This window comes from Coregonus clupeaformis, chromosome 8 (genome assembly GCF_020615455.1).
Source record: "Coregonus clupeaformis isolate EN_2021a chromosome 8, ASM2061545v1, whole genome shotgun sequence".
Classification (NCBI taxonomy): Eukaryota; Metazoa; Chordata; class Actinopteri; order Salmoniformes; family Salmonidae; genus Coregonus; species Coregonus clupeaformis.
The window spans coordinates 23,285,844-23,430,022 of record NC_059199.1 but is presented as its reverse complement, the minus strand read 5'-3'; the positions used below and the strand labels follow the sequence as shown (position 1 = coordinate 23,430,022).

Sequence of the window (144,179 nt, the reverse complement as noted above, 5' to 3'; positions counted from 1 at the left end):
CTCTGCTGTGTTCAGGACCCAAAGGAGACGCAGGTATCCCTGGAGGATCAGGCTCACCAGGAGCCCCAGGAGCTAAAGGCAACATGGGAGAGATGGGCTTCCCAGGTGGGTGTTAGACCGCCGATAACCCCATATCCCCACCATCACCATCATGTTCTAGAACCCCATATCCCCACCATCACCATCATGTTCTAGAACCCCATATCCCCACCATCACCATCATGTTCTAGAACCCCATATCCCCACCATCACCATCATGTTCTAGAACCCCATATCCCCACCATCATGTTCTAGAACCCCATATCCCCACCATCACCATCATGTTTTGTTTATTGTCCTGTCACTCTTATGTTCTATACACTGAAATATAATCAATAATAATAAAAAATATATATTGATTGCAAAGACTCCCCATAACCCCCTAGACTTGGCCACTCTCAACTCTTTATGTTCATAGAAACATTGGCTATTATGAATTGATATACCTGAATACTTTTCTTTTGTTACAGTAGGTGTTCTGTAACAGTTTAATGATGGAAAAAACAAGTATACAAATACAGTTCGATCCATATATTGATTGCTAGATTAATCATAATTAGTTAGAGTGTTGTAACTGAACTATATTTAGCCGACTACACCAATCTTATTGTCCATTTATGATGATGTCACAGGACCCACGGGGGCAAAAGGAACTCCGGGTCAGCCAGGTCGGTCGGGTGCACCCGGTAGTTCAGGAGCATCAGGGTTCCCTGGAGCTAAGGGAGAGCCTGGTTCCCCTGGCACTGGTTCCCCAGGAGCTACAGGTCCCAAGGTATGGAACCCTCTACTCTAGAACCCTCTAGAACAGTCTAGAACCATATAGAACCAGAACCGCATAGAACCGTATGTGCCTTTATGCATAAGTCTAGATCTCTGTCCAGGTTTAGATGAGTTTGACCTGTTTCAAAGGGAACTGTATACTCATTCTGAATTATATTTGAGTAATATGGAAAATCTGCTTCATTGATAAAGTTGGTATTGTTATAATCAGTAGTTGTAGAGCTAGTACTATTAGTTTTACTATCAGTATTAGATATATTAGTGTTTTCTATCTGTAATGCAACTCTATTCCTTTCTCTCTCTCTCTCTCTCTCTCTCTCTCTCTCTCTCTCTCTCTCTCTCTCTCTCTCTCTCTCTCTCTCTCTCTCTCTCTCTCTCTCTCTCTCTCTCTCTCTCTCTCTCTCTCTCTCTCTCTCTCTCTCTCTCTCTCTCTCTCTCTCTCTCTCTCTCTCTCTCAGGGTGAGCCCGGTCAGTCAGGATTCCCCGGACAAAACGGAGTGAAAGGAACTCCCGGAACATCAGGTCTTCCTGGGTTCCCTGGCGGCCCTGGCGCCAAAGGCGACCCCGGCCTCCCAGGATTCCAAGGTAACTAACAGTTACGGTGCTACAGTCTAACCACGAGCGTTGGACAGTAAAAGAAGAATCAGGTTTATGGGATTCTTCCAAGCCTTCATCTCATATCCAGCTACCTATGTCATTAAATCTGTTCGGCTGTCTTTCTGGTAATTCCTCTAGGTTCTCCCGGTATTCCCGGGCCTAAGGGTCTTGATGGTATCCCCGGTAACCCCGGTCTCAGCGGACCACCCGGCCGACCGGGAGAGAACGGCCGTGCCGGATCACCTGGGTTCCCAGGGGACAAGGGTCAGGCGGGTCGTGATGGAATCCCTGGACCAGCAGGAGTCAAAGGAGACCCAGGTAGTTGGCGTAGTCATTTAAAGGGGCAATTTGCAATTGCTACTTACATTTTTTTACTTTTAAATTATTCATATATACCCATTGTTTCTAGAATGATATAACTTATAAATGCCTCATGAGCTTAGTTCAACTGTCGTACCCCAAAGTCATAGTCAAACGATAAAACGACATTATCCATAATGGAATTGTTCACTTCAATGATTTTGTGCTTGTAATGGTGATATCATGCAGTAAGACTATTTATTTTATTAGTTGGACGTCTAAAACGAAACTCCTCTTTTTCCCATGATCCTCTTCTCCTGCAGGTCTTCCTGGTTTCGGTGGCCCTGGCGCTCCTGGTCTCCCAGGGTTACCAGGTGAGACTCACCCCACCTGACTGACTGTCTTTTTTACTCTCACACAAACCATACATACACTAAACACTAGCTCCTGAATGACAGACAACCAAACCACTACAGAGAATATACTGTAGCTGATAACCGACTATAGACCATATAAAACTTAAATAGCATTCTCCATTTGCATCAGTCAATTTTTCTATCAATAAATGTCTACAACAACCACTACTACTCTACAACCACCAACATCCTTCAATCACCACTTCTCCCACACTACACCAAATGTTCAATGTTTTATGTTTACTGTATTTATATTGTATATACTGTACGTTGACTTTGTGTAAATTCCTCCGGTTGTGTCTATTGCTGGCAGCACCATTTCACCAGGTCACATTCTGGGTATGTGTAAATGTACTTGGTGAATAAAAGTGATTCTGATAATAAAAGGACCTTTTGTTGTTGCCGTCTGTTCCCCACAGGTGCTAAGGGAGATCTTGGCGCCCCTGGTTCTTCCGGTAGCCCTGGCTTCCCTGGTCAGAAGGGAGAGGTGGGTTTCCCTGGCCTGCCTGGGTCCCCTGGCAGTGTTGGGCCCCCTGGCAGCCCAGGTGTGGCCCTCCAGGGGCCCAAAGGTAACGCCGGCCCCCCCGGACCCCCTGGAAGAGGAGGTATGTTATGAATTGATCACTCCATCACCTTTTAGCCAATGTTGCTGCCTGGTTTTCTGGCCATTTTGAAGTCTGGAGCCTTTTGGTTGGAGTGTGTTGTATAGTTAAGAGTTTAAAATGTATGAAGTCATGGACTGGGAAGGAGATTTGATAGATAGATTATTTTTGTGTTCTTTAACATTTTTTTTATTTTTTTAGAATTTTTTAGAAAACAAATTTGGGGGTAGATCAGCTTTAATATTGATTCATAGATTTTCTCTCTGACACGTGGCATACACAAACGCACACACACACACATTGTATACACACACACACACAAACCCAAGTAAAATCCAGGCAGCAAACATGGCCTACCTGCAGCACTTTGTGTGAATGCTTTATGTTAATCCCATTGATTTGCATGAGATGTGAACCTCTTTGTCAATCAACACTGGTCCCAGATCAGCTATATGTCCTGAGCACAAACACACACTGTCACTCAAATCACCATCGTCGTACTGTACTATGTACACTGAGCACTGAACCAAACCAACCGATTGTATCACCACCACCACTATGCAACCAAACGTCCCCCACCCCCTTAACCCCTCACTACACAATGTTGGGGTGTGCCTCCAACATGCACCAATCAGTGTGTCTCCCTCACCGTCTGGGTTCCAGCCACACCCCAAACATCAGAGCATGGAGGGCGACCTCAAGTTGTTGTCTACGTCCTCCATCCATCCATCCATCCATCCATCCATCTGCTTGTCAATCATCTCTCCATCCTTGTGTCTCCTCACCCCCTCTCCCTCCCCTTTCGGTTGCAGGGGAACGGTTCCTGATCTGTCCATCTCTCCACAGGGTTGATGTGTGTGTGTGTGTATGTCCTGTTGATGTGTATGTGTCTTGTGTGTTGCTTGGTGTTTTATATCCTAATTGTCTAATTACGTGACATTGGTGTGAAGCAGACGAACCAGTAACATGTCTAACTATGCATTAGAGGTTTTAAAAGCCTAGAAAACTCATGCTTATATTTGTTGGATTCAACTCTGTATCAACAACAAAGAACCTACACTATCTAGAAACAAGAAGTATCACCACCATTATCTATAAAAGTGAGAAGAGTGTTGTAAGTCAAAAGGGTATCGATGGGTTTGACTGAACATTTCCTATACAACATTGGTGTAGTCGGTCAAATAGAGCTCATTGGCTGCCCATATAGCATTGAACCCCTGTATTATACAGTTAACATTTACATTTTAGTCATTTAGCAGACGCTCTTATCCAGAGCGACTTACAGGAGCAATTAGGGTTAAGTGCCTTGCTCAAGGGCACATTTACGTCATTTAGCAGACGCTCTTATCCAGAGCGACTTACAATTTTTTTTCAAGTTAAGGAATGAACTATAAAGTGGTCTCACTGTAGATCAGTGTCATTTATTACATTATGATTGATTGATTGATTTTATTAGTCAGCTAAAAAAAAATACATATGCACACAGTGCATACATTTTAAATACTTATTTCCATTGTGGTCCCTAGTCCCTAAACCACAACAGAGTTGGTCCAGTATTATCAATAGGCTACTTGAGTCTAGGTAAGACTGAGAAGGTTTGTCTGTGACTCGTCTCTGTTTCTGTCACAGTGATCTGTGTGTCTGTGTGTCAGTCACCTGTCTGTCCTGCATGGGCCATGTATGTCCAACTGCACCTCAGCACCTGAATCACAATGCCAGACTATAGCACAGAGTTGGGCTCAGTTAGACCACAATTAAACATAATTTAATTTCAGATTGAATTCCAACTCCCTTAGACTTAGTTACATTGATAATATGTCTAAAAGGGGATCACTATAGGTTTATAATCCTCTATACCAGGGGGTGTCAAACTATTTTTGCCCCGGGGGCTGCATTCGGTCTTCAACGAGGTCCTGAGGGCCGCACTGAAAATCAGTAATATTTTCTCGCAGTCAACATTTGCAAAAGATGTAGTCCTCTATCCATCGTTTTTGGAATTTTCAGTGGTCCCCGACTTTCTAGCTTTCATTTTGGTGATTGTTAGTGAGTTGGACACAGTCAACAAACTATATGAATGTAGGTCCATTATCATTTCTACACAGTCCCCCCCCTCGTATCATATTTTTTTACTTAAACCACCTGGGGCGAATTGTTCCCCCTCGCGGGCCGGATCCTGCCCGCTGGCCGTATGTTTGACACCCTGCTCTATACCATCCTCTAATTTGATTTCCTCACTTGCGCTGTACTTTAAGTAAGATCCTTTGTCATCTTGATAAAGTGTCTCTTACATTAGAGAGCTACATATACTCGGAGTATACCAAACATTAGGAACACCTTCCTAATATTGAGTTACCCCCCCCCTTTTGCCTTCAGAACAGCCTCAATTCGTCGGGGCATTGAATCTACAAGGTGTAGAAAGTGTTCCACAGGGATGCTGGCCCATGTTGACTCCAATGCTTCCCACAGTTGTGTCAAGTTGGCTGGATGTCCTTTGGGTGGCGAACCATTCTTGATACTGTTGAGCGTGAAAAACCTAGCAGCGTTGCAGTTCTTGACACATACCGGTGCGCCTGGCACCTACTAGCATACCCCTTTCAAAGGCACTTACATTTTTGTCTTGCCCATTTACCCTCTGAATGGCACACATACACAATCTATGTCTCAATTGTCTCAAGGCTTAAAAATCCTTCTTTAACCTGTCTCCTCCCCTTCATCTACAATGATTGAAGTGGTTTTAACAAGTGACATCAATAAGGGATCATAGCTTTCACCTGGTCAGTCTATGTCATGGAAAGAGCAGGTGTTCTTAATGTTTTGTATACTCAGTGTACATGTACAGTGCCTTCGGAAAGTATTCAGACCCTTGACTTTTTTCACATTTTGTTACGTTATAGCCTTATCCTAAAATGTATATATATATATATATATATATATATATATATATATATATATATATAAATAAATATCCTGAACAATCTACACACAGTACCCCATAATGACGAAGCAAAAACAGGTTTGTAGAAATTTGTGCAAATGTATTAAAAATAAAAAACAGAAATACCTTATTTACATAAGTATTAAGACCCTTTGCTATGAGACTCAGGTGCATCCTTGAGATATTTCTACAACTTGATTGGAGTCCACCTGTGGTCAATTCAGTTGATTGGGCATGATTTGGAAAGGCGCACACCTGTCTATATAAGGTCCCACCGTTGACAGTGCATGTTAGAGAAAAAACCAAGCCATGAGGTTGAAGGAATTGTCCATAGCGCTCCGAGACAGGATTGTGTCGAGGCACAGATCTGGGGAAGGGTACAAAAAAAATCTTAAGCATTGAAGGTCCCCAAGAACACAGTGGCCTCTATCATTCTTAAATGGAAGAAGTTTGGAACCACCAAGCCTCTTCCTAGAGCTGGCCGCCCGGCCAAACTGAGCAATTGGGGGAGAAGGGCCTTGGTCAGGGAGGTGACCAAGAACCCGATGGTCACTCTGACAGAGCTCTAGAGTTCCTCTGTGGAGATGGGAGAACCTTCCAGAAGGACAACCATCTCTGCAGCACTCCACCAATCAGGCCTTTATGGTAGAGTGGCCAGACCGAAGCCACTCCTCTGTAAAAGGTACATGACAGCCCGCTTGGAGTTTGCCAAAAGTCACCTAAAGACTCTCAGACCATGAGAAACAAGGTTCTCTGGTTTGATGAAACCAAGATTGAACTCTTTGGCCTGAATGACAAGCCTCACGTCTGGAAGAAACCTGGCACCATCCCTATGGTGAAGCATGGTGATGGCAGCATCATTCTGTGGGGATGTTTTTCAGCGGCAGGGACTGGGAGACTAGTCAGGATCAAGGCAAAGATGAAGAGAGCAAAGTACAGAGAGATCCTTGATGAAAACCTGCTCCAGAGCACTCAGGACCTCAGACTGGGGCGTAGGTTCACCTTCCAACAGGACAACGACCCTAAGCACACAGCCAAGACAACGCAGGAGTTGCCTCGGGACAAGTCTCTGAATGTCCTTGAGTGGCCCAGCCAGAGCCCGGACTTGAACCCAATCGAACATCTCTGGAGAGACCTGAAAATAGCTGTGTAGCAACACTCCCCATCCAACCTGACAAAGCTTGAGAGGATCTGCAGAGAAGAATGGGAGAAACTCCCCAAATACAGGTGTGCCAAGCTTGTAGCGTCATACCCAAGAAGACTCAATGCTGTAATCGCTGCCAAAGGTGCTTCAACAAAGTACTGAGTAAAGGGTCTGAATACTTATGTAAATGTGATATTTCCGTTTTGAATATGTAATTAATTAGCAGAAATTTCCAAAAACCTGTTTTTGCTTTGTCATTATGTGGTATTGTGTGTAGATTGATGAGGAAAATAAACAATTGTATCCATTTTAGAATAAGGCTGTAACGTAACAAAATGTGGAAAACGTCAAGGGGTCTGAATACTTTCCGAAGGCACTGTATATAGTATATTATATAAAGCTGTATTGAGCCCAGTACTACTAGCCCAGCTCTGTGCCAGGATAGGCGTCATCCCCAGTTGTGGGGGGATGAGAGCGATGGTATGACATGTACTTCCTGTTTCCTGTGTCTTGGCTCCACCTCCTGTGGTGTGGCCCCTCCCCATCTGATGACACGTTCGTCCGTGCCCAGGTCCCGAAGGTCAGAGTTCCAGTACCCAGGCATCTGTTCTACTGCATGTTCTCCTGGTCTAGAATACAATACAAACCCTTAACCTCACTGTGTTGCTGATTGATCTTGGATCTTGGATTTAGCATTTATTAATTATTTTCTTCCCTTAATTTTCTGATTCTTCCTTTTGTACTCTTGCTAATCTCACTTTTCTTCTGATTGAATAGTCACACTGGTCAAATAACCATAACTAAAATGATTTTAACTTTTGCTTGAAATCATTTTTGTATGTTTTAGAATGTACAGTATGTGGTAACATACACCTTTGAATAATCAATACCTTTTTTAACAAACACTATTTCTGATGAATGAATTATTGGTTAGCTAACACACAAACCTCTAACACTAAATACTGTAATTGTAATTGTGTTCAACTTGGAATTGACTAATTTCTTGAAAATGTAGTTGATAAACATGAATGTAGCATCATGTAGTTTAAAGATAATAAGTTGTTAGCATTTTTTCCATTAACTTTACATATGTAAGAACTAGCACTATTTAGCTTTTACAAATATGTTCAGTATTAATTTAAATGAAATAATGATATTGAAACACAAACACGACATATGGTTTGCCCTGAGGTTTGGTTGTGTCAGACGTTAGCCTGATGGTGTATCTATCTATGCTAACTCTTGCCTCTTGTTTTAACCCTTCACATTCCTTCCGCCCCGGCTCTGCTATACCCGGAATTCTGGGATACCTAGGTCCTCCAGGTTAGAATCCATGGTTTGATGATGTTGACCTTTGTTGTGCTGTTGTGATGAAACTGATCTGTGTACATTTTGTTTGGCCTGGTCCCAGATCCGTTTGTGCTCTTGCCAACTCATTGCTGTCATTGTTGGCATGGTAGCACAAACAGACTGGCACTCAGGCTAACATTTTGTTGGATTGGGTACTACTTAACCATGTTGATGATTTGTTAACCACATTTTACTTTTCAGGATGGGTTGTGAAGCCTAAAAAAAGACTATAGCCTGCACTGACACTGTACATACACAATAATACACCCCATAATTCACAAAACACACTTGAACACACTCATGTCTCCTCCTTTATACTGTATTCATACTGTTTTTAAATGGTTGTATGTACGCATGCAGTTTTATGCTATGTTGACTGTTGATGTTAGTGTTATACAGTAACCATGGAGATAGATCAGCTGGATCTAGTTTTATCTCTTGGTTATTATTATTGTTGTTTGTTATACAGTGGGGCAAAAAAGTATTTAGTCAGCCACCAATTGTGCAAGTTCTCCCACTTAAAAAGATGAGAGAGGCCTGTAATTTTCATCATAGGTACACGTCAACTATGACAGACAAAATGAGAAAAGAAATTCCAGAAAATCACATTGTAGGATTTTTTATGAATTTATTTGCAAATTATGGTGGAAAATAAGTATTTGGTCAATAACAAAAGTTTCTCAATACTTTGTTATATACCCTTTGTTGGCAATGACACAGGTCAAACGTTTTCTGTAAGTCTTCACAAGGTTTTCACACACTGTTGCTGGTATTTTGGCCCATTCCTCCATGCAGATCTCCTCTAGAGCAGTGATGTTTTGGGGCTGTCGCTGGGCAACACGGATTTTCAACTCCCTCCAAAGATTTTCTATGGGGTTGAGATCTGGAGACTGGCTAGGCCACTCCAGGACCTTGAAATGCTTCTTACGAAGCCACTCCTTCGTTGCCCGGGCGGTGTGTTTGGGATCATTGTCATGCTGAAAGACCCAGCCACGTTTCATCTTCAATGCCCTTGCTGATGGAAGGAGGTTTTCACTCAAAATCTCACGATACATGGCCCCATTCATTCTTTCCTTTAACGGATCAGTCGTCCTGGTCCCTTTGCAGAAAAACAGCCCCAAAGCATGATGTTTCCACACCCATGCTTCACAGTAGGTATGGTGTTCTTTGGATGCAACTCAGCATTCTTTGTACTCCAAACACGACGAGTTGAGTTTTTACCAAAAAGTTCTATTTTGGTTTCATCTGACCATATGACATTCTCCCAATCCTCTTCTGGATCATCCAAATGCACTCTAGCAAACTTCAGACGGGCCTGGACATGTACTGGCTTTAAGCAGGGGGACACAGCAGGATTTGAGTCCCTGGCGGCGTAGTGTGTTACTGATGGTAGGCTTTGTTACTTTGGTCCCAGCTCTCTGCAGGTCATTCACTAGGTCCCCCCGTGTGGTTCTGGGATTTTTGCTCACCGTTCTTGTGATCATTTTGACCCCACGGGGTGAGATCTTGCGTGGAGCCCCAGATCGAGGGAGATTATCAGTGGTCTTGTATGTCTTCCATTTCCTAATAATTGCTCCCACAGTTGATTTCTTCAAACCAAGCTGCTTACCTATTGCAGATTCAGTCTTCCCAGCCTGGTGCAGGTCTACAATTTTGTTTCTGGTGTCCTTTGACAGCTCTTTGGTCTTGGCCATAGTGGAGTTTGGAGTGTGACTGTTTGAGGTTGTGGACAGGTGTCTTTTATACTGATAACAAGTTCAAACAGGTGCCATTAATACAGGTAACGAGGGGAGGACAGAGGAGCCTCTTAAAGAAGAAGTTACAGGTCTGTGAGAGCCAGAAATCTTGCTCGTTTGTAGGTGACCAAATACTTATTTTCCACCATAATTTGCAAATAAATTCATTAAAAATCCTACAATGTGATTTTCTGGATTTTTTTTTCTCAATTTGTCTGTCATAGTTGACGTGTACCTATGATGAAAATTACAGGCATCTCTCATCTTTTTAAGTGGGAGAACTTGCACAATTGGTGGCTGACTAAAAACTTTTTTTCCCCACTGTAATGTCAGGTTGAGGTGAGTGTTATCTCTGACCTCTAACCTTTGACCTCTGTGTGTGAAGGTCCTCCTGGCTCTGAGGGTCCCCGTGGCCCTGTTGGCAGCGGAGGGACCAAAGGTGAGAAGGGAATTTCCGGAATTCCTGGATCGCCTGGTTCCCCCGGAGCAAAGGGAGAATTCGGATCGCCCGGATTCCCGGTATGGAACCAGTCAACTTAGATCCTCTGTAACTCAATTGGTAGAGCATGGCGCTTGTAACGCCAGGGTAGTGGGTTCGATCCCCGGGACCTCCCATATGTAAAAATGTATGCGCACATGACTGTAAGTCGCTTTGGATAAAAGCGTCTGCTAAATGGCATATTATTATTATTATTATTATTATTATTATTATTATTATCCTTAGATCTCCTTTCCCCATTGATAGCAGGATAAATGACATGCACAATCATGACCAACTTGCTTACATTGATCCTCTCCTTTCAAATATAGACACTTACATGGGGGATAGGGCTATGGGTTGGTTTGGGATTGTATGAAGTACATTTTAAATTCCATCTGGGATTGGGATGTCACATGACCCTTGACCTCTCCCCTATCATGTGACCAGGGTACTCCTGGCCTTCCTGGTGCCAACGGGCTGAAGGGAGACATTGGACTGCCCGGCGTTCCCGGATTCCCAGGTCAGTCAGGAATAACATTCCCATTCCTAGTTGATCACCAAACATTTCTGTTAAAAAAAAACTTGCGTTCCTATTTTTTTTGTTTGTTCGTTTCGCACTGTTGGCGTTAGGTGCACTTGATTCAGCAGCCCTAGTGCCGGGAAGGCAAAGTGTTCCCATTTTGAACCATTTTATGTGTCTGAAGGTAGAACTCCGCCTACCAGGCAGGCCCAGAGAGCAAATCAAGTGCACCTATAGCCCGACCGCTAGCCAATCAGATAGCTCAGATCACTGTGTCTGCAGTTTCCTCACGCCATAGACAGTAAAAAGAAGCCTTGAATGCACAGCAAAGTTGATAATATGAGATTTCAAAACTTTTAAAACCATGACTAGAGAGAGACTCAACGAATACAGCAAAGAGCTGCTGTTTTTATGAGTAAGTTCATGTTTAAGTTGTTATTCAGTACTGTCAACACTTTGTTCAACCCTTTTGTAAGCCATAAAATGTGCGTTCTTCCAACTTCCACTCACGCTACAACCAGCACTGCAGCTGCAATGAATGAGTGTAGCAAAGTGTTTCGATAAGCTTGCGTTGTTATTATTTGCGGCTTGCGTCTTTTTTAATACCGAGGAATATTTCACTTTCTCAGGTCATAGGAGTAACAACATGAATTGGTGCATGAGGCAGAAATAATGCAGTGCGACTTAAGTTTCGCCATTAGCTGGAAGACTGTGTCCCCTTTTCTCAGCAGAGGGAGGGAGAGAGGAGGGACGGTGAGTCAGGTGAGAGGTAGCTGCTCCCTCCCTCCCCTCAGACTGACCATCAGATGCAGGCCAACAGTCCATAGGAAATAAAGTTAATTATTATGCTCACTCAGCTGTGCCTCACAAGTAATACAACAAATGATCTATTACCAGTGTGATCATATAACTAAATTGTGTAAATATAATTTCAAAATGGTCTGAGAAGAACAACATTGGCAGGGTAATTCAAGCATAGTCACTATGCAGTGATAATGTATTGGGCCTATAGCCTACTGCACAAACCTCATTGCTACAGTACTGTTTTGAATTGGTTAATGTTGCCTAGGCTTAAGTTTTTTAAGTCATGTAAAAAACAAATCTGAGTGGTAGGTCTCGGCTTGCATTTTGAAAAGGTTGGTGACCACTGGTTTATGTGAACGTCCCATCATGGGTTTCTCTGTTAACAATATTCCCTCATCTCCCTTATTTCCCTTCTTCTCCACCTCTCTCGCTCTCCTCCCTTCCTCTCTCTTTCCTCCCCCTCTCTCTCTCCTTCCTCTCTCTCTCTCTACTCCCTCTCTCCATCTCTCCCTCTCTACCTCTCTCTCTTCCCCAGGACCAAAGGGAGATTCTGGAATCCCTGGATCATATGGTCTCCCTGGAGACCCCGGAGAGGTTGGCCCTGTTGGTGAGTCTTCACCCCTCATCCCCTCTGTACACACACACACACAACACACACACACACACACACACACACACACACACACACCCTCCCAAACACCTACACACACGCTCCCAAAAACTCTGACTGCCATCTCTGGTGTACCCCACTTCTCTTCTCTGACACCTTTCGTTGTCATCTTTGACCTCAGGAATCAAAGGTGACCCAGGTTTTGCTCCAAACCCCATCGTGGTGAAGGGAGAGCGTGGCCCCCCTGGCCCTTCAGGTCTGCCAGGCGGCCATGGCCCCGCAGGACCCCCCGGACTGGAGGGACTCTCAGGTCAGTGGACTGTCACATCCAGTGTCTGTTTGCCACAGGATAGTTATATTCAGTTTATATAGTTAATTACAATTAGCTTAATTTTTACCAGAGGAGGCTTGAAGCTGCAGTTAGCTGCAGTTCGTAATCATAAGCTAGTTACTAGAGCTAGCGAAGAGAGTTTTCCACTTGGAGGTATATGAGGTCACTGATGAGTCCTCTGGTCTGTTCCAGGTCAGCCCGGTCCGCCAGGAGACCCCGGTCCTGAGGGACCCCCAGGATTCAGTGGAGCCTCCGGCCGCAAGGGGGACTCAGGACCGGCCGGACAGCCAGGTAAGATTACCATCTTCCTCAGGTCCATAGCACACAAATAATGTTTCAAATCTCGTTTCAAATCTCTCTTACACAGACCTAACCTTCCATTGTGTATATCAGTTAGCAGTCATATGTCATTAGTCAATAGTCATTACAATACATAGCTCTAGAAGTGTAAAAGAAACTCAAAAAAAGTCAACTTAGTTATAGTATTGTTAATTGAGTTAATTGAGTTAATAATGTTCCTTGTTTTCTGTGTCAATGACAGGACAAACAAGATTGAGTCCTAAGACAAACCTTGGTCAAATACATTGAGGTGCCTTTGATTTAGCCATGACTGCACTTTTGGGACTATTCCATTGGGTTCATTGTACCTGCCAAACTAAATCAAGTATTAGAAAAGTACACTATATATACAAAAGCATGTGGACACCCCTTGAAATTAGTGGATTCAGTTATTTCAGCCACACCCGTTGCTGACAGGTGGATAAAATCGAGCACACAGCCATGCAATTTCCATAGACAAACATTGACAATAGAATGGCTTTACTGAAGAGCTCAGTGACTTTCAACCTGGCACCGACATAGGATGCCACCTTTCCAACAAGTCAGTTCATCAAATTTCTGCCCTGCTAGAGCTGCCCCGGTCAACTGTAAGGGCTGTTACTGTGAAGTGGAAACATGTAGGCGCAACAACAGCTCAGCCGTGAATTGGTAGGTCACACAAGCTCACAGTACGGGACCGGTGAGTGCTGAAGCGCGTAGTGCGTAAAGATCGGCTGACCTCGGTTGCAACACTCACTATCGAGTTCCAAACTGCCACTGGAAGCAGCGTCAGCACAATAACAGTTTGTCGGGAGCTTCATGAAATGGGTTTCCATGGCTGAGCAGCCGACCATGCGCAATGCCAAGTGTCGGCTGGAGTAGTGTAAACTCCAGCCGACGGACGAATCTGGGTTTGGCGGTTGCCAGGAGAACGCTACCTGCCCCAATGCATAGTGCCAACTGTAAAGTTTGGTGGAGGAGGAATAATGGTCTGGGGCTGTTTTTCATGGTTCGGTCTAGGCCCCTTTGTTCCAGTGAACATACAATGACATTCTAGACGATTCTGCGCTTCCAACTTTGTGGCAACAGTTTGGGGAAGGCCCTTTCATGTTTCAGCATGACAATGCCACCGTGCGCAAAGCGAGGTCCATACAGAAATGGTTTGTCGAGATCGGTGTGGAAGAACTTGACTGGCCTGCACAGAGCCCTGACCTCAACCCCATTGAACATCTTTGGGATGAATTGGAATGACGACTGCGAGCCAGGCCTAATTGCCCAACATCAGTGCCGACCTCACTAATGCTCTTATGGCTGAATGGAAGCATGTCCCCGCAGCAATGTTCCAACTTCTAGTGGAAGAGTAGAGGCTGTTATTACAGCAAAGCGGGGACCAACTCCATATTAACGTCCATGATTTTGGAATGAGATGTTCGACGAGCAGGTGTCCACATACTTTTGCTCATGTAGTGTATTTCACATTTTGACCCAGATCATAAATAGTTTGGCCAAATGTTCCTCCATGTTGGAACCGTTATTAATATCAACACAGACCGTTATACATATTTGAATAATGTAATTATTATTAATGTTCCCCCTGCTCTGTTCCCTGTTTTCTCAATCTCACTGTGACAATATCATTATAGCACATCTAACTGATCATTATAACTAGGGATGTGCATCTTTCCCTTTCAAGATGATTCAATACGTATCTAAATACATGTCTCTAGGATACATGAACGATACGTTTTAGTTTGAAGCGATTCGATGCAATTCGGTTTGATTAGAGACCGAATAAATGCGAATCTGAGCTGACTTGTGTGTGTGTGTGTGTGTGTGTGTGTAGATGATGTATGCCTATGGTGTATGTACTATGTAGGCACCTGAGCTGAGCCATTAGGGAGACCAGGCATCTACCACCACACTATCACTATCAGACTAGGGGGGGCAATGTAGCCTATGTTTTTTGTCCTGTTACTTTGGTTCTGAAATCACCATCACCCACTAATTAACTTGTTTTGAGCTAGTAATGCATCAATATTTTTACAAATTAGCTATGATATTGCCAATGAATATATACCGTGTCTTCAGAAAGTATTCACACCCTTGACTTTTTCCACATTTTGTTGTGTTACAGCCTGAATTTAAAATGGATTAAATTTAGATTTTGTGTCACTGGCCTACACACAATAACCCATAATGTCAAAGTGGAAGTATGTTTTTAGAACTATTTACAAATTAATTACAAATGAAAAGCTGAAATGTCTTGAGTCAATAAGTATTCATCCCCTTTGTAATGGCAAGCCTAAATAAGTTCAGGAGTAAAAATGTGCTTAACAAGTCATATAATAAGTTGCATGCTACATTTTAATCAGTTTGGGGTTGGGACCGATATGGTGAATCGTTACATCCCTAATTATAGCACATCTAAAGCCTTCTAATCTGATCATTTTTCTGCAGTCTGAACAGCCAAAATATCAAGACTCAGGATAAGGCCCAGATGCAGACAGTTCGAAATAGAAAAAGTTTATTTACAAAAACAGGGGGCAGGCAAACGACAGGTCAAGGGCAGGCAGAGGTCAGTAATCCAGAGCAGAGTCCGAAAGGTACAGAAACGGCAGGCAGGCTCAGGGTCAGGACAGGTAGAATGGTCAAAACTGGGAAGAACTGGAAAACAGGGGCTAGAGCAAAACAGGAGTACGGGAAAACCGCTGTTAGGCTTGACGAGACAAGACGAACTGGCAACAGACATGGAATCAGATATTTCAAGCCAGATTTCAAACCACCTTCGTAGATGGTTTGAAATCAGATTCCTGGCCATGCGACTTGTCTAAACAGTTCAATCTGATTTATTTTCCCTCAAGTGGTTTGTAGACTGTTATTTGGCAGATCTTGTTGCTTGCTAGCTACTCTGTTGACAGTTTGACAAGAACATGTGGTATAACTAGCTTGTTAATTGTTTACAAACAAATGAGGGAATGTGCTAGCAAGCTAAACAGCTACCTAGCTAGCTAGTTGACTGCTGTTGCTAGCCAAAAATGACTTGTTTTGAAAGGTGGATCATCTTAACCTTTGAGGCTTTACTGTTCTACACTATGACACTCTCTGAGTGAGAGGGAGCACGATAACCACCACCAATCAGCCAACACTACTGCACACACACCCGCCATTACCATGACAACTACCATCGCCATGCCAGCAAATGACTAAAGTCTGAGCATACAGTACCAGTCAAACGTTTGGACACACCAGTCAAACGTTTGGACACACCAAAACTATAAAATAACACATATGGAATCATGTAGTAACCAAAAACGTGTTAAACAAATCAAAATATATTTTATATTTGAGATTCTTCAAATAGCCACCCTTTGCCTTGATGACAGCTTTGCACACTCTTGGCATTCTCTCAACCAGCTTCACCTGGAATGCTTTTCCAACAGTCTTGAGGGAGTTCCCAAATATGCTGAGCACTTGTTGGCTGCTTTTCCTTCACTCTGCCGTCTGACTCATCCCAAACCATCTCAATTGGGTTGAGGTCGGGGGATTGTGGAGGCCAGGTCATCTGATGCAGCACTCCATCACTCTCCTTCTTGGTAAAATAGCCTTTACACAGCCTGGAGGTGTGTTGGGTCATTGTCCTGTTGAAAAACAAATGATAGTCCCACTAAGCCCAAACCAGAAGGGATGGCGTATCGCTGCAGAATGCTGTGGTAGCCATGCTGGTTAAGTGTGTCTTGAATTCTAAATAAATCACAGACAGTGTCCCCAGCAAAGCACCCTCACACAATAACACCTCCTCCTCCATGCTTTACGGTGGGAACTACACATGCAGAGATCATCCGTTCACCCACACTGCGTCTCACAACGACCTGGCAGTTTGAACCAAAAATCTCAAATTTGGACTCCAGACCAAAGGACACATTTCCACCGGTCTAATATCCATTGCTCATGTTTCTTGGTCCAAGCAGGTCTCTTCTTATTATTGGTGTCCTTTAGTAGTGGTTTCTTTGCAGCAATTTGACCATGAAGGCCTGATTCACACAGTCCCCTCTGAACAGTTGATGTTGAGATGTGTCTGTTACTTGAACAAAGCTCATCACTAAGCTAAGGACCCTGGGACTAAACACCTCCCTCTGCAACTGGATCCTAGACTTCCTGACGGGCCGTCCCCAGGTGGTAAGGGTAGGCAACAACACATCTGCCACGCTGATCCTCAACACGGGGGCCCCTCAGGGGTGCGTGCTTAGTCCCCTCCTGTACTCCCTGTTCACCCACGACTGCGTGGCCAAGCACAACTCCAACACCCTCATTAAGTTTGCTGACGACAACGGTGGTAGGCCTGATCACCGATAGTGTGGTGCCAGGACAACAACCTCTCCCTCAATGTGAGCAAGACAAAGGAGATGCTCGTGGACTACAGGAAAAGGAGGGCCGAACATGCCCCCCATTCACATCGATGGGGCTGTAGTGGAGAGGGTCGAGATTTTCAAGTTCCTTGGTGTCCACATCACCAACAAACTATCATGGTCCAAACACACCAAGAAAGTTGTGAAGAGGGCACGACAAACACCTTTTCCCCCTCAGGAGACTGAAAAGATTTGTCATGGGTCCCCAAATCCTCAAAAAGGTCTACAGCTGCACCATCGACAGCATCTTGACCAATTGCATCACTGCCTGGTATGGCAAGTGCTCGGCAACCGACCGTAAGGCGCTACAGAGGGTAGTGCGTACAGCCCCGTACATCACTAGGGCCAAGCATCCTGCCATCCAGGACCTATATACCAGGCGGTGTCAGAGGAAGGCCCAAAAAATGGTCAAAGACTCCAGTCACCCAAGTCATAGACTGTTCTCTCTGCTACCGCACGGCAAGCGTTACTGGAGCGCCAAGTCTAGGTCCAAAAGGCTCCTTAAAAGCTTCTACCCCCAAGCCATAAGACTGCTGAATAATTAATCAAATGGCCACCCGGACTGTTTGTTTTTACACTGCTGCTACTCGCTGTTTATTATCTATGCATAGTCACTTTACCCCTACCTACATGTACAAATTACCTCGACTAACCTGTACCCCTGCACATTGACTCGGTACCGGTACCCCCTGTAAATAGCCTTGTTATTGTAATTATATTGTGTTTCTTTTTCTTTTTACTTTAGTTCATTTAGTAAATATTTTCTTAACTCTATTTTCTTAAAACTGTATTGTTGGTTAAGGACTTGTAAGTAAGCATTTCACGGTAAGGTCTACACCTGTTGTATTCGGCGCATGTGACTTATCAAATTTGATTTCATTGTAGCACATCTTATTTATTATAGTCTTCATTATAGCACAACTTACTGATTATACTGATCATTATAGCACATCTTACTGATTATACTGATCATTATAGCACATCTTACTCTGCCAAGAACTTTACTCTGCCTGAGTTATGTGGTATTATACAATTCATTGAGTTGTTAATGTTCCCCATGCTTTGTCTCCTATCCCTTCTTTCCCCTGTTCCCAGGTGAACGTGGATATCCCGGTCCCCCTGGTTCAGATGGCCTGCAGGGCCCCCCAGGTCCATCTGGATCTGCCTCTGTGGCCCACGGCTTCCTGATCACCAGACACAGCCAGGGCGAGGACGTCCCCTTCTGCCCAGACGGCACCAGCCTCATCTACGACGGCTACTCTCTGCTTTACGTACAGGGCAATGAGAGGGCACACGGACAGGATCTGGGTAAGGATGGAGACTGGAGTTATATATACAAGCTGGTAAACAAAGACACATGCACACACATGCGCGGTCGCACGCACACACACACACACACACACACACATAGGAAAGAGAGTTCAAAGCTGGAAAAACAAATTATGAAACTCTCTCCTCTCTCCACCTCTCTTCTCATCCCTCTCCTCTCCCTCCTTCCTCCCTCGCCTCTCCCCATCTTCTCGCCCCTCTCTTCTCCCCTTCATCTCTCCTCTCACCTCTCCCCATCCTCTCCCTTCCTTCCTCTACTCCCTCTCTCTAGGAACTGCTGGTAGTTGCCTGCGTCGGTTCAGCACCATGCCATTCATGTTCTGTAACATCAACAACGTGTGTAACTTCGCCTCCCGTAACGACTACTCCTATTGGCTGTCCACACCCACGCCCATGCCCATGACTATGGCCCCCGTCACCGGAGAAGGCATCAAACCTTACATCAGCAGGTAGAGAGGGATGGAGTGAGGGAGGGGGAAGGGATAGAGGGACGGAGGTAAAGAGGGAAGGAGGGATGGAGAGGGGGAGGGATGGAGGGCATATAGAGGAGACGAGATACAATAGGAGACTGTGGTTTGATCATGTCTGAGTGTGTGTATTTAACCACTCCTCTATGTGTGTGTGTTTTAGGTGTGCTGTGTGTGTATTTAACTACTCCTCTGTGTGTGTGTGTGTGTTTTAGGTGTGCGGTGTGTGAGGCCCCTGCCATGGTGATCGCTGTACACAGTCAGACCATTCAGATCCCCACCTGCCCCAACTACTGGGAACCACTGTGGATTGGATACTCCTTCATGATGGTACAGACACACACACACACACACACACACAGCACACCTAAAACACACACACACACAGCACACCTAAAACACACACACACACACACACACACACACACACACACAGAGGAATCAAGTTTTACATTTTAAGTGCGTTTAAGCCGCCATATGAACACACACATTTACCTTTCTCCACCAATCCCTCCCACTCCCCTCCTCCCTCTCTCCTTTTATAACAGCACACTAGTGCTGGTGCTGAGGGTTCGGGTCAGGCTCTGGCCTCTCCCGGCTCCTGTCTAGAGGAATTCCGGAGCGCTCCCTTCATCGAGTGCCACGGACGGGGAACCTGCAACTACTACGGCAACTCCTACAGCTTCTGGCTGGCCACCGTCGACCAATCAGAAATGTTCAGGTACGAGAGAATGTTGCAGAGATTATGATGGGTTTTTCCCCCCAGTAATTGGTTTATTGAATGATTGATTGGTTGATTGATTGATCCTGAGTAATGAGAAATTACACTGTAAGCATTAGATAATGTAGTTATTTGCTTGAAATGGGTCATTTTCATATAAAATGTAAAGATCTGAGTGCCCATACAGTGATAACAACCCCTGACCTCTAACCCCTGACCCCTAACAGGAAGCCACAGTCGGAGACGCTGAAGGCAGGTAACCTGCGGACGCGCGTCAGCCGCTGTGTGGTCTGTATGAAGAGGACGTAACAGCACAGCGGCAACCGTTGCCGGGGACGACTGACAACGAACATGACGGCGGCGGAGGGGTGGTGATGATGATGTCTCCGTGACAACAAGGTGGAATTCCAATGGTGCATTGTCTTCCGGAAACAACTTAAATGGTGCTACTGTGCAACACAGCAACAAAAGAAAAAACGTTGAAAAAATGAATCTATATAGTCTTTTCTTCTTTTTTCATACCTCAAGTACTTCAAAAAGAAACACACAAAAAAACATGAAAGGTGCCTTGTGTGACAAAAGTGCATTTTATTTTTATCTATATTTTTATCTTTTCAAAGGTTTTATTTTATTTCTTAATTTTTTTTATCTATTTAGATTTTCAGTACAGTACAGAGGGTGGTACTAGCATTTCATTCTTAGACAGATGTGCTCTTTTTCTTTCATTTTTTCATTTTTTTCTTTTTGTGTTTTACAAAGGAGTGGAGTTGTCTCCGTGTTACCAAATCAGCACTTTGACGTTGGAACATCAAAGAGAAGAGATGCACTGATGAGCTTTCTTAGCGAGACTGCGTTTTTCTAGGTTAAAATGTTTATGAAATCTTTCCGTTATTCTTTCTTTTTTTTTCTACTTGGTGGTACTAACACTGCTGTGTCTCTCCCAGCCTGTTAACTCCAGGCCTCTTTTCTCTTTTTGTAAGTAATTAAATGTGTATATTATGTAAAACACCTTTATAGTTGTAAGACATAAAACAGGTACTTAGCTATATAATGAATTTCTGGGTTGTTCTTGTTTGTTCGCTCGTCTTCACTCATTTAATTGATTAATGCACTCATTCATTCACACATTCACTCATTCATTCACACATTCACGCATTCATTCACACATTCACGCATTCATTCACACATTCACGCATTCATTCACTCGCTCACATACACACACTTACTCACAGATATTGTACATCTATAAATGAAACAGTATTTTATATATATATAATATATATATATATACATATATATATATATTAAAAAGAAAAAAAAAAAAAGTATATACACTTTATTTGGCTGCGGGCGGGAGTTAATTTTTCATCATTCATTATTTTATCTCCAAAAGTAAAACATTTTCACATTTCACAAAACTATTGACATGACAACAAAACTGAGTAAACAGGGTTTCCCTGTCAACCATCAAAGCCCCTATCCTATGATGATCATGTACTGTGTATGATAATGGCAATCACTCAAGCTTTTGTATTAGATTTTTACAAGTAATCTATCGTTGAATGGTTAAATGGGGGGTTCGAAAATTATCCGATTTCATGCCATAACAGGTTGATAATAAAATTCACTCCTGAAAATGTACAGTGAGGGAAAAAAGTATTTGATCCCCTGCTGATTTTGTACATTTGCCCACTGACAAAGACATGATCAGTCTATAATTTTAATGGTAGGTTTTTTGAACAGTGAGAGACAGAATAACAACCAAAAAATCCAGAAAAACACATGTCAAAAATGATTTGCATTTTAATGAGGGAAATAAGTATTTGATCCCTCTGCAAAACATGACTTAGTACTTGGTGGCAAAACCCATGTTGGCAATCACAGAGGTCAGACGATTCTTGTAGTTGTACACCAGGTTTGCACACATCTGAGGAGGGATTTTGTCCCACTCCTCTTTGCAGATCTTCTCCAAGTCATTAAGGTTTCGAGGCTGGCGTTTGGCAACTCGAACCTTCAGCTCCCTCCACAGATTGTCTATGGGATTAAGGTCTGGAGACTGGCTAGGCCACTCCAGGACCTTAATGTGCTTCTTCTTGAGCCACTCCTTTGTTGCCTTGGCCGTGTGTTTTGGGTCATTGTCATGCTGGAATACCCATCCACGACCCATTTTCAATGCCCTGGCTGAGGGAAGGAGGTTCTCACCCAAGATTTGACGGTACATGGCCCCGTCCATCGTCCCTTTGATGCGGTGAAGTTGTCCTGTCCCCTTAGCAGAACCCCCCCCCAAAAGTATAATGTTTCCACCTCCATGTTTGACGGTGGGGATGGTGTTCTTGGGGTCATAGGCAGCATTCCTCCTCCAAACACGGCGAGTTGAGTTGATAGCAAAGAGCTCGATTTTGGTCTCATCTGACCACAACACTTTCACCCAGTTCTCCTCTGAATCATTCAGATGTTCATTGGCAAACTTCAGACGGGCCTGTATATGTGCTTTCTTGAGCAGGGGGACCTTGCGGGCGCTGCAGGATTTCAGTCCTTCACAGCATAGTGTGTTACCAATTGTTTTCTTGGTGACTATGGTCCCAGCTGCCTTGAGATCATTGACAAGATCCTCCCGTGTAGTTCTAGGCTAATTCCATGATCATTGCAACTCCACGAGGTGAGATCTTGCATGGAGCCCCAGGCCGAGGGAGATTGACAGGTATTTTGTGTTTCTTCCATTTGCGAATAATTGCACCAACTGTTGTCACCTTCTGCTTGGCGATGGTCTTGTAGCCCATTCCAGCTAATGGTAGGTCTACAATCTTGTCCCTGACATCCTTGGAGAGCTCTTTGGTCTTGGCCATGGTGGAGAGTTTGGAATCTGATTGATTGATTGCTTCTGTGGACAGGTGTCTTTTATACAGGTAACAAGCTGAGATTAGGAGCACTCCCTTTAAGAATGTGCTCCTAATCTCAGCTCGTTACCTGTGTAAAAGACACCTGGGAGCCAGAAATCTTTCTGATTGAGAGGGGGTCAAATACTTATTTCCCTCATTAAAATGCAAATCAATTTATAACATTTTTGACATGCGTTTTTCTGGATTTGTTTGTTGTTATTCTGTCTCTCACTGTTCAAATAAACCTATTATTAAAATTATAGACTGATCATTTCTTTGTCAGTGGACAAACGTACAAAATCAGCAGGGGATCAAATACTTTTTTCCCTCACTGTATATAATTGATATGAATTCACATCTTAACACTGGTCTAGGTTGTCCCACTATGTACTAGCGTGTGGTAGGTACGTACGTAATGTTACGTACTGCGAGAATAGAATTGGTTATTTTCTTTCTTTTTCTATTCTATGGTCAACGAGGAGAGCTGTGGGGGGACGATTCTTCCTGTAATGTTGTTGTTTTTCCAAGCTACTTTTTAAATTTGTAATGTCATCATGGGGTAAAATGTTTATTAATTTCATTTTTGTTTTTTTATGTTATGTTATCCAGAAGTTGTTATAAACTTTTAAGACTGAAAAATAAACCCAATGTCCATCGTTTTGTGTGGAAATAATTTCTCCCCTATCTTGGAAGTACACACTTCCAGTGCACACTCAAGTGCTCTGTTCCAGTCAAATACTTATTTGCCTCTTAAAATGCAAATCAATTTATAACATTTTTGACATGCGTTTTTCTGGATTTTGTTGTTGTTATTCTGTCGCTCACTGTTCAAATAAACCTACCATTAAAATTATAGACTGATCATGTCTTTGTCAGTGGGCAAACGTACAAAATCAACAGGGGATCAAATACTTTTTTCCCTCACTGTACCTGGGTGATGCCACAGCTGCAGAAAAGCACACGAAAAGTCACCACATCTTGGCAGTGGTTAAGAACAGTCCCTGAACGTCTTCTGCCATCTCTGGACACAGCATGCAGTACTTTTTGTAATTCTTCCTGACAGATGAAACAATAAAGCCGGGGCTGCATTATTTGAATCCAAACAGCCAACTAGCTACCTATATCCGTAATCCAAAAAGATAGACTTTCATCCCAATTCTGAAACTCTGAGAGTCAAGAGATGTAAGTGATCAACCGCCAGATCAAACTGCAAAAAAACTATTTAAAAATGCAACAAAAAACATAAAAATAACAAAATTATGTACAATATTAACAGAGCTCGCTGCCTAGGCCAGGGGCTCCGCGGTGTACTGCATTGTTTTCTATATCAATATCGAATCCTTTCTGGGTAACAATTAAGTACCTTACTGTAATAGTTACCATTAGAATGGACCAAAATAGCTTTTTAGTAAAAAAAAACTATTTCTCAAGCAAGAGTTTTGCTAGGAATGTCTGGGAGTGGTCTGAGTGGGGAGGGGAAAACTTAAAACTAGCTGTTATTGGCAGAGAGTTTTGGAGCTCTCTTCGTTATTGGTCTATTAGTCTCGAGTTGCCATACCTCCAAAACCACGTCATTGTCACGCCTCCCTTGGAGGTCTGGAGAATTTTGTATTGCAAAAATGTTTAGAATGAGAAGGGGGTAGCTGCATCCTAATATGGCGACCGGAGTATGGGCGTGTGGAAAGGAGTGGGTGTGTTGAAAGGAGTGGCCGTTTCGAAAGCAAGCAGGTAATTGTTCAGCTATTACTGCTCCGCCTAACCCTCTGCAAGCTCAGACTCAAGAGACGATACTCTGTCCGAGGTAGACACTAAGAAGAATCTGGTCAAGTCAGAGGGACATTTTGGGAGAAAGCGGATCCTTGCCTTTTGGCGGATCCATTTGTGGGTTCAGGGTGGGTGAGAAAGGAATTGGGTGCAGTTCACAGGAGGTCGTGGCACCTTAATTGGGGAGGACGGGCTCGTGGTAATGACTGGAGCGGAATCAGTGGAATGGTATCAAATACATGTGTTTGATGCCATTCCATTTGCTCCGTTCCAGCCATTATTATGAGCTGTCCTCCCCTCAGCAGCCTCCACTGGTGCAGTTGAATCAGTGAAGGGAACCTGTAGTGGACTTGTGATATTTGTTTGTGTTTCTTCTGACCAGAGGGAGCTGGCGCTCCGTGTCATGCAACTTGGGTTAAGATCTGTTTATTGCTTTGCTCTTAGGAACAGGGCACCATTGAAAGGAGTGATTTCTGAGGTAGCGTTACAATTGAAGTCGGAAGTTTACATACACTTAGGATGAAGTCATTAAAACTTGTTTTTCAACCACTCCACAAATTTCTTGTTAACAAACTATAGTTTTGGCAAGTCGGTTAGGACATCTACTTTGTGCATGACCCAAGTCATTTTTCCAACAATTGTTTACAGACAGATTATTTCACTTATAATTCACTGTATCACAATTCCAGTGGGTCAGAAGTTTACATACACTAAGTTGACTGTGCCTTTAAACAGCTTGGAAAATTCCAGAAAATGATGTCATGGCTTTAGAAGCTTCTGATAGGCTAATTGACCATTTGAGTCAGTTGGAGGTGTACCTGTAGATGTATTTCAAGGCCTACCTTCAAACTCAGTGCCTCTTTGCTTGACATCATGGGAAAATCAAAAGGAGGAGAGACGCGTTCTGTCTCCTAGAGATGAACGTACTTTGGTGCAAAAAATGCAAATCAATCCCAGAACAACAGCAAAGGACCTTGTGAAGATGCTGGAGGAAACAGGTATAAAAGTATCTATATCCACAGTAAAATGAGTCCTACATCGACATAACCTGAAAGGCTGCTCAGCAAGGAAGAAGCCACTGCTCCAAAACCGCCATAAAAAAGACAGACTACGGTTTGCAACTGCACATGGGGACAAAGATCATACTTTTTGGAGAAATGTCCTCTGGTCTGATGAAACAAAAATAGAACTGGCCATAATGACCATTGTTATGTTTGGAGGAAAAAGGGGGTGGCTTGCAAGCCGAAGAACACCATCCCAACCGTGAAGCACGGGGGTGGCAGCATCATGCTGTGGGGGTGCTTTGCTGTAGGAGGGACTGGTGCACTTCACAAAATAGATGGCATCATGAGGAAGAAAAATTATGTGGATATATTGAAGCAACATCTCAAGACATCAGTCAGGAAGTTAAAGCTTGGTCGCAAATGGGTCTTCCAAATGGACAATGACCCCAAGCATACTTCCAAAGTTGTGGCAAAATGGCTTAAGGACAACAAAGTCAAGGTTTTGGAGTGGTCATCACAAAGCCCTGACCTCAATCCTATAGAAAATGTGTGGGCAGAACTGAAAAAGCATGTGCGAGCAAGGAGGCCTAAAAACCTGACTAAGTTACACCAGCTCTGTCAGGAGGAATGGGCCAAAATTCACCCAACTTATTGTGGGAAGCTTGTGGAAGGCTACCCGAAACGTTTGACCCAAGTTAAACAATTTAAAGGCAATGCTACCAAATACTAAATGAGTGTATGTAAACTTCTGACCCACTGGGAATGCGATGAAAGAAATAAAAGCTGAAATAAATCATTCTCTGTACTATTGTTCTGACATTTCACATTATTAAAAAAGGTGGTGATCCTAACTGAACTAAGACAGGGAATTTTTACTAGGATTAAATGTCAGGAATTGTGAAAAACTGAGTTTAAATGTATTTGGCTAAGGTGTATGTAAACTTCCGACTTCAACTGTACGTTTTGAGGTGGAGATGTCTGCTCTACCCATTATTACAACCAACTAATTCCAGCATTACTGCAAAAATGGAAGAGGCAAGTGGAAGGGGGAAAAAGTAAGGAACTTGTCTGTCGGCCCTGCATTAAAGACCAAAATTGGTTAAAGAAAATTATAAAAAGTACAGCAGTTTCATTTAAGGACCAAACAATTGACAGCTGTGCCATATAGATTTCAAAATAGTTGGGAAGAGATTTTCAGTGTACCGATTCCATGGCACATGGTTTATGAACTGATACGCAAAACGTATCAGGTCAAAAACGTATCGTAAGATTCAAAACATATAATTGTTCTATTTAAATGATTATACAAAATTCTTGCAACCTGTCACGTTCGTCGAGGAGTGAAGGAGACCAAGGCGCAGCGAGTGAAAAGAACATGTTGACTTTATTTACTTAAAGCAACCAAAAACGACAAACCAAAGCGACGAATGTGAAGTCCAACAGTACAAATACTGAAAACGGAACAAAAACCCACAACCCACATGAGAACACAAACAGTTAAATATGGCTCCCAATCAGAGATAACGAGCCGACAGCTGACACTCGTTACCTCCGATTGGGAGTCACACGACACTACAAATAACTCACCCAAAACACAACCAAACGAATACACCCTATACAACAAAACCCCACAACAAAACCCAACAAAACAAATACACCCTGGCTCAAATACAAAAGTCCCGGAGCCAGAGTGTCACAGTACCCCCCCCTAAAGGTGCGACCTCCGGGCGCACCAGCATACAGTCTAGGGGAGGGTCTGGGTGGGCGTCTGTCCACGGTGGCGGTTCTGGCCCTGGTCGTGGTCCCCACCCCACCTTAGTCACCACCCGCTTCCCTAGCCTCCTCCACATGACCACCCTCCAACTTACCCCACCTGGATTTAGGGGGCAGCACCGGGCTAAGAGGCAGCACCAGGATAAGGGGGCAGCACCGGGCTAAGGGACAGCATCGGGCTAAGGGACAGCACCGGACTCAATGGCGGATCCTGGCTGGCTGGCTCTGGCGGATCCTGGCAGGACGGCTCTGGCGGATCCTGGCTGGACGGCTCATGGCTGGCTGAAAGATCTGGCTGCTCATGGCTGGCTGACGGATCTGGCTGCTCATGGCTGGCTGACGGATCTGGCTGCTCATGGCTGGCTGACGGATCTGGCTGCTCATGGCTGGCTGACGGATCTGGCTGCTCATGGCTGGCCGACGGATCTGGCTGCTCATGGCTGGCTGACGGATCTGGCTGCTCATGGCTGGCTGACGGATCTGGCTGCTCATGGCTGGCTGACGGATCTGGCTGCTCATGGCTGGCCGACGGATCTGGCTGCTCATGGCTGGCTGACGGATCTGGCTGCTCATGGCTGGCTGACTGATCTGGCTGCTCATGGCTGGCTGACGGATCTGGCTGCTCATGGCTGGCGGAAGGCTCTGGCTGATCCTGTCTGGCAGAAGGCTCTGGCTGATCCTGTCTGGCGGAAGGCTCTAGCGGCTCCCGGTCTGGCGGACGGCTTTGAAGGCTCATGGCAGACGGGCGGCTTTGCAGGCTCAGTACAGATGGCCAGTTCAAGCGCCTTAGGGCAGACGGGCAGTTCAGGCCCCGTTGGGCAGACGGCAGACTCTGGCCGTCTGAGGCGCACCGTAGGCCTGGTGCGTGGTGCCGGAACTGGAGGTACCGGGCTGAGGACACGCATCTCAGGGCTAGTGCGGGGAGAAGCAACAGGGCATGCTGGACCCTGGGGACGCACATAAGGCCTAGTGCGGAGAGCAGGAACAGGGCATGCTGGACCCTGGGGACGCACATAAGGCCTAGTGCGGAGAGCAGCAACAGGACGCACAGGACTCGGGGAACACACAGGAGGCTTGGTGCGTGGTGTAGGCACTGGTGGGAAAAGGCTGGAGACACGCACCATACAGCTAGTGCGTGGAGGAGACACAGGGCTCTGCAGACGTACAGGAAGCCTAGTGCGTGGTGTAGGCACTGGTGGTACTGGGCTGGAGCGGGAGGTGGCGCCGGAAATACCGGACCGTGCAGGCTTACTGGCCCCCTTGAGCACTGAGCCTGCCCAACCTTACCCGGGTTGATGCTCCCCGTCGCCCGACCAGTACGGGGAGGTGGAATAACCCGCACCCGGCCTATGTGGGCGAACCGGGGCCACCATGCGTAAGGCTGGTGCCATGTAAGCCGGCCCGAGGAGACGCACTGGTGGCCAGATGCGTTGGGCCGGCTTCATGACATCCGGCTCAACGCTCAATCTAGCCCGGCCGATACGTGGAGCTGGAATGTACCGAACCGGGCTATGCCTGCGTACAGGAGACACCATGCGCTCTACTGCGTAACACGGTGTCTGCCCGTACTCTCGCTCTCCACGGTAAGTCCAGGGAGTAGGCGCAGGTCTCCTACCTGACTTCGCCACACTCCCTTTAAGCCCCCCAAGAAATGTTTTGGGTAGTACCCACGGGCTTCCAGCCTTGACTCCGTGCTGCCTCCTCATACCGCCTCCTCTCGGCTTTAGCTGCCTCCAGCTCTTCACGAGGGCGGCGATATTCTCCCGGTTGTGCCCAAGGACCCTTTCCATCCAGTATCTCCTCCCATGTCCATGAATCCTTGATAGGCGTCCATAAATCCTGTGTAGGTAGGTCCTGTTGCCGCTTGACACGCTGCTTGGTCCTTTTACGGTGGGGTTTTCTGTCACGTTCGTCGAGGAGTGAAGGAGACCAAGGCGCAGCGAGTGAAAAGAACATGTTGACTTTATTTACTTAAAGCAACCAAAAACGACAAACCAAAGCGATGTGAAGTCCAACAGTACAAATACTGAAAACGGAACAAAAACCCACAACCCACATGAGAACACAAACAGTTAAATATGGCTCCCAATCAGAGATAACGAGCCGACAGCTGACACTCGTTACCTCCGATTGGGAGTCACACGACACTACAAATAACTCACCCAAAACACAACCAAACGAATACACCCTATACAACAAAACCCCACAACAAAACCCAACAAAACAAATACACCCTGGCTCAAATACAAAAGTCCCGGAGCCAGAGTGTCACACAACCAATAGAATGTTATATATATGGGGGATACAACCTTCCCAGCACTGCAGATTTTGCTGCGAAGAGACAGAGTCATTAGATCATTTATTTTGGTACTGTCCATTTGTAGCTTGTTTTTGGTCACAGGTCCAGGAATGGCTGAAGAATTGCAAAGATTTTCTGGAGCTAACTCTGCAGATAGTACTACTGGGTGATTTGGAAAAGTCATAGTCAATCGATCAATAATATAATAATACTTTTAGCAAAAAATCTTATCTTTAATTTACAATCTGTAGAAACCATGAGAATAGAAAGGTTCAGAACTTTTGTGAAACATCACCAATATGGATGGTGTTAAGAGATAGATGGGAGGGGTTGAATGGAGCTGAAGTGCAGAACTAATAACAACAAGAAAACTAATGTAAAATATACTGTGTCTGTAAAATGTAAATAGGTTCAGAAAATTTGTGAAACAGCACAGATAAAAATATATGGCAAATAGAAATCAAACTGGATGGACATCAAAAATAGATGGGAGAGGTTGAGGGTGGAGGAAAAACAAAACAAACAAACAAAATATAACTATTGTAAAATAGATTGTGTCCTTGAAATATATATAGTATGTATAAGCTGGAAGTAGAAGCCTAAGTGTTGTTGTTCATTAGTTTACTCCAATTAAGGAGGGGTGGTAGGGTTAGTGGAAATAATAAAGGAAAATATATTTTTTTAAACACCTACTCATTCAAGGGTTTTTCTTTATTTTTTTACTATTTTCTACAGTGTAGAATAAGAGTGAAGACATCAAAACTATGAAATAACACATATGGAATCTTGTAGTAACCCAAAAAGTGTTAAACAAATCAAAATATATTTGAGATTTGAGATTCTTCAAATAGCCACCCTTTGCCTTTATGACAGCTTTGCACACTCTTGGTATTCTCTCAACCAGATTCACCTGGAATGCTTTTCCAACAGTCTTGAAGGAGTTCCCACATATGCTGAGCACTTGTTGGCTGCTTTTCCTTCACTCTGCCGTCGGACTCATCCCAAACCATCTCAATTGGGTTGAGGTCAGGGGATTGTGGAGGCCAGGTCATCTAATGCAGCACTCCATCACTCTCCTTCTTGGTAAAATAGCCCTTACACAGCCTGGAGGTGTGTTGGGTCATTGTCCTGTTGAAAAACAAATGATAGTCCCACTAATGTCACGAATACCGCCGAGGCTGCTCCTCCTCCTTGTTCGGGCAGGCTTCGGCGTTCGTCGTCCCCGGAGTACTAGCTGCCACCGTTTGATGTTTCGATGTTCGTTTGGTAATGTCTAGTTTAGTGCACCTGTTTCGTATTCTGTCCTGATTATGTCACTTATAAGTTTCCCTGTGTTATGTTTTGGAGTTGTGTGTTGTTGTCTGCCTGTCGTTTGTCTGTTGGTTTATGTGTGCTTTAGTGTTTTACGCATTACGCGTAGGTTTTCGCCTCCTGTGTTTTGAGGCCATTTATTTTCTGTATTGTGTATTCAGTCAAGTAAAGCTGTTTGACTTATCCGCTGTGTCCTGCGCCTGACTTCACCACCACATCCACAAGTACATCGTAACAACTAAGCCCAAACCAAATGGGATGGCGTATTGCTGCAGAATGCTGTGGTAGCCATGCTGGTTAAGTGTGTCTTGAATTCTAAACAAATCACAGACAGTGTCACCAGCAAAGCACCCCCACACCATAACACCTCCTCCTCCATGCTTTACGGTGGGAACTACACATGCGTAGATCATCCGTTCACCCACACCGCATCTCACAAAGACATGGCTGTTGGAACCCAAAATCTCAAATTTGGACTCCAGACCAAAGGACACATATCCACCGGTCTAATGTCCATTGCTCGTGTTTCTTGGCCCAAGCAGGTCTCTTCTTATTATTGGTGTCCTTTAGTAGTGGTTTCTTTGTAGCAATTTGACCATGAAGGCCTGATTCACACAGTCCCCTCTGAACAGTTGATGTTGAGATGTGTCTGCAATTTCTGAGGCTGGTAACTAATGAACTTATCCTCTGCAGCAGAGGTAACTCTGGGTCTTCCATTCCTGTGGCGGTCCTCATGAGAGCAAGTTTCATCATAGCGCTTGATGGTTTTTGCGACTGCACTTCAAGAAACGTTCAAAGTTCTTGAAATGTTCCGTATTGACTAACCTTCATGTCTTAAAGTAATGATGGAATGTCGTTTCTCTTTGCTTATTTAAGCTGTTTTTGCCATAATATGGACTTGGTCTTTTACCAAATAGGGCTATCTTCTGTATACCCCTCCTACCTTGTCACAACACAACTGATTGGCTCAAACACATTAAGAAGGAAATAAATTCCACAAATTAACTTTTAAGAAGGCACACCTGTTAATTGAAATGCATTCCAGGTGACTACCTCATGAAGCTGGTTGAGAGAATGCCAAGAGTGTGCAAAGCTGTCATCAAGGCAAATTGTGGCTATTTGCAGCGGCTGCAGCAGGTGTTATCAAAGAGGATGTTGTTGCTAATTTGTTAGCTTCTCCCTTTTCAAGAATAACTTTCAACAAGAGGTTAAGTTTCAAATTATCATCATCTGGTGAGTGGGAACTGTGTTTTTATTGCAGCGCGCTGTTGTTAGCCATCACTTTGAAAATAACTTGTGTGTGAAACATTGTTGCATTTAAAGTGGAACTGACAGCATTTTAGCAACATGAAATCTTATTAAAATCTGTTCATATACACCTAGGAAGAATATGACACTTAAAAAAAAAAGATCTGACAAGCAATCACTTACAGTTGAAGTCGGAAGTTTACATACACCTTAACCAAATACATTTAAACTCAGTTGTTCACAATCCCTGACATTTAATCCTAGTAAAAATACCCTGTCTTAGGTCAGTTAAGATCACGACTATATATTAAGAATGTGAATGGTCAGTATAATAGTAGAGAGAATGATTTATTTCAGCTTTTATTTCTTTCATCACATTCCCAGTGGGTCAGAAGTTTACATACACTCAATTAGTATTTGGTAGCATTGCCTTTAAATTGTTTAACTTGGGTCAAACGTTTCGGGTAGCCTTCCACAAGCTTCCCACAATAAGTTGGGTGAATTTTGGCCCATTCCTCCTCACAGAGCTGGTGTAACTGAGTCAGGTTTGTAGGCCTCCTTGCTCGCACACGCTTTTTCAGTTCTGCCCACACATTTTCTATAGGCTTGAGGTCAGGGCTTTGTGATGGCCACTCCAATACCTTGACTTTGTTGTCCTTAAGCCATTTTGCCACAACTTTGGAAGTATGCTTGGGGTCATTGTCCATTTGGAAGACCCATTTTCGACCAAGCTTTAACTTCCTGACTGATGTCTTGAGATGTTGCTTCAATATATCCACATAATTTTCCTTTCTCATGATGCCATCTATTTTGTGAAGTGCACCAGTCCCTCCTGCAGCAAAGCACCCCCACAGCATGATGCTGCCACCCCCGTGCTTCACGGTTGGGATGGTGTTCTTCGGCTTGCAAGCACCCCCTTTTTCCTCCAAACATAACGATGGTCATTATGGCCTAACAGTTCTATTTTTGTTTCATCAGATCAGAGGGCATTTCTCCAAAAAGTACGATCTTTGTCCCCATGTGCAGTTGTAAACCGTAGTCTGTCTTTTTTATGGCGGTTTTGGAGCAGTGGCTTCTTCCTTGCTGAGCGGCCTTTCAGGTTATGTCAATATAGGACTTGTTTTACTGTGGATATAGATACTTTTGTACCTGTTTCCTCCAGCATCTTCACAAGGTCCTTTGCTGTTGTTCTGGGATTGATTTGCACTTTTTGCACCAAAGTACGTTCATCTCTAGGAGACAGAACGCGTCTCCTTCCTGAGCGGTATGACGGCTGCGTGGTCCCATGGTGTTTATATTTGTGTACTATTGTTTGTACAGATGAACGTGGTACCTTCAGGCATTTGGAAATTGCTCCCAAGGATGATCCAGACTTGTGGAGGTCTACAATATTTTTTCTGAGGTCTTGGCTGATTTATTTAGATTTTCCTATGATGTCAAGCAAAGAGGCACTGAGTTTGAAGGTAGGCCTTGAAATACATCTACGGGTACACCTCCAACTGACTCAAATTATGTCAATTAGCCTATCAGAAGCTTCTAAACCCATGACATTATTTTCTGGAATATTCCAAGCTGTTTAAAGGCACAGTCAACTTAGTGTATGTAAACTTCTGACCCACTGGAATTGTGATACAGTGAATTATAAGTGAAATAATCTGTCTGTAAACAATTGTTGGAAAAATGACTTGTGTCATGCACAAAGCAGATGTCCTAACCGACTTTCCAAAACTATAGTTTGTTAACAAGAAATGTGTGGAGTGGTTTGAAAAACGAGTTTTAATGACTCCAACCTAAGTGTATGTAATCTTCCGACTTCAACTGTACATATGGTCATATTCTCGTTTTCATAAATTCTTAGAATGTTTGGGAATTATGTATTCTAAGGCATTTGTGAAAATTCTATAGCAATATAGAGTGGGAAAGTGGCCGTGCATTTGGACAATTAATAGACACTGCAGCAAATAAAACCTAATAAAAACATTTGTCTTGTCCAGGACCGGAGTCTACGCAGACCGGTGCGCTATAGCCAATCAGAGCTACAGTAGACCTTTATGCAAACAAGCCATTTGCCACTCGGGCCTGCCATCATTAACTTTGTTCTGGACTGTGTGTTTACAGGCAGTTGCAACAGCTCGACTTTAGATCATTAGAATGCATTCGCCAAAATCCACAAAATAAACCTGAATGGATTTCTGCATATATGTCAACACCACGGGAGTCCTCTTACACTTGGGAACTTTACAGTCCTATTGATCAAACAACCATAAAAAGGTAGGCTCTCTCTTCCTCAGTTATGCACATCAACAACAACAAGGTCAACAACTAATGATAGCCAGAGCAAGATGAGCTAAAATCTAACGAAGGAACATTAGATAAACCCTCTCAAACTTTTTCAGCTAGTTGGCAATCAAAATTGTACTGATAAACAATGGGGAATTGTAGCCTCCTCGTCCTTCTGCAACTTGCCTGCCAATGCATGCTTGTCCCAACCAAGCACCCAAGCTAACTGGCTAAAGTTGGCTAGTTTTCTAGCTAGCTACTTCTTCACTCTGACCATTTTACTCGCCATAGCAGAGCTGGTTAGTCTGTTTACATGTTATCTAGAGCGTTCTTGACTAACTATTACTTTTTCCCCTACGTTTACTGACTCCGGTCATATTCAGCAGGTGTTGCGTGTTCGTAAATTCATCAGTTGTTCTGCGCTCTGGCACACTCAGACGAGAGTGCCCTGAAATCGGAGTAGATAGCCAGAGTGAATTTGCGAACGCAAGAGATATGCTAACTAGATAACAGTGGTTAAAGTTCTTGCTAGCTAACCAAATTACACCTGCATCTCTAGCTGTGTATAGCCACCGAAAAACGATATGAAGGGGAAAAAGTCAGTCACTCAATGGCATGACATGACATCCTTCTAGCAGCCAGCTAACGTTAGGCTGTGTGTTTTTAGCTTGCTACAAAAACAGATACACTAGCCTATTAGCCATGTTATGACTGACTTGTGATCATTGCCCTTGCTAGTTTGATTGTATTGACATTCCCAGCCTTAGTTACATTCGTCAATTTTAGTCCATAATATTGATTAATTGAAACTGAAACAGTGCATCCCGAATGGAGGCAGCAAACAATGTACCAGGCCAGCTGTGATTTACAACCTGATAGCAGTATTTTTTGGACTACCAAGAAATGAATTGGTGAATTATATTAGTCATGCATTGAACTGCATCCATCTATTCTGCCAACAATGCCTTAGTGTACATCATGGAAAGTTGAGTCAAATATAACCTACTCTATTTTTAAAACCTCTTATAAGGTTGGTTTTGTAGCATAAACTGGGAATTTGATATTTCTGACTGATATTATGATTGTCTGTGTTTCATATCTTGAAAGTAGTTTAAACGCGGTCAGTTCTACTTTAAACTTTAGGTCACCGGTTACTTTGTGTGCTAAACGTGAAATGTTTTTTTGCAATGGGAAGTAATAGTTGTACATTTCGATTGGGAAATTCTTAATGGTTGTGTTTTTGTATTCTTATGATTGGGACCTACTGGCTTATTATGTCTGAGTTTATGGAATGCTTATCCTTTAACAGCATGCTGTGTGTGACTGCTTGTCACGCCCTGACTCAGGGGACGCTTAAATGTTGAGTCAGGGTGTGTATATTCTTTGTTGTGCGTTTTCTATGTTTATTATCTAGTATGTGTATTTCTATGTTGGCCGGTGTGGTTCCCAATCAGAGGCAGCTGTCGCTCGATGTCTCTGATTGGGGACCATACTTAGGCAGCCTATGGGCACTATTGTAGTTGTGGGATCTTGTTCCGTGTAAGGTATGTTGTGTGTGCTACCTTGGACTTCACGTTTCATTTATTGTTTTGTCGTGGTGTTTATCAGTTTATCACGCTGCGCCTTGGTCTGTCCCGTCATTCAACGAACGTGACACTGCTGTCTTTCCATCGACCCTATGAAGTGGTGTAGTGGTACCTGGAAAAGTGGGAATACGCCCAGCAAAGAAAAGGCAACCTGTGTGAAATATCCTGTTTTCCTATGTTTAAAAAAAAGAGTTTTTCTATAGATTTTTCAGATTTTCACTCTCAAAATCACATTTTTTTTGTATATAGAAAATACAAAAATGTGTTGGTCTAAGTCCACAACAATGCTTAAACTACATTCATCTGATTGGGGGGGCCTGTCAGGACCTGGCTCCCCAATATATAGTAGTGATGAAACTGGACTATTGTATATAGAAATTGTTTCTTACAGTCAGTCCTATTTTTAGTCTCTTTTTTGCCTCAGCCACAATGTCAGTGGTCTCTTGGGCTGGCATTGCCGATTTAGCCAGGAACTATCCAAATGCCTGCGTGGGAGATGTAAACAAGGCAGGGGTAAGTAAATTAAGTGTCTTATTATGGTGTGGAATTTCAGGAAAGTTAAACAGTAGTCATGTAGTTGTCTGATAGCTCAGTTGCATAATTACCTGTTTCCATTTCGATGTGGCACTCCTAACCATGCAAATAATTGCCTGATAGGCAACATCGCCATAGATGGGGTCCCTTTTGCGATTGTAATCTAGATGTTTTTATATTGTATTCGGTGCATGTGACAAATAAAATTTGATTTGAAATTTCTATTTGATTTGACTACAAATCTCAGTTGGTCTCCAACCGGTATCTCATTTGTTTTAGAGGGATTTCACCATGTTGGTTTATGTGTTCAGTTGTTGGTGAAGACTACTGGGAGTTCTGATAACCTTTATTGTTGTGTGGTAAAAGACTTTGAGATTTTGATTGTATGATTGAGACTGGGTTTAAGATGCACTTTATGAACGGACAAACATTGCGTGACTGAGGTCACTTGAGTTCACTTGAACTCCTTTATTGGGCTGGACTCTTTTTAGGCCAAGGTACTGGACTTGTCTTGAGGAACCAGAGATCATTGCGTTGTGACCTTATTATGTGTGTGATCACTTATTTTGGTAATACAACCAACGCAAAGGAACACAGTTGTTTTGAAGTTATTTCCAATGTTTTAAGGGTTTATCAAAAGTGTATTTCTATACTGACTTTTACATGAGTCATTTGTATTGGTGTAGACTTGATGGACCAGATGGGACTCATTCCCTCACAAACAAAAAGGAGAAATCAATATTTTCTATGGTACGCATGACCTACCTGGCACCCCTAATAAACAATAACCTCAAGTCAAAACCGTTACATAAAAAATGGCACCCCAGATGGGAGAAATAACCTAAGCAAATCTTATTATGTGGAATTAAAACAATGGATTCAACCCAAGAAAATGTGCTCATCCATATTATACCTATCAATGGGGAATACACCAGGTCATTCTGACAATGCAAATAATAATGTGAATACTGATGATGTGAATGGAGATAATGGAGTTGATTTGGGCCAGAGCCCTGGGAATCTGAATGTTCTGTCTGGACCACAGGCCACAGGAGGTCTAACCAGTTACTCTTATTGACGTGGACCTGTGTGGAAGTTCTGAGCTAGCCCTCCCTCTGACCCCCAACCTTCCTCCATCTTCTGGTTTATCTCCAGAGGTTGTAGTCGTACAACTTCAAGGTGACGTACTTGATATTCGTCGGACTCAACATTTCCAAACTCTAATCCACCATAAATTCAAACGTCTGAGTGAAGAGCAACAACAGAGCACCATGGAACTCAGAGACTCACTGAGCACTCTAACCCACAAGCTAACCTAGCTCAGTGAGAGTGGAAGATTGGAAGTTACTGCTGCCATGGACAGGAAGTTTGACTACCAAAGAACCCAACTCACTACCACCCTCCAGTCGTGCCTGCAACATCACCACACTGAGGTCCTCAATGACGTTAATTCAGTATTTTCTCCTCTGGAGAACACTGTAGACCACTTGCAGACAGAGCTCTCTAAATGTGGTAAAATGTCGGATGATGTGTCTGTTGACATGGCCTCCATTAGGCACTGCTCCTTGCACAGAGCTTCTCTGGTGTCCACTTCTGTTCAGACCACTGAGGGCTAAGCTGGCACCTCGGAACAGCCAAGACAAAGCCATGTTGCAGCCACCCCCTGCAGGATGCAATCCACCATGCATCCTGGTGTTAATTTTCATGGTCTGATAACTCCCTCACCCTCTACTTCCTCAATACTCCCTAGCTCTCTTGTTCATGGTGATTTGAGTAGATGTCATGTGGGTGGCGATGCCCATTGTGCTGCCATCCTGTTAGAAGGTAACAGATTATTTTATTATAGTGGTTAAGAGTGACTTTCATTGTGTTCCATGGTGTCCTGGTACTTAGAATAATGTACAAAAACTGGAAGTAAAGTAGTCATTCTGCACGCAGACAAGCAGCTAGAAACAACGCTACGGTACAGTTATTTCAACAACTATTTATTGTTACGCTTCAGCCTCTGAAAATATTTGTTTGTAAGTTCAATTCAAGCATATTGCTAGTGATGATAATATTGTTAATGATAGAATTGTTTACTTACCAATGATAGTTGGTTACATTTACTCACGCAAATTGCATTGACTTTCATGGATGCCGTCAGCTGTATTAGTTTGCTTGTGTGTCATGTAAAAGAAGTGTAAAACATACTATAGTTTGTTACTGTCATGGAATCTGCCGAGGCTGCTCCTCCTCCTTGTTCGGGCAGGCTTCGGCGTTCGTCGTCCCCGGAGTACTAGCTGCCACCGTTGAACGTTTCGATGTTCGTTTGGTTTGGTCTGTCTGTTACACCTGTGTCCGTTTGGTCTTGATTATGTGCCTTATAAGTTTCCTGTGGTTGTTTTCGTTAGTTGTGTGTTATTTTATTTCCTGTCTGTTGGTGGTATCCTGTGCAGTACTCTGGAATTGTTATTGTAACGCACTGTGTTGCGTTGTCGTTTTGCCTCCTTGTTAGAGGTACTTTATTTTGTACTGGTTGCACATTTAGTAAAGTCTTGTTTGACTTAGCTTATGCGTCCTGCGTCTGACTCCTCTCAACGCACCCACATCAACAGTGACAGAATAACACACCTTCATGGAGTCAGCAGGAGCAGCGGCGGCACCCAAGTCCCTTGAGGAACGGATCAGCAATCAAGACACCATGATCCAGCAACTTGGGGCCGCCATGAACGATTTGTCCAACACGCTGCGCCGTTTGGTTACTGGAGAGGTGCCCACATCTTCGCACACCTTACCATCACCATCGGCCAGTCCTCCTCTCCCAGTACCGGAACCCAGCGGCATTCGGCTCTCGCTCCCGAGGGCATATGATGGTACCGCAGCCGGGTGTCAGGGATTCCTCCTGCAGGTGGAACTCTACCTGGCCACCATACACCCGGCGCCCTCGGGATACGAGAGCGTCTCCGCCCTCATCTCCTGTCTCTCCGGCAAGGCGTTGGAGTGGGCTAACGCCGAATGGAGGGGAATAGACGCTGCTACCATCACCTACGCGGAGTTCTCCCGCCGCTTCAGGGCAGTGTTCGATCATCCACCTGAGGGGAAGGCGGCGGGGGAGCGTCTGTTCCACCTCCGACAGGGGAAGAGGAGTGCCCAGGAGTTCGCCCTGGAGTTCCGGACGCTAGCGGCAGATGCGGGATGGAATGAGAGGGCCCTCATCGACCATTATCGATGCAGCCTACGAGAGGACATGTCCACCTTCGACCAGTTGGTGGACATGTCCATCCGTCTCGACACCCTGCTGGCTACCCGCGGACGTCCCGAATGGGGGTCGTCCATTCCATCCTCCAGCACCGCCGAGCCGATTCCCATGGAGCTTGGGGGTGCAGGCGCTAGGGAGAGGAGGAGAGAGAACCCGAGGGGGGCCGTCCCCTGCACCAACTGTGGCCGTGGAGGGCACACTGCGGCTAGGTGTTGGGGAGGGTCTCCTGGGAGAGGGGACAACAGGTCACGCACTGGGGAGTCATTTCAGGTGAGTAGATGCCCCACTTACCCAGAGCTCTCTGTTGGACACCTGTGTATACCTGTGCGATTTCCACAGGTGGCACCTCATTCCCAGCATAAGGCGCTAGTAGATTCAGGCGCAGCTGGGAATTTTATTGATCGTGTATTTTGTTCTAGGGTAGGAATTCCCCTTCGGCCGGTGGAACCCCCTTTCCCAGTTCATGCTCTAGACAGCCGGCCGCTGGGGTCGGGGTTGATTAGAGAAGTCACAGCACCACTGAAGATGATTACACAGGGGGGTCATGAGGAGATCATTCAGTTTTATCTGATCGACTCTCCTGCATATCCCGTGGTGCTGGGGCTTCCCTGGTTAAGCACCCATGATCCTACCATTGCGTGGCAACAGAGGGCTCTTATGGAGTGGTCTGCCCAGTGTGTAGGGAGATGTCTAGGTGTTTCCATAGGGGCAACATCGGTGGAGAGTCCGAACCAAGTGTCCGCAATGCACATTCCCCCTGAATATGAGGATTTAGCACTGGTTTTCAGCAAAACTAGGGCAACACGGTTGCCACCTCATAGACAGGGGGATTGTGCGATAGATCTCCAAACAGGAGCGGCACTTCCGCGGAGCCGTGTGGAGCCCCTGTCTCAAGAGGAGACCGCGGCTATGGAGACTTACATAGCCGAGTCCTTGGAACAGGGATACATACGGTCCTCCACTTCCCCGGTTTCCTCGAGTTTCTTCTTTGTGAAGAAGAAGGACGGGGGTTTGCGCCCGTGTATTGATTATCGTAGTATCAATCAGATCACGGTTAAGTACAGTTATCCTCTTCCTCTGATTGCGACTATGACAGAATCATTACGCGGAGCGCGGTTCTTCACAAAGTTGGATCTCAGGAGCGCGTACAATCTGGTGCGCATTAGGGAGGGAGATGAATGGAAAACAGCATTCAGCACCACCTCGGGTCATTACGAATATCTCGTCATGCCGTACGGGTTAATGAATGCTCCTTCAGTCTTTCAATCCTTTGTGGACGAGATTTTCAGGGACATGCATGGGCAGGGTGTGGTAGTGTACATCGACGACATCCTAGTGTACTCTTCTATACGAGCCGAGCATGTAGCCCTGGTACGCAGAGTGTTGAAGAGGCTGTTGGAGCATGACTTGTATGTCAAGGCAGAGAAATGCTTGTTTTTCCAGGAGTCCATCTCCTTCTTGGGTTATCGATTGTCCGCGTCTGGTGTGAAGATAGAGGTTGACCGTGTGTCGGCCGTGCGTAATTGGCAAACTCCAACCACTGTAAAAGAGGTGCAGCAGTTTTGGGGTTTTGCTAATTACTACCGGAGATTTATCCGGGGTTTTGGACAGGTGGCAGCTCCCATTACGTCCCTGCTAAAGGGGGGTCCGGTGCGTTTGCAGTGGTCAGCTGAAGCGGACAGGGCATTTGTTAAACTGAAGGACCTGTTCACTTCGGCTCCGGTGCTGGCGCATCCGGATCCCGCTTTACCATTCCAAGTGGAGGTGGACGCGTCAGAAGCCGGTATTGGGGCGGTTCTGTCGCAACGGTCCGGCACGCCACCTAAACTCCGCCCCTGTGTGTTCTATTCCAAGAAGCTCAGCCCGGCGGAGCGTAATTATGATGTAGGGGACAGGGAGTTGTTAGCCGTGGTTCAGGCCCTAAAGGTGTGGAGGCATTGGCTTGAGGGGGCTCAACACCCTTTCCTCATTCTGACTGACCACCGTAACCTGGAGTACATCAGGGCAGCTAGGAGACTAAACCCTCGTCAGGCTAGGTGGAACATGTTCCTAACCCGGTTTGTTTTTAAGATCACGTACATCCCAGGGTCCCAGAATGGTAAGGCAGACGCCCTGTCCCGGCGGTATGACACAGAGGAGAGGTCCATTGAGCCTACTCCCATACTGCCGGAGTCTTGTCTGGTGGCTCCGGTAGTGTGGGAGGTCGATACGGAGATCGAGAGGGCGTTACGTGCCGACCCTACTCCCCCCGAGTGTCCTGTGGGGCGGACGTACGTTCCGCTCGAGGTTCGTGACCGACTTATTTATTGGGCTCATACATCACCCTCCTCTGGACATCCAGGTATTGGCCGGACAGTGCACTGCCTTAGCGTGAAATACTGGTGGCCAACGTTAGCTAGGGATGTGAGAGTTTATGTCTCCTCCTGCTCGGTGTGCGCCCAGTGTAAGGCGCCTAGACACCTGCCCAGGGGAAAGTTACATCCCCTGCCCGTTCCACAGCGACCATGGTCCCACCTCTCGGTGGATTTTGTGACCGACCTTCCCCCCTCCCAGGGGAATACCACCATTTTGGTCGTTGTGGATCGGTTTTCCAAGGCCTGTCGTCTCCTCCCAATGCCGGGTCTCCCTACTGCCCTACAGACCGCTGAGGCCCTATTTACCCACGTTTTCCGGCACTATGGGGTTCCCGAGGATATAGTGTCTGACCGAGGTCCCCAGTTCACCTCCAGAGTCTGGGGGGCTTTCATGGAACGCTTGGGGGTCTCGGTGAGCCTTACCTCGGGTTACCACCCAGAGAGCAATGGGCAGGTAGAACGAGTCAACCAGGATGTGGGTAGGTTTCTGAGGTCCTATTGCCAGGGCCGGCCGGAGGAGTGGTCAAGGTATATCCCCTGGGCAGAGATGGCACAGAACTCTCTCCACCACTCCTCCACCAATCTAACACCTTTCCAGTGTGTTTTAGGGTATCAGCTGGTTCTGGCACCATGGCTCGAGAGCCAGATCGAGGCTCCTGCGGTGGATGATTGGATTCGGCGCTCGGATGAGACGTGGGACGCTGCACATGTCCATTTGCAGCGGGCCATCCGTCGACAGAAGGCGAGCGCCGATCGCCACCGCAGTGAGGGACCGGTATACGCACCGGGAGATCGAGTCTGGCTCTCGACTCGAAACCTGCCCCTCCGCCTGCCCTGCCGGAAGCTGGGTCGGCGGTTTGTGGGGCCTTTTAAAGTCCTGAGAAGATTGAACGAGGTGTGTTACAGATTACAACTGCCTATTGATTATAAGAATATTAACCCCTCGTTCCATGTGTCTCTTCTCAGGCCGGTGGTGGCTGGTCCACTCCAAGAAGATGAGATAGGAGAGACCCCTCCGCCCCCATTGGACATCGAGGGGGCTCCGGCGTACAGGGTCCGGACCATCTTGGTCTCGAGACGCCGGATGAGGGGTCTCCAGTATCTCGTGGAGTGGGAGGGGTACGGTCCGGAGGAACGGTGCTGGGTGCCTAGGAGGGACATCCTAGATCCATCCCTCCTGACTGAGTTCCACCGTGCCCGGGTCCGTGTCCTCATCCCACGCGCCCGGGTCCGTGTCCTCCTGGCCGTCCCCGAGGCCGGGGTCGGCGCACGGCTGGAGCCGCGCGTCAAGGGGGGGGTACTGTCACGGAATCTGCCGAGGCTGCTCCTCCTCCTTGTTCAGGCAGGCTTCGGCGTTCGTCGTCCCCGGAGTACTAGCTGCCACCGTTGAATGTTTCGATGTTCGTTTGGTTTGGTCTGTCTGTTACTCCTGTGTCCGTTTGGTCTTGATTATGTGCCTTATAAGTTTCCTGTGGTTGTTTTCGTTAGTTGTGTGTTATTTTATTTCCTGTCTGTTGGTGGTATCCTGTGCAGTACTCTGGAATTGTTATTGTAACGCACTGTGTTGCGTTGTCGTTTTGCCTCCTCGTTAGAGGTACTTTATTTTGTACTGGTTGCACATTTAGTAAAGTCTTGTTTGACTTAGCTTATGCGTCCTGCGTCTGACTCCTCTCAACGCACCCACATCAACAGTGACAGTTACTGTTTGTAGTGTAATATGCTTTGTTATTGTACAGAGGTGTTTGCACATTATTAGAGTAATGAAAGGAGTTGGCTAGTTGTTACTCATAGAGTAATTATCTATTTGGTTTGTCGTCATGTCAGATACATGGTAACTTGGCACTTGCTTTGTATTTATGCAACTTCAACTTGAAATGTATAATGTACAGCTACAGTATGTCAATGTGAATTGAATACTAAAGTATATTATTTTCTGTATTTGCAGTTTCACAACATAAACGTTTTCAATACATTCGTTCAAGAAAAAGTCACGCCTTGGAAGTTTTATTGAAGACTCAGTTGTCTGTCTAGTTTTGCATGGGAACGCAATTCCAGGGCAGAATACCCATTAAATTGCAACTTCCCACCTTTTGGGGTAAAGGATGACATTCCTGGTCCGCTAATGTATCTGGAAAGATGTTGTGACTTCCTTGCCCTCGTTCCCCTGGCTGACGAAGAACTCCTTGGCACATTGAGGAATGTGTTGCATGGGACAGCTCGAGACTGGTGGGATGTGGTAGGTCTCACCACTACCTCCTGGGCTGACTGAGTCAAAAAAAAATCTGCCTTTCTGTCTGAGGACTACACAGATGAGCTGGCAGACAGTCAGGAATCGAATGCAACGCTAGAGAGCGTATCCGTGACTTTGCATACAGTTGCCACTCACTGTACAGACGGTGGAATCCTGGCATTGAGGAGGAAGAGGTCATTGTTGATCTTGAATAACATCAACCCTCTACTGGCCAGTCAACTCAGAGAAAGAGTCACCACTGGTTAGACTGGGACAGCAGTTCGAGAAGGGCAAAGAATGCCAACAGCAATATGAACAAAGAAGCCAGACCATCAACCACAGCCAGAGTCACCAGCCAAGACCCCTCCGGTGTTCTGTTAGAGATGTAGCAAAGAGGGACATTCTCCAAATCAGTAATAAGTAAACACTCCAAAAACCATAAACCATACAAGTCACAACAGGCCAAAACACCTAACTCTCATCACAAGAACGATCATCCTACTCTTGGTACTCTGACCAGAGCTGAAACCCCAAGAGTCACTGCCTGCGCCAACCCATTGACATCCCCTTCCTTTCAGCCAATAACGTACCAGCCGGTGTTGCCCCTGTCCATATGCCCTTGGACAGGAAGAGCCATCCTGGATACCGGGTCATCCTACACTGTGCTCAATGAGAAGCTGCGGAAGGAGGTGAAAGGTCCACTTATACAACATGAAGCCGTGGACAAGAAGGTCCATTATATCTGGCTGATGGTGAGGCTAAACAACCACTCTGGATGGAGTGAGGTGGAGTTCTGCCTGTCTAACCACTCCTATATGATTCCTTCTGTTATTCTGCCTTCCAAGACCCTTGCTTTCCCTGTCATGTTGGGAATTGATTTCATGTACTTCAATGGTGTCCAGATTGACGTCGCACACAATTGCTACTGGTTTCCACATAATCAGAGCGAGAACTATTTCTTCCAAGCAGAAGCTACGAAGTTACATGATTGGGGTCCAAGTGTGGTAGTCTTCTCTGCCATTGCTCCGGTACAGTTAACCCCTGGTAATCTGGCAGATGATGTCCTTTTACAGGCTGTGAGAAGAGCTCAGCTGGAACAGCCAGATTAGTTAAGGCTGTTGGAACAGCTGCAGAATAACTCCGATGTATTTAGATCGACGCTGGGACACCGGGCTCCTGAAGCACAAAATATTCCTTACACAGGAAATGCCTATCAAGCAGAAGCAATATAGTTTGTCCCCAGCAAAGCAAATCATCCAAAATGGACTCATTAATGATATGTTGACACAAGATATAATTGAACGTTCCTCTTCTCCCTGGGCTGCTCCTGTTGTCCTCATCCCCAAAAAGACCGGTGGTCTTAGATTTCGTGTGGACTATAGGAAGACCAACAACATCTCCCAGACTGATGCCTATCCTCTTCCCATCATCCAAGAGATCCTGGAGTAATTGTCTGGCGCTGTTGTGTTCACCACCCTCGACCTCAATAGTGGCTATTGGCAGGTTGATATGGACCAGGAGAGCAAGGACGAGACTGCTTTAGTCTGTGCTGAGGGCCTGTTTTCAAAAAGGTGATGCCTTTTGGATTAAAGAATGCACCTGCCACCTTCCAAAGACTCATGAAGACTGCGTTAGGTGAGTTCAAAGGGAAGATCTGTTTGGTCTACCTGGACTATATAATTATGGCAAGCATCCAATGTTCCAACATCTAGTGGAAAGCCTTCCCAGAAAAGTGGAGGCTGTTATAGCAGAAAAGGGGAGACCAACTCTATATTATTGCCCATGATTTTGGAATGAGATGTTTGACGAGCAGGTGTCCATATACTTTTGGTCATGTAGTGTATTAAATACAAAACAACGCAGCATATCTGAAGTCTCTGCAACATCAGGTAGACCAATGGGAGCACTTTTAATGACATAGACAACACCGTTCAATCAAGAGCGTCTAACCTATAGCAGAGCGCTTTTGACACACCCACTCCTTTCGACACACCCACTACTCCGAGACCAGTTTGCAAAACCTGGCCCGATCATTTCAAGTCATCAGTCTCAAGTCAAAGACGAGTCCCGAGTCTTGAGGCTCCAAGTCAAGTCTCAAGTTATTATTTTTTCTATCAAGCCGAGGATCAGGCTCGTGTTCTGAACTCCCAAGGAATCGCTGCCGCATAATCCCAGTTGGTATTAGATACAACGTTGCAGCCCTGCCCGCCTGTGGGGAAAACAACCTGTGGGGAAAACAACCCCATTGGTTCACAGCAAAAACTTGACCTTTTTCCAACACACTTTTCTTGTTGTCTGCTTGTTTTAGTCAATTACAGAACTTCATTTAAGAAAAGTACAACATGTCTAAAGATGACTTTTCAACATTGCCTGCTCCCGATCATTCTCACTACTTCGAAAAACGTAATATTGTAGGGTTTCCCTCATGCCCCTTTTCATGACTGTGCTAGCAACCACGTGAATGAGTGCTAGCTAGCTACCAACGGGAACATTAAGCTAGTCAAGGCCCAAGACCAACACAAACAAACAGACTATACAGCTACAAGTAGTGAGTGGAGTTACAAATGGACTATACTAAACAAGTGAAATGTCTTACCTGTGATGAAATGTTTTTCACACACATAGCTACGTGTAGACTACTTGGACACTGGGTCCCCACATTTCACACTCTCCCACACCGAATAGCCTGAAGCCACAGGGCTCTTCTCGCAGGCTCTATTTCCCTACGTGGGAGCATTACTCCGATTCAATATTCACGTAATAATAAGGAATTCCCCTCCACAACAAATTGGGGGGAAAACATTATTTCCTATTGACCTCATGCAAGACTACAAATTCCTGCAGGTAGCTCCTGTACGTCATCTCTAGCCGATACTGTCAGCTACCGTTCACCAGTGCCCAATCTATGCGGAATCCATGTGCTGTATTGAAATTAATTGAATAAAGTGTTGAACTTCTTCCGTCCCCTTTCTCTCTGTTTTAGCAAGCCACTGACTACAATTTAGCTAGCTAGCTAGTTAGCAGAGCAGTAGATCAAAAAAAGAATTTGTACTAGATAATTGTTTGTACAGTATGTCGACTTTGGTGTCTATTTCAGACCTTATGGCATTTTCCAAGGATGAGCATAAGAGCATTAAAAGGGGAGAAGACCACTATAAGTCTGGCCATGTGGAGCAGTGCTGCTATAGTGTGGGGCAACTTACCGGTTTGGTCAGGGCCAACATGAGGGATAAGGTTTATCCTGTGTTGGTGAGTGTGTTTGAGCATCTTAGAAATACAATGTGTTCTATACAGCTGTCAACATTCTACAAGGAAAGAGCCACTTGATCAATTATATAATCATTAACCAGATTACCCTGGATACCAGATGAAGATAAGTGATAACTCAGTTCTAGAACTGTCAAGAATAGCTGAATGTGGATGTGGTGCAGGAATCAGGTGCAGGACACAGAAGCTTCGTCCAACACACTTTAGTAGACGACCAAGACAAATACAAACAGGCCTCAAAAGAGCCCGGAGGCGAGCGATTACGCACACCGTGCGTAAACACCGAAATACAAAATAAGTGCGCACACAAGTGCGAAACTCTCCAAAACAATGGAGCAAACAATACAGCACCTGCTGACAGGCGGACAGTTACACACAACACACGACTAACAAAACGAGAACTTATAGGACACATAATTAGCACTAAACGGAAACAGGTGTACAACTAAGACAAAACCAAACAAACATCGATAACATACAACGGTGGCAGCTAGTACTCCGGGGATGACGACCGCCGAAGCCTGCCCGAACAAGGAGGAGGAGCAGCCTCGGCCAAAACCGTGACAGTACCCCCCCCTTGACGCGCGGCTCCAGCCGTGCGCCGACCCCGGCCTCAGGGACGACCAGGAGGACGCAGAGCAGGGCGCATGGAATGACTACGGTGGAACTCAGTCAGGAGAGACGGGTCCAAGATGTCCCTCCTCGGCACCCAGCACCGTTCCTCCGGCCGTACCCCTCCCACTCCACGAGATATTGGAGACCCCCCATCCGACGTCTCGAATCCAAGATGGACCGAACTGTGTACGCCGGAGCCCCCTCGATGTCCAATGGGGGCGGAGGGGTCTCTCCTATCTCACAGTCCTGGAGTGGACCAGCTACCACCGGCCTGAGAAGAGACACATGGAACGAGGGGTTAACATGATAATCAATAGGCAGTTGTAACCTGTAACACACCTCGTTCAATCTCCTCAGGACTTTAAAAGGCCCCACAAACCGCCGACCCAGCTTCCGGCAGGGCAGGCGGAGAGGTAGGTTTCTGGTCGAGAGCCAGACTCGATCTCCAGGTGCGTACACCGGCCCCTCACTGCGGTGGAGATCGGCGCTCGCCTTTTGTCGACGGATGGCCCGCTGCAGATGGACGTGTGCAGCGTTCCACGTCTCCTCCGAGCGCCGCACCCACTGATCCACCGCAGGGGCCTCGATCTGGCTCTGATGCCATGGTGCCAGAACCGGCTGGTACCCTAACACACATTGGAAAGGGGTTAGGTTGGTGGAGGAGTGGCGGAGAGAGTTCTGTGCCATCTCTGCCCAGGGAATATACCTCGCCCACTCCTCCGGCCGGCCCTGGCAATACGACCTCAGAAACCTACCCACATCCTGGTTCACTCGTTCTACCTGCCCATTGCTCTCCGGGTGGTACCCCGAGGTAAGGCTCACCGAGACCCCCAAGCGCTCCATGAACGCTCTCCAGACTCGGGAGGTGAACTGGGGACCTCGATCAGACACTATATCCTCGGGTACCCCGTAATGCCGGAAGACGTGGGTGAATAGTGCCTCAGCGGTCTGTAGGGCAGTAGGAAGACCCGGCATTGGGAGGAGACGACAGGCCTTAGAGAACCGATCCACAACGACCAGTATGGTGGTATTCCCCTGAGAGGGGGGAAGGTCTGTAACAAAATCCACCGAGAGGTGAGACCAGGGTCGTTGTGAAACGGGCAGGGGTTGTAACTTCCCCCTGGGCAGGTGTCTGGGCGCCTTACACTGGGCGCACACCGAGCAGGAGGAGACATAAACCCTCACATCCCTGGCTAACGTTGGCCACCAGTACTTAGCGCTAAGGCAGTGCACTGTCCGGTCAATACCTGGATGTCCAGAGGAGGGTGACGTGTGAGCCCAATATATAAGTCGATCCCGAACCTCGAGCGGAACGTACGTCCGACCCACAGGACACTGTGGAGGGCTAGGTTCGGTACGCAACGCCCGCTCGATTTCAGCATCGACCTCCCACACTACCGGTGCCACCAGACAAGACTCCGGTAGTATGGGAGTGGGCTCAACGGACCTCTCCTCTGTGTCATACCGCCGGGACAGGGCGTCTACCTTACCATTCTGGGACCCAGGGATGTACGTGATTTTAAATACGAACCGGGCTAGAAACATGTTCCACCGAGCCTGGCGAGGGTTCAGTCTCCTAGCTGCCCGGATGTACTCTAGGTTACGGTGGTCAGTCAAAATGAGGAAAGGGTGTTGAGCCCCCTCAAGCCAATGCCTCCACACCTTTAGGGCCTGTACCACGGCTAACAGCTCCCTGTCCCCTACGTCATAATTTCGCTCCGCTGGGCTGAGCTTCTTGGAGTAAAAAGCACAGGGGCGGTGTTTAGGTGGCGTGCCGGACCGTTGCGATAGCACGGCCCCTATACTGGCCTCAGACGCGTCCACCTCTACCTGAAATGGTCAAGCGGGATCCGGATGCGCCAGCACCAGAGCCGAAGTAAACAGGCCCTTCAGTCTCCCAAATGCCCTGTCCGCCTCAGTTGACCACTGCAAGCGCACCGGACCCCCCTTCAGAAGAGACGTTATGGGAGCTGCCACCTGTCCAAAACCCCGGATAAACCTCCGGTAGTAATTCGCAAAACCCAAGAACTGCTGCACCTCTTTAACCGTGGTTGGGGTTTGCCAATTACGCACGGCTGACACACGGTCAACCTCCATCTTCACCCCTGACGCGGACAACTGATAACCCAAAAAGGAGATAGACTCCTGGAAAAACAGACATTTCTCTGCCTTGACATACAGGTCGTGCTCCAGCAGCCTCCTCAACACTCGGCGCACCAGCGCTACATGCTCGGCTCGGGTAGACGAGTACACTAGAATGTCGTCAATGTACACGACCACACCTTGCCCCTGCATGTCCCGGAAGATCTCATCCACAAAGGATTGGAAGACTGAAGGAGCATTCATCAACCCGTACGGCATGACGAGATACTCGTAATGACCCGAGGTGGTACTAAATGCTGTCTTCCATTCATCACCCTCCCTAATGCGCACCAAGTTGTAGGCGCTCCTGAGATCCAGTTTTGTGAAGAAACGCGCTCCGTGTAATGATTCCGTCATAGTCGCAATCAGAGGGAGTGGATAACTGTATTTCACAGTGATCTGATTGAGACTACGGTAATCAATACACGGGCACAATCCTCCATCCTTTTTCTTCACAAAAAAGAAGCTTGAGGACGCAGGGGAAGTGGAGGGCCGTATGTATCCTTGTCTCAGAGACTCGGCTATGTATGTCTCCATAGCCCCCTTCTCCTCTTGAGACAGAGGATACACATGGCTCCGCGGAAGCGCTGCTCCTGCCTGGAGGTCTATCGCACAATCCCCCTGTCTATGAGGTGGCAATCACGTCGCCCTCGCCTTGCTAAACACGAGTGCTACCTCCTCATACTCAGGGGGAATGTGCATTGTGGGCACTTGGTTCGGACTCTCCACCGTGGTCGCCCCCCACGGAAACACCCAGACATCGCCCCACACACTGGGCAGACCACTCCTTAAGAGCCCTCTGTTGCCACGAAATAGAGGGGTTATGGGTAATCAACCAGGGAAGCCCCAGCACCACTGGATACGCAGGAGAGTCGATCAGATATAACTGAATAGTTTCCTCATGACCCCCCTGCGTACTCATCCTAAGTGGCGCTGTGACCTCCCTAATCAACCCCGATCCCAACGGGCGGCTATCTAGTGCATGTACAGGGACGGGAGCATTGACAGGAAGGAGGGGAATCCCTAACTTAACACAAAAATTCCGATCAACAAAATTCCCAGCTGCGCCTGAATCTACTAGCGCCTTATGCTGGGAATGAGGTGCAACCTGTGGAAAACTGACAGGTATACATAGGTGCACAACAGAGAGCTCTGGGTAAGTGGGGCGCCTACTCACCTGGAAGGACTCCCCAGTGCGTGGCCTGTTGTCTCGTCCCCCTGGAGACCCTCCCCAGCACCTAGCCGCAGTGTGCCCTCCACGGCCACAGTTGGTGCAGGGGACGGCCCCCCTCGGGCTCCTTCTCCTCCTCTCTCTAGCGCCAGCACCTCCGAGCTCCATAGGGCTCGGCTCGGAGGTGCTGGAGGATGGAATGGACGGCCCCCACTCGGGACGTCCGCGGGTGACCAGCAGGGTGTCGAGACGGATGGACATGTCCACCAACTGGTCGAACGAGAGGTTGGTGTCCCTGCAGGCCAGCTCTCGGCGGACGTCCTCCCGCAGACTGCATCGATAGTGGTCGACGAGGGCCCGCTCATTCCACCCTGCATCAGCCGCTAGAGTCCGAAATTCCAAGGCGAACTCCTGGGCGCTCCTCTTCCCCTGTCGGAGGTAGAATAGACGCTCCCCCGCCGCTTTCCCCTCAGGTGGATGGTCGAACACGGCCCGGAAGCGGCGGGAGAACTCCGCGTAGGTGATAGTGGCGGCGTCTATCCCCCTCCATTCGGCGTTGGCCCACTCCAACGCTTTGCTGGTGAGACAGGAGATGAGGGCGGAAACGCTCTCGTGTCCCGAGGGCGCCGGTGGCCAGGTAGAGTTCCACCTGCAGGAGGAACCCCTGACACCCGGCAGCGGTGCCATCACACGCCCTCGGGAGCGAGAGCCGAATCCCACTGGGTTCCGGAGCTTGGATGGGCGGACTGGCCGATGGGGGTGGTGAGGTAGGTGGAGGTGTGGGTACCCCTCTGTTCTCCCATCGGTGCAGAGTATTTATTACGTCCTGCAGGGCGGTCCCGATTTGATTGATCCTGTCGTCCTGCCCGCGGACGCGCTCCTCCCACAGCTCGGGCGCTGCTGCTGCTCCTGCTGATTCCATCGTTGGTGTGTAATTCTGTCAAGAATAGCTGAATGTGGATGTGGTGCAGGAATCAGGCGCAGGACACAGAAGCTTCGTCCAACACACTTCAGTAGACGACCAAGAAAAATACAAACAGGCCTCAAAAGAGCCCGGAGGCGAGCGATTACGCACACCGTGCGTAAACACCGAAATACAAAATAAGTGCGCACACAAGTGCGAAACTCTCCAAAACAATGGAGCAAAACAATACAGCACCTGCTGACAGGCAGACAATTACACACAACACACGACTAACAAAACGAGAACTTATAGGACACATAATTAGCACTAAACGGAAACAGGTGTACAACTAAGACAAAACCAAACAAACATCGATAACATACAACGGTGGCAGCTAGTACTCCGGGGACGACGACCGCCGAAGCCTGCCCGAACAAGGAGGAGGAGCAGCCTCGGCCGAAACCGTGACAAGAATGTTGTCATTGATGAGAATGAATATAAAAATCTATTGACATAATGTATATTCACGTTCAGAATTATTGAATTTATTGTTTATACATCTAGAGACAAATCTTCACAGGCACAATATTAACTTTTTAGGAGTGGTCTCTCATAGAGCAGTAGTTTCCAACTGAATTTTGCTCTGCCCGGAGTACATTTTACCAGTAGGCCTATGATCTCATGAGTCTTCTCAAGTACCCCCTGTGGATAGGCCAAGTACCCTCAGGGGTCCTAGTAACTCTAGTTGGGAACCACTGTCAACGAGCTACAGTATATGCATTCACACAGTCTTGATTTGTATGATCCTTCCCATTATATTTGATAAGTCAAGTGATAAAAAATAAAAATAAATCCCAAGTTATCAATAAAAAGTTTATGCAAAAACAGCACTACTCCTCATATGAAAAGTACAGATCCCATTATTTAGCTTGTGTATATCTGTATGGTTGTTGTTTTTATATATCCAATGTTGTCCGACACAGATCCTGGATACAGATCACTGCAGTACATTATCACCGCATTAGGTGCAACTCCCAGGAGAAGCTTGAAGGAGTGCATTGAACGATACACAGAGTACGTTTGCTTCTGCAAATCTATCTGACTTAGAGTAGCAACTTTTACGTCAGTACAGTCAATGACCATCCTGTTAAGACATCAAATTTTAGATGGAAAATCAATGTAATGTGCAGCAGAGACCCGGTAAGACCCTCCCTTCTCCTGGATATAGAAATCCTTCAACTTCACTGCCTCTTCAATGGTAAGGTCCCTTGCACCCTAGGGAACAGAGGGAGACCTAGAAACACATGGAGGAGAGATGTACAGGCAGAAAGGACTGAGAATGGCCTTAACTGGCCTATGCTCCTTATAGGAGCCATGGGCTTATGTCAAGTAAGTCAGTAATTTGATTAGTCATGTTCAACAGATGCACTCAGTAGAGCAAAACCGTTTGTGTGGGGAAAATGTTGAGCTCATCCCCAACAGCCTGAAGAAACACCTGGGGGAAGAACAAGGACCTTCTAGTGGAAGTGAACCACAACTAGGCTACTAATTAAACACTATGGAGGCAAGCCTCACTCACTGGACAACGAGTTGACCATTTTCTTAGAACACAGAGAACACCACCTGTGGCAAATGTTTCCCTAAGAACGCTGAGCTGAAAAATTATGAGTATTTATCACTGTGGATGGGACATTCCTGCTGGGATGGATGAATTATCTGGAATACAAAACTAGATGATCAGGACAGTCTAGGGTACTATTTGCCCAAAAGAGGTGAAGTCTTGAGATGAGCTATAGGACAGAGGAAAGTTAAAACCCTCTGAGCCATGAGGAGGATCAACAGTGGTTCAGGGATCGTCTGAAAGGGACTGATGTCTAACTGACTTCACGGGTCATTTGATTAGACATGTACAACAGATGCATTTGTGGTACAAAACAGTTTCTGTGGTTTGTATGGGGAAAACATTGAGACCTCAAGATGAACCTCAGTGAGAACATTCTGTAACTGTGCCATGGTGGAGGTGCCTGAAACTTCAATGTTTCCATTGAACTCCAGATAAGAAGTAAGTAGAGTTGGGTAGGACACACTACGAAAATCGTCCGGACTGCAGAGAGAGAGAAAGAGAGAGACACATCTAAGGATGGGAGAGCCATCACTTCTCTGAAGATGTTCCGCATGTCACGCCTCATGTCTAAAACATGTGAAAAAGGGGAGACAAAAGTCAAAATCTACAAATTCAATGATTTCACAATATTGCATCATATTTGATTAATTCAAATTCAGATTGCTTTATTGGCATGAAATAAAATGTGTAGATATTGCCAAAGCAGTAGTGGTACAGCATTTCAGTAAATACAGTACAATGCAATGAGGATAATGAAATCCAGTTAATTTCAGTAGTAATAATAATAGTACATATAATCATGTATGCAGATACAACACTACTGCTGTTGTACTGTGTAATCTTTGGTCGATACATTTAATTAAATAAAAATAAGATTATAAAAAGAAAATGGCTAATAAATCAACAAAATGTACATGGATGATCGTTACACTATGTATTACTTGTAAGTTATATACAATGTAAATACTTCAGGGAATTAATGGTCATGGGATGTCCCTCAGGCTATGGCAATCATAGCCATATCTGGCAGTAATACTTGCGGTTTCTCCCTCACCCAGAATAATTCCCAGCTTTATGTCATTAGTAAATGCACAGAAGTTGGGAATTGATTGAGATATTTTCCTGAAAAAAGATGATCTTATACGGGAGTATTTCTCACAGTAGAGGAAAAAGTGGATCTGATGAGTTACTGACCTGTCCGTCCACAGGCTCAATCTGCTGTAGTCTCTACAACTGGACGCTCGCGCTCGGACCACATTGGCACAGGATGTCCATGCACCGAATGGCCTTAGGGATGCACTCCTGTTGGACTGGAAAACAAAGAGACATTTGGTCAGTGGTAGGTCTTTTTCAATGCTGTATCACCATCTTTATCTAGACATAAAATACATTGTTTATCATAACAAACACACCTTGGGTAATGTGACAAGTGGTCCCTCAACACCCAATCCTCATGCCTCTTTGTTTGTTCATGTTTCCCAATCAACAGCTACTTTTCTGATGAGTTGGTCTTGGAGGTTTACAATTGCACAGCAAGTCTGCACCAGCACATTACTATAACGACGAGATAAGGTGGGATGCATCTCAGAATTTTTTTATATTTTAGTCAAGCATTTGCCCTCTCAGCATGGATCCTGTTTCTCGCTATGTCTTTTGTGAGATGTATCTCACTCTCTGTGAACCTGCCATGGTTCAGGAATAGAGGAAGGCAACATGGATCAAGAAGTCTTTGTCTGCCAAAATCATGTATCCAGACGTGAAGATCTTCTCAAACCCTGACTTCTGGACAATGACTTTGTCTGACACAGATCCTGGATACAGATCACTGCAGTATGTTATTACAGCATTGGGTGCAACTCATAGGAGTAGCTTGAAAGAGTGCATTGTGTACCGTTCAGAGTAGGTTTGCTTCTACAGATCCGTCTGAATTGGAGTAGCAACTTCTATGTCAGTACAGTCAATGACCATCCTGCAGTTTCTGCTGGACCCCTGAAAAAGGCAAGCATGTTTGGTTCTTCTCCCGACTTGGAACGGTCTTCATGATGCTAATGAAAAAAAGCTTGTGGATCACGTGAATGAAAGTGATGGTAACATTGCTGACAGTGCTTGCACTACAACAAAATAGTTGAGCCAGGTGCAAGTTGGTGTAGCTGTGACGCAACTTCATAAGCGCCATAAACTTTCAAAGTATTCAACGATGTTGAACATGTCTTTGTCTGGAAGTCCTGTTTCCATCCTAAGTACTTCATCAGACAGCTGTGATGCTGACAACCGGTTGTGGGTATACAGCCGATTCTCCTGTAGAAACTTCAAGTGCGCCAATGTTTCCTCAAGATGCACCTCAGTGAGAACATTCTGCAACTGTGCAGACAGCAGCCTACATTCTTCAGCGGCAGAGGGGCCTGGAACTTCATCGTCTGCCATGGTGGATGTGTCTGGATCTTCCTATTCTGCCATGGTGGATGAGCTACCTTTTCTGGTAAATACAGGGCCATTTCTCTTTCCCAACGGAAAATGGCAGCTACAGACCCAAGTGTTGTCACTGGGTTTCCGGTCCGCCCGTCTGAAAGATCCCACCCCCCCAAAAAAAGTACATTTTACTAGCTAGCTAGGTTGATTACTAAAATGGTAACATCTATATTAAAATACCGTCACCCACAGACTTGACTATAGTAACGGGAAAATAGACCAAAGCCCAGTCTATCTGCACATCTGAAATCCCATTATGTGGATGAGACATTTCTGCTGGGATGGAGGAATTATCTGGAATGCTCAACTAGAGGCAGTGGTGTAAAGTACTTAAGTAAAAATACTTTAAAGTACTACTTAAGTAGTTTTTGTGGTATCTGTACTTTATTATTTATATTTCTGACAACTTTTACTATTACTCCACTACTTTCCTAAAGAAAATAATGTACTTTTTACTCCTTACATTTTCCCTGACACCCAAAAGTACTCATTACATTTTGAATGCTTAGCAGGACAGAAAAATGGTGTCATTTACGCACTTATCAAGAGAACATCCCTGGTCATCCCTACTGCCTCTGATCTGGCAGACTCACTAAACACAAATGCTTCATTTGTAAATGATGTCTGAGTGTTGAAGTGTGCCCCTAGCTATCCTTAAAAATGTATAAATAATAATGCCGTCTGGTTTGCTTAATATGAGGAATTTGAAATGATTTATACTTTTACTTTGATACTTAAGTATATTTAATACCAAATATTTTTAGACTTTTACTCAAGTAGTATTTTACTGGGTGACTTTCACTTTTATTTGAGTCATTTTCTTTTAAGGTATCTTTACTTTTACTCAAGTATGACAATTGGGTACTTTTTCCACCACTGTAAAACATGACTTAGTACTTGGTGGAAAAACCCTTGTTGGCAATCACAGAGGTCAGACGTTTATTGTAGTTGGCCACCAGGATTGCACACATCTCAGGAGGGATTTTGTCCCACTCCTCTTTGCAGATCTTCTCCAAGTCATTAAGGTTTCGAGGCTGACGTTTGGCAACTCGAACCTTCAGCTCCCTCCACAGATTTTCTATGGGATTAAGGTCTGGAGACTGGCTAGGCCACTCCAGGACCTTAATGTGCTTCTTCTTGAGCCACTCCTTTGTTGCCTTGGCCGTGTGTTTTGGGTCATTGTCATGCTGGAATACCCATCCACGACCCATTTTCAATGCCCTGGCTGAGGGAAGGAGGTTCTCACCCAAGATTTGACGGTACATGGCCCCGTCCATCGTCCCTTTGATGCGGTGAAGTTGTCCTGTTCCCTTAGCAGAAAAACACCCCCAAAGCATAATGTTTCCACCTCCATGTTTGACGGTGGGGATGGTGTTCTTGGGGTCATAGGCAGCATCCCTCCTCCTCCAAACACGGCGAGTTGAGTTGATGCCAAAGAGCTCCATTTTTGTCTCATCTGACCACAACACTTTCACCCAGTTCTCCTCTGAATCATTCAGATGTTCATTGGCAAACTTCAGACAGGCATGTATATGTGCTTTCTTGAGCAGGGGGACCTTGTGGGTGCTGCAGGATTTCAGTCCTTCATGGCGTAGTGTGTTACCAATTGTTTTCTTGGTGACTATGGTCCCAGCTGCCTTGAGATCATTGACAAGATCCTCCCGTGTAGTTCTGGGCTGAGTCCTCACAGTTCTCATGATCATTGCAACTCCACGAGGTGAGATCTTGCATGGAGCCCCAGGCCGAGGGAGATTGACAGTTCTTTTGTGTTTCTTCCATTTGCGAATAATCACACCAACTGTTGTCACCTTCTCACCAAGCTGCTTGGCGATGGTCTTATAGCCCATTCCAGCCTTGTGTAGGTCTACAATCTTGTCGCTGACATCCTTGGAGAGCTCTTTGTTCTTGGCCATGGTGGAGAGTTTGGAATCTGGTTGATTGCTTCTGTGGACAGGTGTCTTTTATACAGGGAACAAGCTGAGATTAGGAGCACTCCCTTTAATAGTGTGCTCCTAATCTCAGCTCGTTACCTGTATAAAAGACACCTGGGAGCCAGAAATCTTTCTGATTGAGAGGGGGTCAAATACTTATTTCCCTCATTAAAATGTAAATCAATTTATAACATTTTTGACATGCATTTTTCTGGATTTTTTTGTTGTTATTCTGTCTCTCACTGTTCAAATAAACCTACCATTAAAATGATAGACTGATCATTTCTTTGTCAGTGGGCAAACGTACGAAATCAGGGGATCAAATACTTTATTCCCTCACTGTACTTGTGCATGTGACATTAAAACCTCAAACTACTATATGGTTGATGTCCTCTGATCTACTTAAGATTAAGTGCTTTCCAGACTCTGTCTTCAGCTCACAGTCTTTATCAAATCCAGTCGGTGCCGTTTAAGATGAGGGAGGACAATCTTTTTTTTTATGAGCATGGCCTCATTTCTATTACAGCAAATTGGATGACTGTCATTCATATTCCAATCACCCAGCTCAATGTAACATCGATAGGTTTAGGCTACTACATGATACTCTAATTTTCCCTATACCCATCATGAGGTTGGTACAACCTAGCCTATGAATGAAAGTGTATAACATAGGTACACAGGTCGAGATACATTTTAGTAATCAAGGTCACAGACAGTGACATATTCAATAACACACTTGCCTGCATCTAGCTGATCTAGGGTGTAATCATTAGTCCAACAGTTGCAAACAAGAGTTTTTATTGGACAAATTCAGTCAATAAGTTGCATGGACTCACTCTATGTGCAATGATAGTGTTAAACATGATTTTCTGAATGATAACTCATTTCTGTATCCCACACATACAATTATCTGTAAGGTCCCTCAGTCGAGCAGTGAATTTCAAACACAGATCCAACCACAAAGACCAGGGAGGTTTTCCAATGCCTCGCAAAGGGCAACTATTGGTAGCTTGGTAAAAAAACAAAAAACACAGTCATGGAACATCCCTTTGAGCATGGTGAAGTTATTAATTACACTTTTTTAATGGCTGTGATAGGAGAAAACTAAGGGTGGATCAACAACACTGTAGTTACTCCACAATACTAACTTAAATGACAGAGTGAAAAGAAGGAAGCCTGTAATGAATACAAATATTCCAAAACATGCATCATGTTTGCAATAAGGCACTAAAATAACACTGCAAAAAATGTGGCGAAGAAATTAATACAAAGCGTTATGTTTGGGGCAAATCCAACACATCATTGATTACCACTCTTCATGTTTTCAAGCATGGTGGTGGTTGCATCATGTTATGGGTATTGTCATCGGCAAGGACTAGGGAGTTTTTTTTATATGTATAAAAATAAACAGAATAGAGCTAAGCACAGGCAAAATCGTAGAAGAAAACCTGTCTGAATACTTATTTTATACATTTGCCTTTGTCATTATGGGGTATTGTATTGATGAGGGACAAAATTATTTAAATCCATTTTAAAATAAGGCTGTAACATAACAAAATGTGGAAAACGTCAAGAGGTCTGAATAATTTCCGAATGCACTGTAAATGAGATATTTCTGTATTTCATATTCAATAAATGTACAAAAATGTATTTAAACATGTTTTCACTGTCATTATGGGGTATTGTGTGTAAATGGGTAAAAAAAAAAAAAAAAAACTATTACATCCATTTAAAATTCAGGCTGTCACAAAACAAATTATCCAAAGCGACTTTCAGTTGACGATTTCGTCTTAAGATAGCTCGGTGGGACAATCACATATCCCAATCATAGTAACCATCAATCACATGACACCATTCATTCCTATATGAAGACTCAACAGCGCATTGAAGCCAAATGAAGTTGGTTAAGATGGCGTCTCATGGAGACATAACATGCATAGTTTGGGCTACTCCAGGAAGTGAAGTTGCAGGATAGCTCAGTGCTGCTCCCTCTTATTGAGTAACTCAAATGTAAGGCCGACAGGGGTACTGCAGGCTAATGGAACTTCTTCTGTGTGCGTTTACAAAAATAATCAGTTCAAGAACATACATCTGGTGTATTAGAAGCAATTATTGGAAATATTATTGCCGTAAAAAAAGGGGGATCCTGTTTTCTGCTAACAATGCCTGCAGTACCATGGTCAGCCTTGAACTTCAAATAAATTCAAATGTTATTTGTCACATGCGCTGAATACAACAGTGAAATGCTTACTTACAAGCCCTTAACCAACAATGCAGTTATAAGAAAAATAAGTGTTAAGTAAAAAATGTATAACAATTTTTTTTTAAATAACAACAAATTAAAGAGCAGCAGTAAAATAACAGTAGCATGGCTATATACAGGGGGTACCGGTACAAGTCAATGTGCGGGGGCACAGGTTAGTCTAGGTAATTGAGGTAATATGTACATGTAGGTAGAGTTAAAGTGACTATGCATAGATAATATACAGCGAGTAGCAGCAGCGTAAAAGAGTGTGTGGGGGGAGAAGAATGCAAATAGTCCTGGTAGCTATTTGATTAGCTGTTCAGGAATCTTATGGCTTGGGGGTAGAAGCTATTAAGAACCCTTTGGCACCTTAAGTTGGCGCTCCGGTACCTATTGCCGTGCGGTAGCAGAAAGAACAGTCTATGACTAGGGTGGCTGGAGTCTTTGACAATTTTTAGGGCCTTCCTCTGACACCGCCTGGTATAGAGGTCCTGGATGGCAGGAAGCTTGGCCCCAGTGATGTACTGGGCCGTACGCACTACCCTCTGTAGTGCTTTGCGGTCGGAGGCCGAGCAGTTGCCATATCAGGCAGTGATGCAACCAGTCAGGATCCTCTCGATGGTGCAGCTGTATAACTTTTTGAGGATCTGAGGACCCATGCTAAATCTTCTGGGGGGTAATAGGCTTTGTTGTGCCGTCTTTACGACTGTCTTGGTGTGTTTGGACCATGATAGTTTGTTGGTGATGTAGACACCAAGGAACTTGAAGCTCTCAACCTGATCCACCACAGCCCCGTTGATGAGAATGGGGGCGTGCTCGGTCCTCTTTTTCTTGTAGTCCACAATCATCTCCTTTGTCTTGATCATGTTGAGGGAGAGGTTGTTATCCTGGCACCACACGGCCAGGTCTCTGACCTCCTCTCTATGGCTGTCTCATCGTTGTCGGTGATCAGGCCTACCACTGTTGTGTCATCAGCAAACTTAATGAGGGTGTTGGAGTCGTGACTGGCCATACAGTCATGGGTGAACAGGGAGTACAGGAGGGGACTGAGCACGCACCCCTGAGGGGCCCCGTGTTGAGGAACAGCGTGGCAGATGTGTTGTTACCTACCCTTACCACCTGGGGGGCGGCCCGTCAAGAAGTCCAGGATCCAGTTGCAGAGGGAGGTGTTTAGTCCCAGGGTCCTTAGCTTAGTGATGAGCTTTGAGGGCAATGTGGTGTTGAACGCTGCGCTGTAGTCAATGAATATTATTCTCACGTAGGTGTTCCTTTTGTCCAGGTGGGAAAGGGCAGTGTGGAGTGCAATAGAGATTGCATCATCTGTGGATCTGTTGGGGCGGTATGCAAATTGGAGTGGGTCTAGGGTTTCTGGGATAATGGTGTTGATGTGAGCTATGACCAGCCTTTCAAAGCACTTCATGGCTACAGACGTGAGTGCTACGAGTCGGTAGTCATTTAGGCAGGTTACCTTAGTGTTCTTGGGCACAGGGACTATGGTGGTCTGCTTTAAACATGTTGGTATTACAGACTCAGTCAGGGACATGTTGAAAATGTCAGTGAAGACACTTGCCAGTTGGTCAGCGCATGCTCGGAGTACACGTCCTGGTAATCTGTCTGGCCCTGCGGCCTTGTGAATGTTGACCTGCTTAAAAGTCTTACTCACATCGGCTACAGAGAGCGTGATCATATAGTCATCCAGAACAGCTGATGCTCTCATGCATGCTTCAGTGTTGCTTGCCTCGAAGCGAGCATAGAAGTAATTTAGCTTGTCTGGTAGGCTTGTGTCACTAGGCAGCTCGCGGCTGCTTCCCTTTGTAGTCTGTAAAAGTTTCAAGCCCTGCCACTTCCGATGAGCGTCGGAGCCGGTGTAGTACCATTCAATCTAAGTCCTGTATTGACGCTTTGCCTGTTTGATGGTTAGTTGGAGGGCATAGCGGGATTTCTTATAAACTTCCGGGTTAGAGTCCCCCTCCTTAAAAGCGGCAGCTCTACCCTTTAGCTCAGTGCGGATGTTGCCTGTAATCCATGGCTTCTGGTTGGGGTATGTACGTACGGTCACTGTGGGGACGACGTCATCAATGTACTTATTGATGAAGCCAGTGACTGATGTGGTGTACTCCTCAATGCCGGCTGAAGAATCCCGGAATATATTCCAGTCTGTGCTAGCAAAACAGTCTTCTTTGGCTTCATTGAGAGGGAGCCATAGAATTAGGAATTAGAATACTTTAATGGACATGACCCTTCTTATGATGGTCCAAAGGTCAGCCATGGTTTGCCAGTACTGTGATAAGTTATTGTGTAAAAAAATGAATATAAATAAATTATCTGCATTGTATGTGTGTTAGCTAGACAGACAGTTTTAGAGGAATTATTCAATATTTTTTGTATTAACTGCCAATATGCCAACATACCATTCAAACAGTTCAGTCAATCCACAGCCATACACTGGCTCAAATTAGTTGATGATAGGACTTAGACAAGTTGTTAATGCAACAAGTACTGATATCGTATCATATAATAGCACTCACAGCTTTCCAAGAAAACAAAATTGGAGACATTTATGGTCTGTTTACATGTATTTTAGAGGCTATTTACACAGAAAATGTGTATAAAACCCATATAAACTGTATTTATAATTATATGACAATATTTTAGGTTGACTATAATTTCATTACACAATTTCTGATACATGACATGCCTTACTTTTATTTTCCTGCATAAGTAAAAGCAGGAAGTGCATAATCTATGCCTCTACTGCCATTAATTCCAATAAGACTGGATTTGGATTTCTCCCAGACCCAGATGGCTTCCATTTTTTGCCCCATTATGGAACTTTGAGGGTATATGACATATCCCCTCTAGTAATATAATAGGATCTGTACGGAAGGAGCAGTTGTTCTCCCCTGGCTATGCCAGTGAGCGAAATACTTTTGTTTCTAGCTCCAGCAGTGCAGTAAATATCTAAAAGTACAATACTAATACACAAACAATCCCAAGAAAAACAAGAGGGGGAAAAAAAGAGAAAAACAAGAGATGAATAAATATCAGAATGAGCAATGTCAGAGTCAGGAATGTAAATACATGGTGTGTATAGACGGTATGGACAATATATAGGTAGGAATAAGGTATGTACAGCAGTAGTTAGAAAATGTAATAAACCCAAAGCATAGAATACATTTATAGAATAGAATCACCGTCAGTACCATAGTTGTAATTCACAGCATTCTGTATGTAGACATTGAGGGAGGGATACACCACTACAGTGGGGGAAAAAAGTATTTAGTCAGCCACCAATTGTGCAAGTTCTCCCACTTAAAAAGATGAGAGAGGCCTGTAATTTTCATCATAGGTACACGTCAACTATGACAGACAAAATGAGGAAAAAAAATCCAGAAAATCACATTGTAGGATTTTTAATGAATTTATTTGCAAGTTATGGTGGAAAATAAGTATTTGGTCAATAACAAAAGTTTCTCAATACTTTGTTATATACCCTTTGTTGGCAATGACACAGGTCAAACGTTTTCTGTAAGTCTTCACAAGGTTTTCACACACTGTTGCTGGTATTTTGGCCCATTCCTCCATGCAGATCTCCTCTAGAGCAGTGATGTTTTGGGGCTGTCGCTGGGCAACACAGACTTTCAACTCCCTCCAAAGATTTTCTATGGGGTTGAGATCTGGAGACTGGCTAGGCCACTCCAGGACCTTGAAATGCTTCTTACGAAGCCACTCCTTCGTTGCCCGGGCGGTGTGTTTGGGATCATTGTCATGCTGAAAGACCCAGCCACGTTTCATCTTCAATGCCCTTGCTGATGGGTTTTCACTCAAAATCTCACGATACATGGCCCCATTCATTCTTTCCTTTACACGGATCAGTCGTCCTGGTCCCTTTGCAGAAAAACAGCCCCAAAGCATGATGTTTCCACACCCATGCTTCACAGTAGGTATGGTGTTCTTTGGATGCAACTCAGCATTCTTTGTACTCCAAACACGACGAGTTGAGTTTTTACCAAAAAGTTCTATTTTGGTTTCATCTGACCATATGACATTCTCCCAATCCTCTTCTGGATCATCCAAATGCACTCTAGCAAACTTCAGACGGGCCTGGACATGTACTGGCTTAAGCAGGGGGACACGTCTGGCACTGCAGGATTTGAGTCCCTGGCGGCGTAGTGTGTTACTGATGGTAGGCTTTGTTACTTTGGTCCCAGCTCTCTGCAGGTCATTCACTAGGTCCCCCCGTGTGGTTCTGGGATTTTTGCTCACCGTTCTTGTGATCATTTTGACCCCACGGGGTGAGATCTTGCGTGGAGCCCCAGATCGAGGGAGATTATCAGTGATGTCTTCCATTTCCTAATAATTGCTCCCACAGTTGGTTTCTTCAAACCAAGCTGCTTACCTATTGCAGATTCAGTCTTCCCAGCCTGGTGCAGGTCTACAATTTTGTTTCTGGTGTCCTTTGACAGCTCTTTGGTCTTGGCCATAGTGGAGTTTGGAGTGTGACTGTTTGAGGTTGTGGACAGGTGTCTTTTATACTGATAACAAGTTCAAACAGGTGCCATTAATACAGGTAACGAGTGGAGGACAGAGGAGCCTCTTAAAGAAGAAGTTACAGGTCTGTGAGAGCCAGAAATCTTGCTTGTTTGTAGGTGACCAAATACTTATTTTCCACCATAATTTGCAAATAAATTCATTAAAAATCCTACAATGTGATTTTCTGGAGAAAAAAAATCTAAATTTGTCTGTCATAGTTGACGTGTACCTATGATGAAAATTACAGGCCTCTCTCATCTTTTTAAGTGGGAGAACTTGCACAATTGGTGGCTGACTAAATACTTTTTTTCTCCACTGTATGCTATGGGGGAATCTGTACTGTCTCAAAGCCACCACTAGAGGGAGAAGTGACTCAGTTGGAAGGTGGAACTTCGCCCTAGTCTGAGGTCCTGAGTGCTCTGGAGCAGGTTTTCATTAAGGATCTCTCTGTACTTTGCTCCGTTCATCTTTGCCTTGAACCTGACTAGTCTCCCAGTCCCTGCCGCTGAAAAACATCCACACAGCAAGATGCTGCCACCATACTTCACCGTAGGGATGGTGCCAGGTTTCCTCCAGACGTGACGCTTGGCATTGATGCCAAAAAGTTCAATCTTGGTTTCATCAGACCAGAGAATCGTGTTTCTCATGGTCTGAGAGTCTTTAGGTGCCTTTTGGCAAAATCCAAGCGGGCTATCATGTGCCTTTTACTAAGGAGTGGCTTCGTCTGGCCATTCTACCATAAAGGCCTGATTGATGGAGTGCTGCAGAGATGGTTGTCCTTCTGGAAGGTACTCCCATCTCCACAGAGGAACTCTAGAGCTCTGTCAGAGTGACCATCTGGTTTTTGGTCACCTCCCTGACCTTGGCCCTTCTCCCCCGATTGCTCAGTTTGGCCGGGCGGCCAGCTCTGGGAAGAGGCAAACTTCTTCCATTTAAGAATGATGGAGGCCACTGTGTTCTTGGGGACCTTCAATGCTGCAGAAATGATTTGGTACCCTTCCCCAGATCTGTGTCTCGACACAATCCTGTCTCGGAGCTCTACGGACAATTCCTTCGACTTTATGGCTTGGTATTTGATCTGACATGCACTGTCAACTGTGGGACCTTATATAGACAGGTGTGTGCCTTTCCAAATCATGTCCAATCAGTTGAATTTACCACAGGTGGAGTTGTAAAAACATCTCGAGGATGATCAATGGAAATTAGAATGCACCTGAGCTCAATTTCCAGTCTCATAGCAAAGGATCTGAATACTTATGTTTTTTATGTTTAATACATTTGCAAATATGTCTAAAAACCTGTTTTTGCTTTGTCATTATGGGGTATTGTGTGTAGATTGATGAGGGAAAACAATTATTTAATCAATTTTAGAATAATGCCGTAACGTAACAAAATGTGGAAAAAATCAAGGGGTCTGAATACTTTCCGAATGCACTGTAAATACTGTAGTATTACTATATTTATATACTATAGTATTCAATGTATTGTAGTATTTACCACAATGTTTTTTTAGGATAATACTGTAGTATTTACTATAGTATTCTACACTATACTACACAATTATATAGTAAGTACTACAAATGATTGAGGGATAGTACAGTGTGTAGTATAGTATTCTACAGTATACTACAACATTATATGGTAAGCACTACACAAGCAAGGGATAATACAGTGTGTAGTATAGTATTCTACATAATACTACAAAATTATATAGTAAGTACTACACATGATCGAGGGATACTACAGTTTGGAGTATAGTATTCTACAGTATACTACAGTTTACTACAGAATTCTATAGTAAGTACTATAGTATTCTATAGTAAACTGTAGTATTTTGTTCATGTGGGACTAGTTGACTGGTTTCCTATTAATTAAGTTTGAGAATGACCTAATGATCAGATAAGACCCACACAATTGGTGGTCTGATGTAATGGTCCAGGACCTGCAGTATAGGTAATAGGCTTGGGGAGTCCAATTCTTAGAAGAATAACTGTAATATGTAGGCTACCTATGAATGAATAAAGTTGTGGCTGATGTTTGGGAATGAGGTTTCACAAAGACACGGAATGCAAACACAGACACACACACACAGTAAAGTAAGAAGATTACTTGACTGCCCATTGTCAACAGGAAACTGAAATACTTTGGTCAGCATCCCAACTCTCCCAAGACACAAACAGAAGCCCTTTTTATACCTGGTACTAACATTTGTCCTGATTGTGCCCACATTTTTAGACAGGTGTGTCGACCATTAAAATAACTGATTGTGATTGATCCTTGATCCGATTACGAAAAGCACAAGCTACTACACATAGTGTAACCAAGTCTCTACATACACCCACAATCCTCCAGTGGCTGGCCCACCTCTAACCTGTCTCCCCAACAATGACATTAGTTAAATGCTCCTCATCTTCTTCTGTGTCCTGTGGATCTGAGGAGTCAATGGTCAGTCAATCTAGTGTGGTGTGAACCTATACACTCCTAGAAAAAAAAGGGTTCCAAAAGGGTTCTTCGGTTGTCCCTAAAGGAGAACACCTTTTGGTTCCAGGTAGAACTTTCTGTGGAAACCAAAAATGTTTTTTTGAAGGGTTTTCCTATGGGGACAGCCAAAGAACCCTTTAAGGTTCTAGATAGCACATTTTCTTCTAAGAGTGAAGGTGTCTAGGACCTATAGGTAAGAGGCTTGAGGAGTCCAAACACACACATGCACGTACGCACGCACACTCACACACACACTGCATGCAGTAAAAAGCACTCCCTGAAGTCAGTTCTAAGAGGGACAGTTGGTTTTGTATCCACAGTTGTACCCAGAAGTTCTAGGAGAGATCACTGGTTTAGTTTAGTGATTAAATGTACATGGTTCCATTGTGAATGAATCCCATATAGGTATTTCTCATTAGATTCAGCTCTTGTGGGGGTTACAGAGAGAATTAATCACATACAGGTGGAATCAAGGCTGTGATGGACACTTCAAGGAAATTGACACACCCTTAAGTCTTCACACGCACGCACGCACGGACACGCACGCACGCACACACACACACACACACACAGGAAGAAGAGACGGTCAGCTCCTCTGGGGTGAGAGAACCAGAGACTTCAGTATGCACATACAGAAGAAGCCAGTCACATAGGTGGGGAGTCAAGTACTTAGAAGGCTCTGGACGGTCCCAAGAAAGAGACAGGAAATGACCACAGAGAGAGTGATGGAAGAGGAGGGCAGAGAGGGACAAGGAGGTTTGGCAAATTTCAGGGCCATGAACTGACCTTACTAAACCATACACATGGGACAAACATTATGAACATACATTGATTAAAGGGACGACACCAAAGAAGGCTTACTACGTTGTCCGTAAAAAAAACCTAACCTTTCCTCTTGACGAACTGCCACATTCGAAAGACACTCTGAGACACGAGGTAGTGCTGTTTTGAAACTCACGTCAGCCACAAATACTATATCTCCTGAGAGACTGAGAAGCTACCCGCTACCTCTATGTGTGTGTGTCTGAACTTCTGTGCTACCCGCTGCTAACATCAGTAGTAATTAAACTTTACCAATCACATGATAGTGTTAAAATGCCCCCTGCCACCCCCCATACCAACCCCACAGGACTAACCTCTCTCTCTCTCGGTCTCTCTCTCTCTCATAAACACACACACACGTCATACCCCCTGCCACCCTCCATACCAACTTATGAGGGGTAATACATTCCATGAATGAACCGTTGAATGAATGATTTATTTATTAGTTTTTTACATTTTAGTCATTTAGCAGACGCTCTTATCCAGAGCGACTTACATGAGCAATTAGGGTTAATCATGCTCAAGGGCATATTAACAGATTTTTCACCTAGTCGGCTCGGGGATTAGAACCAGCGACCTTGGCACAACGCTCTTAACCACTAAGTTACCTGCCGCCCTACCCTTTTTATTGAAGGTTGAATGTGTGAATGCGTTTACATGTGAACGTGTGACCTATTACAATTGTTTTACCATTCAATCAAGTTTATTTATAACAAAACAACATATGAACGTGTGATTAATTCAGTTTCAAGAAGTTGCGTTAATAGAATTCACTCCACAATATAATAGCCACTGTACTAACAGGACCCCTGAACTGTTTACCATCTTTCAAGGTGGGGGTTATAATGCCTTTATATAAACACAACACATTGACCACATTATAACATTGTTCACTGGGTCTACATTAATTAGGTTCAATGTAAAAAAGTAATTGTGGTATATTACAGTGGTATATTGTGGAGTGAATTCTATTAACGCAACTGTTTGAAACTGAATTAATCAGACGTTCACATGTCGCATTGTTATGAATAAACTTGGTTGAATGGTGCAATATTTATTTTTACAAAAATAAAATAGAAATCACACGTTCACACATTCACACATACAAACGTTCACACGTTTAAGTCACACCTTAAAGAAAAAAAAAACACATTCATTCAATGGTTCATTTATGGCATTTATCACCCCTCAAAACAACCCCCCCCCCCCCCACACACACAGCAGAACTAACCTACTTTACACATGCACACTAACACGCAGGCATGTATGCACACACACAAACACACGCACACATACAAACACACACGTCAAACCTCCATACCTCCAGAGCCCCTGTGGAGGTCGGTCTGTCAGCAGGGCAGAGGGAGCCTCGTCTCCCCGTGATGGAGGACATTTCCCTGGAGGAGACCCCCCCCCCTCTCACCTCCTGCCCTTATTTTGTAGTCCTCCTCCTCCAGAGAGATATGGTATATCTACATGTCATCGAGATGATGAAGCTTTAATTATATCTCCCCCCTCCTTGGACACACACACAGATTCATACAGTACACACAGACATTCATCCAGCATACATGAAGGCGCACACACACATGCGCAAACAGTACACACATGCATACGCACACACACACATACAGTACACACATGCACACACACACACACACACACTCCTGAGACACACTGGGACTATCATATTCAGCTTGCTCTAGCAGTGTGGATGAAGTGAGAAAGAGGTCCCTAATGACATAGTAAGGAAGGGAGATCCCATCGTCTCAGATGTGACCCTCTTATTTTAGAATCTGATTACTCATTTTCTGGGGAATTAAGATCCTAGAATCTGAATTAGTGGAATGGATGTTATGATTACCAGTGTTCCAATGACATATGTACGTTGGTGGCCATATTGGTGTATGAATGTTTGAATCGCTTTGGATTATACTTGCACACATTTACATCATTAAGCAGACGCTCTTATCCAGAACGACTTACAAATTGGTGCATTCAACTTATGATAGCCAGTGGGACAACCACTTTTTTTTTTTTAATGGGGGGGTAGAAGGATTACTTTATACTATTCCAGGTATTCCTTAAAGAGGTAGGGTTTCAAGTGTCTCCGGAAGGTGGTCAGTTACTCCGCTGTCCTGGCGTCGTGGGGAGCTTGTTCCACCATTGGGGTGCCAGAGCAGCAAATAGCTTTGACTGGGCTGAGCGGGAACTGTGCTTCTGTAGAGGTAGGGGAGCTAGCAGGCCAGAGGTGGATGAACGTAGTGCCCTCGTTTGGGTGTAGGGTCTGATCAGAGCCTGAAGGTAAGGAGGTGCCGTTCCCCTCACAGCTCCGTAGGCAAGCACCATGGTCTTGTAGTAGATGCGAGCCTCAACTGGAAGCCAGTGGAGTGTGCGGAGGAGCGGGGTGACATGAGAGAACTTGGGAAGGTCGAACACCAGACGGGCTGCGGCGTTCTGGATAAGTTGTAGGGGTTTAATGGCACATGCAGGGAGCCCAGCCAACAGCGAGTTGCAGTAATCCAGACGGGAGATGACAAGTGCCTGGATTAGGACCTGTGCCGCATTCTGTGTAATGTAGGGTCGTACTCTGCGAATGTTGTAGAGCATGAACCTGCAGGATCGGGTCACCGCTTTGATGTTAGCAGAGAACGACAGGGTGTTGTCCAGGGTCACGCCAAGGCTCTTTGCACTCTGGGAGGAGGACACAATGGAGTTGTCAACCGTGATGGCGAGATCATGGAGCGGGCAGTCCTTCCCAGGGAGGAAGAGCAGCTCCGTCCTGCCGAGGTTCAGCTTGAGGTGGTGATCCGACATCCACACTGATATGTCTGCCAGACATGCAGAGATGCGATTCACCACCTGGTTATCAGAAGGGGGAAAGGAGAAAATCAATTGTGTGTCATCTGCGTAGCAATGATAGGAGAGACCATGTGAGGATATGACAGAACCAAGTGACATGGTGTATAGAGAGAATAGGAGAGGGCCTTGAACTGAGCCCTGGGGGACACCAGTGGTGAGAGCACGTGGTGCGGAGACAGATTCACACCACGCCACCTGGTAGTAGCCACCTGTCAGGTAGGACGCAATCCAAGAGTGAGCAGCGCCGGAGATGCCCAACACGGAGAGGGTGGAGAGGAGGATCTGATGGTTCACAGTATCAAAGGCAGCAGATAGGTCTAGAAGGATAAGAGCAGAGGAGAGAGAGTTAGCTTTAGCAGTGCGGAGAGCCTCCGTGACACAGAGAAGAGCAGTCTCAGTTGAATGACCAGTCTTGAAACCTGACTGGTTTGGATCAAGAAGGTCATTCTGAGAGAGATAGCAGGAGAGTTGGCTAGAGACGGCATGCTCAAGAGTTTTGGAGAGAAAAGAAAGAAGGGATACTGGTCTGTAGTTGTTGACATCGGAGGGATCGAGTGTAGGTTTTTTGAGGAGGGGTGCAACTCTCGCTCTCTTGAAGACGGAAGGGACATGGCCAGTGGTCAAGGATGAGTTGATGAGCGAGGTGAGGTAAGGTAGAAGGTCACCGGAGATGGTCTGCAGAAGAGAGGAGGGGATAGGGTCAAGCGGGCAGGTTGTTGGGCGGCCGGCCATCACAAGTCGCAAGATTTCATCTGGAGAGAGAGGGGAGAAAGAAGTCAAAGCATAGGGTAGGGCAGTGTGAGCAGGACCAGCAGTGTCATTTGACTTAACAAACGAGGATCGGATGTCGTCAACCTTCTTTTCAAAATGGTTGACAAAGTCATCCACAGAGAGGGAGGAGGGAGGGGGAGGAGGAGGAGGATTCAGCAAGGATGAGAAGGTGGCAAAGAGCTTCCTAGGGTTAGAGGCAGAGGCTTGAAATTTAGAGTGGTAGAAAGTGGCTTTAGCAGCAGAAACAGAGGAAGAGAATGTAGAGAGGAGGGAGTGAAAAGATGACAGGTCCGCAGGGAGTCTAGTTTTCCTCCATTTCCGCTCGGCTGCCCGAAGCCCTCTTCTGTGAGCTCGCAATGAGTCGTCAAGCCACGGAGCAGGAGGGGAGGACCGAGCCGGCCGGGAGGATAGGGGACATAGAGAGTCAAAAGATGCAGAAAGGGAGGAGAGGAGGGTTGAGGAGACAGAATCAGGAGATCGGAGGGAGAAGGATTTAGCAGAGGGAAGAGATGATAGGATGGAAGAGGAGAGAGTATCGGGAGAGAGAGAGCAAAGGTTGTGACGGCACATTACCATCTGAGTAAGGGCAGAGTGAGTAGTGTTGGAGGAGAGCGAGAGAGAAAAGGATACAAAGTAGTGGTCGGAGACTTGGAGCGGAGTTGCAATGAGATTAGTAGAAGAACAGCATCTAGTAAAGATGAGGTCAAGCGTATTGCCTGCCTTGTGAGTAGGGGGGACGGTGAAAGGGTGAGGTCAAAAGAGGAAAGGAGTGGAAAGAAGGAGGCAGAGAGAAATGAGTCAAAGGCAGACGTAGGGAGGTTAAAGTCACCCAGAACTGTGAGGGGTGAGCCATCCTCAGGAAAGGAACTTATCAAGGCGTCAAGCTCATTGATGAACACTCCAAGGGAACCTGGAGGGCGATAAATGACAAGGATGTTAAGCTTGAATGGGCTAGTGACTGTGACAGCATGGAATTCAAATGAGGAGATAGACAGATGGGTCAGGGGAAAAAGAGAGAATGTCCACTTTGGAGAGATGAGGATTCCTGTGCCACCGCCGCACTGACCTGATGCTCTCGGGGTATGCGAGAACACATGGTTAGACAAGGAAACAGCAGTAGGAGTAGCAGTGTTTTCTGTGGTAATCCATGTTTCCGTCAGCGCCAAGAAGTCGAGGGACTGGAGGGTAGCATAGGCTTGTGCATGCACTCTAACTCAAACACACGCTGCAGCAGTGTCTATAATGTCTATGCATTGAACGAGCAACAGCTGAATTACGTTTTTGTGGTTCAGCTAAGTGTCTATTCATTGAACACCAATGGTTCTCTTGGGTCATCTCAGGCACTAACAAGTTAGTTAGTGGCTTTATCTCAAACAAAGACCTCAACTGTAAATGCTGTATTATCTTGTCCTGACCTGATCCCTTCCTGTGTCCAGTGGCAGGTGTGTGTGTGTTGTGTGTTATGTGTGTGTGTGTGTGTGTATGTCCGGTGGCAGGTTATTAGGGATCAATAGTGTGGTATTATGGGTCCAGATAAGAAGCTATAGCAGAGGATATGACCTGGTAAAGAACTTAAGAGGGATGGCTGGTCATAAACCTATGGCTCACTTATGTTGTCCGCATCTGTGTCTTCAGAAGATCAGTTTCTTTTGTGACGTTGTGGTCAGGTTGTATCATGACTGAAGAAAGAGGGCTTTTACATTTTTTACACTCTTTTTAGTGACCAGAAGAATATCTGACTCTATAGCGAGAAGGGCTATATACACCTCTATGTGGCAGCTGATCAAAGCTAAAGCTCAGCTGATTACTGTCCTGTCCCCGTGACTGTTCCCTTTCTGTTGGTCACTCAGTATAACATACTATGGGTAGTCAACAACCAATCCTATTCACCTGAAGCAAACTGAAATCACACCCAATGGGCCAATGGATGCAGAGACCACCCTCGGAAGCCCTGCCTTCCTGGCTAAAATACCGGGGCTTGCATCCATTTCCTCAATTCTTCGCTCTTCAGCTCGCCAGAAGGAAGAATATTTCACAAAACTTTTAAGCACAAAGGCTACCAGATTCGGCTCTGACTTAGGTGTCTGTTAGTGGGGAGAGAGTAATAGTCCCCATAGATGTTGCGAGTTTTGGCTCTTGGTATCGGTTTTTGTGTTGGCTAAAAAACAACTACTTTCTGCTCTGCTTGTGTAGCCAGTGCTTCCTTGCTTGAGTAAGATGGCCAGTGGTAAGAGTTTGAACCTTCGACCGTGCCCTAGGGCATGTGGTTTCATAATGAAAATTAAAGATACTCACGAGTGCTGTCCTGTTGCCTGGAGTGGAAACACGCCCAGGAGGCCTTGGCTCGGACCAGTTTGTGTTACCATTGTCTCCAGCTGGGTTCAACGTACATTGGTAGTCGGGCTGACTTTGTGGTTGGAGTTGACAGGGGTGTCATCTCAATCGAGTTAGGCTCATTCCGGTTTCTCTGGCAGTGTTCAGAGTCTGGATTCCGGGGATGATTTACTATCCCTGATTGGCTCTGGAGGGTTTTTAGAGTGTGTAACCAGGTTTCCATCCAACCTTTTTATATAAGTAAAGTACATGTCGAATAAAAAAATGACAGGCCTGATGGAAACACAAACTGTTTCGGTAAACTTTCCAGATGTCGCCAAAACTAAATATGTGGTCCTCCCACTAAGACTCATCGGGAAAGCATGCAGTTTATTAAACTACAGATAAAATAAATTATGATGAACTTCACAGGGTGGTGAAAGTGCAAGGTGATGAGCTTGATGTTCCTTTCCAATAAATATCTAGGGTCTTATTCTGGTGACATGATAATCGATGCTTGGCTGCGGTTTGAAATAAATAATCTCACTCTTTTGTCCATACACTCAAAATATTAGGGGTTCAACAACGGTTCTTCTAAGATCCTCAAAGTTCTTCCAAGAACCCCATAGGAGGTGGGGTTCACTGATGAACCTCAGTTGGTGGGGGTTCTTGCAGGAACCTAACTGCCCAACTGAAACATTTGGATTTGAAAGGACAGCAGGTGCAGGGACTTAACTGAAAAATGTAAAGATCTCTTCAATTTAAGGTAAGGTTTGTCCATTGTATGACCTAAATTGATATTGTTTTATGATGATACCATCTATCTTTTCATATTTGTGCAAATCTTTCTAAAACAGAAAATGGACACAATTCAATGGATATCAATCAACAAAGAGGTAAGAATATGTACTGTAGGCTATAAGAATATGTTGAAGGCTAGCTGTATTGGCTGCAGATGACTGAACTGCTCACCTTTGTGTCTGTGTCTGCAGATATACAGACGAGGAGGCATACAAAGGTATGTCAATTGGTATTGGTATGTTATGCATATCACATGTACCATTCTCCTCCCTTACCTATTCAATGAAAATCCCATAGGCCTCTATATTATGGACAAGGCATGTGTATGAAAACCATTATTAAAACAATTTTTTTCATTCACATTTACCACAAAAACGAAGGTATGAATACTGTTGTGTGCATACTTTGTTAAACATCTGTATAATTACTATTTTTTGGATTCACAGACTTCACCCTCCCTACACCTCTGATGAATATAACAGGAAACATGTTTGATCACCATGCACTGCAAAATCAATCTGGCTATGGATACGGAGATCATCAACACATTAACATCAACACGCCAGAGGATATACCCATTGGACTTGGGGCTCTGCTGGGAGGTTACCTCATATTTAGATTTTTTGATAGCTAAAATATTGTGTTGTGGTTATTGTTATGCGTATTATTATTATTATTAATAATAATAATGGGGGGGTATCCTCAACCGTTCCATTCAGTAGCCCACATCTATGGTCAAAAGTAACCCTGACAGCGGTGAATTTCAAACCAACAACCCCACAGACACTAGAGCCTTAATCCAGCACCTTAGACCAGTTGACCACATTATCACAAAGTGTGAGCAGCTGCTAATTATAGCACACAGCAGTAACTGCAACCAGACGCCACAACTCGTGTCTCAGAGTAGGAGGGCTGATCCAGGATCAGTTTTGCCTTTTAGATCACAATGAATAAGATTACATAGACAGGGTAGGACTGGATCCTAGATCTAGATTAGCACTCCTAATCTGAGACCCTTACACATACAGCCCTAGGTCTTAAGCCAGGGCCTGTATCCACAAAGCATCTCAGAGTAGGACTGCTGACCTAGCATCAGTTTAGATTTTTAGATCATAATGACTACGATTGTATGGGCAGATCGTAGGTTCACACTCCTACGCAGATGCTTTGTGGATACAGGCCCTGGGGCCTCATTTATAAACGTTGCGTATGTACAAAATATACCCCAAAACATGTGTGCGAATGTCATGAGAATTTCTATCTCTAATTCAACCTAAGCTTGAATCATTACCAGGGGTTGTAAGGCTCTGGTTTTAATCATAAATGATTCAAGGTCCACAACCAGCAAGAATGATCTGTATTTTTATTCATGGAGAGCTCTGGTGCCAAAACCCATACACTCCTGTTTTATACCCCTTGACACACAAAGGCACTTTGCTCCGCCCACCTTTAGGAGGCTTTTTTTAAACCCGTTTTCTCAGTCCCCTTCACCCTGGAATGTTTAGTCCCGCCACCCTCTGTTAGTGGGTTGCCACTACATTATAACTCTAACACCATTCACACATTTATACTGTATTTGGGGTGAAATCCTTTAGTCATTATTCTTAAAATACAAATTAATCTAACAATCCACCCCTTTGACTAAATGTTTTCACATTCAGGATAAATGTATTTTACAAGCATGATTAATCTCAGAGATTACGTCAGAACTAATAAACATTTCATCCAATTGCGGTCTTTCAGGGTCCAAATCCTCGTCATCCACCAAGCCTGGAGGATCGTTTTTCACATTCCCCTGGTCAGAGTCCGGAGTCAGTCCATCTCTCATCATTGTTTAGATACCGCATTTCACCAACGCCTGACTCACCAATCCTCGGACACAGGGAACAAGACAACAACCACATAATACAAGAATACCCATACAAACACTGACCGCTCCTAAGATGGTGGCTGCTATGGTTTTCCATTTACCAAACATTTCATCAAACCACCCTATCCACGATGTAGTACTAACTTCTGAGTTCTCAGTTCATTCTTCACTTAGTGCAGTTAATTCTGTAAGAGCTCTGGTGACTGTCCCATCCAGAGTGGTGTTGTTAGGGATAAATGTGCAACAATGGCTTATCATTCCATAGACACCGGCCCTTTCTGCCTGATCTAGAACCAACCTCTACTAAGTTATGAGCGGGATGGCGGATAATTGCTCTGAGATCCCCTTTACTGCATCTCTAGTCTGGTTAATAAATCGTTGTTGGTTGTAATAGATATAATTTATCCAATCCACATTCTTGTTTATTTTCACCCACCTGAAAAATTTTGTGGTAAAACCCTCCCATATTTGATTCATAGGTTTGTATTCGTCTGGAACACCCCTGGGGATGCCTATACCATTTATCCAAATTGGGCTATTTCCTTCCTGACCTATATTTCTCCTCCTCCTGATTATTCTTCCTGTCACTGGTCTTTGATGACTAATTCTTTTTTCCCCCTCCCTTCCTTATCTAAATCAGTCACATTAATTATCTCCTTACAGCCATCAAAATCACCTAAGTTACGGGTGCCATTTCTATGTCTGTAACACTGGTATTCGCCAGGAGTTAAAGTGAATCTAGGTGGGCTGGCCGAGTAAGTCAACTTTGCCAGCCCAATCCCTGTGAAATTGGGCTCTTTTTGATTGGACCCCAGGTCTAATACACAGGGAAACATTGCCTTTGGCATTGGGGCGGTCAACATTGTCAGTCGCCCAATAGAGCATACATAACAATTGGTCTCCCCCAAGGCTCTAGCGGTGTACTTCATCCACTTTAACCAGAGATTCTCATCAGGGACCCCCTCCACTTCCCCTTGGTTCCATTCTTGGAGGAGAAAATCTTTCATAGTGGACGGGTTAGTCGAATTGACTCCGTCATCCCTTGACTGATCTACTCGGCTATTGCTATTAATGGATTAATGACAGTACCTGTCCTCCATATCTTTTGACTCCATCAAATGTAATCTTAGACAAGTATCCCGTCCGTATTCGTCCGCGCAAGCCCAGTAAGTTCTTTTCATGTCCTCTGTAGTGACCTTTACTATTGTTACTACCATCTCCGTGGGGATGTCGTTATACCTTCTTATCCTCCATCTGGACGTCCAGCCCCCCATCTCATCTCTCCGTCCCCCAGTATGTCTAAATACCTGAGCCCAGGAACAATCCGCCAAAGGAGCTGAACATAAATACAATGGGATCTTATAATCCCACGTTGCTTGCTTATCCGCCCTGATAAGATCCCTAATCCTAATTTTGAATCTTACTCCCCACCCCTTCTCTGACTCCTATTTTGTAGATCACTCGCCCTTGACGGTCAGTATGTCGGGTCGCTTCCCTTTTATTTCTTAATAATGGTAAGGCCATAGCGTAATTGGTGCGAGGTGGTGGTGGATCTTGACATACGAAGACTATTGCCGAGACTATGATGCAGCTCAGGGTCACCCATATTCCCAAAAACCGCCAACCCTCTCCTGCCTTTAGTCCTTCTGCTTGGTACCACCCCATACTCACACCCTAAGAACACACTACAGTGATGATAGGTCGGGGTAGGAGATCTTCGTTAACAGAGGTGACCCCCGGACCCTATTGGTCTAGTTCTTCTCTCCAACTCTGCGTGTGTTAAGTGGTGCTTGTATGTGGTCTTACCCTCTTGCAGTGGGTAACATGGACCCAGGTTGCTCTCTCTGCTATTCTAATGGCAAAGGCGGTGACCAACAAAACCTGATAGGGCCCTTCCCAACAGGCCTGCTTCCAGTTTTTCTTCTTTAGGGACTGGATGCTCACCAGTCACCTGGTTAGATAGAGTGGGTCACCTTCTCCTTTAGTTCACCTGTGGGGCACAAAACCTCTGACATACGGGTGTGGTTAATAAACTATCTTCACACATGTTCAGATTAATCTAACAATTTCTGACTGCATTCTCTTTCTAGACTGTATCTAAAAAAATGTTTTCTTTCTTTTTTTTTTTTTTTTTTAAGTATTTTGTCCTCTCCTTCGTATATTATTTAATCCTACCATTAGCCTCTTCCCCCCTCTTGACACATAGTTCTGCTCATGTGTCAATATTACCACCTACCTACACAATCACTTAGGTAATTTATCAACCAATTGCCATGCCTTTCATTTTTGAGACTGTCTTTTGCTTCTTTATTGCTCCTCCCACTTCCTTTGTCTTTTATGGCGGCTAAATTCGACTTTCATTCAGTTCAGAATCAATTAGTAATCCAATCAATCAATCTCTTATCTTGTAAAAACACTTATGTTTAGTTCAAACTCTGTTCTACCTGAAGACTGATTGTTGGACATGACAAGTCCATATTTAAATATTTCAAACCTAACACAACCCCCCCTCCTGCTGTAATCAATCAAGAAGATAGCAAAGGAGAGACAGGTTTTAGCCTGAACTCTGCTTCATCCTGGTGCCGCTCCCTTCACAATGTTTGAAGAGAGACAAAAGACAGCCATGGATTGAAGTAAGAGCAAGCACTTCGACCCTAGGTCACCTAAGTCTTCTGCCTAGCAACAAAGAATAAAAACCTCTATGTTCGTGATTAACCCAGTTATATCTAATAGCCCACCAAAAAAACAAAACATCACCATCTTTAAATCACGACCAATGTCATATCCCTCTTTACTCTCTACCATTTGGGTAACATCCCTGATATATGTATGAAAAGCTAAGACTGTTTGGGAAGAGAGCAACAAAATAAACTGTTCTTCCTCCTCAGAGTTCCAAATGATTTTACCATGGGCTGCCATTGCCTTCCCATAGATAAGATCACTTAATTTACCAGTATGCAGTACATAATGGAGTACCCAAGCTTTACAGCAGTCTATCATTACCAAAAAGCTCATCATTCTTCATCTATTTTTTTGGGACATCTAGTCCCTATCTTCCTGATCTTATTGCTAAATCAATGATCTAGGCAATAGCTGTTTCGCCTTAGATTGTACCTTCCTCTGATTACTGCAGCTCATTGCATTAATTTAGTTTCAAATATCACCCAACAAACCGTTCCATCCCACAGCATAGTAAACACCACCTATGAACTGTTGAAAATCCCCTAAATTCAACATAACAACCCTTTATAAACATCATGCTGGGTGTGTTTTTTATAAAAAATTTTAAACCCAATTGAAAAACGATTAGTTACCGGAGTGTAACTCCAGTTATATGAGTGGAGCGGAGCCCCATAGGGGAGCTCTGCTCCTAGTGGTTTACCCTCTGCCCTAAGGCAGCATCAGCCTGAGACAAAATTATGCACACACCTGCAGCCAATAGGAGTACAGGTGTCCCTATAAGAGGGGGACCACTAGGAGCAGAGCTCCCCTCAATCTGCCTCCCGAGATATTTATCTTCAGCGAGACTAGAGAGGGTCGGCAGGGCCTTAAGTCCTATGGGGCTCCGCTCCACTCATAGAACTGGAGTTACACTCCGGTAACTAATCGTTCTATATCGTGGAGCTCCGCCCCATAGGGGAGCTCTGCTCCTAGTGGTTTAAGGCGGAGCGTAGCGCTCCAAAATGTACTCCCTGCCGAGCCTAACACTTCCCATTAAAAAATGAAAAGGTCAAGCCTAGCAATGGCTGCAACCAATTCCCGCAGTACTGCAACTAAGAACCCATACGGGCGTCACAATATACCGCGTCATCGGTTAAAGACCCGCCCCACCTAGTTCAATGGCAATGCCAATGACTAATGGGCAGATCACCAGAATAGAAGCCATACTAATCTGTACTAGCAGATAGATGTGCCTCAATATCCTGTGAAAACACTACCGACCACTAATGGAATGACACCAAGTGTCACTCTACATTGTGTACACGGTAGACCGCCTCACTCACTCAATGGAATCCCAGAGATTAGTGGGCAGGAACAAAACATGGGTCATACTAAACTGAACAATCAGATAGATGACCTCACATTCTGTCAAATCAATACATGCCTCTACTGTACTGAACCTGTCAGTCAGGAGTCATGCCACAAGATATGCTTTCCTATCCAAAGCGGACCTGATGGAAATCTGTGTCCATCGTCCTGCTTTTTCCCTCTCCTTCTAGCTCAAGATTCCCCTTCAGCTAAGCTGAGTACAAATCGAGCCAAAGAGATAGAAAGCCTATCTATCAAAAAACATGTTTTCCTAACCAAAGCGGACCTGATGGAAACCTGTGTCCACAGTCCTGCTTTTTTCTCTTTTCCTGGCTCAAAATCTCCTTTCAGCTTTGCTGAGTACAGTCCGAGCCAAAGAGTTAGAAAACATATCTATCAAAAACACGTCTTCCTAACCAAAGCGGACCTGATGGAAACCTACGTCCACAGCCCTGCTTTTCTCTCTTTCTTGCTCAAGATCTCCCTTCAGCCACGCTGAGTACAGATCGAGCCAAAGAGTTAGAAGACATATCTAAGAGATAGAAACGGATAAATGGAGACGGTGTCGACCATGACGCTGCTCTACAAATATCCTCTACCCCTGTTCCTCTGAAAAGGGCAGTAGAAGCTGCTACTCCACGAGTGGAGTGAGCTCTGATACCCTGAGGCAATTGTCGCCCCGCTGCCTCGTAAGCTGTCTCAATGCCTTCACAAAGCCAATGAGACAATCGCTGTTTTGAAAGTGGTCTACCTAATGCAGCCGCACCGTGACACACAAACAACTGAGGCGATGACCTAATCGCTACTGTGCGCTCAACGTAACACGCCAAAGCGCGCACTGGGCACAGACAATGAAGCTTTTCCTCACTCCTCTCCCCATGAGGAGGGGGAGAAAAAGCCCACAACTCCACGGTCTGTGATCTATATGCACTGCTAATAACCTTCGGCACAAACGCCGGGTTAGGACTTAACACCGCTCTGCTCAGATCGCCATTAATGGCAAGGCAGTCGGGTCTCGTCGACAGAGCACACAAATCACTGACACGCTTAGCGGTAGTCAAAGCGAGCAACAGTGCCGTCTTGATAGACAGCATCTTGAGGGGTATTTGATTCAATGGCTCGAACGGCGACTTACATAGCGCTTCGAGTACCAAAGCCAAATCCCACTGGGGCAGCGTGGCTCTAGGCATTGGCCTAAGCCGCCGCGTTCCCAATAAGAAACGTTTCACTAGAGGGTGGCTGAACACATTCGTTCCGCCAAACCCCTCATGACCAGCTGAAATCGCCGCTGCAAACACTCTAATGGTGGAGGGCGATTTCTGCTTATCAAACATAAGCTGTAGGAAAGAGAGAATACTCTCAACCTGACAGCTCATGGGGTCTACACCTTGTGTGACACACTATTGTGAAAACACGTTCCATCTACTGGCATACATCTTCGAAGTGGAACTGGCACGTGAACCCTGTATGGTCCTGATCACTGCATCAGATAACCCACGGCGCTCTAGCCTGTCCCTCTCAGCAGCCAGGCCTTCAGTGGTTGGCCGATTATGGGCAATTTCCCTATCGTGCCTCCCGCCTGAGACAACGCGTCCCGTCATCTGACTCATCTCCGCAAACCAAGGAGCCCCCGGGCGATCGGGCGCTATCAGTATCACTGACAGCCCCCCTGACCTCACCCTGGCTAGCAGTGGGAGAATACAGGACAGCGGAGGGAATGCATACAGGAGAACTCTCAGCCACGGTTGGTGCGCAAAGGCGTCCCTTCCCAGTGGCGGTTCGTCCTGTTCCCTCAGAGAAAACCACAGAGGACATTGCGCGTTCATGCGTGACGCGAATAGGTCCACCTCGGCTCTCCCGAATTGTTCCCAAATCTGGAGAACAATGTCCGGATGCAGACACCACTCGTCGTCTCGAGGACCCCCTCTTGACATGAGGTCTGCTCCTACGTTCAAGTAGCCCGGAATGTGTGCTGCTCTCAATGAGCGAAGGTGCTCGTGAGCCCACAGCCACAATTCCTCTGCCACCCGATGGAGAGCAGGAGACCTGACTCCTCCCTGGCGATTTATGTGAGCTACTGTGGTCCGGTTGTCTGACCAGACCAGCACATCGCGACCCCGAAGGGTAGACGCGAAGTGGGTCAGAACAAGTCGAACCGTTTCCAACTCCAAGAGGTTGATATGACGACCTGATTGAGGCCACACACCTATCGCTTGGGTCTGACATGTCCCTCCCCATCCCGTCAGGGACGCATCCGTGAATACTGGGATGTGAGAGGACACCTTTCCTATCGGGAATCCGTGCGTGAGAACGCGCGGGTTTCTCCAATAGTTCAGATCTGCACTGAGCGAGAGGGGAACCACCACCAACCGATGACGTTGACGCAATGGGTCTAGTCTTGGTTGGGCGAACCATCGCTGCATCCTGCGCATATGCAGGAGTCCCAGCGGAACCACAGAGTGGGCTGACGACATGAGACCCAAAAGTGACATGATCGACAGCGCCGTCACCGTGTGATTCGGACGACACTTCCTCAGGGCTAGCAACAAGGCTACCCTTCGGGGGTCCGAAATTCGAGCCCTCATCCTCACAGTGTCTAGCTGTATCCCCAGGTAGACACTGATGAGTGGGCCAGGGCGCGCTCTTTTTCCAATTCACAGCAAACCCCAGACTTGTGAGATGCATCACTGTCTGTGTTGTGTGAGTGATCGCCAGCTCTGCTGACGGGGCGAGAACCAATAGATCATCCAGGTAGGCTAGTAGCCGTATTCCCTGACGACGCAACGGTTCCAATGCCGCCTCCACACACTTGGAAAATGTGCGAGGTGCCAGGGCGTACCCAAATGGCATCCTCGTGTATTTGTACGCCACCCCTTGAAAGGCGAACCGCAGAAACTTCCTGTGACCGAGGCCATAGCCTGCGACAGGGCACCATCCCCAGCAAGCGATTGCGTCATCGTAGGTGACTGCAAACCGTTATTAGAGCCACTCACTACAATACTCCTCGGAGTCTGTAATATGAGGTCTCTATGAGGTAACACAAGGCGGCGCCTTGATACCGTCTTACCCTTCACCTTCTGTGTGTGTTCAACTCTGCACCTCTGGTGGGTTGAGTCACGCTCAGTGTGGTGAGTATTAGCGCGTTCAAAGGAAAGTGGGGGCGCCGATACACTGGGCACCTTCGTGACCGTGGTAATCGGGCCCTCCGTGAAAGCAGCATGGGTCTGAATCGCACTAACCGAGACCTTAGTCTGCGATAGTGCGCCATCCCCAAATAGCGGCTGCGTCATCATGTCTCCTGACTGAGACTGCAGCCTGCTATGAGAGACACTCACTACAGTACTCCTTGGGTTCTGTAATGTGAGGTCTCTTTGAGATAAGCCAAGACGGTGTCTTGGTATCTTTCCTCCCTTCACCTCCTGTGTGCGTTCAGCTCTGCACCTCTGGTGGGCTGAACTACGCTCAGTGTGGTGAGTATTAGCGCGTTCAGAAAGAAGTGGGGGCGCCGATACACTGGGCACCTTCGTGACCGTGGTAATCGGGCCCTCCGTGAACGCAGCATGGGTCTGAATCGCACTAACCGAGACCTTAGTCTGCGATAGTGCGCCATCCCCAACTAGCGGCTGCGTCATCATGTCTCCTGACTGAGACTGCAGCCTGCTATGAAGGCACTCACTACAGTACTCCTTGGAGTCTGTAATGTGAGGTCTCTTTGAGATAAAACAAGACGGCGTCTAGGTATTATTCCTCCTTTCACCTCCTGTGTGCGTTCAGCTCTGCACCTCTGGTGGGCTGAACTACACTCAGTGTGGTGAGCCTGGGCGCGTTCAGAAAAGGTGGGGGCGCCGATACACTGGGCACCTTCGTGACCGTGGTAATCGGGCCCTTCTTGAATGCAGCATGGGTCTGGGGTCGTACTAACAGAGACCTTAGTCTGTGATAGTGCGCCATCCCCAATGTGGTTATTATCAGCACGTTCTGAGAGAAACGGGGCGCCCGATACGTTGGTTACGCCCGTAACCGTAGTAATCAGGCCCTCCGTGAACGCGGCACGGGTCTGAACTGCACTGACTGAGGCGTTAGCCTGAGACAGAGCGCCGTCCCGAATAGCGGTCGCGTCATCATGCCATTATCTGGCTGAGACTGCAGCCTGCTATGTGAGACACTCACTACAGCACTCCTAGGAGTCTGTAAAGTGAGGCCTTTATAAGGTACACTTAATACCTTTTATATACCTGCCTTATGTGTGCGTTCAGCAACGCACCATGGTGGGCTGAGCTGCACTCATAGTGGTAAGAGAGAGAGCGAGAGTGAGGAAGGTCGAACGCTCTCGGATGTATTATGGAAAAGGGGCTCTTTTTTGACAGTGTCAAGGAGAGCCAACTCTTTATTACACACATCAACAAAAAACATTCTCCTCCATACATTCAACGGTAGGGTGGGGGGGGACAGTGGGCTCGGTCACAGCAGGCGCTGCGCCGTCTTCCGTTCTCTCCCCCTCGCCTGTCATAAACGGCGTCTCTTCTGGCCGCCCTTCGGGTGATGCCAGGATGACGCTTTAATGACCTCTCTCGCCGGCACCTCTGGCGCTGCAGGGGGGGGGGCGAGGCCCGCTCCCTTGCTGCTGGAGGCCGCCGTCTGACGCCAAGCTGTAGCGAGAGTAACGGCCGCCCTTCCTCATATCCACTTCCGGGTTGGAGGGAATGGGGGGCAGCTTAATCTCCCGCTGTTTAGCAGCCCACTCAATGAGACCTGAGAATTCAGAGCACAGAGAGGCTGTGGCGTCATCATCCAGGGATGTAATGACCTCACAATTTCCTGAAGGAAAAGGGGTGTTAAACATCTGGGTCAGTGTAATGAATTGTTCCAATAGAATATTCATTTCTTCCCCAATAGCCCTGTCATCTCCTGAGTCAGCGCCTTCAGATGATGCCTCAGAAGCTGAGACTAACACTGATAGAACATCCTCAAGAGGAATATCCTCCCTAAAAATGCCCAACGCTGCTTCCACTCATTCAAAAAAGGAGGGCGCAGCTGGCGCATAGTGGGGGATTAATGAGGCCGTCCCTGGCGTGCTGTGTCCCTCGACCCACGAAACATATGTCAGGGGGGGTGACAGCCGCCAAGGGGAACAGCGACATTGAGCTCTGAAAAGAGCTTTTGTTAAATACTTACCCTATGGATAAGCTTGGTGTGCTCATTGTAGGACGACGTCGATGATCTGGAAAATCGACGGCGTTTTCTTCGTCCTGAGTCTTCTCTTCGTCTCTTCTTGGCTTCTTCAGTCTAGTCCAGTCGCTGAAGATAAAGGGAGGCAGATTGAGGGGAGGCATCCCCTCTTATAGGGACACCTGTACTCCTATTGGCTGCAGGTGTGTGCATAATTTTGTCTCAGGCTGATGCTGCCTTAGGGCAGAGGGTAAACCACTAGGAGCAGAGCTCCCCTATGGGGCGGAGCTCCACGATATAGAACAACAATCAAAGATAGCCAGGCTCAACTTAATTTGGTAGCTCACTTTTATGACCTATATACTCCCTAACTTCACTACTGCTCCCCCTCGCCCTGAGCAACATTCCAATGAGATAAACTAATCTCTTTCTCCTGGTTATACTTTTTGTTAACCTTCAATTACCATCAGTAATCTAAAGATGGTAGTACACACAAAACATGATACAGATATCCCCAGTCCTAACCCATCAATAATGTTTGTATCAATCTAATTCCTCATAACTAATCCATAAAACCACTCAAAATTCCTCGAGTATACAATGATTATTTAATTGATTACCCTTAATCTGCTACATGTGATCTCATCTCAAATGATCCATTATCAATTATTTGATCAACCCCCTAGGAAAATCTGTCTCCCCTTCTATTACACAATTCAGTTATTTTTACCTTTATCTCCCCAATTTACTATTCCATTCCTCATTGCAACTTGTTGCATTGATGTTCTTTAAAATGTAAACCTATTGTTTAATAACTTCATACTTATAACCAATGTTTTTTCAATCCATCATCCTAATAGTAAAAACGATATCCCATTGTTCACGTAACGAAACTAAATTATTTATTTTTTAGAATCCACCATTTATTTTCATACAATATTATAATAATAATATAATATAATATGCCATTTGAATTCATCAAAGCACTTCCTTTCAGTAAAGTCTTTAGACTTCTACTTGAAATTTTCCAGCTCAATCTAACTCGCTGGACTGTCTCTATTTTTTCCCGCCAACCAGAGCCATAAATTATTCTCCTTTGTCCTCAACTCAATTTTCACAGCTCTATCGCCACTCCAGCTCGCCATTCAATCTCTTTAACCGTTCTCTCTGATTCGGCCCCAATCAATAAAACAAATACTTGATATCGTTGATAAGCATACACTTAATTACATTCCTATTATCTGAACTATGTACTGTCTCTCACCTCTCCCCCCCCTCTCCTGCTACTTCCTACATTACGGGGGAGGCGCGGGGACCTTCCCTACAAATCTTCCTTCTTAGGAAATAATGTCATTCGTACTTGTAACATATTTTCATAGACCTATCTAGAATACTACTAAAGCTATCTAATGCAACTTTTAATACACGTAAAAACTCTCTCTCCCTACACCCATTCCCCATTGAATAAGTGAGTCTTCCTAGTTACCCCCCCCACGCCTCAAATCTTCCATTCAGCATTAACCAACCAAACACTAAGTAGTATCCAGTTACCATTCACACCAGCCGTTGAATTCCCTCATACACACAGACTTCACCCCATGCCATCCAAATGCCCAACAAAACATAATAGCTCAATAGAACCCTCTATTGGCTCTCCACTATTTATACATTACTTCCATAACCACTTTAGTTATGGTCCGATTACCCATTAAACCTTATCACATAACCTTATCACCTAATCAAACAACGGCACAACCTTAAACCCATATCGGCCGGCTGGTAGCCCAGTAACCAAGAGCACCGTGTCAGCAACCGAGAGGTCGCCGGCTCCAATCCCCGAGCCGACCAGGCGAAAAAATCTGCCGATGTGCCCCCGAGCAAGGCACCCAACCCCCCACTGCTCCTGCAAGTCGCTCCGGACCAGAGCGTCTGCCAAATGACCAAAAATGCAAATGTAAATATTCTCTACTTTCTCACTCATGACGTACGTCTACGTTTGGGTGAGAAAGTTCATACGTATATATCGTTGGAAATTTATAGGTACCTCTCAAATATTCGCTTCGTGGTGTTTTTAGCCAATTCTTAATCGACACCAATCATTTCTTCAAACATTTTACCCGTTGAACCAAAAAATAGACTGTCCTATCTCCGACACTGCCCTTTCCTTTACCCCTGCAGTCACGATGGTTATGACCTGTTCTGTTACAGTATTTACACGGGGCCTTACACTCCCAAATATCCCTCTTTGTTACAGTTAAACACTTCCTCTCTCCTTCGCGCTTCCAAAATAGCCTAGCTGTCTCTAGCCCCTCCCCTCGCTGTTTCTTCAAATCCGTTCCACAGTTTACATGCATCTGCTTAATCATAACTTCTAACTTTTCCACATCGAGATGCCCAATAAATCCATACCTCTTCTCCCAAATGGATCCATAAAACATATTTCTTCGATCTCTTCCTAACATATATCTTTCATCCCCCGTTAATTCTCGGACCTCTTTAGAATATTTATTTCCCATGGTGGAAAAATAAGAAATCCCCCCGTTTAGTAATAATTCAATCCAGAATTATTTTCCTACAAGTTATTATTAGATGCGTCTCTTGAGCCAATGTTATGATCTGCTTTTGTAATTAACCATTTAAATTATCTAACCCGTAACCCTGAGTTTTTTTTTTTTACTCCGGTTTCATGAAAGGGGTAAGATAACAATTTTTTCTCACGCGATCTATTTCGTCCCTCCTTGAAACAATTATCACGTATTTCGATGGATCATTAAGTCTCACACGTACACAACATTTTACGATTTATTTCTAACACTATCCGTAACCTAGAGGTCGTAACTGCTCCAGTTTCATGAAATAGACAGTTAGAGCAAATCCCCAGTTGTCTATGCAACTTTTGACTTATCTATCTTACACGATGATAATTATCTCCCTTCCTGTTTATATTGTAACACTGTACCCCGTACAATCTCAATATTAACTCGTTTATTTTGGTGATGGCCATTCACCTTGAGTCATTTCAGACCCCCTCCCTTTTAATTCTCTTATGAGATTTTGGTAACTATTCTCTGCCCTCCACAATAATAACTATTCTCATACAAGTTCAAATCATTTCACCAAAATCCATGAATAAAAATTACTGACCTTTTCCTTGCACTTTGGAATTAAATGCTTTTTCAAACTCGTTAACGTCTTTATCGTTCATAAGATTAATCACCGGCCTGTTTATAACCTTAACGTCGAAGGCCAGGACTATTCTCCACGGATGCAATCACCCGCCCGTGCACGGTTTCGGTGTCCTTAGAACGACAAAGACGTATTTTAAGATCCGGCTCGAGGGACACTTGTCATGAGAATTTCTATCTCTAATTCAACCTAAGCTTGAATCATTACCTGGGGTTGTAAGGCTCTGGTTTTAATCATAAATGATTCAAGGTCCACAACCAGCAAGAATGATCTGTATTTTTTTTAAATTCATGGTGAGCTCTGGCGCCAAAACCCATACACTCCTGTTTTATACCCCTTGACACACAAAGGCACTTTGCTCCGCCCACCTTTAGGAGGCTTTTTTTTAACCAGTTTTCTCAGTCCCCTTCACCCTGGAATGTTTAGTCCCGCGCCCCTCTGTTAGTGGGTTGCCACTACATTATAACTCTACACCGTTCACACATTTATACTGTATTTGGGGTGAAATCCTTTAGTCATTATTCTTAAAATACAAATTAATCTAACAGCAAAATTTATAAAAACTGAACTTGAAGTGAGAATGTGCTTAACTTCCCGCCAACTTTAGACGATGCGTACGCAGTTTCTAGTGGTTGAAGTATTGCATTGCATGCAGGCAAGTAGAACATTGCAAGCAGGCAAGTAGCCTAATATTTCAACCTTGTCTCAGAGCATTTCCTATTATTCTGTACACTCCATTTAGTATGCTATGTTACGTTTCGTATGGTATGCATTAATTTGTGGATGTCCACCATCCATTTCTTATATGTAACAAATTCGTACAATATGTTATGAATTTGCAGTAGATACAGTTGAAGTCGGAAGTTTACATACAGTGAGGGAAAAAAGTATTTGATCCCCTGCTGATTTTGTACGTTTGCCCACTGACAAAGACAGGATCAGTCTGTAATTTTAACCCTCCCGTTGTCCTAGGGTCAAAATGACCCGCCACTGTGTTGAACCAACTTTATTTAATTTTTATATTTTTGGGATCATTTGTGAGAAGGAGGCAGTGAGACTTTAAAGAAAGTATCACTGCCTCCTTCTCACAAATGATCCCCAAAATATAAAAATTAAATAAAGTTGGTTCAACACAGTGGCGGGTCATTTTGACCCTAGGACAACGGGAGGGTTAATGGTAGGTTTATTTGAACAGTGAGAGACAGAATAACAACCAAAAAATCCAGAAAAACACAACTCGAGGGAGATTGACAGTTATTTTGTGTTTCTTCCATTTGCGAATAATCGCACCAACTGTTGTCACCTTCTCACCAAGCTGCTTGCCGATGGTTTTGTAGCCCATTCCAGCCTTGTGTAGGTCTACAATCTTGTCCCTGACATCCTTGGAGAGCTCTTGGATGCGTATTCCAGCATGACAATGACCCAAAACACATGACCAAGGCAACAAAGGAGTGGCTCAAGAAGAAGCACATTAAGGTACTGGAGTGGCCTAGCCAGTCTCCAGACCTTAATCATATAGAAAATCTGTGGAGGGAGCTGAAGGTTCAAGTTGCCAAACGTCAGCTTCGAAACCTTAATGACTTGGAGATGATCTGCAAAGAGGAGTGGGACAAAATCCCTCCTGAGATGTGTGCAAACCTGGTGGCCAACTACAAGAAACGCATTTTTCTGGATTTTTGTTGTTGTTATTCTGTCTCTCACTGTTCAAATAAACCTACCATTAAAATTATAGACTGATCATGTCTTTGTCAGTGGGAAAACGTACAAAATCAGCAGGGGATCAAATACTTTTCCCCCCTCACTGTACACCTTAGCCAAAAACATTTAAACTCAGTTTTTCACAATTCCTGACATTTAATCCTAGTAAAAATTCCCTGTTTCAGGTCTGTTAGGATCACCACTTTATTTTAAGAATGTGAAATGTCAGAATAATAGTAGAGAGAATGATTTATTTTAGCTTTTATTTCTTTCATCACATTCCCAGTGGGACAGAAGTTTACACACACTCAATTAGTATTTGGTAGCATTGCCTTTAATTTGTTTAACTTGGGTCAAACGTTTCTGGTAGCCTTCCACAAGCTTCCCACAATAAATTTGGTGAATTTTGGCCCATTCCTCCTGACAGAGCTGGTGTAACTAAGTCAGATTTGTAGGCCTACTTGCTCCGAAAACTTGAGCGTGCATAACTATTCACCCCCCCCCCCCCAACAAAGTCAATACTTTGTAGAGCCACCTTTTGCAGCAATTACAGCTGCAAGTCTCTTGGGGTATGTCTCTATAAGCTTGGCACATCTAGCTACTGGGAGTTTTGCCCATTCTTCAAGGCAAAACTTCTCCAGCTCCTTCAAGTTGGATGGGTTCCGCTGGTGTACAGCAATCTTTAAGTCATACCACAGATTCTCAATTGGATTGAGGTCTGGGCTTGACTAGGCCATTCCAAGACACATTTACATTTTTGATGGCCAAAAAACTCAATTCTAGTCTCGTCTGACCAGCGTACCTTCTTCCATATGTTTGGGGAGTCCCCCACATGCCCTTTGGACGAACACCAAACGGGTTTGCTTATTTTTTTCTTTAAGCAATGGCTTTTTCTGGCCACTCTTCCGTAAAGCCCAGCTCTGTGTTGTGTACGGCTTAAAGTGGTCCTATGGACAGATACTCCAATCTCCGCTGTGAAGCTTTGCAGCTCCTTCAGGGTTATCTTTGGTCTCTTTGTTGCCTCTCATATTAATGCCCTCCTTGCCTGGTCCATACATTTTGGTGGGCGGCCCGCTCTTGGCAGGTTTGTTGTGGTGGCATATTCTTTCCATTTTTTATAATGGATTTAATGGTGCTCCGTGGGATGTTCAAAGTTTCTGATATTTTTTTATAACCCAACCCTGATCTGTACTTCTCCACAACTTTGTCCCTGACCTGTTTGGAGAGCTCCTTGGTCTTCATGGTGCCGCTTGGTTGGTGGTGCCCCTTGCTTAGTGGTGTTTCAGACTCTGGGGATTTTCAGAACAGGTGTATATATACTGAGATCATGTGACACAGATTGCACACAGGTGGACTTTATTTAACTAATTATGTGACTTCTGAAGGTAATTGGTTGCACCAGATCTTATTTAGGGGCTTCACAGCAAAGGGGTTGAATACATATGCAGGCACCACTTTTCCGTTATTTATTTGTAAGTAATTTTTTTCATTTCACTTCACCAATTTGGACTATTTTGTTTTTCCATTACATGAAATCCAAATAAAAATCAATTTAAATTACAGGTTGTAATGCAACAAAATAGGAAAAATGCCAAGGGGGATGAATACTTTTGCAAGGCACTGTAGGTGGCTAAAGTTAGCTAGGCTAGCCGTTAGGGTTAGGGATTAAGGTTAGGGTTAACTGGGCCACCTGTAGCTCAGTTGGTAGGATGGCGCTTGCAACGCCAGGGTTGTGGGTTCAATTCCCACAGGGGGGCCAGTATGGAAGTAAAAAAACGATGCACTAACTGTAAGTTGCTCTGGATAAGAGCGTCTGTTAAATGACTAAAATGTTAAGGTTATGAGTTAGGTTAAAGGGTATTAGCTAAAGTTGTCCATGATGAGATTCGAACACGGAACCTTTTGGTTGCTAGACGTTCACAATATACACCCACCCACCCTCCTTTCGGTTTTGCCTTAAGTAACCTTCTGTCTTATGTAACCATACAAAACTTAACATAGCATACTAATTTGAGCTTCCGAATCTATTGTATGAGACCAAGCTGAGTATTTTGTGCAAATGGGGGGATATGACACGCTTATTCATAAAAATAAAATAAACTGGTAAATATAACAAGATGCAATCATTTGCCATTAGTAAGAAGAGTGAAAATAAACATGTTTGCATTCTAAAATAGTTAGAAATATGCATCTATTTCCTATTTCATTACCATGATCATTGCAGAATAAATTCCTGACCTTTTATGACTGTGATGGTTTCCTACAATGTGAAGTAGCCTACAATGTCCCAGATCTCATTTAATTGGACCCACGTTACTGTTAAATCGCTCAATTATTTCAAGTATTTTGCTCTATGCGATCCGATGTGCATTTTTTTTTTTTTTTTCAATGTCTCAAGTAGTTCCCTTTTTGTTTTCTCATAATTTGATTGGGTGCAATTGTGTTGCCAGAACCAGCTGGCTGAAGGGACTCTAGGTTAATCTCCTTGCAGGTTAGGGCTTTGTGAGGGAAGGCCCGCTCCCTTGCTGCTGGAGGCCGCCGTCTGACGCCAAGCTGTAGCGAGAGTAACGGCCGTCCTTCCTCATATCCACTTCCGGGTTGGAGGGAATGGGGGGCAGCTTAATCTCCCGCTGTTTAGCAGCCCACTCAATGAGACCTGAGAATTCAGAGCACAGAGAGGCTGTGGCGTCATCATCCAGGGATGTAATGACCTCACAATTTCCTGAAGGAAAAGGGGTGTTAAACATCTGGGTCAGTGTAATGAATTGTTCCAATAGAATATTCATTTCTTCCCCAATAGCCCTGTCATCTCCTGAGTCAGCGCCTTCAGATGATGCCTCAGAAGCTGAGACTAACACTGATAGAACATCCTCAAGAGGAATATCCTCCCTAAAAATGCCCAACGCTGCTTCCACTCATTCAAAAAAGGAGGGCGCAGCTGGCGCATAGTGGGGGGATTAATGAGGCCGTCCCTGGCGTGCTGTGTCCCTCGACCCACGAAACATATGTCAGGGGGGGGTGACAGCCGCCAAGGGGAACAGCGACATTGAGCTCTGAAAAGAGCTTTTGTTAAATACTTACCCTATGGATAAGCTTGGTGTGCTCATTGTAGGACGACGTCGATGATCTGGAAAATCGACGGCGTTTTCTTCGTCCTGAGTCTTCTCTTCGTCTCTTCTTGGCTTCTTCAGTCTAGTCCAGTCGCTGAAGATAAAGGGAGGCAGATTGAGGGGAGGCATCCCCTCTTATAGGGACACCTGTACTCCTATTGGCTGCAGGTGTGTGCATAATTTTGTCTCAGGCTGATGCTGCCTTAGGGCAGAGGGTAAACCACTAGGAGCAGAGCTCCCCTATGGGGCGGAGCTCCACGATATAGAACAACAATCAAAGATAGCCAGGCTCAACTTAATTTGGTAGCTCACTTTTATGACCTATATACTCCCTAACTTCACTACTGCTCCCCCTCGCCCTGAGCAACATTCCAATGAGATAAACTAATCTCTTTCTCCTGGTTATACTTTTTGTTAACCTTCAATTACCATCAGTAATCTAAAGATGGTAGTACACACAAAACATGATACAGATATCCCCAGTCCTAACCCATCAATAATGTTTGTATCAATCTAATTCCTCATAACTAATCCATAAAACCACTCAAAATTCCTCGAGTATACAATGATTATTTAATTGATTACCCTTAATCTGCTACATGTGATCTCATCTCAAATGATCCATTATCAATTATTTGATCAACCCCCTAGGAAAATCTGTCTCCCCTTCTATTACACAATTCAGTTATTTTTACCTTTATCTCCCCAATTTACTATTCCTTTCCTCATTGCAACTTGTTGCATTGATGTTCTTTAAAATGTAAACCTATTGTTTAATAACTTCATACTTATAACCAATGTTTTTTCAATCCATCATCCTAATAATAAAAACGATATCCCATTGTTCACGTAACGAAACTAAATTATTTATTTTTTAGAATCCACCATTTATTTTCATACAATATTATAATAATAATATAATATAATATGCCATTTGAATTCATCAAAGCACTTCCTTTCAGTAAAGTCTTTAGACTTCTACTTGAAATTTTCCAGCTCAATCTAACTCGCTGGACTGTCTCTATTTTTTCCCGCCAACCAGAGCCATAAATTATTCTCCTTTGTCCTCAACTCAATTTTCACAGCTCTATCGCCACTCCAGCTCGCCATTCAATCTCTTTAACCGTTCTCTCTGATTCGGCCCCAATCAATAAAACAAATACTTGATATCGTTGATAAGCATACACTTAATTACATTCCTATTATCTGAACTATGTACTGTCTCTCACCTCTCCCCCCCCTCTCCTGCTACTTCCTACATTACGGGGGAGGCGCGGGGACCTTCCCTACAAATCTTCCTTCTTAGGAAATAATGTCATTCGTACTTGTAACATATTTTCATAGACCTATCTAGAATACTACTAAAGCTATCTAATGCAACTTTTAATACACGTAAAAACTCTCTCTCCCTACACCCATTCCCCATTGAATAAGTGAGTCTTCCTAGTTACCCCCCCACGCCTCAAATCTTCCATTCAGCATTAACCAACCAAACACTAAGTAGTATCCAGTTACCATTCACACCAGCCGTTGAATTCCCTCATACACACAGACTTCACCCCATGCCATCCAAATGCCCAACAAAACATAATAGCTCAATAGAACCCTCTATTGGCTCTCCACTATTTATACATTACTTCCATAACCACTTTAGTTATGGTCCGATTACCCATTAAACCTTATCACATAACCTTATCACCTAATCAAACAACGGCACAACCTTAAACCCATATCGGCCGGCTGGTAGCCCAGTAACCAAGAGCACCGTGTCAGCAACCGAGAGGTCGCCGGCTCCAATCCCCGAGCCGACCAGGCGAAAAATCTGCCGATGTGCCCCCGAGCAAGGCACCCAACCCCCACTGCTCCTGCAAGTCGCTCCGGACCAGAGCGTCTGCCAAATGACCAAAAATGCAAATGTAAATATTCTCTACTTTCTCACTCATGACGTACGTCTACGTTTGGGTGAGAAAGTTCATACGTATATATCGTTGGAAATTTATAGGTACCTCTCAAATATTCGCTTCGTGGTGTTTTTAGCCAATTCTTAATCGACACCAATCATTTCTTCAAACATTTTACCCGTTGAACCAAAAAATAGACTGTCCTATCTCCGACACTGCCCTTTCCTTTACCCCTGCAGTCACGATGGTTATGACCTGTTCTGTTACAGTATTTACACGGGGCCTTACACTCCCAAATATCCCTCTTTGTTACAGTTAAACACTTCCTCTCTCCTTCGCGCTTCCAAAATAGCCTAGCTGTCTCTAGCCCCTCCCCTCGCTGTTTCTTCAAATCCGTTCCACAGTTTACATGCATCTGCTTAATCATAACTTCTAACTTTTCCACATCGAGATGCCCAATAAATCCATACCTCTTCTCCCAAATGGATCCATAAAACATATTTCTTCGATCTCTTCCTAACATATATCTTTCATCCCCCGTTAATTCTCGGACCTCTTTAGAATATTTATTTCCCATGGTGGAAAAATAAGAAATCCCCCCGTTTAGTAATAATTCAATCCAGAATTATTTTCCTACAAGTTATTATTAGATGCGTCTCTTGAGCCAATGTTATGATCTGCTTTTGTAATTAACCATTTAAATTATCTAACCCGTAACCCTGAGTTTTTTTTTTTTACTCCGGTTTCATGAAAGGGGTAAGATAACAATTTTTTCTCACGCGATCTATTTCGTCCCTCCTTGAAACAATTATCACGTATTTCGATGGATCATTAAGTCTCACACGTACACAACATTTTACGATTTATTTCTAACACTATCCGTAACCTAGAGGTCGTAACTGCTCCAGTTTCATGAAATAGACAGTTAGAGCAAATCCCCAGTTGTCTATGCAACTTTTGACTTATCTATCTTACACGATGATAATTATCTCCCTTCCTGTTTATATTGTAACACTGTACCCCGTACAATCTCAATATTAACTCGTTTATTTTGGTGATGGCCATTCACCTTGAGTCATTTCAGACCCCCTCCCTTTTAATTCTCTTATGAGATTTTGGTAACTATTCTCTGCCCTCCACAATAATAACTATTCTCATACAAGTTCAAATCATTTCACCAAAATCCATGAATAAAAATTACTGACCTTTTCCTTGCACTTTGGAATTAAATGCTTTTTCAAACTCGTTAACGTCTTTATCGTTCATAAGATTAATCACCGGCCTGTTTATAACCTTAACGTCGAAGGCCAGGACTATTCTCCACGGATGCAATCACCCGCCCGTGCACGGTTTCGGTGTCCTTAGAACGACAAAGACGTATTTTAAGATCCGGCTCGAGGGACACTTGTCATGAGAATTTCTATCTCTAATTCAACCTAAGCTTGAATCATTACCTGGGGTTGTAAGGCTCTGGTTTTAATCATAAATGATTCAAGGTCCACAACCAGCAAGAATGATCTGTATTTTTTTTAAATTCATGGTGAGCTCTGGCGCCAAAACCCATACACTCCTGTTTTATACCCCTTGACACACAAAGGCACTTTGCTCCGCCCACCTTTAGGAGGCTTTTTTTTAACCAGTTTTCTCAGTCCCCTTCACCCTGGAATGTTTAGTCCCGCCCCCCTCTGTTAGTGGGTTGCCACTACATTATAACTCTACACCGTTCACACATTTATACTGTATTTGGGGTGAAATCCTTTAGTCATTATTCTTAAAATACAAATTAATCTAACAGCAAAATTTATAAAAACTGAACTTGACGTGAGAATGTGCTTAACTTCCCGCCAACTTTAGACGATGCGTACGCAGTTTCTAGTGGTTGAAGTATTGCATTGCATGCAGGCAAGTAGAACATTGCAAGCAGGCAAGTAGCCTAATATTTCAACCTTGTCTCAGAGCATTTCCTATTATTCTGTACACTCCATTTAGTATGCTATGTTACGTTTCGTATGGTATGCATTAATTTGTGGATGTCCACCATCCATTTCTTATATGTAACAAATTCGTACAATATGTTATGAATTTGCAGTAGATACAGTTGAAGTCGGAAGTTTACATACAGTGAGGGAAAAAAGTATTTGATCCCCTGCTGATTTTGTACGTTTGCCCACTGACAAAGACAGGATCAGTCTGTAATTTTAATGGTAGGTTTATTTGAACAGTGAGAGACAGAATAACAACCAAAAAATCCAGAAAAACACAACTCGAGGGAGATTGACAGTTATTTTGTGTTTCTTCCATTTGCGAATAATCGCACCAACTGTTGTCACCTTCTCACCAAGCTGCTTGCTGATGGTTTTGTAGCCCATTCCAGCCTTGTGTAGGTCTACAATCTTGTCCCTGACATCCTTGGAGAGCTCTTGGATGCGTATTCCAGCATGACAATGACCCAAAACACATGACCAAGGCAACAAAGGAGTGGCTCAAGAAGAAGCACATTAAGGTACTGGAGTGGCCTAGCCAGTCTCCAGACCTTAATCATATAGAAAATCTGTGGAGGGAGCTGAAGGTTCAAGTTGCCAAACGTCAGCTTCGAAACCTTAATGACTTGGAGATGATCTGCAAAGAGGAGTGGGACAAAATCCCTCCTGAGATGTGTGCAAACCTGGTGGCCAACTACAAGAAACGCATTTTTCTGGATTTTTGTTGTTGTTATTCTGTCTCTCACTGTTCAAATAAACCTACCATTAAAATTATAGACTGATCATGTCTTTGTCAGTGGGAAAACGTACAAAATCAGCAGGGGATCAAATACTTTTCCCCCCTCACTGTACACCTTAGCCAAAAACATTTAAACTCAGTTTTTCACAATTCCTGACATTTAATCCTAGTAAAAATTCCCTGTTTCAGGTCTGTTAGGATCACCACTTTATTTTAAGAATGTGAAATGTCAGAATAATAGTAGAGAGAATGATTTATTTTAGCTTTTATTTCTTTCATCACATTCCCAGTGGGACAGAAGTTTACACACACTCAATTAGTATTTGGTAGCATTGCCTTTAATTTGTTTAACTTGGGTCAAACGTTTCTGGTAGCCTTCCACAAGCTTCCCACAATACATTTGGTGAATTTTGGCCCATTCCTCCTGACAGAGCTGGTGTAACTAAGTCAGATTTGTAGGCCTACTTGCTCCGAAAACTTGAGCGTGCATAACTATTCACCCCCCCAACAAAGTCAATACTTTGTAGAGCCACCTTTGCAGCAATTACAGCTGCAAGTCTCTTGGGGTATGTCTCTATAAGCTTGGCACATCTAGCTACTGGGAGTTTTGCCCATTCTTCAAGGCAAAACTTCTCCAGCTCCTTCAAGTTGGATGGGTTCCGCTGGTGTACAGCAATCTTTAAGTCATACCACAGATTCTCAATTGGATTGAGGTCTGGGCTTGACTAGGCCATTCCAAGACACATTTACATTTTTGATGGCCAAAAAACTCAATTCTAGTCTCGTCTGACCAGCGTACCTTCTTCCATATGTTTGGGGAGTCCCCCACATGCCCTTTGGACGAACACCAAACGGGTTTGCTTATTTTTTTCTTTAAGCAATGGCTTTTTTCTGGCCACTCTTCCGTAAAGCCCAGCTCTGTGTTGTGTACGGCTTAAAGTGGTCCTATGGACAGATACTCCAATCTCCGCTGTGAAGCTTTGCAGCTCCTTCAGGGTTATCTTTGGTCTCTTTGTTGCCTCTCATATTAATGCCCTCCTTGCCTGGTCCATACATTTTGGTGGGCGGCCCGCTCTTGGCAGGTTTGTTGTGGTGGCATATTCTTTCCATTTTTTTATAATGGATTTAATGGTGCTCCGTGGGATGTTCAAAGTTTCTGATATTTTTTTATAACCCAACCCTGATCTGTACTTCTCCACAACTTTGTCCCTGACCTGTTTGGAGAGCTCCTTGGTCTTCATGGTGCCGCTTGGTTGGTGGTGCCCCTTGCTTAGTGGTGTTTCAGACTCTGGGGATTTTCAGAACAGGTGTATATATACTGAGATCATGTGACACAGATTGCACACAGGTGGACTTTATTTAACTAATTATGTGACTTCTGAAGGTAATTGGTTGCACCAGATCTTATTTAGGGGCTTCACAGCAAAGGGGTTGAATACATATGCAGGCACCACTTTTCCGTTATTTATTTGTAAGTAATTTTTTTCATTTCACTTCACCAATTTGGACTATTTTGTTTTTCCATTACATGAAATCCAAATAAAAATCAATTTAAATTACAGGTTGTAATGCAACAAAATAGGAAAAATGCCAAGGGGGATGAATACTTTTGCAAGGCACTGTAGGTGGCTAAAGTTAGCTAGGCTAGCCGTTAGGGTTAGGGATTAAGGTTAGGGTTAACTGGGCCACCTGTAGCTCAGTTGGTAGGATGGCGCTTGCAACGCCAGGGTTGTGGGTTCAATTCCCACAGGGGGCCAGTATGGAAGTAAAAAAACGATGCACTAACTGTAAGTTGCTCTGGATAAGAGCGTCTGTTAAATGACTAAAATGTTAAGGTTATGAGTTAGGTTAAAGGGTATTAGCTAAAGTTGTCCATGATGAGATTCGAACACGGAACCTTTTGGTTGCTAGACGTTCACAATATACACCCACCCACCCTCCTTTCGGTTTTGCCTTAAGTAACCTTCTGTCTTATGTAACCATACAAAACTTAACATAGCATACTAATTTGAGCTTCCGAATCTATTGTATGAGACCAAGCTGAGTATTTTGTGCAAATGGGGGGATATGACACGCTTATTCATAAAAATAAAATAAACTGGTAAATATAACAAGATGCAATCATTTGCCATTAGTAAGAAGAGTGAAAATAAACATGTTTGCATTCTAAAATAGTTAGAAATATGCATCTATTTCCTATTTCATTACCATGATCATTGCAGAATAAATTCCTGACCTTTTATGACTGTGATGGTTTCCTACAATGTGAAGTAGCCTACAATGTCCCAGATCTCATTTAATTGGACCCACGTTACTGTTAAATCGCTCAACTATTTCAAGTATTTTGCTCTATGCGATCCGATGTGCATTTTTTTTTTTTTTTTTCAATGTCTCAAGTAGTTCCCTTTTTGTTTTCTCATAATTTGATTGGGTGCAATTGTGTTGCCAGAACCAGCTGGCTGAAGGGACTCTAGGTTAATCTCCTTGCAGGTTAGGGCTTTGTGAGGGAAGGTTTGGGCATCTAAATATTTTTGTACATGCACAGTCTTTTCAGAAATGGCACGTAGCTATTTAGTGTGAAATGTACTAAACGTTTATAATTGAGGCCCCAGGACTCCGTCCCAGGACTGAAGTTCAGGAAAGAGATATAGACTTGATACTATATCATGGGATTGCCAAAACAAACAAAGTTGTGTGACAGGTTATGTGATAGCGTGGCCAAGTGGTCTAAGGCGCTCCAATCTCTTTAGGGACGTGGGTTCAAATTCCACTGCTGTCAGGGTTACTTTTGATCATAGTGGACTACTAAATGGAACAGTTGGAGGGACTCTAAGGATAGGTTTGGGAAACACTGGTATAAGTTGTTTGAGCCAAAAGGTAACTAGAGCCCTCAACTGTTAGAAGGTCAACATTTTATTCTAGAGAGGTGGTCCAACTGTCAGTCAGTGGCTGTTGTTGGCCAGTTGCTTTCTGGGTATAGACCTTTTGAAGCAGAGTCACTGTGCATTGGCCAATGAGTCAACTTATGACATGTAGTACACACATGTACATGCCATACACACACACACAAAGAGTCCCCTGTCCAGTGGGTATACTGTCCTTCAGTGGAGGCTGCTGAGGGGAGGATGGCACATAGTAATGGCTGGAATCAAGTCAATAGAATGGTATCAAACACATGGAAACCATGGTTGATACCATTCCATTGACTCCATTCCAGCCATTATTATGATACATCTTCCCCTCAGCAGCCTCCACTGCTGTACTTGTACATCAACTCTGCCTCTTGCTACAGAAACAGGAGATAAGCTCCAGCCCCATTCTGGCTCAGACATACTAATATGTACACACCATTGACTATGACACACAAAAATATAATGAGGGACAGTTGAGGCGGTAAGATGTACATGAACACTTTTATTGCAATAGCTCTATCGAAAGCAAAAAAGTCTGATAAATATAAACACTATGCAATGCTCCAAATTCCTCCACTAGGACTTCACCCCCATTCCCCTTTCCCTCCTGAAGTAAGAGAGAAAGAGGGGAAAACAAAAAGGCGCCTGGAGGCGCAATTAACATGAAAAAAATACTATTATATGTACGGGGGTGGGGGTGAACCAAGAACAGTTCTAATTTTTAAATCATGTATTTTTTTATTTTTTTTACACCTTTTCTTTTTCGTAAGGACATATGTTGCAGAGAAATATAATGCACATACGAGGATCAACACCTCCACCGTATGAAGAACTGTCTGTTCCATAAAGCTAAATAACAATGGCATTAAATTCTGAAAGAAAACACAGGTAGCAATGAAAATGACATCATCATCGTTGTGGTTGCCATCAATCAACAGCATTCAAATTGTTATTTTGTAGTACTACACAGCAGCAAATAAAATAGTAATAGTTACAAAACATCAGAGGTTATTTTTTTATTCTGTTTTTTACAAAACTGCTAAATGTCTACGTCCTCATACTCTTGAAAACAAGTTAAGCCCACTGTCTCCGTTTAGTTAAAAAATCATTTTAAACCCCCGTCTTTAAGAGGTCAACCAAAAGTATCAACACAACACCCAAAAAACTATGGAGATTTAACTTATGCTTTCTATAAACTAGATAAAAAAAGAAAAAAATACTGTTGCACATTTATTTATGCAGTACCGTTTAGTTCCTCTGTAATATATTATGTAGTTATTATTAGAATTTCAAATTTCCCCATTATTTTCTAAAATAGTTTCTTATTATCGTTAACTCGAAACGCTACGGCTCTGTTCCAACATCCACACTAGCATACTACTTAGTATGCACACTAGTAGCTAGTCACACACTACTGAGAATACATGTCCAATACATTGCTAGTATGGAGTTTGGGACGTAACCATAGTGGCCTATAATATATCATCAACAGAACATCAGGACAGTACAAAGTAGAATCATCATCCACCTAATAGTATAGAACTGAACAAGGCTATTATGAGTATCGATTATCAAGCCTATTTTTGATTGAATTGATTAGGAAATTGATTAAGTAAAACTTCTCAATCACAGAAAGTCTTGCCAAATAAAGCTTTTGTATTGGTCAAATCTAATAGCTCAAAGCCAAGAAGCGCTGCAGCGTAACCAAAAATAAATAAATCACAGTACAGCCTTTAAATGTGTTCCAACCATAGAATTAGAATGATGATAATTCCAGTTCTATGGTTCCAGCCTTGGGTAGGTATAGTAACAGTTCCTTTTCCATAACATACAGTAACAGTAGGTTCTGTGCCCCATAACTGTACCATATAAGACATTGGTTGTCCCAAATGGGGTAACTCACACTATTTGTCCCAAATGGGGTAACTCACACTATTTCCAGGAGGGGTAGCTAGTTGGATGGGATCTGACGGGTTGTTGAAGGGTTTCGGGGGTCAACTTTTTCACATTGTCCACTTTTCTGCACCAACAAATATATAATCTTCATACTGAAGTTAACGCACCGACAAAACGTACTATGGTACTTTTGAGCCCTTCTAATCCCCCCCTCTTCTCAACAAGCATCAAGCTCTTTTTTATTTTCACTGACATTTTGGTTCAGTCATCATCATTTCAAATGACTAAGGGAGATGGAGAAAGAGGGAAGAGAAAGGAGAGGGGGAAGGGAGTGAGCGAATGAAATAAAACAGTCACACAACAGTCACACAACAGTCACACACACACAAGTCACACAATCGATAGTGCCACCATCTTCTCCTCCCTCTATCCTCCTGTCTCTCCCCACCCCTCCCACACCCAGAGAGGGTTAACTATATAAAAGGCTGAAAGAGATTACACAGAAAAATACACAACAGTACTCCAGCAGAACTCACTGCTTTCAGCCTTTCAGAAGGGAGAGACAGGAGGGTAAAACATTGAGGGATACATCTTTTTTTTAAAGGCTTGGCACACGAGTCAAAATACTGAAATGAAAGAAAATGAAAAAGAGCTAAATCTACAGCTGGCTTTCAGTTAGGATGGTAACATGACTTTTCTAACGGAGTCATCTTGCTGTGTGGTTAATCGATGGTGGAAATGTGTGTTGTTGTGGCAAGATGTAAAGATGTGCGAGGGCTGCTGTTCTGTTGAGATTAATAAAGCAAATGATTCCAAGCAACATATTGGACGAAGTATTTTATCTTACTTGTACCTCCTCTTGTTTTTAACCCTTTGTTGTAGCTACACTTTCCAGCGCTAACCCTAAAGTAACGTTGTCATATCCGGCAAACATCTCAACTGGTTCTTGTGGATCCCAGTTTAGGCCGAGAATAGACCCTCACTCCCCCTCCGCTCTCTCTCCCCCTCACTACGGCCAGCCTACATGCTTGGCAATGGGAGGGGTCTAGCGTGCTTAACCAGGGAAGTTAAAGCTGGCAGAGGTGTGTGTGTGTCTATGTGTATTGATTGTGTGTTTGTCTGTGTGTATTGAGTGTGTGTGCACCTTGGGGGGGGGGTAGTTACTGGAACCCCTAACGTCACCCAGCACCCTTACTGAAGGACTAGTGGAGTCACAGCAACAGGGGGCGTTGCCAAGCCTAAACGGGACGTGTGTGTTTTTGTGGGTGGTCAGTTACTGTAGCCAGGGCCGTAACTACATGAGGCCACAGAGGTCCGGACCTCTAATCTTTTCTAATAAAAATAATTACAAAAAATATTTTTTACACAATAACAAAGAATCTATTATGGGTCAACATCTAAATATTGCTTTCAGCATTGATCAAATCTCAGAACGCTCACATTCTTGAGCTGACAGTTTTAAATCCAGCTGGCTTCTTTGCGAACGAGTGGAATCAGGAACAGTGGTTTGTTTATTATGTTTGCCTGTGTCCCCCGGATTTGCCTCCCGGATTTTCCTTTTTAGCAGCACATTCACCACTCTCTCAAATGGCTAACTCCGCCCTCTTGTGGCACAGACTGAGGGCCTGAGACATGAAAACGAACTACCCCAGCTCGGAATCGGCTCAAGTAGGCAACTAGAGACGTTGCTGACAGTGTGTTTGTGAGATGACAGACAAAAGGCAATTTTTAAACAGTCCCGCCACTCTTGCTGTGTCTACAGACATCCGCCAAACTAACAAAAACCGACTATCTGAGAATGAGCGCACAACTGGTAAATAGTCACTTATAGATATGTCAGTCAGGTGGCTAGCTGCCGGCAGAGACCTCGATTGCAGTAATGTTGAAGGGCTCTGGCTTGTATTACTTAGCCAGCTAGAAGGATGAAGTAAGAAGCTTATGTTAAATGAAGCCTACCTCAACAGGAGCAAAAAATTGGCTCAGTTCTCACAATAACTTTGCTTTACAGAGAGTAGGCTACTGAGACAGACAGTGATGTGGCACTCAGTGTTGAGGTTGAGGCAGGCTGCAATGGAAGCAGAGGAGAGGGAGATTAGTACACTGGTTCCCAAACTTGGGTCTGGGCCCCATGTGGGGTCCCCTGAGAAAATCGGAACTAATCTTTTAAAACAGGTTAGGAACTTCAAAGATATGTTTCAATATGAACTTCTCCGCATGGCCTATCTTCAAATCAAAATGCAAACAATACAGCACAATAAAAATGACATATGTTTTCGTTTATATTGGTAGCTGTTTACCACTGGAGTTTATAAACCCCTGGAGTTTATAGTTGACCCATTACCCACTTTTTCTTTTTACCACTACATCACTGATATTAATACAGAATTGTAATATTCTAATAATTCATGTGAATGTGATAATACGATCTGTGTGCTCGTTTGATGTCTGTTTGTGCAGAGCTTGATTAGTAATGCCTAGGAATACAAATGTGAACGCTATGTAATTATCATTACAACTGACTCAACAGTCGCTGATGCTACGTGTCAATTTGAATCATTACAATTGTATAGCTAATATATGTTTGTAGATCGACTGAGGTGAATGAATGAACCTACAGCAGCCAAGGTAATAATGGCTGTCGTAATTACGCTTGTTTTTGCTGTTCTACAAATAGCATTTTTTATTGTATAGAAATGCAGTAAATGAGCTTCAACGTCCCCCAAAAAATCCGGACCTCACTAAAACCTTGGTTACGGCCCTGACTGTAGCCTAAAGAGGACAGACAAGCAGACAGATATGTGAAAGTGTATGACATTGTCTGTCTGTGTGTGTGTGTGTCTGTGTGTGTGTGTGTGTGTATTATTATATGTCTGTGTGTGTGTGCCACACTGTACCAGACCTGTGCTAATAAGGCCCTTAAGTGGAAATAAAGTACCTGCTTCTTTTATGGAAAATATTTTTCACCAGGAAAACTGGGACTATCGTTGAGTCCAGTACCATTTTCTGCTTGCTAATAGAAAAATACTGAATAAATCATGTTAGAATAACACATGCACTATGTGGCTATAAATACATTTAGCAGTTTCTCAGTGAGAAGATAAGAGTAAACTCTAGGATAAGAGTAATACTTAACAGTAAACTCTACTGACCAGTCTCAACCCAGTCTAAGAGATGTATTATTATTTGGCTATTATTATTAATATACAGCAATTCTGTGTTTGAGCGAAGCTCCCTTTTTGCTCTGTAGATCAGAAATAATGTTTTTATATCTAAAGTCCTTTAACGACGAGAGCAGCCTCAAAACCTGCCACTGAGGAAACAAAGATCTGAAATTAAAAAAGTCAACAAAAAAAATTTGAAAATGCGAGCGCCTTCAGTCTTCATCTTCGTGATGTTGTTGTTCAAAGGGAGCGTGACCTTGTGGGCCAGCCTTGGGGTCGAGGTTGAAGGTCAAAGGGTGGTGGTGTGGTGCCGGAGGGACTTAGTCAGGGGGTCTGTAGTACACCCCTCTATCTCAGATCAGATTCCTCCATCCAGCTTTAGTCTGTGGAGAGAGAGAGAGAGAGATTATCAGTTAACTTCACCAAAACAGTTGGTAAAGAAGCATGTCCCCTCGTGGCCTCAGCAAACCTGATTTTACACACGCACAGGTTCTGGTAGTGGATTGGATTGGGCTGGGCTCTGGCTGCCTTGTGTGTGTTCTGAATGTGTGTGCGCGTATCCCCTGTATCTAAAGCGTGTGTGTATATCCCGTGTGGCATGCACGCATGCCTGTGTGTGTGCGTGCGTGTTTTAAGGCTGGCCCCAGTTGACCCTGAGCAGGGCTTTGATAGGGGGCTTTGTCCTGTTATAACAATGGCTGCTGGGTCACAATACAGATGCTTTGAGAGAGGGCTTCAGCTGTGGACGGGCTGGAGCGACAGGAATGCTGGCTAACGCTTTCTATCTGTCTGTTTGTTGGGGGGGTGGATGGAGAAAGGAGAGGGCGGAGATGGGGACACAGAAAGAGAGTGAGCGAGCGAGAGAGAGAGGAAGAGAAGGAGAGGGGAGAGATAGGGGGAAACAGAGCGAGAGATAGAGAGGGAGAGAGATGAGACAGAGCGAGAGAGAAGAGGTGGACAGAGGTCTTTGGGATCTTTTCAAAGCAGTTGACTTTGACCATAACAATATGCTCAGGCTCCGACCACTGCAGGACACTACTGTACAACAGCCTCAACTGACCCCCTTTGGCAATGAAGCCCCTTATAGACTTTGGTCCTCTGTAGCTCAGCTGGTAGAGCACGGCGCTTGTAACGCCAAGGTAGTGGGTTCGATCCCCGGGACCACCCATACACAAAAATGTATGCACGCATGACTGTAAGTCACTTTGGATAAAAGCGTCTGCTAAATGGCATATTTAGACTTCCAGTAATTGCACTAACACTAGTTAGCAATTAAGCAAACACTAGAGAGCAACTTTCTTCAAATTGCACGCAGACACATAAAAATGATATCCACAAGTTAATCTGACTCTGGGGAAGTAGATAAAGGGCATTGGCAAAATCCCAAACTATCCCTTTAAGTCTACTTACCTCGACTAGGGTTATGTTGGTTAAACTGGGTCATATTCATTAGTACACAACGTAGCAAACGTTTTACAAAGGAAAAAAAACTACAAGTGTTTCTTAGTTCTGCGGTAAAAGGTCAAGTGTTAATCAGCTTACAAGTTAAGTGTCCTTGATTAGCCGATATCCATTGTTGCTTTGGCACGGGGTCTGTCTGTGGTACAACACAGGACTATTTCACAGCTAGCTAACTACACAGCTAGCTTGGATACTGTCCTGTCTGTGGTACAACACAGGACTACTTCACAGCTAACTAACTTTATAGCTAGCTTTGGCACTGTCCTACCTTTCCCTCCCTCTCTCTATTCCACATCTCTTTCACCCTTCTCTGCCTCTCGCTTTCCATCTTTCTATCAAATCTGTTTCTACCTTGTACCCTCTACCTGTTCTTTGCCCCCTTCTTTGGTCCTTTTCCCCCCTCATACATACAGTGCATTCGGAAAGTATTCAGACCCTTTGACTTTTTCCACATTTTGTTACGCTATATCCTTATTCTAAAATTAATTAAATAGTTGTTTTCCTCATCAATCTACACACACACACACACACACACACACACACACACACACAACCCCATAATGACGAAGCAAAAACAGATTAAGACATTTTTGCTAATTTATTAAAAATAAAAAAACGGAAATATTCATTTACATAAGTATCCAGACCGTTTACTCAGTACCTTGTTGAAGCACCTTTGGCAGCAATTACAGCCTCGAGTCTTCTTGGGTATGACGCTACAAGCTTTGCACACCTGTATTTGGGAAGTTTCTCCCATTCTTCTCTGCAGATCCTCTCAAGCTCTGTCAGGTTGGATAGGGAGCGTCCGGGCTCTGGCTGGGCCACTCAAGGACATTGAGACCTGTCCCGAAGCCACTCCTGCGTTGTGTTGGCTGTGTGCTTAGGGTCGTTGTCCTGTTGTAAAGTGAACCTTTGCCCTAGTCTGAGGTCCTGAGCGCTCTGGAGCAGGTTTTCATCAAGGATCTCTCGGTACTTTGCTCCATTCATCTTTCCCTCGATCTTGACTAGTCTCCCAGTCCCTGCCGCTGAATAACATCCCCACAGCATGATGCTTCCACCACCATGCTTCACGGTAGGGACGGTGCCAGGTTTCCTCCAGACGTGACGCTTGGCATTCAGGCCGAAGAGTTGAATCTTGGTTTCATCAGACCAGAGAATCTTGTTTCTCATTGTCTGAGAGTCTTTAGGTGCCTTTTGGCAAACTCCAAGCGGGCTGTCATGTGCCTTTTCCTGAAGAGTGGCTTCCGTCTAGCCACTCTACCATAAAGGCCTGATTGGTGGAGCGCTGCAGAGATGGTTGTCCTTCTGGAAGGTTCTCCCATCTCCACAGAGGAACTCTGTCAGAGTGACCATCGGGTTCTTGGTCACCTCCCTGACCAAGGCCCTTCCCCCTCGATTGTTCAGTTTGGATGGGCGGCCAGCTCTAGGAAGAGTTGGTGGTTCCAAACTTCTTCCATTTAAGAATGATGGAGGCCACTGTGTTCTTGGGGACCTTCAATGCTGCAGACATTTTTTGGTACCCTTCCCCAGATCTGTGCCTCAATACAATCCTGTCTCGGAGCTCTACGGACAATTCCTTTGACCTCATGGCTTGGTTGTTGCTCTGACATGCACTGTCAACTGTGGGACCTTATATAGACAGGTGTGTGCCTTTCCAAATCATGTCCAATCAATGGAATTTACCACAGGTGGACTCCAATCAAGTTGTAGAAACATCTCAAGGATGATCAATGGAAACAGGATGCACCTGAGCTCAATTTCAAGTTTCATAGCAAACGGTCTGAATACTTTTGGTATTTCTGTTTTCAATTTTTTATACATTTGCAAAGATTTCAAAAAAACGGTTTTTGCTTTGTCATTATGGGGTATTGTGTGTAGATTGATGAGGACAAATTATAATTTAATCCATTTTAGAATAAGGCTGTAATGTAACAAAATGTGGAAATAACTCAAGGGGTCTGAATACTTTCCGAATGTACTGTATATACACGTTTGTGTGTGTGTGTGATATATATATATATATATATATATATATATATACACACACACATACACATATATATATATACACACATATACACATATATATATATATATATACACAAACATAAATACATACATACACTACCAGTCAAAAGTTTGGACACCTACTCATTTAAGAGTTTCTTTATTTTTACTATTTTCTACAATGTAGAACAATAGTGAAGACATCAAAACTATGAAATAACACATATGGAATCATGTAGTAACCAAAGAAAGTGTTAAACAAATCAAAATATATTTTATATCTGAGATTCTTCAAATAGCCACCTTTTGCATTTATGACAACTTTGCACACTCTTGGCATTCTCTCAACCAGCTTCACCTGGAATGCATTTCCAACAGTCTTGAAGGAGTTCCCACATATGCTGAGCACTTGTTGGCTGCTTTTCCTTCACTCTGCGGTCTGACTCATCCCAAACCATCTCAATTTGGTTGAGGTCGGGGGATTGTGGAGGCCAGGTCATCTGATGCAGCACTCCATCACTCTCCTTCTTGGTAAAATAACCCTTACACAGCCTGGAGGTGTGTTGGGTCATTGTCCTGTTGAAAAACAAATGATTGTCCCACTAAGCCCAAACCAGAAGGGATGGCGTATCGCTGCAGAGTGCGGTGGTAACCACGTTGGTTAAGTATGCCTTGAGTTCTAAATAAATCACAGACAGTGTCACCAGCAAAGCACCCCCACACCATAGCACCTCCTCCTTCACGCTTTACGGTGGGAAATACACATCCGGAGATCATCCGTTCACCCACACTGCGTCTCACAAAGACACGGCGGTTGGAACCAAAAATCTCCAATTTGGACTCCAGACCAAAGGACATATTTCCACCAGTATAATGTCCATTGCTCTTGTTTCTTGGCCCAAGCAAGTCTCTTCTTCTTATTGTTGTCCTTCAGTAGTGGTTTCTTTGCAGCAATTCGACCATGAAGGCCTGATGTTGAGATGTGTCTGTTACTTTAACTCTGTGAAGCATTTACTTGGGCTGCAATTTCTGAGGCTGGTAACTAATGAACTTATCCTCTGGAGCAGAGGTAACTTTGGGTCTACCATTCCTGTGGCGGTCCTCATGAGAGCCTGTTTCATCATAGCGCTTGATGGTTTTTGCGACTGCACTTCAAGAAACGTTCAGAGTTGAAATGTTCCGGATTGACTGACCTTCATGTCGTAAAGTAATGACGGACTGTCGTTTCTCTTTGCTTATTTGAGCTGTTCTTGCCATAATATGGACTTGGTCTTTTACCAAATAGGGCCATCTTATGTATACCCCCCCACCTTGTCACAACACAACTGATTGGCTCAAATGCATTAAGAAGGATAGAAATTTCACAAATTAACTTTTAAGAAGGCACACTTGTTAATTGAAATGCATTCCAGGTGACTAACTCATGAAGCTGATTGAGAGAATGCCAAGAGTGTGCAAACCTGTCATCAAGGCAAAGGGTGGCTATTTGAAGAATCTTAAATATATTTTGATTTGTTTAACACTTTTTTGGTTACTACATGATTCCATATGTGTTATTTAATAGTTTTGATGTCTTCACTATTATTCTACAATGTAGAAAATAGTACAAATAAAGAAAAACTCTTGAATGAGGTGGTGTTCTAAAACTTTTGACTGGTAGTGTATATCTATCTATCTCCCCTAATGTTAGCCCCGTCACTAAAGGTTCTTAAAAGGTCAAATGGCCACCAACGCCACTGTCCCAGGTTGAGCTGAGAAGACCAACTGCTGGACGGAAAAGGAGGAAGAGAAGGAATTAGCCTAGCTACATTGGAGACAAATTAATCCCACTTGAAAACCAATTAGACTCTACTCGTCCTCTTCACCTTTCCTTCTCTTCCTCCCACTCCGTTTGCTCACCCTCTTCCTCCACCCATCTCTCTAGTTTAGGGACTTGGGGTCAGTTCCATCCAACGGGCTCAAGTCCAATAGGTAAATGCCCTAATTAAATGATGGGATGCATGAGTCGAAATAGGCCTAGTGGTAATGCCATCCACCCATGTCAACGTGGTCTCACATCCATTTGTATAACATTATACGTTTTTGAGTTACATAGTACAGGTCAAAACAAACGTGTACTATGTTACATCTAGTCGGAGTGACCAGGCTGCCCATGTGGCTTCTCAACACTCAGTGCCTTGCCTCCCCCCAATCGCCTCTTCACTGAAATGGGGAGTGCAATCCTTCCATTTGGCCTAAGGATCTGTGTGTGTGTGTGTGAGTGCGTGCGTGGCCTAAAGGTCTGTGTCAGTCCGTCCCAGACACGCCCATGACAAGGTGGTCATGGCCAAGGGCCGGGGAGATAGATGATGGGTGAGGGGTGGCACACACACAGTAAGAAAAACTTGAGTGATGCGACACACAAGAACGATTTAACGTAAATAACGATACTATATTCTACTGGCTGACAAGGAATTACCTTTCAAGCCAAACCCATTATGTAGAGTTAGAATCACAATGGGATGGAATTCTATGTTTGGAAGTCGGAACATTCTAAATTGATGTAATGGAACCCAAAGAAGAGGAACTCTGTCTCTCCCAGAAACAGAACATGACAGTAACTATCCCATTGACACCTTTAGATCAGGGGTGTAGTTTATTAGGATCTCCATTAGCTACTACACATGGAGCAGCTACTCTTCCTGGGATCCACAGAAAACGTACAAATACATGACAATGTACAAAACAGTTATAGACAAGAAAAACACAAGATATTACATTACATTCAAAATAAATAAAAATGAGGGTTGAGGTCGTGGAAGGGTAGAGGTGCTAAGGGGAACGGATGGGCATGAGTAATCGAGTACTCAAACGGACGTAAAAACTCAATTTTTAACCAGAGATTTCAAAAAAAAGATACACACACACACTGTAGAACTATTTGGTGGAATGTGCTTTATGGCTGCCCGAATGGGCAAGTAAAATTTGGCCCTGAAAACAATTGACATTTGCTTTGACTCTAGTGTTCCAGTTGTACATGTGCATTTGTGGGGCACAACAAAAAAGAAAATCAAGCCAAGCATCACACAGTTCTTTTCCCTAAATTTTCTTTCTCCTCCATGTCTCACTCACTCAATTGCGTTCCGACCACTCCCTCTACACGTGTGCTGAGTGTGCACACAAGCCCCCGTTAGGCCTACAGAAATAAATGCCTATAAAAACGTATCACAAATTCAAAATTGACTGGTTGATTGAAGTAGGGAAAAATCTGTTCCAACAAGAGCTGCAGTTTTGGAATAATTACGTCCCATCTATTTTCCGCTTACACTACTTTGCGAACTGTTAGCGCCATTTAAAATTGGTTAGCCTAGGCCAGGGCTATTCAACTGACGGCCCGCGGGCCAGATCCGGCCCATTTATCAATTTAGGATGGCCCTTTGATCAATTCTGAAAAGCAAAAATCCGATGTTTAGTGCCAAAAGGAGCCATCGTTCAATATTCTCCCATGGGAGAATCTGTAGTCCCGCCCATTAAGTGCTGTCAATCAATATCACCCAACATACCAGTTACAGCCAATCACAGCTTTTAACAGGGGTACAGGGTCTCGGTCTGTCCACCTATCGGCTTTTTCGCCGCAGATGAGATCACTACACTGCCTGATACACCTGATTGTGCTTCTAGGGTACTAATCGGGATACTACGATACCAGATTTTCCCTTGGTAAAAAGAAAACACAAAGCACACTAAAAACTCTATGGTCCTTTAAAGCCTACTTTTGTAAAATATTGTGTGCTATAGCTTGCAAAATAAACAAATGTGACTCTGGGTGACAACATAAGGCAGTTTTTTTTCCAACATTTGGACTGTTTTCCTCAAGAAATTCAGTCCACTTTATGATTTGTTTCCTTTGCTTGCTTTTCTTCCTGACTTCCTATTATTGCGATCCTAGTATTGTGACAACACTATCCTAGAATGTACACACACACACCAGGGTTTCCGTTAGGAAAGTGTGGCGCCGGACATCTGACCAGCAGCATTTTAATTTACCGGACCCATATGCATTGGTTGCATAACCCGATTAGGGCGTCTACCAACGGTGCTCAGAATGACAGAAATCACATTTAGATTATGGTAATTCAAATGAACAGAACATGCAAGTCGAGGATGCAACGAAGTACGGTGCTTCTTACCGAATTCAGATGCACACTTTGAAGATGTTAGAATAACTGTCCACATTTACTTTTCCTCAGCCAACAAGACGAGTAACAGACAGCAAAATCACTAGCCTATGTCAATCTACTATCCCCCATAGTAGAAAAGTTTACCTATTCTATTGATCATTTTGTCGAGAAATAAATAGCCTGTTCCAAACAGACTCTGGGACAGTTGTGGGACGATAGATCCTAAATTCATACAACCAGTAGGCCTAGGCTACATAAAACACATGTTAAAAAGCAATGAGTCTGATGCAACAGATGAGAACGTTTAGCTTAAAATGTTGATAAACTGTTATTTCTTCACAATATAAGCGTAGCAATGCACACAAGGCAGTAGGCGACGCGCGAATGTTCGTTCCATAATGCCTTCTGTTGCCTATACATTTGCTGTTTGAGATGCTGTAGCAGCAAGCTCTCGCGCTGTGTGACAGATTTTCTGCTCAAAGGCTCTGTATCTGTATGCTGTACAAGTGTGATAAATAACATACATAATGAATATACTGTACATACTCGCCAATTTAATTCCACTAAATTATTTAAATTAACCTATAGACCGATAAGTAATGACCAGTCAAATGTATTTACATTTACTGGTATTTCCATCAAATATGCTAAAAAGCATTATTTTGCAATGTAATTTTTTCTTCTCCTGGACAATTGTCAAGAGCCAATTTGATTTCATCAGCTTTTTTTGGGGAGCATGTGTTGACGTGTTGGACCACCAAGAAGAGACTGTAGCGTCTTTTTACGTAACATGTTTGCTACAGAGTATACTGAAATACTACTGAAATACTACAATATTCTGGTAGTTCAGTAACTAGCCTAGGGACTAGTGTTGTCACGATAACAGAATTTTGACTTCAATACGATACCAGGTTTAGTATCACAATACTCAATACCGATACTCAACACCGAAGCGATACTGTGGCCAAAAAAATTAACGCTTATTAGCTAAAGTCATTGGGCTATATTTTTTAAACATTGAACAGTATGTTAATAACTGGTACAACTAAAATAACAAATGTAATATCTTCTATTCTATATTCAATTTCTTTCTCAAATAAAACACCATATTAAATAACAGAAGAATCTTACATTTTCCTTATGCAAAACCAAATCTGATGTAATTTTACAATTACATCTAAACTGTTTAAAAAATGTATTTGATACAAATCAGGGTTAATTTGCTCATCTATGGCCATAATATTGGGTCAAATTACATTCATTAGACCTATGACTCATTATTCATTACAGCTAAATCAATTAATGTTTTCAATGAATAGTTTAGTTCCAAAACGACAAAAACACTTAAGCTCATTTCTGATGCTTCTATATTGTAATAATCTACACATACAATGGATTTTACACGGCATACTATGATTCCCAGAGTGCATTTCAACTCCCAAGGTGCAATGCGTCGCCCTGGGCTGCCAGCTTGCTACTGCTCGCAAGCCCAGACAAACACAAAGTAACGTTAGTCTAAATATATTGCTGTCATAGCTAAGTTGAGTGCATTTCACATTACTTTCAGGATGTAATCATATTATATATAATGCTCACATGAATATACTGTATGTTCATGTCATTGTCACTCAAAAATAATTCAAATTTAGTACAATGCAAATGTGTGCAAAATAGTTTTTTTTATATCATTTTTGCAACTAAACCTCCCTTGCACTGCACTGCCTTGTAACACCTGTTGCATAGTTGTTTCGGTGCGCTGGCCCGCATCTGCTCTGTAAGCAAAGTACTCCCATAGTTCGCTTCTGGAGCCAGTTTTGTGGAGGTATGATGTTTTCGTTAGAAGAAGCCATGCTGTCAGCATTTTCTCTCTCCTCGCTCTTGCTTCTCAAAAGTGGCTTGCTCTGTGTCAGCTGCATGCGCAAGTAGCCTGGCTCGCTTACTAGTGCCCCCTTTAGGAGATTCAGACAAATTACTATACAGAATGGATCCTCTCAATCCGTATATGACGTGAGACAAATTTGACTGAAGTACCGAAAGTAACAAATTCTAGTACAGAACCGTTTCATGTTCTAGTATCAAAGTAGTTCCAAAGTTTCGGTATACCGTGCAACAATACTAGGGACACTGAACAATTAACTTAGTGAACAAATAGGTGCGCAGTGAGCACAATACGATCTTACGAGCAGCATTAGCCAACTTCTACTGTCCTTCTATTCTTCTTCTATGGTCATACAAACAGCATTAAGCTTTGGAGTTGACAGGGATTTTTTCACTCAAGGCACATGATTACTCAACCAAATCCGTATTAGTCACCTCACATCCTCCTCCTAAGTGAATAGGAGAGAAAGTTTACTCAAAATCAAATGTTATTGGTCACATACACATGTTTAGCAGATGTTATTGCGGGTGTAGCGAAATGCTTGTGTTTCTAGCTCCAACAGTGCTGTAATATCTAACAATTCACAACAATACACACAAATCTAAAAGTAAAATAATTAAGAAATATATAAATATTAGGACGAGCAATGGCTGAGTGGCATAGACTAAAATACAGTAGAATAGAATACAGTAAATACACATGAGATTAGTAAACCAAAATGATGTAAACATTAAAGTGACTAGTGTTCCATTATTAAAGTGGCAAGTGATTTCAAGTCTATGTATATGGGGCAGCAGCCTTTAAGGTGCAGGGTTACATAACCGGGTGGAAGCCGTCTAGTGATGGCTATTTAACAGTTTGATGGCCTTGAGATAGAAGCTGTTTTTCCAGTCTCTCGGTCCCAGCTTTGATGCACCTGTACTGACCTCGCCTTCTGGATGATAGCGGGGTGAACAGGCAGAGGCTCGGGTGGTTGATGTCCGTGATGATCTTTTGGCCTTCCTGTGACATCGTGTGCTGTAGGTGTCCTGGAGGGCAGGTAGTTTGTCCCCGGTGATGCATTGGGCAGACCGCACCAACCTATGGAGAGCCCTGCGGTTGAAGGCGGTGCAGTTGCCGTACCAGGCGGTGATACAGCCTGACAGGATGCTCTCAATTGTGCATCTGTAAAAGTTTGTGAGGATTTTAGGTGCCAAGCCAAATTTCTTCAGCCTCCTGAGGTTGAAGAGGCGCTGTAGCGCCTTCTTCACCACACTGTCTTTGTGGGTGGACCATTTCAGATCGTCAGTAATGTGTACGCCGAGGAACTTGAAGCTTTCCACCTTCTCCACTGCGGTCCCATCGATGTGTTCCCTCTGCTGTTTCCTGAAGTCCACAATCAGGTCCTTTGTTTTGTTGACGTTGAGTAAGAGGTTATTTTACTGGCACCACACTCCCAGGGCCCTCACCTCCTCCCTGTAGGCTGTCTCGTCATTGTTGGTACTCAGGCCTACTATTGTTATGTCGTCTGCAAACTTGATGATTGAGTTGGAGGCGTGCGTGGCCACGCAGTCATGGGTGAACAGGGAGTACCGGAGGGGGCTGAGAACGCACCCTTGTGGGGCCCCCTGTGTTGAGGCTCAGTGAAGTGGAGGTGTTGTTTCCTACTTTCACCATCTGGGGGCGCCCGTAAGGAAGTCCAGGACTCAGTTGCACAGGGCGGGGTTCAGACCCAGGGCCCCGAGCTTAATGATGAGCTTGGACGGTACTATGGTGTTGAATGCTGAGCTATAGTCAATGAACAGCATTCTTACATAGGTATTCCTCTTGTCCAGATGGGATAGGGCAGTGTGCAGTGCGATGGCGATTGCATCCTCTGTGTATCTATTGGGGCGGTAAGCAAATTGAAGTTGGTCTAGTGTGTAAGGTAGAGGTGATATGATCCTTAACTAGCCTCTCAAAGGGCTTCATGATGACAGAAGTTAGTGCTACGGGGCGATAGTCATTTAGTTCAGTTACCTTTGCTTTCACTCCAGCAAGGCCTATTAGTCAGTCATCTAACGTCCCAGAGAATATGAGAAAACATTTAGCACAGCACACACAAGGGTTTCCGTTAGCTGTAATTGCGTCTTTTTGCCTATAAAAAAAAAAAGAAAAGCCGAGAAAAAAAATTTTTTATAATAAAAAAAAACTGTTGCCTGCCAAATTGACCGGGACAATAACATACTTTTTGTGAATTGATGGAGATACCAGTCGTTGCAAATACATTTGACAGTCATGCTTATCAGTACATAGGTTAATTTGCATAATTTCGTGGAATTAAATTGGCGTGTGTATTTTCGTTAGTTGTTGGATAAATAAGATAAATGACGACTATCACACGCGCAAGCATCCTCAGCTGGATACTGCTGGAGTAAAACGTGTTCTTATAAGCCCATTCATTGCGCAACAATAAAACATTTTTAAAAAGCATTCTGGTGCACGATTAAAAATTGCTATTTTTATTCCTCAACTGATAATTGAACCACGCCTTCCATTAACCATTCAAGTGCAGGCAACAGTAGGCTATCAGCGTGTCATCCACCACTACAATGCAAGCTGGTGCCAGTGTGCATTTTGAAAACCTGAATGTTTTACTTCATATTATGAGGCATGTCTTACCTTGCGTCAAATTAGCCTATAGGCAAAATCTGACCATAGAAACGTGGAGGCAATTATTTTATAAAAGACTTCATTAGGAGTGTCGTGAGTTTCAAGTTGAGAAGTTCACAATTTATCCTGCCATTTTTACCGATCTGCGTGCAAGTTACGATTTTCATATGCTCATTTTCGTGGAACAGTTTCATTTCAAGAATAACGTTTTTTTTTAAATCATTGTCACGTGATTAATCATACAATTCTGAATTCAAATGCTGAAAATCTAAAAGTTAAAATTCAACTAAGGTGAGCACCAGCCTCTGCCATATGGACACATTGATACACGTGATCCATTGGCGGCTTAAGAAATGAGCGCATGGAACTAGAGATAGCCTATGGGCCAATGCAGCAGTAGGCCTATAACTTCTATTGTCAACTAAGTAGAAATACATAAAGCCGACAAATGAAGTCTAAATGATAAATTATGGTTCTTTCAAATTGCATTAATCTCTCTACAGAGCCTGTCTACCTCCCTTTCTATCTGTCTTGAGCTATTGCTAGTGAAGTGCAACATTGTTTCAAATCAATCAACTGGGTCTGGCCTGAAGCCTCCGCTAGGGAACTTGCAACATTGTATCAACTAGCCTATTCTGGGCCATCAGACAACTGTTTTTGCCCAAGGGAAAATAGTATTTTGCTCTTTCACACCGAGGCTTGATGATTACCAGGAGGGAGATTGTAGGAAATAGGCCTACTGTGAGGAACTATTATCATTCACAATGGATGTTAAAAATATATATATACACTTTGTTGTCTGACTATGTGAGGTGATGAAAAAAAATGACAGAAGCTCAGCTTATTAGTGGTGAGGTGGTGAGTTAAGACAATCAGAAATCCCTAAAATGGGCACTTTCCTATATTTGCGCACAGAAGGCCAGGTACTTCTATGCGTGCGCACGTTCCGTTAACATTACCAGGACAGAGAAACCAGATACTTGCTCATTGCTCACATGGAGCACTCCAAACAAATGGCAAAGAAAACATTTAAAACACTTTCTAAAAAATCTAAAGTAATCCGAAGATAGGTAGTTTGTGCGCGCCGTCATGTTTGTTTTATCGCGTCAACCAAAGAAAAACAGTTACAAGATAAGTTGGGTCTGTTTGCAGTATGCATGTTGAAGGGGGTGTGTCGTCTACCATCATTCACTTCCGGAAGTTTAATCGAAAGACGAGTGAACCATCCCTTCACCTCATTTTATTATAATATCTTTGGTCTGACAGACGTTTACGTGACAACCAGAATGCATTGTATGTCAACAAACATGGCATCAAACATAGCTGGCAATTAGCTTAGCATTAGCTCACCATAAATCAGTACAATCTTCAAAAAAGTATTTCACACACATCATGTGTCCATTACAATCTATGCAAGAATCTGAATGCATGGTTTGTCACCAAGACTTGAATACGTGAATAAAACAGTAAATATATTATGCTCCATACATACAGTGAGGGAAAAAAGTATTTGATCCCCTGCTGATTTTGTACATTTGCCCACCGACAAAGAAATGATCAGTCTATAATTTTAATGGTAGGTTTATTTGAACAGTGAGAGACAGAATAACAACAAAAAATCCAGAAAAACGCATGTCAAAAACGTTATAAATTGATTTGATTTTAAAATGAGGGAAATAAGTATTTGACCCCCTCTCAAATCAGAAAGATTTCTGGCTCCCAGGAGTCTTTTATATAGGTAACGAGCTGAGATTAGGAGCACACTCTTAAAGGGAGTGCTCCTAATCTCAGTTTGTTACCTGTATAAAAAACACCTGTCCACAGAAGCAATCAATCAATCAGATTCCAAACTCTCCACCATGGCCAAGACCAAAGAGCTCTCCAAGGATGTCAGGGACAATATTGTAGACCTACACAAGGCTGGAATGGGCTACAAGACCATCAACAAGCAGCTTGGTGAGAAGGAGACAACAGTTGGTGCAATTATTCGCAAATGGAAGAAACACAAAAGAACTGTCAATCTCCCTCGGCCTGGGGCTCCATGCAAGACCTCACCTCGTGGAGTTGCAATGATCATGAGAACGGTGAGGAATCAGCCCAGAACTACACGGGAGGATCTTGTCAATGATCTCATGCAGCTGGGACCATAGTCACCAAGAAAACAATTGGTAACACACTACACCGTGAAGGACTGAAATCCTGCAGCGCCCGCAAGGTCCCCCTGCTCAAGAAAGCACATATATATGCCTGTCTGAAGTTTGCCAATGAACATCTGAATGATTCAGAGGAGAACTGGGTGAAAGTGTTGTGGTCAGATGAGACCAAAATGGAGCTCTTTGGCATCAACTCAACTCGCTGTGTTTGGAGGAGGAGGAATGCTGCCTATGACCCCAAGAACACCATCCCCACCGTCAAACATGGAGGTGGAAACATTATGCTTTGGGGGTGATTTTCTGCTAAGGGAACAGGACAACTTCACCGCATCAAAGGGACGATGGACGGGGCCATGTACCGTCAAATCTTGGGTGAGAACCTCCTTCCCTCAGCCAGGGCATTGAAATGGGTCGTGGATGGGTATTCCAGCATGACAATGACCCAAAACACATGGCCAAGGCAACAAAGGAGTGGCTCAAGAAGAAGCACATTAAGGCCCTGGAGTGGCCTAGCCAGTCTCCAGGCCTTAATCCCATAGAAAATCTGTGGAGGGAGCTGAAGGTTCGAGTTGCCAAACGTCAGCCTCGAAACCTTAATGACTTGGAGAAGATCTGAAAAGAAGAGTGGGACAAAATCCCTCCTGAGATGTGTGCAAACCTGGTGGCCAACTCCAAGAAACGTCTGACCTCTGTGATTGGCAACTAGGGTTTTGCCGCCAAGTACTAAGTCATGTTTTGCAGAGGGGTCAAATACTTATTTCCCTCATTAAAATGCAAATCAATTTCTAACATTTTTGACATGCGTTTTTCTGGATTTTTGTTGTTGTTATTCTGTCTCTCACTGTTCAAATAAACCTACCATTAAAATTATAGACTGATAATTTCTTTGTCAGTATACAAAATCAGCAGGGGATCAAATACTTTCTGTGTACATGTTCAATAATAGGATATACAGTGGGGAAAAAAAGTATTTAGTCAGCCACCAATTGTGCAAGTTCTCCCACTTAAAAAGATGAGAGAGGCCTGTAATTTTCATCATAGGTACACGTCAACTATGACAGACAAAATGAGGGAAAAAAATCCAGAAAATCACATTGTAGGATTTTTAATGAATTTATTTGCAAATTATGGTGGAAAATAAGTATTTGGTCAATAACAAAAGTTTCTCAATACTTTGTTATATACCCTTTGTTGGCAATGACACAGGTCAAACGTTTTCTGTAAGTCTTCACAAGGTTTTCACACACTGTTGCTGGTATTTTGGCCCATTCCTCCATGCAGATCTCCTCTAGAGCAGTGATGTTTTGGGGCTGTCGCTGGGCAACACAGACTTTCAACTCCCTCCAAAGATTTTCTATGGGGTTGAGATCAGGAGACTGGCTAGGCCACTCCAGGACCTTGAAATGCTTCTTACGAAGCCACTCCTTCATTGCCCGGGCGGTGTGTTTGGGATCATTGTCATGCTGAAAGACCCAGCCACGTTTCATCTTCAATGCCCTTGCTGATGGAAGGAGCTTTTCACTCAAAATCTCACGATACATGGCCCCATTCATTCGTTCCTTTACACGGATCAGTCGTCCTGGTCCCTTTGCAGAAAAACAGCCCAAAACCATGATGTTTCCACCCCCATGCTTCACAGTAGGTATGGTGTTCTTTGGATGCAACTCAGCATTCTTTGTCCTCCAAACACGACGAGTTGAGTTTTTACCAAAAAGTTCTATTTTGGTTTCATCTGACCATATGACATTCTCCCAATCCTCTTCTGGATCATCCAAATGCACTCTAGCAAACTTCAGACAGGCCTGGACATTTACTGGCTTAAGCAGGCGGACACGTCCTGCACTGCAGGATTTGAGTCCCTGGCGGCGTAGTGTGTTACTGATGGTAGGCTTTGTTACTTTGGTCCCAGCTCTCTGCAGGTCATTCACTAGGTCCCCCCGTGTGGTTCTGGGATTTTTGCTCACCGTTCTTGTGATCATTTTGACCCTACGGGGTGAGATCTTGCGTGGAGCCCCAGATCGAGGGAGATTATCAGTGGTCTTGTATGTCTTCCATTTCCTAATAATTGCTCCCACAGTTGATTTCTTCAAACCAAGCTGCTTACCTATTGCAGATTCAGTCTTCCCAGCCTGGTGCAGGTCTACAATTTTGTTTCTGGTGTCCTTTGTCAGCTCTTTGGTCTTGGCCATAGTGGAGTTTGGAGTGTGACTGTTTGAGGTTGTGGACAGGTGTCTTTTATACTGATAACAAGTTCAAACAGATGCCATTAATACAGGTAACGAGTGGAGGACAGAGGAGCCTCTTAAAGAAGAAGTTACAGGTCTGTGAGAGCCAGAAATCTTGCTTGTTTGTAGGTGACCAAATACTTATTTTCCACCATAATTTGCAAATAAATTCATAAAAAATCCTACAATGTGATTTTCTGGATTTTTTTTTCTCAATTTGTCTTTCATAGTTGACGTGTACCTATGATGAAAATTACAGGCCTCTCTCATCTTTTTAAGTGGGAGAACTTGCACAAATAGTGGCTGACTAAATACTTTTTTGCCCCACTGTATATATATATAGCCTTTTGACTGTAAAGCGATAGGCTCGCTATTGTTGCCCGTTTTCATGCTCTTAATGAAAAATGTCCATTCCTTGTATGCATGCATAGTATTTTCTATTGGTCACTTCATTTTACTGTTTGGAAAAAATCTCACCGTCTATTGACCGGTTAATGAGGGTCGGTTAGTCGGCAGAAAAATTGACCGATATTTGCATCCCTAAAAATGGTAAACACTTACAACTTTGCGAAACGAAGCTTCTCCTCCCAACCGTGCCGTTCTGCTGGTAAAATTATTACCAACTTTACTCTTTTCATGTACAATTTTCTAACTGCTATTGGGTAAACTACATCTACTTGAATATAAAGTTGAATCCCCCCTTCTTCTAAAATGAATGTTTTAAGACAATTTCACAGTTATTGTCCATAATTGTGCCAATCCCCCTCCACACAGACACAAACACACACTTTACGACAGTAAACAGCTAGCTAGCCTGTTAGGGGGGGGATGTATTCAGTTACATATCAGGATATTATTTTTGACAATATATCTTATCGACAATAGCACAATATTATTTATGAGCTAGTTGGCGGTCCCTGCACCAAAATTCCAGTATTTTCCCTTTATAGCTTGTTTTCCATCTTATTTTTTTAAAAGAGAGCCCTTTTATTTCTGTGACTGATCAAAACTAGTTCTCATGCTCTCATGAAAATGTATGCACTCACTACTGTAAGTCGCTCTGGATAAGAGCATCTGCTAAATGACTTAAAATGTCAAATGGATCTCTAGTCTTTCTGCAGCAGACATATAGTGAGCAGTATATTTGGAACATTGAATAGCAATAAAATCACAGTATCGAATTGCAATACATATAGAATCGCAATACACATCGGCACCTAAATATTGTGATACTATCGTACCGTGAGGTCCCTGGCAATTCCCAGCCCTACAAGACACATTAACATACACATCCATAAAGACCTAATGAAACTACAAAGGAAGAGGCACTGCCATGGGAACTGCTAATAACACTACTTGAAACAGTTGCTGTAACTATACTGTATTAGTATGTTATTCGAGTTCTATGTGATTTCAGCAAGCCATGTCACCCACCATCTCAGATTGTTCTGAAATTGTTTCTGTCGTTAGAAACAGTAAGATTGGCATTCCTGAAACATTTAGTTGAAATTGTATTTTATCTCAGAGAAATTAATCTAATTGATTGCACCCATAATTGGCCATTTTAAATTGATAGAATTCCGATAATATTCAATAATTACAGTACCCAACATCCGAGTCTGACCAAACTTTGTTGTTAGTAGGCTATATATACACACATCTGTCATTAATTGCAGATTGACGTTTATTGGGATGAGCTCATTAATTGCCTTATTGCTGTATAATAAGTCACTCTATAATAAGTTGCTATGAATATGACGATAAGACTGGGTCATTCCACCTCAAAAAGCACAAAAAATAGGAATTCGACACCCACCATCTCAGATTGTTCTGAAATCGTTTCTGTAGTTTGTAACGATACGATTCCTGAAACATTATTTTGTTGAAATATAATTTCATCTGAGAAATTAATCTAATTGATTGCACCCAAATTGGCCACTTTAACTTATAGGATTCAGATAATATTCAATAAATATAGTACCCAACATCCTACCAATAAGTGAGATATGAAGAATCCCCCCCAAAAATTCAAAAGCCACCCAAGGAACCCCCACGCCAATCCCACCCAAATAACCAGTATGCCGTATCAGTTCTCTGTTTGACAAGTAGTATGAAACTGCAGCTTGGAGTATTGCTTTTCCATTCTATGTAATGTATTCCCTGTGAATCTGTTGGTTATTTTTCCCTGTTCAGAGAAATTAGTAATTGAAGTCGCTTGCATTATTTACCATATAGTAGTGTGAAAGTACCACATTTTGAATACTAGATGCCGCTGTTCCTGCTTTACCGCCACACTCATGTATACATTTTGCTGGTCTCGCGTTTATTAAATAGATCACAACATTTTCTTTTTAACTTGGGTAGAAAACCAAAAGATTTGGCTCATGATGAAAATAAATTGTGTTCATCCTCACAATTCAAGCTAGTCCTCCATGAAAGTGATTCAGTTTGTCCTAAAAGCAACCTAATGCTTCAACCCAACTATCCTTGAATAGTCTAACAAGTGGCCACTGAGGGCTATGCAATTCTCATAGGAAAACTTTTCCTACAAGCCCAAAACTTTGATGGAGAAATTGGCTAGGGACTAAAATGTTGTGACAACCCAAATAAAATAATGAATTGCATGGCAGTTTTCTGCTTTTCAAGAAGTTTGGTTCAAATCGGATGTTGGGTACTATATTTATTCAATATTATCCGAATCCTATCAATTAAAATGGCCAATTTGGGTGCAATCAATTAGCTTAATTTCTCAGAAATTAAATTATATTTTAACAAAATAATGTTTCAGGAATGCTAATTGTATCTGTTACTTACTACTGCTACCTAACGGTGTTCCGTACATCACAGTGTTCCGTACACTTGATCTTATCTTGGCACCCAAAAAATTAAATACCAGGTCAACTGCAATATTAATACCATTGTAAAGCACAATTTCTCCTCTTTCCAGCTAAATTAACGACGAGAACTTCACGCTGCCCGTCTCTGCATGATTGAAGGCAATGGAGCTCTGCCGGGTCTTATTAGAAATGGCAGAGGGGGAAGCGAAGGCTACTGAGCGATAATGAAAGCCGAAGACATGTTGTGTGGAGAAACAGCTTTTTTCACCTGATTTGTCAAATGTATCACCTGTAAAATGTCAATAAAACACTATAAAGAGTTTATATACGGTTTCATTACATACCCATTTGATGGTTTGTGTCGAATTTGAATAGGGGTTTTAGGGCAGCGCTAATGTCATCTTCACAAGTAAACTGCGGCTGTCACAGCTTTTGAGAGTCATGATGGCTCGCAGTGATGACACGAAAAATGTACCATTGTTTGAATTAATGATTGATGAACTCACGAGTAATTAACTTTATACTCACCATTGATAATGTCTTCATAAATAAATAAATAAAATTAAATGAGTTACAAAGTAGGGAGAAAATAAAACAAATGTAATTGTATTTTGACAGGAATTGTCTTGAAAGGGAAAGGCCTAACAAGAGCCCAAGAAACGACGCCACTACACCCCTGAATAGCTAGGCTGCTAACGAGGAGGCGAAGGCAGGGAGGAGCCTGAGGGAGGTAGCTCGTGCCTCCTGTCAGTACCTGTTTTCAGGGAAGCCAATGGTCCAAAAAAGTTCCACATAGTTCATAACTATTGCAGTTTGGTGACATGCAGTCTTTTAGGAAATCCCGTTCATTTTTTTCACCTGTGCACAATCAAGAGCAGAAAGAGTGGCATGCAGGAATGTCATGTCTCAAATTGGGTTAGAGCATGTCATTTGGAAACGAGTTTAATAGATAGCACACGTGAGAATTTAGGACATAATAATAATAATAAGCCATTTAGCAGACGCTTTTATCCAAAGCGACTTACAGTCATGTGTGCATACATTTTTACGTATGGGTGGTCCCGGGGATCAAACCCACTACCCTGGCGTTACAAGCGCCATGCTCTACCAATTGAGCTACATGCATTATTAACATGCGTTATTGCACATATGAGATTTCACAATTATTAAAACACACAGCACTCGTGAATAGGTTGGCACAGCAAAGGTATTTCAAACCGTTAACACAGCAAATGTGAGAGCAAAAAAACGAAAGCTCTTTGTCAGCAGTTGACGGGTTTGCGTGTGTAAATGCAGATCATAGGTTGGTGCAGTGGTATTCTTTTTAAGATTCTGCACATCAAAGTCTTATGCAATTAATTGTTGATTGATTCAGTGTTTGTGTTATTGATGACCACACTGCTATTAGCACCCTACTCATGAAAAATGTGTTTAATATTAGCCATAATATTAATACTAATGCTAATTTAAACACAAATCATGAATAATGAAGGTTTCTTACAAATGTATATGGTCAAGCATGTTTTTAATCTGCGAGAGAAGCGCTAACCCTGGTGGAAAGACACTGTACGAGTAATGTAAATGTACGAGTAACATGATGCGTGCCGTACGTTACGTCGTGACACATCTCGATGTAACGTACAGCGTCATAGAGGTCAGTGTTGCATCTTTTCTCGAATGCTATTAGTCCATTACCATGTCAATCAACACTTCAATAGAAACATAGCTAACACCCCGGATTTGACGCGAACACAGTCGCTACATTCCCATTAGTTTTCATTGCAGCCTTGTTTGAATGCTGCGGTTACACAAAATGTGTACGGAACACCGTTAGGTAGCAGTACAGAAACGATTTCAGAACAATCCGAGATGGCGGGTGTCGAAATCATCTTTCTTGTGCTTTTTGAGGTGGAATGACCCAGACTGATATCGTCATATTCATAGCAACTTTTAATTGAGCGACTTATTATACAGCGATAAGGCAATTAAGGAGCTCATCCCAATTAACGCCAACCTGCAAATAATGAGATATATATAGCCTACTAAAACAAAAATGGATTTGACCTAACATCATGTGATTACATTAACATCTGTATGTATTTACGTGTTTGAGAGCGAGTTTAGGTTCTTCGACACACACACACACGGATCCAGTTGCCTGTGCCTGGGTAGCATCCTGCTTTAGGGCCAGTGCACATGCTGTAGTGCACTACATAGGGAATAGGGTGCCATTTGGGACGCAGCCTACACATGCCTACTGCTAGGCACGGCTCATAAATAAGTGTCAGTCTGAAAATAAAGCAGTAAATATAGATGGAGGTGGTATAGGAAAAGGCAGTTAGCGAACACTCAACAAGGCTAACAAGGTAACTCTACACTAGGCTAAAACAGCAGCTAGCTAGCAAAAATTCTCTGTACTCTACACTACAGAACCATAACCAAGCTCCAAACAACTCCGTGCTCCATACAACCAGTAGGCTACACTTATACTTTCACACTCTGGAGCCTACCTATGGATGTCACAGGGACAGGAAATGGCAGCAGCAAGCTAGCTAACACAACACTATGTACGCTCTTCCACCCATGCTCCACACACACTACCCTCCATATACTCTCACTTTGAAGCCAGGGTCGTGTTTAGTATGGCGCACGAGAAGGAAAGTCTGTGCTGTTATCAGACAACTTCGAATAGTAGCCTACGTTCCTGTTTCACTTCGCCTATGTTCCCGTTTCAAAAGGTTTCATTACGGCGTGCCCTAATGAACAGGATCCAGTAGCCCACTAACTTCCCTGTTTCATGCCATTTCCAAACATTTTCGTCTGGAGGAAAAAAGGGAAAGGGTACTGAAAGGGACTCAGGTGTACCTGGCTGCTCGGGGCAGGTCACAGGAAGGAATGCATCCTGTGTGATGATGCGTTTCCTGTGCCTCTGTTGCCGTGCTGCTCCGACACGCTGGGCCAATTAGAGCACATCAAAGACCCACCGCATGACTCACACACACGACAGTGGAAACACTTCAAACAGTGAACACAACCTTCATCAGAGAAGAGAGTTGGTTTTTCTATGGAAAACCAAAAACACGCACACCCACACACAGTGTGTTGATTCTCCTATGGGAGAATGACCTCACTAAGGGGGGCAGCAAGGGGTCAATGCAACGAACACACTCTCAGGTGAAAACACACACAGGGGCAACTGCAGGTCAAGGTTTCTCCATATTACCTTGGTACTGTTTGACCCACTTTGGCACACTGCCCAGGACCAGGGTCAATGAACTTACACCCCTTTGTTCATTTTGGCCCCAGCTCAACAGTTAACATATGAGTCAGCCTGTGGCTGGCTGAAACTACTGAGTCACACTATCAAGGACCAATCACCCTGGATGACATTGTTCATAGTCTAGGATTTGTGAGTTTCATTAGATGGCTCTTAGGATCTGTTGTAGAAAGAATTATAGACTAAAGGCTGAAGAGCGAGATGCTTGTTTCACTTAACACTGGATAGACTGCTCTTAACACACACGCAAGCAGGCAGTGTGTGTGTGAACACGTTTACTAGGCTGACACATCATGCTTCTTTCCTAATGGGCTGTCAAACCAACCCAATCTTGTCTGTACTGTACTACAGGTAATCTAATGTTCTGTGGACGGATTCACAAAACACTACTGACAAAAAAACGTAAGTGCAATTCCTCAAAATATTCTTAAGAATTTCGCAAATATCTTTCCTAAGACCTTCGTGAATACAGTTGAAGTCGGAAGTTTACATACACCTTAGCCAAATACATTTAAACTCAGTTTTTCACAATTCCTGACATTTAATCCTAGTAGAAATTCCCTGTCTTAGGTCAGTTAGGATCACCACTTTATTTTAAGAATGTGAAATGTCAGAATAATAGTAGAGAGAATTATTTATTTCAGCTTTTATTTCTTTCATCACATACACTCAATTAGTATTTGGTAGCATTGCTTTTAAATTGTTTAACTTGGGTCAAACGTTTCGGGTAGCCTTCCACAAGCTTCCCACAATAAGTTGGGTGAATTTTGGCCCATTCCTCCTGACAGAGCTGGTGTAACTGAGTCAGGTTTTTAGGCCACCTTGCTCGCATGCGCTTTTTCAGTTCTGCCCACACATTTTCTATAGGATTGAGGTCAGGGCTTTGTGATGGCCACTCCAATACCTTGACTTCGTTGTCCTTAAGCCATTTTGCCACAACTTTGGAAGTATGCTTGGGGTCATTGTCCATTTGGAAGATCCATTTGCGACCAAGCTTTAACTTCCTGACTGACGTCTTGAGATGTTGCTTCAATATATCCACATAATTTTCCTTCCTCATGATGCCATCTATTTTGTGAAGTGCACCAGTCCCTCCTGCAGCAAAGCACAAGTTTGAGTTATTCACTGCGTTAGCACACTCTGCCAACCCTGATGTTCTAGCAGTGTCTGAATCTTGGCTTAGGAAGGCCACCAAAAATTCAGCAATTTCCATTCCGAACTACAACATTTTCCGTCTAGATAGAACTGCCAAAGGGGGCGGAGTTGTAATCTACTGTAGAGATAGCCTGCAGAGCTCTATCATACTATCCAGGTCTGTGCCCAAACAGTTTGAGCTTCTACTTCTAAAAATCCACCTTTCCAGAAATAAGTCTCTCACTGTTGCCGCTTGCTACAGACCCCCCTCAGCCCCCAGTTGTGCCCTGGACACCATATCTATCCTCAGAGTTCGTACTGCTTGGTGACCTAAACTGGGATATGCTTAACACCCCGGCCGTCCTACAATCTAAACTAGATGCCCTCAATCTCACACAAATTATCAAGGAACCTACCAGGTACAACCCTAAATCCGTAAACATGGGCACCCTCATAGATATCATCCTGACTAATTCACCCTCTAAATATACCTCCGCTGTCTTCAACCAGGATCTCAGCGATCACTGCCTCATTGCCTGCGTCTGTAATGGGTCCGCGGTCAAAAGTCCACCCCTCATCACTGTCAAACGCTCCCTAAAACACTTCAGCGAGCAGGCCTTTCTAAATTGACCTGGCCCGTGTATCCTGGATGGATATTGACCTCATTCCGTCAGTAGAGGATGCCTGGATGTTCTTAAAAAGTGCTTTACTCTCCATCTTAAATAAGCATGCCCCATTCAAAAAATTCAGAACTAAGAACAGATATAGCCCCTGGTTCACCCCAGACTTGACTGCCCTTGACCAGCACAAAAACATCCTGTGGCGTACTGCATTAGCATCGAACAGCCCCCACGATATGCAACTTTTCAGGGAAGTCAGGAACCAATATACACAATCAGTTAGGAAAGCAAAGGCTAGCTTCTTCAAACAGAAATTTGCATCCTGTAGCACTAACTCCAAAAAGTTTTGGGACACTGTAAAGTCCATGGAGAATAAGAGCACCTCCTCCCAGCTACCCACTGCACTGAGGCTAGGAAACACTGTCACCACAAATAAATCTACGATAATCGAGAATTTCAATAAGCATTTTGCTACGGCTGGCCATGCTTTCCACCTGGCTACCCCTGCCACTAGCTCTGCATCCTCCGCTGCAACCTGCCCATGCCCCCCCCCCCTTTCCTTCACCCAAATTCAGATAGCTGATGTCCTGAAAGAGCTTCTAAATCTGGACCCCTACAAATCAGCTGGGCTAGACAATCTGGACCCTTTCTTTCTAAAATTAGCCGCCGAAATTGTCGCAACCCCTATTACTAGCCTGTTCAACCTCTCTTTCGTATCGTCTGAGATCCCCAGAGATTGGAAAGCTGCCGCGGTCATCCCCCTCTTCAAAGGGGGTGACACTCTAGATCCAAACTGTTACAGACCTATATCCATCCTACGCATAGCCTACAGCCTTTCGAAAGCCTAGTTAACAAACAGATCACCGACCATTTCGAATCACACCGTACCTTCGCCGCTATGCAATCTGGTTTCCGAGCTGGTCATGGGTGCACCTCAGCCACGCTCAAGGTCCTAAACGATATAATAACCGCGATCGATAAAAGACAGTACTGTGCAGCCGTCTTCATCGACCTGGCCAAGGCTTTTGATTCTGTCAATCACCACATTTTTATTGGCAGACTAAATAGCCTTGGTTTCTCAAATGACTGCCTCGCCTGGTTCACCAATTACTTCTCAGATAGAGTTCAATGTGTCAAAACGGAGGGCCTGTTGTCTGGACCTCTGGCAGTCTATGGGGGTGCCACAAGGTTCAATTCTCGGGCTGACTCTATTCTCTGTGTATATCAATGATGTCGCTCTTGTTGCTGGTGACTCTCAGATCCACCTCTATGCAGACGACACCATTTTGTATACATCTGGCCCTTCATTGGACACGGTGTTAACAAACCTCCAAACGAGCTTCAATGCCATACAACACTCCTTCCGTGGCCTACAACTGCTCTTAAAACCCTAGTAAAACTAAATGCATGCTCTTCAATCGAACGATGCTTGCACCAGCCCGCCCGACTAGAATCACTACTCTCGACGGGTCTGACTTAGAATATGTGGACAACTACAAATACCTAGGTGTCTGGTTAGACCGTACTCTCCTTCCAGACTCACATTAAGCATCTCCAATTCAAAAATAAATCTAGAATCGGCTTCCTATTTCGCAACAAAGCCTCCTTCACTCATGCTGCCAAACATGCCCTCGTAAAACTGACTATCCAACCGATCCTTGACTTCAGCGATGTCATTTACAAAATAGCATCCAACACTCTACTCAGCAAATTGGATGTAGTCTATCACAGTGCCATCCGTTTTGTCACCAAAGCCCCATATACTACCCACCATTGTGACCTGTACGCTCTCGTTGGCTGGCCCTCACTACATGTTCGTCGCCAAACCCACTGGCTCCAGGTCATCTATAAATCACTTCTAGGCAAATCCCTGCCTTATCTTAGATCATTGGTCACCATAGCAACACCCACCCGTAGTCTGCGCTCCAGCAGGTATATCTCACTGGTCATCCCCAAAGCCAACACCTCCTTTGGCCGCCATTCCTTCCAGTTCTCTGCTGCAAATGACTGGAACAAACTGCAAAAATCTCTGAAGCTGGAGACTCTTATCTCCCTCACTAACTTTAAGCATCAGTTGTCAGAGCAGCTTACCGATCACTGCACCTGTACACAGCCCATCTGTAATTAGCCCACCCAACTACCTCATCCCCATATTGTTATTTACATTGTTATTTATTTTGCTCATTTGCACCCCAGTATCTCTATTTGCACATCATCTTCTGCACATCTATCACTCCAGTCTTAATACTAAATTGTAATTATTTTGCACTATGGCCTATTTATTGCCTTACATTTTACATTTACATTTTAGTCATTTAACAGATGCTCTTATCAAGAGCGACTTACATTTAGTGCATACATTTTTCATACTGGCCCCCCCGTGGGAATCGAACCCACAACCCTGGCGTTGCAAGCACCATGCTCTACCAACTGAGCTACAAGTTACCTCCATAACTTACTACATTTGCACACACTGTATATAGATTTTCTATTGTGTTATTGACTGTACGTTTTGTTTTTGTTTATCCCATATGTAACTCTGTGTTGTTGTTGTTGTTGTTATCACACTGCTTTGCTTTATCTTGGCCAGGTCGCAGTTATAAATGATAACTTGTTCTCAACTGGCTTACCTGGTTAAATAAAGGTGAAATAAATTAAAATAAATGTATGCCTAAGGTTGGGTAGGGGGGAGGTCCAGAGAGGGTCAGTCAACTTCCCCCTCAGGAAGTTGGAGCATTTAGCATTTTTGATTAGGTTTCAGGAAATGGCAGAGTCTTAAAATTATATCAAACAATGTAGCCAACACAGAAGTCTTGTGTTTAATCCTAAATTAAATTGAGGTGGTCATCTCAATGACACCTTCACATTTTTCTAGGTTAAATGTAGGGGTACTGACTATTTTGATTATTAGGTGTCTTTATGTGGATAGTCTAGTGAAAATGCAAACTGGCTTCTTAATTTTGTTTGGGGATTACTGGATTAGGGGTGATATGGCCAAAATATCATATCACTATTTTTTAATTGTTGGACGATTTGATGGTATTTGACAGTATTTTATGTTTTGGAATGACCCTAGAGTGGAAACACATACATTCTAAGTGATTTCAATGGGTTTCTCTACTTTCTGATCGTTTTCTACTGTTCAATTAAACTTCAACCCAACATTTTTGTTCTGCATTTTCATCAGTTTCTGCATTTCCTGCACTCATTTCCACACTGCCACGTTGGGCTGCACGATATGGGCAAAAAAAACAAAAACACTTATGAGCAGTAGGCTAATATACACAGACCCCACGTTATTTTTAACCAAGTGTTGCAATTGCGATTTGCTTTGAAATTCAAATCAAAACACTTGGATGAACAGATTATTCTAATTCCATAGTTAAAAGATAATAGTGGGCACTTTGAATACAGTGTTTGGCATGACAACGAATGAAAATGCAAGGGAGGAGTTATTGTGACAGGGTAGGAACCAAAGTGTTGGTCAGTGTTTCCTAGGGGACCCTATAATCTTTGGCTACATAAAATATTCTCTCTTAGCTACTTCATGTAGCTAACATATTCATGCTTCGCCTATTCCTCTTTGATTTAGAAGATACTGTTGTAAAAACAACATGCTGATTTAGGCCTACACCATCACTGGTATCAGGCTGTATAGCTAGCTACGTTTGCACTGACTCAGTACATTAGCTAGCTAGCCAGCTAACTAGCGATTAACAGTTAACACGATTTAGCCACAACTTGCTAAGAAAAAACTAGCTGTTTGCAGATTTAAGAAACACAAACTAATAGTGTAATTATTAAAATTTTTACATTTACATTTTAGTCATTTAGCAGACGCTCTTATCCAGAGCGACTTACAGTTAGTGAGTGCATACATAATTTTTTTATTTTTCATACTGGCCCCCCGTGGGAATCGAACCCACAACCCTGGCGTTGCAAACGCCATGCTCTACCAACTGAGCTACATCCCTGCCGGCCATTCCCTCCCCTACCCTGGACGACGCTGGGCCAATTGTGCGCCGCCCTATGGGTCTCCCGGTCACGGCCGGCTACGACAGAGCCTGGATTCGAACCAGGATCTCTAGTGACACAGCTAGCACTGCAATGCAGTGCCTTAGACCACTGCGCCACTCGGGAGAACGTTTGTGGATTTATATTAAGAAGCAAAGTGGAAACAGCATCATAGTCATCAACATTGTTGCATGTGCTGCATTGACCATACAGACTGAATGCAAGTGTCTCGTGGTCGAGCAACAACAGATGCGCTCCTTGAGTGACAGAAGGCAGGGCTAGGTCTGTGGAAAGTGGCATAGAGAGAGAGCGGAGAGAGATGACTCAAGTAGCAGAATAAACTATAAAAATGGACTTTACGCAACACATATCACATTTAGCAAACCAAACATTCAAATACCATTATAGAAGGTAAAGTAAAAACCCATACCGGTCCGTGCATCAATACCGGTATATAGTAAAATACGGTATACCTAGGGCTGTGGCAGTCATGAAATTTTGTCAGTCGGTGATTGTCAAGCAAATAACTGGTGGTCTCACGGTAATTGACCGATAATTAACATAAACACCTTTAGCATCTCCTGGCTGCTACGCATAGCCTACAAGCAACTGACGCAGACCTTTGGAACATCTACTAATAAATATAGCCTACACCATCACAATAAATCCATTATTTATTTTAGACAGGTCTAAAGAAACATGATATGCTATGCTATTCTATTTCAGAAGAACAGAATAGCATACTCCGAGTTGCCCTTATGTTAGGTCCTGATCTGGCTATGCCATATGGCTGTCGGCTACACTAGTTCATTTAGCACACAAGAGTTGCTTAGAATTTTATTTATTTTATAGTATAAAGAATACAATTGGACATAGCTGAATAAAATAGAAAATATATTCTCTCCAAATGATTTGAGGAGTGCGCACATGCGGCTATTCAGTGTTGAGTGGTTAACAAAGAAACAGGTCCTCCTATATACTTAATTTAGAGTTATTTATGCACATTTAGTTGTGATACAAACATTGGGCTATATGTTTAGATTGTTAATACATTCTAAGACTGCATGCATGATGCGACTAAAAAAATACATGTCATCTATGCACTTAAACAGCTTTTCCCGTGGTTCATTTTCATGCCAGCCAGGTAGGCTATATTCCTGTTGTAAAGAGAAGCAATGTGCTTAATATAAGGAAAGTTGAGAAATACATATAGGCCTAGCCTATAGAAAGCTGATGGGATCCTCCTCTTTTTAATAGAGGCCACACTGTTTTCTCACGCAATTGCATAGCCTATAGAAATGTTGCGTAACATGAGCTCATGGGTGTTTGATTCCATTTTCAATTACATTTGCATTGATGTCAGAGTGATTAGAGGGACAATAGAGTGCAGAGTACCAGGCCGTTAGCGACTGGCAGTTAGCAAGTCTGGTAGGCTACTAATGACCACCAGCGGCATCAGAGCCTAGTTACAGTGACTAAACGGTCATGTGGAATTTGATTGCGGTCATGACTCGTGACCGCCGGTGTGCCGGTAATACGGACGCCCTAACAGCCCTAGGTATACAGCCCAGCGCTATACTGGATGCAATGTAGTAGTCTAGCTTACTGTAGGCCATTTGGAATATGATACAACTGAACTGGCCTATATGAGATCGTTTCTGATCGCCAAGTTAGGTCTGACTACTAGGCTACCATTCATTCAACATGCCTTGCTGTCATTGATGACATATCACTATATGAAGAGGACAGATCCAGAACTGATTAATTAACATAGGCATACTAATCTTTAACAGTCTAACAACTTTCTGTGAAGGACGGTGTTAGAGGAACAGCCCGCTCTGCCAAGTCTGTTTACATTCATTCCATGAACTACCGCAACAGCTCACGTTTCCTTGCTCTTCAATGCGCTTGCGCCTACTACAGTTGTGGAGATCAAAGCATGTGCGGGCAAGAAAGTGTTCTCTTAGTTGACTAAATCCTGTAGATAACTACCTTTGTCGTAATGACGCCTTAGCTAAGGAGCTAACTAAGAAATAGTGGTTATGTGCTTGACCCCCCCCCCCCCCCCCACCCCCACCCCCACCCCACATCAGCGGTATCAACGGACTCCGAGGGAGGAAAATACCACTACAGGGGGCGGGCCGGAGCGGAGCTAGAGATTTTTTCTCTTCGCCGAAGTCCTCCAATTGGCTTAGCTCCAACTTCAGATGGTTTAGTCAAAAACCACAATGTGCCTACTAGAAGACTATATTTATATTTCACGTTCATTTTTCATACCTGCGCACTTTGAACTCAAATTGCGTGCATTGTACACAAAATGTGTGCAAGTTAGCAGGTCTGGAGAGCGTCCAGTGTGCGGTCTGAACGCTCAGAGTGAAACGCTCTGAATTTAGGAAGGGACTATCTGACATTTGAATTTACAAAAACGGCCAGAGTGCACTCTGAGCACCCTCTGACACTCTAGAGTGAATTTACGAAGTACCCTTAAATCATCCAAAGTGTTACATTTTAACTCACGACTGACGCACCTACAGGATGACACAGGAATGCCGCTGATTCATTTGCAAAAACATGCAGAAAACACCACGCCGCGTGTGTTTGTGCGTAGAGTATAGGGCTGGGAATTGCCATGGACCTCACAATACGATATTATCACGATACTTAGGTGCCGATAAGTTATGTATTGCGATTCTATATGTATTGCGGTTCAATACTGTTATTTTATTGCAATTCAATGTTCCAAACATATTGCTCACCATATGTCTGCTGCAGAGGGAAAAGAGAGAGCATGAGAAAACTAGTTTTGATCAGTCATGGAAATAAAAGTGCTGAAAACAAATTGGCTACCTATTTAAAAAGAAGATGGAGAACAAGCTATGAAGGGAAAATACTGGAGTTCTGGTGCAGGTACAGCCAACTAGCGCAAAAATAATATTGCGATAGTCAAAACGAGACGATACATTGCCAAAAATAATTTCCAGATATGCAACTGTATCGATTTTTCCCCCCATCGCTAGTACATTTTTACATTTTAGTCATTTAGCAGACGCTCTTATCCAGAGTGACTTATAGTTTAGTGAGTGCATACATTTTTCATACTGGCCCCCCCGTGGGAATCGAACCCACAAACCTGGCATTGCAAACGCCATGCTCTACCAACTGAGATACAGGAGGCCTAGTAGAGTACAGTAAGTGAGAATCCCTCTCCTCATTATCACCTTTTACACTGCAGGGCAAGCATGCCTCCCTGCATGCCGACAGACAACTGGAGGGCTGCACACACACAGCAAGCGTACGCCACACACACACACACTGAAACGCAGACCTCATACACGCACACTTAACACAGAGCAGATGTCAGCACACAGAAATACATATCTACACACACACACACACACTCATGAGCAGTAAGCTAATATACACAGACCCCACCTCATCCCCCACAAACGCACTCCCTCTGTCACTCACCCGTGGACGTGGTAGTCATCCCTTCTGACTTGCTGAAGTCTACACTGGCGTAGGCTCCGTTGTTCTCTGCTACCGGCACAGTCACGTTACCGGCTGAGGGGGCGTTGGGGGTCGGCCCGGTACCCCCCTGCTGCTGCTGGGGTATGGGGACAGAGTTAGAGTCCTGGTCCTCTCTCAGCCCCAGGGCGATGTAGTTGAGGCCGTTCTGATAACCAACAGACACATTCCTGCACATACGACCTCCAGGAGGGCCCCCAGAGGAGGCTGAGTCCATGCCCAGATCAGAGGGCCCTGGCTGGGCAGGGCAACTGTCCAAATCCACCCCTATCCCTTCCACACACATCCACACACTGTCAAAGGAGCCAGAGCCGGCCCACTTGGAGCCCTCCGCCAGGTGAGCTCCGTTGAGGGCCGAGGGGTTGGCTGAGCCCGAGGGCGGGTTGGTGCCGGTGCTGGAGCTTGTGGTTCTGCCTCCTCCAGGGGTGGAGGAGAAGGTTTCAGAGCTGTGTCTGCGTCGCCCCTGGGGGTCAGCACGTACCACTATGGGGGGATCAGGCTGTAGGCTGGAGGATGAGGGAGGGGTGACATGGTGGGGGAGTAAGGTAGGGGGGTAGCGGCACTCCATCACACACAGGTGCTGCAGCATGGCTGTGGGGCTACTCTGTGACCCCCGCGACCCCTCACCCCCGCTATGGTTAAACGTCATATCTGTGTAGCCATCTGTTCCCGTCCGCCAGTGAGCTCCAGAAGATCCAGGGGCCACGCTCAGGGAGGCCCCGGCGGTCAGGGGTCGAATGTAGCTGGGTGGGTTCCAGGGGGCCACCAGAGAGGGTCTGGGGGACTGGTTCTTAGCCAGGCGGCAACCATCATCACCCCCACTACCACCACCTCCAACCCCCACCTCTACACTCATATAGTCCTGGTTCTGTGGCTGGGGAGGAGAGTGGCGCTGCTCGACAGAGCCCAGCGAGGGTGAGAGGTACTGGTCAGAGAGAGGGCAGGACGTGGGGGGTCCGTAGGGGTCCCCAAACTCGATGTTGATGTACTCGCCGGGGCTGGAGGGTCGCTCGGCAGCGGCTGGCTCACTAACCCTCAGCGACCCGTGGAAGCTGCGGCGGCCCAGGGGGAGGCGGTTGGGCCGAACCGGGGTCGTTCGCCGGTCACCGTGAGCCGCTTGGTGGTGGGCCCTGTAGGGCGGGGGTTGGTGGGCGTGAGGGCTGTCTGACCCCCCACTACTGACACCCTTCGTCGTCATGCCAGCGACCTGGGAGTAGACGGGTTTTGCCGGGGAGCTCATGAGCACGTATTCATCATGCTCCCTTTCTCTCTGTTCTCCATCTCTGGCGACGGGGGCCTTGTAGGAGCGAGGCAGGGAGAAGTAGGGACTGTATGATTTGGGGGTACCTTCAGAGATGCTCAGTGCGTAGTATCCCCCCTCGTTGGAGAGCTTCCGTCCACCTGCAGCGTTCCCCCCTCCTCCACTGCTGTACGACATGTCCATGTATTCTCCAGTCTCAGGTTGCTCCACTATACTACCAGAACTACTGACACTACCTAAACCCAGACCCATGTTACTGCTACTGCTGTGGGGGCTTGGGGAGGCCTGGACTGGGGAAGAGGAGCTCCGTCCCCCTGGTAGCATCATCATGTAGCCCTGGGGGTCCGTAGGCTGGTGGGGTTGGAGCTGGTTGGCCGAGCGTGGGGCCAGGGAAGGGCTATAGGCCTGGGGGGAGTGGGAGGGCTGGGGATGGGGAGGGTGTGAGAGAGAGTGGTGATGGTGGTTTGGGTGAGAGTGGGAGCTAGGTTGCATAGGCATGTAGTCCGGGGTGTCACCGGGTGAGGCTGTCACCCCACACAACATGGGCATGTAGCCACTGTCCTCCTTGGCCGAGGTGGAGGGGTAGGAGGAGAGAGGAGGGGGTCGGCCCTGGCTGTGCTCGGAGCAGGAGCTGTAGTCAGAGCGGAGGGAGGAAGAGGAGGAAGGCTGGTTGCTGCTGCCGGTGCGGACCAGAGACAGAACCTCTTCCACAGACCCCAACTCATCCTGTGAGGTGGTCTGGGTCATCTTCTGGTACACCGCCACGCCGCTGCTACTGCCGGCAACACCATCCTGACTCCCGGGCCGTGTGAACGAGTGTGTCCGTCTCCTCAGAGACCGGTCTTCATCCGTCGACGTGCTCTCGTCCCGGTGGGGGGCCTCAGCGCCGCCAGAGCTACTCATGCCGCCTGCTCCAAACACCTCGCGGTGCCAGCCCATGGCCATGTAGTCGCTCAGGCAGTTCTCTTCTCTGATTGGTGGGGTGTTGCCCAGCGAATCGGGTGTGTTACTCCGGACTCGGAAGTAGCGAAAGTCTCCGGGGCTTGAGCCGTACTCGTCAGAGGAGTTGAAGCCTCCGTCAGAGGGGGAGCCACATATGGACGCGCTAGAGGGCCGGGTGAGGGTGTCGGAGACCGAGCCGTGACCGCTGCTGCTGGACACGCTGACAGGGGAGGTGGTAGAAGAGAAGTGGGAAACGGGGAGCGAGGCGGAGCGGGCGTGGCAGGTGGAGCCCGGAAGCGCCCTGGCATAGCGCCCTCCCACCCCGGTGTTCCCTGCACCTCCCCCGCCCTCCTGGCGCCCTAGGTGTATCCGGGCGGTGTTCAGGTGGATCAGGCTGCCGGTAACGGACCGGAATGGCCGGTTCATCGTCCCCTCACCCTCACTCGACGTCCTGAAGCGGTAGCCGCTGGCGCCGGAGCTCTTACTCGATGGCGGTGTCCCGACCACCGACTCGGTCCGGGAGCGGCGCTGGAGACCCGTCTGGCTTGGCGGAAGGTTGCCTAGGTGACGGCGGGTGGTGATGAACGCCATGGGGTTGGAGCCAGATGATTGGCTCTTACTCCTGGGGCGAATCTCTGCAAAGGCCTTCAGAGCCTTCATGGTCTCTAGGATGGTCTCGTGCATGTTCTGAGCCACTACAGAGTCATCTACCTGCATCCATATCTCCCCTGGTCCTATGGAGGACGACCGACCCACCTCGATGAAGAAGAAGCTTTCTGAGTGTCCACATCGTCTGATGTTCATTAGCTGGAGGTTGACATACGGTGTCTCAGAGTTTAGTTTGACCAGATGGATAGTTTTAGAAGAGAGGCATAAACGATACACACCTGTGAGGTTTTTGGTCTGACCCAGCCCTTTGGGTTTCACGTTCACCTGCCACACCTCTTTGAAAACCGTACCTGGTGTGACTGTACCATAGCCATCATCCAACTCGTCCGAGTCTAGATTACCCTTTTTCCCCTCACTCATCAGTTCACTCAGGGCTACATACCAGTCCTCTTGCTCCTGCTCGTTTTCAGCCACAATGGCAAAGTACTCATCCTTAGTGTAGAGGGCTATGAGGTGTTTGTTCTTGGAATCCGCTCTTTTGTTGACGGTAAAGCACTGATACAGATAGATCACCCGTTTCGGGGGAGAAGGGGCGACTGCACCGGCCGCTGTGGCAGACCGTAGGCTATTGCGGAATTTTTTCTCACTGTCATGGTACTCCAGCCGGCTGAGGCCTAGGTGGCTCGCCGCCCTCAGCACGAAAAACCGCTTGTGTCCATGCTTCTGTTTCCGCAGGTAGCCACACTTCCGAATGTCGTCCACAACACCTTCTGAGGTAGCGACGCTAACGTTAGCATTCGCGGCTAATTGAATCGCGGCAGACGCTGCGTTCACCGATGCAGCGAGTGCGTGGTGGCTAGCAGCGGGGTCCTCATGTACCAGGTTCAAAGACGACGACGAGGCTTTCCTTACCGGGGACCCCGTGATGTTTTCACCAGAGAGATTGTGCTGCTGTTGCTGTGTCGCCGCCTGATACTGGTGCGACAGCGGGCGTTGTTCTTTGGGCAGCGAGCTCTGGGGGTAGTGATGGTGGCTGTGGTGGTTGGAGGGCGGCAAGTGCTGATGAAAACGAGCTCCGCTGCCGCCGCAGATATTCAATAAAGGGGAAGGGGGTTCCCCAATTGAGGTATCACGGTTGGCTGCCGTAGCCGCTGGTGTCGTCCCGATGCCCCTCTGTTGCATCTCCACCAACAACATAGCGGCATTGTTTTCTTGGTAATTCATAAAATTGGCCATTTAGAGAACACAACCAAAGGTCACTTTACCTAAGCCGTGCTGTGGACCTAGACCCCATTCTTGTTTTGGAGACGGGCTCCGGCTGGCGCTGCTGTGTTGTACTGTGGCTACACGACGCGATGGTTAGCTACAATCAAAGCAACAATTTCAGTTGGTTAAGTTAAAAACGGTCGGTCCAGGCCTCTTCGTGAAAAACAGGTATCCAATATGGGTTGCAGGAAATAAAGCCGCCCCTGTGCAACATAACCACGTTCACCCCCGTTTCTATAATCGTTAGAACCCAAGCTAGCTTACTAGCAATCTGTCCCCTTCTCCCTCTCTGTACATATCTCTACCCAGCAGAGCACAAACAACACGTGACCTGTGCGTCATCCATAAGTAGGAGGAACAATGAATCAGACGGGCCTTCTCATTGGAAGTTAAGCGAGATTGACAGGAACTGACACCCAATTGTTTTGGGTCATTCGTGTTTTACGTCAATACGGTGGACCAATGACATAGCACAGATTTTCAGTAGTTAAAAAGAGGAAGGTACGTATTCGAGATGATGGACAGCTGACTGGCCAATGATTATAGGTACAGTGATACGCATTCGTTGATGCTACCCCTGTCATTGGACAATATTGTTGATTGACGTTGAGTGACCACTGTTTTGATTTGGCACGACGGTGAATCCCCCCTCATATTGCAAGTTGTTCCTTGAAGGCCTTGGGCAAAATGTGCCCCAAAACAACCCCTTGCCTCTTTCCCATTTCGTGTACTTTGCAGATCCAAAATAACTGGGCTCCCCTAAAACCATTGGAATAGCAGGGGAAGATATTACCAAACTGATAGCACCTATCCAATTATTTCAGATCTGCAAAATTGGAAGGGCCAGGTGTCACAGTCAGGGGCCACAGTCATTATTTAGGGTGTTGTTTTTGCATAATCTCTTTTCTTTTTGCATTCATCTTATTAGTTAGCTTGCTGTAGTATGAGTAGTGGTGTGAATCATGACTCAGCATGGCTATGTTTTTGTTTTGTTGTTGCTGCTTGGGCTTGTGCAATAATTTACCTGTGACCTGCTGTCTGGTCAAGCTGCAGAGAGACTGAGATGGGTGTAAAGTATAGTAATGAGTTATTCATTCAATCCAAACATGATTTTAAACACTACAGTACCTTGATCTTTTCACATTCATTATTTTACATGGGACATCCCAGGATTGGACAAATTTC

At 44.5% G+C, this 144,179-nt stretch overlaps 2 protein-coding genes across 3 annotated transcripts in view; one reads left to right on the top strand and one right to left on the bottom strand.

The window, feature by feature from the left end:
* The window catches only part of col4a5 (collagen, type IV, alpha 5 (Alport syndrome)), a 93,565-nt gene extending 72,624 nt beyond the window's left edge, over positions 1-20,941 (top strand). The window contains exons 33-50 of one of the 2 annotated variants that reach the window (XM_041882643.2): positions 16-105; positions 672-811; positions 1,278-1,404; positions 1,555-1,734; positions 2,040-2,090; positions 2,552-2,737; positions 7,385-7,393; positions 8,128-8,136; positions 10,285-10,418; positions 10,828-10,900; positions 12,240-12,311; positions 12,496-12,624; positions 12,838-12,936; positions 18,465-18,677; positions 18,970-19,147; positions 19,381-19,495; positions 19,714-19,886; positions 20,114-20,941. In XM_041882643.2, the coding sequence (XP_041738577.2) occupies positions 16-105; positions 672-811; positions 1,278-1,404; positions 1,555-1,734; positions 2,040-2,090; positions 2,552-2,737; positions 7,385-7,393; positions 8,128-8,136; positions 10,285-10,418; positions 10,828-10,900; positions 12,240-12,311; positions 12,496-12,624; positions 12,838-12,936; positions 18,465-18,677; positions 18,970-19,147; positions 19,381-19,495; positions 19,714-19,886; positions 20,114-20,195 (2,060 nt within the window). In that variant the 3' untranslated portion in view covers positions 20,196-20,941. The remainder of the gene's footprint in view (positions 1-15; positions 106-671; positions 812-1,277; positions 1,405-1,554; positions 1,735-2,039; positions 2,091-2,551; positions 2,738-7,384; positions 7,394-8,127; positions 8,137-10,284; positions 10,419-10,827; positions 10,901-12,239; positions 12,312-12,495; positions 12,625-12,837; positions 12,937-18,464; positions 18,678-18,969; positions 19,148-19,380; positions 19,496-19,713; positions 19,887-20,113) is intronic. The other variant, XM_045221868.1, reaches the window with a different exon arrangement.
* Positions 20,942-102,420: 81,479 nt separating this feature from the next.
* On the bottom strand, positions 102,421-143,280 carry LOC121571273 (insulin receptor substrate 2-B). Its single transcript, XM_041882642.2, has 2 exons — positions 138,860-143,280; positions 102,421-107,376 (listed from the first exon to the last, which is right to left on the bottom strand). Exons 1-2 carry the CDS (start codon positions 142,962-142,964, stop codon positions 107,372-107,374), a joined length of 4,110 nt encoding a protein of 1,369 aa, XP_041738576.2. The 5' UTR covers positions 142,965-143,280; the 3' UTR covers positions 102,421-107,371.
* Between the last annotated feature and the right edge of the window lie 899 nt (positions 143,281-144,179).

Bases quoted from the DNA above. Each gene is read 5' to 3' on its own strand.
- LOC121571273 (XM_041882642.2), bottom strand. From the start codon at position 142,964: ATGGCCAATTTTATGAATTACCAAGAAAACAATGCCGCTATGTTGTTG.